The sequence below is a fragment of the Pan paniscus genome, chromosome 3 (assembly GCF_029289425.2).
Source record: "Pan paniscus chromosome 3, NHGRI_mPanPan1-v2.0_pri, whole genome shotgun sequence".
Lineage (NCBI taxonomy): Eukaryota > Metazoa > Chordata > Mammalia > Primates > Hominidae > Pan > Pan paniscus.
This window is the reverse complement of record NC_073252.2, coordinates 182,344,179-182,478,432: the sequence shown is the minus strand read 5'-3', so window position 1 is coordinate 182,478,432 and position 134,254 is coordinate 182,344,179. Positions and strand designations below refer to the sequence as shown.

At 42.1% G+C, this 134,254-nt stretch overlaps 3 protein-coding genes across 36 annotated transcripts; 2 read left to right on the top strand and 1 right to left on the bottom strand.

The window, feature by feature from the left end:
- The first annotated feature begins 20,061 nt into the window (after positions 1-20,061).
- CENPU (centromere protein U) lies at positions 20,062-59,241 on the top strand. 8 transcript variants are annotated; one of them, XM_003823463.6, is made up of 13 exons: positions 20,062-20,230; positions 23,293-23,341; positions 25,222-25,339; positions 29,183-29,288; positions 37,030-37,090; positions 37,592-37,828; positions 41,203-41,272; positions 44,049-44,157; positions 51,786-51,864; positions 52,092-52,139; positions 53,347-53,408; positions 56,437-56,593; positions 58,847-59,241. In XM_003823463.6, exons 1-13 carry the CDS (start codon positions 20,175-20,177, stop codon positions 58,958-58,960), a joined length of 1,266 nt encoding a protein of 421 aa, XP_003823511.3. In that variant the 5' UTR covers positions 20,062-20,174; the 3' UTR covers positions 58,961-59,241. The 8 variants fall into 8 exon arrangements, 7 of the variants coding, with proteins under 7 accessions (XP_003823511.3, XP_008975362.3, XP_014200281.3 ...); XM_008977112.4 differs by lacking the exon at positions 20,062-20,230 and adding an exon at positions 20,916-20,950; XM_063604018.1 differs by lacking the exon at positions 20,062-20,230 and adding an exon at positions 22,944-23,120.
- Positions 59,242-59,290: 49 nt separating this feature from the next.
- On the bottom strand, positions 59,291-104,945 carry PRIMPOL (primase and DNA directed polymerase). Of its 20 annotated transcripts, none has more exons than XM_034959485.3 (14): positions 104,547-104,864; positions 102,356-102,433; positions 97,248-97,486; positions 95,145-95,242; positions 92,677-92,806; positions 88,523-88,670; positions 82,116-82,403; positions 75,959-76,121; positions 72,003-72,091; positions 68,842-68,931; positions 68,656-68,764; positions 62,664-62,746; positions 62,533-62,579; positions 59,291-60,036 (listed from the first exon to the last, which is right to left on the bottom strand). In XM_034959485.3, exons 3-14 carry the CDS (start codon positions 97,425-97,427, stop codon positions 59,953-59,955), a joined length of 1,509 nt encoding a protein of 502 aa, XP_034815376.2. In that variant the 5' UTR covers positions 97,428-97,486; positions 102,356-102,433; positions 104,547-104,864; the 3' UTR covers positions 59,291-59,952. The 20 variants fall into 20 exon arrangements, 19 of the variants coding, with proteins under 19 accessions (XP_034815376.2, XP_024784335.2, XP_063460085.1 ...); XM_024928567.4 differs by having other exon boundaries at positions 59,291-59,721; positions 68,842-68,928; positions 97,248-97,483; positions 104,547-104,851; XM_063604015.1 differs by having other exon boundaries at positions 59,291-59,721; positions 68,842-68,928; positions 104,013-104,850.
- CASP3 (caspase 3) lies at positions 104,905-126,764 on the top strand. Of its 8 annotated transcripts, none has more exons than XM_014344796.3 (9): positions 104,930-105,060; positions 105,845-106,012; positions 106,159-106,262; positions 116,035-116,102; positions 119,091-119,215; positions 122,106-122,234; positions 122,562-122,737; positions 123,333-123,453; positions 124,967-126,764. In XM_014344796.3, exons 4-9 carry the CDS (start codon positions 116,050-116,052, stop codon positions 125,194-125,196), a joined length of 834 nt encoding a protein of 277 aa, XP_014200282.1. In that variant the 5' UTR covers positions 104,930-105,060; positions 105,845-106,012; positions 106,159-106,262; positions 116,035-116,049; the 3' UTR covers positions 125,197-126,764. The 8 variants fall into 8 exon arrangements, with proteins under 8 accessions (XP_003823509.1, XP_014200282.1, XP_063460089.1 ...); XM_063604019.1 differs by having other exon boundaries at positions 106,127-106,262; XM_055112046.2 differs by lacking the exon at positions 104,930-105,060 and adding an exon at positions 105,221-105,347 and having other exon boundaries at positions 105,845-105,973.
- The last annotated feature ends 7,490 nt before the right edge of the window (positions 126,765-134,254 follow it).

Genomic DNA, 134,254 nt, shown 5'->3' with positions numbered 1-134,254 from the left:
CAGCCTCCCAAGTAATTGCGATTACAGGCGCATGCCACCATGCCCGGCTAATTTTGGTATTTTTAGTAGAGACAGGGTTTCATCATATTGGTCAGGCTGGTCTCGAACTCCTGACCTCAGGTGATCCGCCCACCTCAGCCTCCCAAAGTGCTGGGATTACAGGCGTCAGCCACTGCACCTGGCAGGAATTTTTTTTAATGAAGATCCTTCTCATGTCTTCTCAGCTTACCTTCCTCCCCTTCTCTCCTGATGAAGTGTGAGGTTCTTAAGGCCTTTCTTTTCTCCCCTCTCCCTTAGCACTGAACACAGGGCTTAGAAACTAATAGATGTTCATTAAATAAACCTTTTGAACAAATACTTGAAATTTTGAACAAAGCTCCTCTTGCAATGAAGTTGATAATAAACACTGGGCTCTTTTAAAATCATGGTGAAATTCACATAAAGTTAGCACCGTCACCATTTTTCAGTGTACAGTTCTGTGGCATTCAGGACATCCACACTGCTGTGCTGTCATCACTACCATCCAGCTGCATAAGCTCTTCATCTTGCCAGGCAAACTCCGTACCCATTAAACAGCAGCCCCCCATTCTCCCCTCCCATTAAACTCCTGGCAGCCACCACTTATTTTCTGTTTCTATTAAATTGACTAGGTACCTCATATAAGTGGAATCATACAGTGTTTGTCCTTTTGTGACTGGCTTATTTCACTCAGCATAATGTCCCCAAGGTTCATCCATGTTGTAGCATGTGTCAGAAATTTCCTTCCTTTGCAAGGCTGAATAATATTCCATTGTATGTATCGGCCACGTTTTGTTTATCCACTCATCCATCGATAGGCACTCACTCATACTCTTCTTACCCTCTGGCTGTTGTGAATAATGCTGCGGTGAACACTAGTGTACAATTCTGTTGGAGTCCCTGCTTTCAATTCTTTTGTGTATATGCCCTGAAGTAGAATTGCTGCATCATATGGTAATTCTATGTTTCATTTTTGTTTGAGGAAATACCATATTGTTCTCCATATCAACTATATCATTTTACATTTCCACCAACAACGCACAAGGGTTCCAATTTCTCCACATCGTCACTAACACTTGTTTTCTGTTATGTTCAGAAGTAGCCATCCTAATGAGTGTGAAGTGTTGTTTCACTGTGGTTTTGATTTGCCTTTCCCTGATGATCAGTCATGTCGAGCGTCTTTTCACATGCTTGATTACCATTGGTATCTCTTCTTTGGAGAAACGTCTATTCAAATCCTCTGCCCATTTTTAAAAAGTGAGTTGCTTGGGGTTTTTATGTTATTGAGCTGTGGGAGTTCTCTATATATTCTAGATATTAATCCCTAAACACTGTTTTTAATTCTTAATTTTCACTCCCCTGCTTGGGTTCAGTGCCTCCTCGACAGCACTACAGATGTGATGGTGCTTCTTCCCTCAAATCAAAACCACCTCAAAAGCCCAGTGGTCTCTCTCCAGCCAGAACAGAAAAGAAAAAATATGATTGATTCCAAGATGGTTGTTTGCCTGGCTGTGTGGCAGTCCTTTCTTCAGTCCAGGCCCCTGGCATGCTAATACCACTTATTTCCGCAACTTCCCTGAGAGCTGAAGTCTCCAGCAGGGCCTGAGTCAGGAGGCCCAAGTGGGGAAGTGAGGGTCTGGCAAGAGCCACCCTGCTGCCCTCAGAGCTCCCCAGGGACCCCTCCCAGGCCCCAGCTCTGCCATACCCTCATTTTACATCTAAACTCAGAAAGCAATCTATTTTTAAGTCTCTTTGGCATGTGGTCATTAAATAGTTTTGTCCCACTCCCTATTTGTAGATTATTGGAATAATTGAAATGTGTTGCTGCACGCCAGGAATATTTTACATAGATTATCCATTTTATACTTACAAACTTTTGAGCCACATGCCGCCATTATTCCAGTTTACAGATGATGAAATGGAAGCACGGCAATAATTTCGTCAGTGTCATGCCCCCAGACAGAATTAGAGCTAGCCATCTGCCTCCAGAGACTGCACTCGAAACCTCGTGCTGTGGATTGCTGTTCCTTCATGTGTGTTTTTGGCACTGAACTTCCTGACAAGACCTGGACTGCCTGGTGCCAACAATTCTGCCTCCAAGCTTCAGTACAAATGGTTTCGATTCCAGTCTAATGACTTTGCCTTGCCCCAGTAGAGGCTAATGCCACTTCCCAGAGTTTTATTCTGGTTTTATGACTTAGCAAAAATGAAACCCCAAATCCATCAAGAACAAAAGCTTGACAGAAACACCGTTCACCAGGCGTGGTGGCACACGCCTGTAATCCCAGCACTTTGGGAGGCCGAGGCAGGAGGATTGCTTGAGCTCAGGAATTTGAGACCAGGCTGGGCAATACAGTGAGACCTCATCTCTACAGAAAATAAAACAATTAGCCAGGCATGGTGGCATTCACCTGTAGTCCCAGCTACTTGGGAGGCTGAGGTGGGTGGATTCCTTGAGTCCAGGTGGTCAAGGGTACGGTGAGCTATGATCTGCCACTGCACTCCAGCCTGGGTGACGGAACAACAACATGTCTCAAAAAAACAAAACAGATACTCTGTATTAGGAGGAACATATGCATGAGTCACAGATACGCAGGTTCATGTGATTCCCCAGAACGTCCACGAATCACCAAGCATGGCGATAGTAATAGCTATAGGTATTGTGGATTTGCTAACGGGCATTATGCTATGCTGTGCTCTTTATGCTGTCATTTAATTCTCACAAAACCCCTGTTAGATGAGTGGCCGGTCCATAATGATGTATTTACCGTCAACTAAGTGCCAGGTGCTACTGTATGCTGTGGAGGTGCGGCAGTGAGTGTGGCAGACGAGATCCTTGCCCTTGGGAGGCTTACTTCCCAATAGAAGGAGGCAATTGACAAGAAAACAAACGAATACTGCAGATTGTGATGGATGCTTTGAAGAAAGCAGTTGTATTGACAGTGCCCATTTTTAAGTGTTGTGGTCAGAAAAAGGTCTCTTTGAGGAAGTGACATTTGGGGTGATAAGCCAAAGAGTGAACAGAAAGCCTTGCAAAGCTCTGGAGGAAACATTTTCCAACAAAAGAAGTAGTGGGTGCAAGGCCCTGGGGTGGGAAAGAGCTCAATCTATTCAAGGAACTGAAAGGAAGCCGATGTGTCTAAAGCATCATGAACAAGGGAAAGAGTGGACTGGAAAGAAGTTGGTGATGTGGGGGCAGGTTACCAGGCCCTGCCGCCCTAGACGGAATCTCAGTTTTCCACTGGTTCAGGAGGAAAGGGTTTGGGGCAAGGAGTGACATTCCTTGAATTCCCCTTTTGGGAACAGCTGCTGAGGGATAAGAGGAGAGGCACAGAGACAGGTGGAGATAGTATAGTGTGCGAGGGCAGCTTGAGCCAAGTAAGTGGCAGTGGCTGGAGAAGGAATTTATTTGAAAGCAGTTTGGAGGTAGAACCACTGCATGGGAGGAACCAGGAGCAGAGAAGGCTTGGGGTATGAGCATACTGGGGTAGATGGTGGGGCTGTGCTTACTGAGGCGGGGAAGATGCCGAGGCATGTGTTTAGGAGGAGGGGATCAAGAGCTTGGACTGGAAGTTTTCCCTTGAGGTTCCTGTCAGACCACCACTTGAAGATAACACACCAGTCTGCGGCTCTGACTCAGGAGACAGCTCCAGCTGGAGAGAACAGTTCAGAAAGCCATCAGCTAGAGAAGGGATTTAGAGCTGTGGGACCTTATCAGGTAACCTGGGGAAGCTGTGTAGAAAGGAAATGCAGTAGAGGAGGACCCAAGACAGAGTCCTGGGGCCCTCTGACAAGTGGGTTAAAGAAGGAGCCTGCAAGGGTGATTGAGAATTACCTGCCTTGCAGGAACGACCAAAAACCAAGAGTGCAGTGTCCCTGCAGCCAAGGCAGAAAGGCATTGCAGGAAAGGCTTAAGGGGCACTGGTTAAGGCATATGCTGTTAAAAGCGGAATATGTTGCCAGGCACGGTGGCTCGTGCCTATAATCCCAACACTTTGAGAGGCCGAGGCGGGAGGATTGCTTGAGGCCGGGAGTTTGAGGCCAGCCTGGGCAACCATAGCAAGACCTCTGTCTGTAGAATTTTTTTTTTAAGGTAGAATAATGTGGGGATAGTCCACTGCATTCAGCAGTGGTGGTGACCCTGCCAGTAACTGCTCCAGCAGAATAGGGAGGACAGAGCCTGCTGGAGCACATTGAGGAATGAACTCCCAGGAGGTCAGGACAAAGGGTAAATAGCTCTATTTTGCTGTGAAGAAAGTGGAGATGAATGGATAACTGCAGAGAGATGTGGGGTTGAGAGGTTCGCTTTTGCTTGCAGGTAGTGGTGGTTTCTAAGATGGGAGATACTGGAGTAGAATGACATGCTGGTGGGAGTGATCCAGCAAAGAAAGAGAATGATTTAGGAAAGGGCTAGCTCGAGAGGTGGGGAGGGTTAGAACTGAACGATAGTGGCGAGACTGGCCATTGATAGGGACTCTTCCATTACAACAAGAGAAGACTTGGCAATGTGGGTTAGATGTCAGGTAGACCCATGGTGATTGGGGTGGAAAGATTAGGGAGCTATCTGAATATTTCTGTGTCTTTTTTTGTTTGTTTGTTTGTTTTCTTTGAGACAGAGTCTCGCTCTGCCGCCCAGGCTGGGGTGCAGTGGCCCGATCTCGGCTCACTGCACCTTCCACCTCCCGGGTTCAAGCAATTCTCCTTCCTCAGCCTCCTGAATAGCTGGGACTACAGGCTTCCACCACCACGCCCGGCTAATTTTTGTATTTTTAGTAGAGATGGGGTTTCACCATATTGGCCAGGCTGGTCTCGTACTCCCAACCTTGTGATCTGCCCGCCTCGGCCTCCCAAAGTGCTGGGATTACAGGCATGAGCCACCGCGCCTGGCCGGTACTTCTGTTTTTTGTTTTTGTTTGTTTGTTTAAGTATTACCTCCTTGTTACGGATGAGAAACGACTTGGAGGGATCAGCTATTTTGTCCAAGTTCAGATGGCTAGTAAGTGGCTGAGCTGGATTTTCTGACTCCAAGGCCTCTGAGCGCCTGGATCACCTTTTTGCTGTTGCTTCCCCTCTGATGCAAAGCCCAATGCCTTGAGCACCCTGAGTGCCCAATCATTGTTGAGTAAGTTCTCTTAAGCAGCCAATCAGGTGCAGGTAACTTTCCAGTGTAATTATACCTGTTTGCAGTTCTATGTTAGTCATGCCATAAGGTGAAGGAACTCTGGAAGTTCCTTTTTATGTTTTCATATTTCCAGTTGCTGTTTCATTTCACAGCAGCTTAGGCAGAAGAGAAACCTGCCACTGACCCCCATCGGTGCACAACAGGTGGATAAAGAGCAGAAGGTCCCAGTAGGGCCAGAACAGGCAAGGGCCATGGGTCAGTTCGACTGGTCAGGCCCACAGCATCCCTCCCCTTCCTCAGCCTCCAGCCCCCTCTTCTTTTATTATGAAAATGGTTTTGCAGCCCAGAATCTGACTGGAGGGAACTCTCCTTAGGCTCCCAGCATAGAGACAATCCTTCCAACTCTTGTCAGCAGAGCGGTGTTGGTGCCCAGTGCTGAGAAACCTCCACTCCAGCTTAGTCTGGAGCCTGCCAAAGGGACCCCTGACCCAGTGCCCTGCCCTGGCTGACTCTTCACCACTGTACCCTGCAGTAGATGCCTCGCTATGTGTTGGTTCAGATTAAACTCACTTCTTTACTCAGCAAGAGTAATTAGGGAAATTTTCCCATCTTATTATTCATGTATTTGGCATAAACAGCGATCTAGAGTTTTCCTTTGGACTCAGTGAACTCCTTTGCTTGGTTGACTTGCTTCAAAGGTAGAAGTCTTGCTAAAGGAATTTTGCTTCTAAGCAGTGTTCTTCAGGTGCAGAGGGATTCTGTTCTTGGCCTACAACAGGATTTCTTTTTCATAAACATATTTTGCATATAAGTTCTTAGTCACTTTTTTATTGAGACTTTTATCGGCTAAGGGGAGTGGGTTTGACTGTCAAATTTCTCTGGCCGAAATTGTCCTTGCTCGATACTAACTAACGCTGCAGTGTTTCTCCCCAAGAACTCCAGGCAGGCCTCCTGCTTTGCATGTGGCTTGTTCCAATTGGAGAGTGAGCAACAGAAGTACCAACCCCAGAGCCCAGCTGCAGGGACAGCAAAGCACCGTGCAGTGAATGGGACACACACTGAGCATATGTGAAAACCAGTTTGCTCACATTCTGCACCGGGCGACGTGTGCAGACACAGAAGGACTCTGGTTTTGGAGTCCCACACCCACTGATACTGCATTCCCCACCCTGCTGTGCTGCTGCCAGCGCCTGGGCCTCACCGGGGCCCAGCTGTCAGTGGGCCACACATTTGGGAGAAGTTCCAGGGCTGCTCCAGGCAGCCTCAGCCACCAGTTCCTGTTGCTGTTGTCTCCTATTGGCTACCAAATCTGGCCACCTCTCACCATGCCCCATTCCCACTCCTTAGGGCGGAGGCCACGTCTTGCCATTGCACCAGCCTCTTAGTTGGCCCCCTTGCTGCCTATATTGGTCCCTGCTACTTTACCCATCCTGCAGCAAGCAAGATTTTTCTAAATCACAAGTCTTACCATGTGATTCTCCTGCTTCATTGTCCAGAGGCTTCCTATTGTTCCCTAGTCTGAACTGCTTAATGGAGTGAGACGGGGGGCTTCTCGAAATTGATTGTGCATCCAGTCACCTCAGAATTTTTTTGTTTTTTTTTTTTCAGACAGGGTCTTGCTCTGTTGCCTAGGCTGGAGTATGTGGTATGATCACAGCTCACTGCAGCCTTGACCTCCCAGGCTTAAGGATTCTCCTGCCTCAGCCTCCCAAGTAGCTGGGTCCACAGGCGTGCATCACCAAACCTGGCTAATTTATTGTTTTTTTTGTTTCTCACCACGTTGCCCAGGCTGGTCTCAAACTCCTGAGCTCAAGTGAGTCTCCAGCCTCAGCCCCCTAAAGTGCTAGGGTTACAGGCATGAGCCACCTTGCCCAGCCACCTGGGGATCTTAACATGAAGATTCTGATTCACTAAATCTGCAATTCTGCATTTCTAACAAGCTTCCTGGGAACACCAGTGCTGCCGGTCTTTGTGCTACACTTTGAGGAGTAGGGAACTGAAGGGCCCCTGCTTGCCTCCCTGGCCTCATTTCTTGACACTTCCCCAACTCTGTTCCAGCCATGCCTCAGTTATTCCAGCTCCCAAAGTGCATCCTGCTTTTGCTCACTGCAAAGCCTTTGGACAGGCTGGCCTCCCTCCCCAGAGCACTCTCACCCTGGCCTGGCTGCTCCTACAGGATTGGAGATGGCATTTTGCTCAGAAGCCTTCCCTGACTCTCTAAGCCCAGGAAACAAAGAGCATGTTTGTGGCCTGGGTGAGAATGATCTTTATGCTCAGTGATAAGGGGTGAGAGAGCTGGCCTATGAGGTGCAGGGCAGCAGCCAGAGGTTTCGTTCTACAGCAGGTTCTATGAAGAAAGTTGCTGCGTCACCTGGGAGGCGCCTCTGCCAGGTGCCATCTGCTGAGTCCATTCCTGCCTGAGCAGTAAGGGCTCCTGAGGTCAGGACACTGGCCAAACAAGGTCAGCCTCACAGCTGTGTGTATTCTCAGGTCAACCAAAAGTGCTGTCAGAGTGAGCAAGTTCATTACAGAGTTGTGAAAACCTTTTTAAGAAAGTTCTTTTCCAACCACAGCTTGAGGGAGAGTTATAGACACAAGACTCTGCTGTAGACATTTTACTTCTTATTTTTCTGTCCTTATTTCCTTAAAAAAAAAAAACACCTTTTCTCTGGGATGTCCTTCCATTTTCTCTTTCTCAGGTTATGCACTCGGTTTTTTACATCTGTTTCAGTTATAAAATTACTGCTTATGCAGGTTGGAAGTCTGCCATTCCTTGGCTAAAGAAATCCTGAATTTTGCTAGCATGCTCCTGCCAGGATCCCAGCACCAGACTCTCCTGGCCCTTTGGGGAGCTGAGAATGGAATCTGAAGCATGAGACATTGCATGGTCATGATGTACTGACCAGACCTGTTTAGCCATGTGATTGCAGCTTGGGTAGGAGCAGTGCCAGTTAGGTCTGGAAAAAGTAAAACAACATTAGTTACACAGCAAATAAGTTTAGCAGCCGGGTAACAGCACCCAGGAAATGTTGAAAAGCATGTGACATAAGAAGAGATCTAATGTCGTTGTTTGCTACAAAAAATCTTTCTGCCCTCTAACTGTAACAGGCGAGGAGTGCTTCCTTTCTGGATTTTATTTCCTCTTTTTCTTAAAGGGAACATCCAAGAGAAAGTATCCTCTGCTCCCCCATGCCTGCCCTCCTGGGATGTGTTAAGTCTGTTTTGCAGTGTCATAGTTACAGAGGTTGAACAATGGGTCTGCTTAAAACAGATAACTTCATTAAACTGCCAAGTTGAGTGAGATATTCCTGTGCACTCAATAATTAGTAACTGCTGTAGGAAGTTATATAAGAAAGTGGGAAAATTTGAGACATCAGTTCTTTTCCTCTCCGTCATCGAGAATCATACTCTGCCTTATGGGAAATTGACAGGAATGGATTGGATAAATTGTGGAAGAATATCATTTATGTGAAAGAGGAAAAGGGTTAAGCAAGGGCAACTAAAATGTCTAGCCTTATTCATCTTCTTGAACTGACTTTGAAGCAGTATTTACGACGTCTGAAAGTGAGGAGCTCTGTGCTCCAATGACATCGTCGAATCTCCAGGCCCTTTCTTCATCTGCCCCCTGGTGGACCCAGTGCTGAAAAGAAAATTCAACAGAAAAGCTCCCTGGAGAAAAGCTGAGTCCAATAAGAAATGGCACCCCTTCTGTGTATCGAGGGGCCTCTACATTCTTCTCTTATCTTCATGAGAATCCTGTAAGATACCAAATAATATTCTCACTTAAAATCAAGCTAATGAGGCCAGGCGCGGTGGCGGACACCTGTCATCCCAGCACTTTGGGAGGCCAAGGTGGGTGGATCTCGAGCCCAGGAGTTTGAGACCAGCCTGGACAACATGGCGAAACCCTGTCTCTGTGAAAAATACAAAAATTAGCCAGGCCTGGTGGCATGTGCCTGTAATCCCAACTACTCGGGAGACTGAGGCAGGAGGATCGCTTGAGCCCAGGAATTTGAGACTGTAGTGAGCTATGAAGTCACCACAGCACTCCAGCCTGGACAACAGAGTGAGATCTTGTCTCAGTCCAATCAATCAATCAAAATCAAACTAACAATTCCAAAACATGGAACTCATATATACATCAACCTCCGTCACAGGGAAGATATATTTCCACATGGAAGTGTCCAGGCCCAAGCACTCAGTTTATCCCAAGCCTCCCTAAAGTTTTGTCATTATTTTCTATAGTTGGTATAATCAAAGCAATAGTTTTTTTTTTTTTTTCCATTTCCCAAATATGAAAGCATATAACTTAAGGACCCACCACCTAGGTGTCCTCCAGTGTCCTGAAGCCTCTGGTCCTCTGGTGTCCCTGAAGTTCCTTGCAGTTGCTCACATTGCTCCAGGTCACCTTTAGGACTCCTGACCCCGCTGCCTCCACTCCTGCGTTTTCAGCCCATCCCTTCCAACGAGCATGCTTCACCCCACCCTGAACACTATCTCCTTAACGGCAGCGAATCCACACAGGTCTGCAGCAACCTCAGTTCTTGCTTCCTCAGAGGAAAGAATTTGACCAAGGGGCATAAGGCAGAGTGAGAGACAGAGGCAACTTTTAGAGCCGAGTGAAAGTTTATTTAAAAGTTTTAGAGCAGGAACAAAAGGAAGTAAAGTACACTTGGAAGAGGGCCAAGCGGGGACATGAGAGATTCAAGTGCTGTGTGGCCTTTGACTTGGGGTCTTATACGTTAGCATGCTTTGAGGGAGGGAGCGGTGTTGCCTCTCCCTGGATTGTTCCCTTGGGGTGGGCTGTCCTGATGCGCAGTGGCCTGCCAGCACGTGGGAGGAGCCACAAACGCAACGTGTTTACTGAAGTTGTGCACATGCGCAGTTGAGGCGTTCTCCCATCTACCAATTAAACACCATCATTTTGCCTCTTACTGTGTATGCTTGAGCTCACTCACCCAAATCCTGAGATCTTATCCGGAAGCTGCTAATCACCAGCTTCAGATATTTTCTATTGGGAAATTGCCTTTCCCTCGTGCTGGCTGTGACCGATTATTATTGGTCTAAAATAAACAGTTTAACAGCCGCCTGACCATCCCCTGATGGCTGCCTGACTTTCCTGGTTGTAGGGGCCCTCTCCTGCCCTGCTCACGTCTGCCTGACTACCTACTGTAAGGATCCTTCCTTCCTCACCGCCCCTTAGACACACAAGGCTGTGGAGTTTAGCAAACTTTACTAACGGTTAACTGGTGGAAAGAGACCAGCACAACACAGGCACCATCTTAAAATGGAAAATATTGGCCATGGCTTCCCTAAAAAGTAACCTATCGTTCTCCTTGCGGGGAGTTTCTTTTCTGATTGGTTGGAATCTGCTGGGCATGGGGAGTTTCTTTTCTGATTGGTTGGAATCTGCTGGGCACCTCCTCTCCCCTCTACAGACCCTTCTCCCCTATGGCCAGCCTCCAGCCCCCACATTTTTATCAAGGGCTTATAATGAGCCTTTGTGTTCTCTTCCTGCCACCCAAACCAGGCTCCCCACCTGGCTTTCCATATCTACAAGCGCGCAGAGATGCTGTGGTTTCCATCCTCAACAACACAAATCACTACAGAAACTCTGAGATGGCCCTTCTGGGTCAGAATCGTAGGTAGGGCTCTCACACAACCTCTGCCCAGAGCACCCCAGGAGTCTCCTTCCTGTGATAGCATCCACTGGCTTTATCAGGTTACCCCGCCCCAGGCATCCTGGTAGACCCCTTTCCCTCTTCCCTCTGCCCTCCCCTCACCCAAGCTGAGAATCATTGCCCTAAGCTGACAGTCTAACTGCGGAAGCAGCATGGAACAAAGGCAGGAGTGGGTTGGAATCTAGCTTCCCTATGAATAGCTCTACAACCCTGGGTGAGTTTCTGTCACGGATTTATCTGTTTCCGCAGCATGCATTTCCCCCTTTCCCAATTTATAGCCCCCTACTCGCCACTCCAGTTCCAGCGGGAATCAAGTGGTCCTAGGAAGCTAATGAGCGTATTCCATTTCCCTGGCCACAGGGATTGGTTCAGGGACAGTGTGATGGTAAGTGTTAGGTGTCAACTTGGCTATGCTATGATGCCCAGTTGTTTGGTCAAACACCAGTCTAGGTATTGCCAGGAAGGCATTTTTTAGGTGTGATTACTATTTAAATCAGTAGGCTTTCACTGAAGCACATTACCCTCCACAATGTAGGTGGGCCTCACGCAATCTGTTGAAGGCCTTAAGACTGAGGTTTCCTGAAGAAGGAATTCTCCTCAATCCTGCAACACAGACACTCTGCCTGAGTTTCCAGGCTGTTGGGCCTGCTTTGTGGATTTTGGGCTCCTGATGGCAACATCAACTCTTACCTGAATTTCCAGCCTGTGGGCCTGTTCCTAGAGATTGCAGACTTGCCAGCCTCCACATTCGCATGAGCCAGTTCTTAAAATCTCTGCCTGCTGTCCCCATATGTACATTGGTTCTGCTTTTCTGGAGAGCCCAAATACAGGTAGGTGTGGCAGCCCTTTTTCTGGGAAGGCTGGGAGATACGGAGTCTCTTTCCCTGAATGGTAGAATTCAGACAGACATGGAATGGCTGCCGGGTTTCAAGCTCTGGACCAGGCTCCCAGTGTGTCTGGAATTGGTGGGTTCTTGGTCTCACTGACTTCAAGGATGAAGCCACTGTAACTGTAGCTGAGTGTTACAGTTCTTAAAGGAGGCGTGTCCGGAGTTTGTTCCTTCTGATGTTCGGATGTGTTTGGAGTTTCTTCCTTCTGGTGGGCTCGTGGTCTCGCTGGCTCAGAAGTGAAGCTGCAGACATTCGTGGTGAGTGTTACAGCTCATAAAGGCAGTGCGGACCCAAAGAGTGAGCAGCAGCAAGATCTATTGAAAAGAGCGAAAGAACAAAGCTTCCACAGTGTTGAAGGGGACCCAAGCAGGTTGCCACTGCGGCTCTGGCAGCCTGCTTTTAATCCTTTATCTGGCCCCACCCACATCCTACTGATTGGTGCATTTTACAGAGAGCTGATTGGTCCGTTTTGACAGCGTGCTGATTAGTGCGTTTACAATCCCTGAGCTAGACACAAAAGTTCTCCAAGTCCCCACTAGATTAGTTAGACACAGAGCACTGATAGGTGCATTTATAAACCTTGAGCTAGACACAGGGTGCTGATTGGTGTATTTACAAACCTTGAGCTAGACACAGAGTGCTGACTGGTGTATTTACAATCTCTTAGCTAGACATAAAGATTCTCCAAGTCCCCACTAGATTAGCTAGACACAGAGCACTGATTGGTGCATTTACAAACCTTGAGCTGGACACAGGGTGCTGATTGGTGTATTTACAAACCTTGAGCTAGACATAGAGTGTTGATTGGTGTATCTACAATCCCTTAGCTAGACATAAAGGTTCTCCAAGTCCCCACTAGACTCAGGAGCCCAGCTGGCTTCACCTAGTGGATCCCACACCAGGGCTGCAGGCGGAGCTGCCCGCCAGTCCCGCGCCATGTGCCCGCACTCCTCAGCCCTTGGGTGGTCGATGGGACTGGGCGCCACAGAGCAGGGGGTGGCGCTTGTCAGGGAGGCTTAGCCGCACAGGAGCCCACGGTCGGGGAGAGGCTTGCGCATGGTGGGCTGCAGGTCCCAAGCCCTGCCCTGCGGGGAGGCAGCTGAGGCCCAATGAGAATTCAAGGGCAGTGCTGGCAGGCTGGCACTGCTGGGGGGGCCCGGTGCACCCTCCACAGCTGCTGGCCCGGGTGCTAAGCCCCTCACTGCCCGGGGCCGGTGTCACCAGCTGGCCACTCCGAGTGTGGAGCCCACCGAGCCTAGGCCCACCCGGAACACACATTGGCCCGCGAGCGCCGCGCAGCCCCAGTTCCTGCCCGCGCCTCTCCCTCCACATCTCCCTGCCAGCAGAGGGAGCCGGCTTCGACCTTGGCCAGCCCAGAGAGGGGCTCCCATAGTGCAGCGGCGGGCTGAAGGGCTCCTCAAGCATGGCCAGAGTGGGCGCTGAGGCTGAGGAGGCACTGAGAGTGAGCAAGGGCTGCCGGCACGCTGTCACCTCTCAATCCCCACTCTAAACAGGACACCCCAACTGATGTTGGGAATTTGGCCGATGACCACTCTAGCTACTTCCTGCTGGATAGGGGCGATGAAGGGGCCCTGCAGTTGTAGTGTCCTCCAGAGGGGAGCTCTCTAGGCCAGTGAAAGTGCCAGTGGATTGGTCCAGGGGTCCTCGGTAGAAGTTGTTAGTTGAACTCATTTGGGGTTCCATTTGTAAGACCATCTGTAGCTTGACGGCCTCAATTCTAGAGGAAACAAATTTGACAAGGTTAAAAATACAGGGTCCAAAGGCGAGTAACAGCAAGATGGCTGCCACGGAACCTAGAAAGGGGAGAAGCCACATTGCCCAACTCCAGAGGTTGGTATAAGAATTTGAAAAGCATTGCCTGATTTCAGAAGCCTTTTCCTGTAAACGCCGGACAGCATCTCATACTATCCCTGACTGGTTAGTGTAAAAACAACACTCTTCCCCTAAGAAGATGCAGAGTCCTCCTTTCTCAGCAGTAAGGAGGTCTAGGCCTCAGTGGTTTTGGAGAGTCTGTGCTGCCAAAGAGTCTATTTGGGATTGTAGAGTAAGAACAGATCCGTTATTTCTTGCAAACTGTCTGAGAAATCCTTTGAGAGTGTGTGGTAGTAGGACACTGAAGTAGATAAACCAGCTATTCCAGTTCCTGTAGCAGTAGCCATTCCTAACCCTATAAGTAGGGGTATTAGTTGTATGGCTCTGCACTGATGGACTTGAACTTTGAGGGGTATTGATAGAGTCTGATTTCCTGGGGCAATGTTAATGTTGGGACTTAGAAAGACTAAGATGCAGGTGCTGGTCCAGTTAGTGGGGAAGCAGATGTAGGTCGATGTTCCACATAGGAAGAATATGCCTTGGCTGGGTAGACAGAACTTTACCCTGGCTTTTAAAGGAATAGGGTACTATGTTTTTTCTTTACTATTTCTATCTCTCTCTTTCTCTGACTTCTTCTTTGTCTCTCTCTTTCTCTCTGACTCCCCCTTTGTCTCTTCCTCTCTTTCCTTTTTTGTCTCTGTTTCTTCCTCTCTCTCTCTGACTTCCTGTCTCTTTCTCTCTTTCCTTTGACTCCTTCTCTTTGTCTCTCTTTTTCTTCCTCTCTCTCTGACTTTCTGTCTCTTTCCTTTCTACTGGTCTTTCCCTGCCTCTGCCAGCTGCTTATGCTGCTGTTCTCCCCTCTTCTTCCCCTTTTTGATGGCTTTGGCAGTGTAAGACTGCCACCTCCTTGGGTTCCTGCACTGCATGCAATAACTCTATAATTTCCTTGTGGTATTTAGTGGGGGTTCCCCCAGAGGTTAGGAACTCCCTTTCTTTCCATATTGCAGCATGGGCATGTAGGATTAGATAAGCATACTTGCTATCTGTATACACATTTATTCTTTTTTCTTTTCCCAGTTCTAAGGCTCGGGTAAGTGCCACTAGTTCTACTAACTGGGAACTGGTCCCTGGGGGAAGAGGCTTACTTTCAAGTATGGTTACATCACTATGGTGTAACCTGCCTTTCGTATCCCATTCTCCACAAATGAACTTCCATCGGTATGTACGTTAAGGTCAGGATTAGCTAAGGGGACTTCTAAGAGAGCATCTCAGGTGGCATAAGTCTGGACTATAATTTGTTGGCAGTCATGCTCGATTGGTTCCCCATCCTCTGGGAGAAAAGTGGCAGGGTTGAGGGCCACGCACGTGCGTATTTGAAGCACCAGTCCCTCAAGGAGTAGCGCCTGGTATCTAAGTAGGCAGTTGTCTGATAGCCATAAACTTCCTTTGGCACCTAGTATGCCATTTACATCATGAGTAGTCCAGACAGCGAGATCCTTTCCTGGTATTATTTTGATAGCCTCTGACACTAAGATGGCCACTGCTGTAACTACCCTTAAACAGTGAGGCCAGCCTTTTGCTACTACATCAATTCCTTACTTAGGTATGCCACTGGTTGTGGGGTTGTCCCACGAGTCTGAGTATGGACTCCAAGAGCTATCCCAGCTATCTCTGTGACATATAAAGAGAAGTTTTGTCCTGTGGGAAGGCTTAAAGCTGGAGCTTGTACTAGGGCCTGCTTTAGGGTTTTGAAGGCTGTTTCTGCCTCTGGTTCCCATTCTACTAGATGAGTATTTGCCCTCTGGGTCTCCTTAATTAGAGTATAGAGGGGCCTGGCTATCTCACTGTATCCGGGGATCCATAGTCAGCAAAAGCCGGTGATTCCAAGGAACCCCTGCAACTGTTTTAATGTCTTAAGGTGAGGATAAGCCAGTATAGGCTGTATTCGTTCCTTGCTGAGGGCCCTGGTCCCTCTGGCTAAGATTAGGCCTAGATACTTGACCTGTTGTAGGCAAGGCTGGGCCTTCGACCTAGACACCTTGTACCCTTGATTAGCTAGAAAGTTCAAGAGCTCTAGAGTAGCCTGCCGACATGAGGCTTCCGAACTGGTAGCCAAAAGTAAATCATCCACATACTGAAGGACCAGAGTGCCTGGACTTGAGAAGTGGCATAGATCTTGGGCCAGTGTCTGACCAAACAGATGAGGTCTATCCCCAAACCCTTGGGGCAAGACTGTCCATGTAAGTCGGGACGTGTGGTCTGTGGGATCCTCAAAGGCAAAGAGAAACTGGGAGTCAGAGTGCAGGGGAATATAGAAGCAGGCATCCTTGAGCTCCAGAACCGTGAACCATTCTGCTTCCTCTGGTATTTGAGAGGGCACAGTATAGGGGTTGGGTACAACTGGATATAGAGGAATTACTGCCTCATTGATGAGTCTAAGATCTTGCACTAGTCTCCACTGACCATTCAGTTTTTATACTCCTAGAATTGGGGTGTTGCAGGGACTGCTGCATTTCCTTACTAAACCTTGAGCTTTTAAATATTTAACAATATTCTGTAATCTTTTATTAGCTTCAGGCCTTAAGGGATATTGCCTTTGTTAAGGAAAAGTGGTGGGATCTCTTAACCTGATTTGGGCTGGGCGGGCATTTTTTTGCCCTTCCAAATTGTCCTTCCAATGCCCAGACTTCAGGGTTGATTCTCTCCTCAAGTAGGGGACAACAAATGGGTAACTTGTTCCCCATATTCATGTAGATAATAGCTCCAGCCTTGGCTAATATATCCCTCCCTAATAAGGGTGTGGGACTTTCAGGCATAACAAGAAAGGCATGTGAAAAGAGCAAAGTCTCCCAGTTACAACTGAAGAGGTGGGAGAAATACCTGGTTACAGGCTGTCCCAGGATTCCTCGGATGGTAACAGACCTTGAGGACAGTCGTCCAGGACAGGAGATTAACACTGAGAAGGCGGCGCCAGTGTCCAGGAGGAAGTCAATTTCCTGGCCCTCAATAGTTAAACGTACCCAGGGCTCAGTGAGGGTGATGACATGTGCTGGTGCTTGCCCTGGGCACCCTTAGTCCTGTTGTTGGATCATCTGGTTAGGGGCTTTGACCCAGGGAACCTTCGTCCTCTGGGGCAGTGCACCTTCCAGTGATTGCCTCGGCATAGCAGACATGGACGAGGGGGCAGCTTATTTCTCATTGGACAATCTTTTTTAAAGTGTCCTAGTAAACCACACTGATAACAAGCCCTACCAGGTGATTGGCCTGCTCCATTTTCTGTCCTCTCTGAACCACCAAGGTTTGTTTGTCTGAGGGCCATGACTAAGGCTGCAGCCTTTCTCTGATCTCACTTTTCCTTTTGGGCCTGTTCCTCTTGGTGCCTATTATAGAACACTGAGGTTGCCAGGTTTAATAATGCCTCTAGATTTTGTTCAGGGCCCAGGGCTTGCTTTTGGAGCTTTCTCCTGATATCTGCAACTGATTGGGTAATAAACTTATCTTTTAGAATCAATTGACCCTCGAGTGATTCGGGTGACATGGGAGTGTATTTTCATAAGGCCTCCCATAGCCACTCAGGGAAGGCGGAAGGATTTTCTTCCTTTCCCTGAGTTATGGTGAACATCATTGAATAATTCATGGGCATTTTTCTAATTCTCCTTAGTCCTTCTAAAACACAGGTCAACAGATGTTTACGACTCCAGTCCCCATGATCTGAGTCAAGGTCCCAGTGGGGATCCATACTGGGGATGGCTTGCTGACTGGTAGGGAATTTGTCCCTTTCTTCGGCTGTCATTCTATCATTTACTTGACTAAGATACCAGGTATCTCCAAACTCTCAGGCTGCAGCTAAAGCCGCATTCTTTTCATTAAAGGCCAGGGTTTGATCTAACAGTAGCATGACATCTCTCCAAGCGAGGTCGAAGGTTTGCCCTAGACCCTGTAGGACATCTATGTACCTATCAGGATCATCTGAAAACTTCCCCGGGTCTGCCTTGATCTGCTTTAAATCAGAGAAGGAGAAGGGGACATGTACCCGGGTTGGGCCAAATTCCCCTCCCCCTACAGCTTGAAGGGGACATAACCGATAACCTGGGGGTTTTTGTGGTCCTTTGGAGATTTCTTTGCTATTTCCTTCTGGGTAGGGGAGATTAGAGAGGATTATCATTCATAGGAAGGGGAGCTATAGGGAGGCTGGGATATGGGGGTAAGCTGAGAGGTCCTCTTGTGGGATATAAATTGCAAGCTTTGCATAGTTGTGTATTTTCCCTCAATGAAAAGAAAGCTTGGACATAAGGTATTTCACTCCATTTGCCTTCCCTCTTACAGAAAAGGTCAAGCTGCAGGATACTATTATAATTTGTACTTCCCTCAGGTGGCCATTTTTCCCCATCAGAGAGAGAATATTGGTGCCAACCTGCAGGGCAGACACCACCTCTTTTACAGGGTTTGTGGGTCAAATTGGTGCCAATGGCTTAGGATGCATTTCAAGGGTGAGCCTGTTGATGCCTGAGTGTTTCCCATCTGAAAGACAAAACCACCCGCAGTTTTGGTTTGTTTTGCTTGTCCCCCTGCCCAAGAACCCGCAATGGTCCCTGGACCCTGCTGATCGGAATAGTTGCACTCACCGACGCAGCAGCAGAAACACTAGTTTTCCTCCCAGACCACATGGAGGACCGAGGAAGGTCGGATTTAGTGGCCCTTACCAACACATTCTCGAAAAACTGTTAAGAGTCCTAAGCATTCTCCTGTTAGTATTGGGACTTTATCCCTCTCCTATAAAGATGTTATGCCCCAAAAATGAAGTGGAGGGCCATACCCTGAGGGAGGGAAGGGATGTCCAAGGCTGGAAGAGTGACACCTTTTATCTTCACTTACATGAATAGGAAGGATACAATTTCTGAGGCTCCTCATAGCATACCTTCAGGAATAGCTTTTGTTAGGCCTGCTTGTCTGAGGAGGGATCCCAAAATTCCAGAAAAGATAGTCCCCCCCACCAAGATTGTGCCATTGCACTCCAGCCTGGGTGACAGAGCAAGACTCCATCTTGAAAAAAAAAAAAATTAAAATACAAAATATAAATAGGCCGGGTGCGGTGGCTCACGCCTGTAATCCCAGCACTTTGGGAGGCTGAGGTGGGCAGATCACGAGGTCAGGAGATCGAGACCTTCCTGACTAACACGGTGAAACCCCGTCTCTACTAAAAATACAAAAAAATTAGCCGGGCGTGGTGGCGGGCCCCTGTAGTCCCAGCTACTTCGGAGGTTGAGGCAGGAGAATGGCATGAACCCGGGAGGCAGAGCTTGCAGTGAGCCAAAATTGGGCCACTGCACTCCAGCCTGGTCAACAGAGCAAGACTCCATCTCAAAAAAAAAAAAAAAAAAAAAAGAACTTACTCATGTAACCAAATAGCACCTGCACCCCAATAATTTATGGAAAAACAAAATAAATAAATAAAAGCAATAGCTTTAGTAAGAAAGGGCACTTGCAGCATACCTACCAAATATCATATAAAGTTTAGAAACATACAATAATCAATACATTATTTGGAGCTATATCAAGGTAGAAAACCACAGGAATGATACACATAAAATCAGAAGAGTGGTTATTCTTTGGAGGAGGAGGATGCCATTCAGAGGGGTACCCAAGAGTTATATATAAAAATGATCCATATCCCCATGTAGTGCTGGTTACACGGATGTTTGTTTTTATCTTTACATTACACGTTATATTCTTTCATATGCATGAAACGTTATATTTTTGTCATAGTAAAATATACATAACAAAATTTAGCATTTTAACCGTTTTTAACTTAACAGTATTGTGGCATTAAGTACCTTCACCTTGTGCATCCATCCACCACTATTTCCAGAACGTTTTCATCATCCCAAACTGCTTTTGGTATCATATCCAAGAAATCATACCAAGTCCAATGTTATGAAGTTTTTGCTCTGTTTTCTTCTAAGAGTTTTAATTTTAATTTTAGCCTTTATAGTTAGGTCTTTGATCCATTTTGCGTTAATTTTTATACGCGGTGTAAGGTAAGGGTTCAATTACATTCTTCTGCATTACACATTTTTAAACACAAACAAAATAAAAGAACAAAAGGAACCCTGTCCATTTACAAATGAAGGTATTGGGATAGCAGTAAGGTAACATGCTAAGCTCAGACAGCTGATAAAGGCAGCAGGGGCTGGAAGCCAAATCCTGTAGGCCTGGAAAGACGACTGCGGCCTCAGCGACAACAGCTGCGAACACGGGTCTGCACCCACCCTCTTACCTGCCCACGACTCAGGGACACTAGCTCCTCCCCTTTCCCCACCCCACAAGGGGCCGTCCCACGTGGCTCCCGGGCTTTCCGGCGCTGGAAAACTGGCGATGCGGGTGGGCGCGAAAGCCCGGAAAACTTTGGCATGTTTTGGACCGCAGGTAACTGGTTGTGCGGCATGGACTCCAGCTCCGTTGCGCTGTAATAACCAGGCCCAGTTTTCCCTCACGCTCCAGGCCAGGGAGGAGCCCGGGGGCCGCTCAGAAAGTCCTGCGCACGCGCGCGTGCTCGGCCCGGATTGGCTGCTCGGAGCGGCGAGGGGCTTGGCGGGAGCTTCCAGTCGCTCGAGAGCGGAGAGCGGCACCATGGCCCCGCGGGGGCGGCGGCGGCGGCGGCGGGCGCGGCCTCACAGGTCTGAGGGGTAAGTACTGCCGACCCTCGGGAGCGCGGGGCCGGAGACCAGCTTGAACTGCTTCCTCGCCTGCCGTGGTTTGCGCCTCCCGGAGCTGTTGGTGCTCCACTGTGGAGGTCGCCCGAGTGGCCAATCGCCCGGGTCCCCGGCTTCCTGCTCAGTGTAGTGGGGATAACAGTGATCCCACCCGCACGGGCCTGTCGGGGCCTAACACTGCCTGGCGGGTGGGAGAGACGTTAGCCAGTGTCGTGTCGTTTTGTGGGGGGGGGGGGGAGTGCCGTCCAAAGTAGTGAGTCTCAAAGTGCTAGCTTGAAAGCAAAATATTCAGCAAATACGTATTGCCTACGGTTTGCCAGACTTTGTTAGTGGAGTTTTACTCTCTGACTGGGAATCAGTTTTCTTATTTTGAAGACCCTGGTGTTTTCTTACTGCAAACCACAGACCGTACACTGGAGCATAAATCCGGCTGGGGGACCAAGCTGCCGCTTGCGGTTCTCCAGGATGGGTCGAGCGGTTTTTGTTTACCCAAGAAAGCGAGCGTTTGGTCGGTTGCAAAACGCGCTCTAGAATGCTGGTCGCTGATTGGTTGGCGAATGGCCATCCGAGGCCCGGCCTGGATCTGGCGGGAAGGGTCTCGGCTTGCTGCAGACGGTGCACAAAGCCATACGCCAAGACGATCTGAAGAGAACAGGAGTTCCCCGGGCCTGGGAAGGCTGCCTGGAGGAGGAGGTGCTGGTAGATGCGGGGTTAGGGTGGAAAAGCTGGAGCAGGACACCGCAGGTGGGTGGGGAAACCGAGACCAGACTCCTGTGGCCAGTGGAGGAGAATGAAGACTCCCCCAGTGCAAAAAAGGATTAGAAAAGAACGTCAGCCTTCAATGTCAGCTGAAAAGAGTTTATCTGAAAGGCTAGTGGTTTTTGTTGTCTTTTTTTATTTTTATTTTTTTTAGCATTTTTGGGTTTGAGACTCATGAAATCTGTTCATGCCTCCTCCCAAAACACACTTACGCACATACAACAGATTTTTTTTTTTTTTTTTTTTGAGACGGAGTCTCACTCTGTGGCCCAGGCTGGAGTGCAGTGGCGCGATCTCCGCCCCCCAGGTTCAAGCGATTTTCCTGCCTCAGACTCCAGAGGAGCTGGGATTACAGGCGCTCGCCCCCACGTCCAGCTAATTTTTGTATTTTTAGTAAAGACGGGGTTTCACCATGTTGGCCAGGATGGTCTTGATTTCCTCACCTCGTGATCCGCCCTCCTCGGGTTCCCAAAGCGCTGAGATTACAGGCATGAGCCACCGCGCCTGGCCCAGAAATTTTACCTGTGGGTTGTCACAGAGGTTTCTGTCTCTCAGAAGCCCCACCTTGACTCCAGCCTAAGGCAAGGAGGAACCTTGACTTTTCCCCCCCCCCAAGAAAGGACAAGACAGCTCAAAGAGTTTAGGTTAAGAAGTTTATGTGGTCTAGTGTGTAGCTGGGTTTCTGTTACTTGGCTATGTGACCCTTGATAAGTCACTTAAATTTTCTGAATCCCGGAATCATCATCTATAAAATTGCCATAAAACCAATACTTGTCTTCCCTGCTTCCTTAGGTTTCATGAATTAAATAAATAAATCATGAACTTGTTAGAAATGCAGAATCCCAGACCTCACCCCAGATGGACTGAATCAGACACTCCTGGGGTGGTGCCAAGCAACCTGTTTAACAAGCCCTCTTGAGAATTTTGATGACACTCAAGTCTGGGAACCACCGCTCTGAACAGTTTTCTAACTTTTTTTTTTTTAACTGTGATTCACAGTAATGATGTTTTACATCACACTTAGTACACGTGTGCACACATCCACACATAAAACAAAAGGCTTGTGAACATAGTATATCCAGTGCAATGTTTCATTTTATATTTTCCTTTTTTATTGTTTGTTTTTTTAAAAATGCTGGCCTGGCAATCTTAAAAGACATTATAGGACAATTGATGTGATTTGGGTATGGACTGTAGATTAGATTATGGTATCAGTGTTAAATTTCTTGATTTTAGAAATTGTACCATGAATATGCAGTATAATGCCCTCTTAGGAAAGACATATTGTAGTATTTAGGGGTGGAAGTGCACAGTATCTCCAGACACACACACACACACACACACACACACACACACACACACAGAGCACATGAGTAAAGGGCATACAGAAGGTCCTTGTACTATGTTTGCAACTTTTCTGTGAGCTTGAAATTATGTCAGATAAAAGGATACTAAAACATTGGTTTAGACTAAGCTGATTTTGCTATCTACAAATGAGAAAAATATGGCTGCAATCTGCTTGGCATATTTTAAAGTCTAATTATGTACTGTATTATCCTGGAGTATCCCCCCCGTACCCTTGTACGATGCCTGGTTGGTGGAGGATAGTCTGTACATATTCACTGACTCCTGGCACTATTATTAGTAATAATAATATATAATCCTGCCACTGTTATTTCCCGTTTTTATTCTAGTCACCATTGTTACATTTGTTTTCTTGAAGCTTGTTGAAGATATATATACAACGTTATCATTTGAAGCTGTGGTCCAACAGAGAGTGTCAAGGGAGGTCGAGGGCAGGCCCTGGATTTGAACTGATGTAAATTTTAATGCAGGCTTGTCTCCCTCCTGGCTCCGTGTTGCTGTGGGCAAGCATACATCTGTAACATGGGATTCACTTCTACCTTATAGGACTGTTAGAATTAAATGAGAAGAGGACGTAGGAGAGCCAGGCACAGGATGGAGCAGGTGTCGGGGCTTAGCGTTAGCCTACCTCCCCTTTGTTCAGCTCTGCAGAGAAAGTCAATCACTGCTGATTGATTAAGGCCTCAGGGAAAAAGTTAACAGCAGGATTCCAACTTTTCCATGTCCCTGAGTGGGAGAGGTATGTTATTTTATACATTGGTGATAGGATTTGACCTATAAAAAATAAATTTGTGGAATATGGGTTCTTTTTTTTTTTTTTGGTAAAAATGCGTGGAAAGAGTCATAACTATGGTGTTTCCTCAGTTATTTTAACTATTTCCTAACTCTTGTGTTTTTTTGCTGTTTAATAGTGCAAGACGTTCAAAGAACACTTTAGAAAGAACACATTCCATGAAAGATGTAAGTTACCTTTTTGTGTTGTGGTTTTCTCAAAATTGACAGTACAAAATAACATTTTTTGGGTACCTCAGTTTTGTAGACTTCACTTGGCAAGTTCAGTGTTTATTGTAGTGAAAAAGTGTGTTCATTTTCCTCACACTTTTTCCGGTATAGTGGATAAAATGACTTTTGTTAATGTTTTAGAATTTCCTTTATTTCTGAGCCGAGTTTGGTTTTATTTTCGTTTAGATAATTGACTTCATGTAAAAATTGTACAGTGCTGTAAGCTTTTTTCACTTAAAGCCATTTCTCCTCATTGTACTTTTTAAGAATTGTTTATGATTTCATGATACTCCACTTAGTTCACATTACAGGTTTACTTTTTAGAGTCTTAGAATAAATGTATGTTAAAGGCACGTGCATTTCTTTAACGTTCTTGATAGCTAATTCCAATTTTTTTTTCCAGTGGCTTGTGTGATTGACATTGTAATCTCACATTAACAGTGTATGACAGTGCCAGGCACCCCGGAAGGAGTTCCTTCTGCTTGTTCTGCCCTGGGCTTTCTCTGTCCTGCATAGTCCTTAACCCCAGCCTGCAGACGATAGCTGTCTTCCCCTCTGGGAAACCCTGGGATCCCCCTGCAGGGTTTTGCTCAGCGCTCTGCTCCCACCCCAGCATTACTTCACGGGTTCTTTGGGTGGATTTCTCTCAGCTGTCCTGCCTTGCCCCTGCCATTGGTAGCCAAAGTACAGTGTGCCTCGGAGGGATTTCTCTAAGCTCCAGCCTTAGCTGGAAGCCCAGAGTGCCTGGAATGGATTCAGCTTTCCTGTCCTTCCCTCTGCAAGGCAGTCCCTGGTGGAGGCCCCCTATGCCTTGGGAGGGGCTGGAAGACCTGCCAGCTCTCTCCACATTCCACCCCCAAGCACTCCAGGAATGATTCTTTCACTGGGGGCATCTGAATGGTCAAGTTTTTATATGGTTTGCCAATTTTATTTGACCTCCTTTATACCTTCCAGAATTTTCTTATTTTTGTATCTGTTAATAGTACCCTTCCACATTTTCTGGAACTACCATGAAAGTTTTTCTCATTTTATATATGTTTTCATGTTTCATTAGATTTGGGGTAGCAGACTTCATGGGTGTATCAGTATATTGAACTCTAAACCCTGGTGTCCTTTAGTCAGGAGTTTTTACCCATGTGTACCCTTAAAACTGTTTATGAACTTTTGGGTATATGGGCATATTTCCGGAGACAGGACCCATCACTTTCCCTAGGTCAGAGGTTTAGGCAAACTGGCCCATGGGCCAAATCTAGCCTGCCACCTGTTTTTGTATATCCCTGCAAGCTAAGAATGGTTTTTACCTTTTTTAATGGTTGAAATAAAATAAAAAGACTATGTCATAATATGTGAACATGATATGAAATTCAAATTGCAGTGTTCAAAAGTCAAATTGTATTGGAACACAGCCATGCTCATTCTTTTCTGTGTGGTTACTGTCTGCTTTCATGTGACAGTGGCTGAGTTAGTAGTCAAAACAGAAACCTTACGGCCTGCAAAGCCTAAAAGAATTTACTTTCTTGTCCTTTATAGAAAAAGTTTGCCAATCCATGCCTTAGGTTATCAAAAAATTCTATGTCCCCAAAAAGTGTTAGCTTGCTTCTTTCTTTTTATTTTAACTGAAACATTGTAATTGTACACATTTGTGGGGTCTGATTTGGTCTTGCCATACATGTCTATGTTGTATAATGACCCAATCAGGGTAGGTAGTGAATCCATCACCCCATGCATAAGGATTGCTTCCTTAGGCAGCAGTGATTACAAGAATATTCTTGCTGTGTAAATCAACCTATTGTTCTTTGTGAGAGCCAACTCAATGACTCAACTTTATTCACTTTTAGAAAGCTGGTCAAAAGTGCAAGCCTATTGACGTGTTCGACTTTCCTGATAATTCTGATGTCTCAAGCATTGGCAGGCTGGGTGAAAATGAGAAAGATGAAGAAACTTATGAGACCTTTGGTTAGTACTTTAAATCTTTATCCTAACATAACTCTAAAGCAACAACATTTAGGCCAGATACAATAAAAAATAGAGGTATCTTCAAATATAAAAATTAGTTGCCTGCATGTAAATATAATGTTCTCTGGGGAGTACTTGATAATTTGAATTAATTTTTCTCACTTATGGGTACATTGAAACTAAGAACATTATCAAAGCGGCACTCTTCTAGTAGTATTCGTTAACAATCTGGTCACATGAGGACACTTACTATAGTACTCTGTAATAAGGGGAACATAGCATACATTTCTCACTTCACTCTACCATTTGATAGAGCCATTAATTTAGGGAGGAGAAGAGTATGGGTAATTTTCCTTTGTCCTAAACTCATGGAGGCAGGGGATGCTCAGGAGAGCCAGTGGGAGAGCTTCACCTGTGTTCCTTGGAGTGTGAGGTAAAAGGCCAGTACCAGGCTGGCCAGGAGTGTGTGAGTTGTCAGGGTGGGCTGCTTGTGTCACTGGGCACTCCAGAAGCCAGAAATGACAGAGAAAATGCCATGTGCCCCCACATCTAGAACTGCAGTAGTCAGGCATTTTTGCTGGAATAAGTTTTAAGAGAATTTTGAAGGCTTTTGGTTTAATTTTTTGTTTAAAGAAAATATTATACATTTTATAAGGTGAAATGTATTCACCAGAATAATGTCTTTTATTATGACTTGATAAAAATGTCCTATTTGTCTAAAATCTAAATCTAAAAGATCTGAACCTAAAACCCCATAATTTTAAAAATGGAAATGAATTCACATACCATAAAATTCACCCTTTTAAGGTGTACATGTCATTGGTTTTTAATTTATTCACAAGGTTATACAACCGTCTGCATTATCTAATTCCAGAAAATTGTTATCCTGTAGAGAACCCTGTACCCATGAGTGGTCACTCCCTCTTCCCCCTTCCTTCAAGCCCCTGGCAGCCATGAATCTCCTTCCTGTCTCTACAGATTTGCCATTTCTGGACATATCAGTGGAATCCTAGACTCTGGTCCTTTGTGACTGGCTTCTTTTACTTAGTTTTCAGGGTTTGTCCATGTTGTAGCGTGTATCTACCTCATTCCTATAAGTTTTTATAGCTCAGTGATACTCCATTGTTTGGATATACCGCAGCTTGTTACCCATTTATCAGTTACATTTGGGTGGTTTCTATTTTTTGGCCACTATGAATAATGCTGCTGTGAACATTTGTGTAAGAGTTTTTGTGTGGACTTTTTTCACTTCTCTTGGGCATATAGTGGGAGCAGAATTGCTGAGTCCTATGGTAATTCTATTTTTAACTTTTTGAGGAACTGTTTTACAAAGCGGCTGCACCACTTTACAATTCCATGGCAGTATATGAGAGTTCCCGTTTCTGCACACCTTCACCAAAACTTACTGAGTTTTTTATTCTAGCCATCCCAGCACCTCATTGTGGGTGTGAGTGTGTGTGGGGGGCATGGGTGGTAAAATATAGTTTACCATATTAACCTTTTTTAAGTGTATTAACTCTGTAGCAGATAAATACATTCACGTTGTTGTGCAACCATCATCACCATCCATCTCCAGAACTTTTTCATCTTTCCTAACTGAAATGCTCCACCTATTAAACAACTTCCCATTCTTCCCTCCCCTCAACTCCTGGCAACCATCATTCTGTTTTCTAGGAATCTGATGTAAAAGGAAACATAGAATAGTTGGTTCTTTGGTAACTGGCTTATTTCATTTAGCATAATGTCTTCAAGGTTTATCTGTGTTGTAGCCTGAGTCAGAAATTTTTTTTTTTTTTTTTGGAGACGAAGTCTTCCTCTGTCACCTAGGCTGAAGTGCAGTGGCGCGATCTCGGCTCACTGCAACCTCCACCTCCCGGGTTCAAGCAATTCTCCCTGCCTCAGCTTCCCGAGTGGCTGGGATTCCAGGCGCCCCCCCACCCCCCAGGACCACCACCACCACGCCTGGCTAATTGTATTTTTCAGTAGCGATGGGGCTTTGCCATATTGGCCAGGCTGGTGTTGAACCCTTGACCTCAGGTGGTCCACCTGCCTTGGCCTCCCAAAGTGCTGGGATTACAGACGTGAGCCACTGTGCCCAGCCAGAATTTCCTTTTTAAGCTGAAGAACAGTCTGTATGTACCACATTTTATTTATCTATTCATCTGTTAATGGACCCTTGGGTTACTTCTGCTTTTTGACTGTGAATAATGCTGCTATTAATACTAACATGAGTGTATCAATATCTGTTTGAGTCCCTGCTTTCTCCTCTTTTGGACATTTACCCAGAAATGGAATTGCTGGATCATATATATTTTATATTTTCAGGAATCACCATTTCCACAGTGCCTGTGATCCCACCAGCAGGGCCCAAGGGTTTCAGTTTCTCCACATCCTTGCCTACACTTGCTATTTTCTGGGTGTTTGTTTGGGTGTGAAGTACTATCTCACTGTGGTTTTGATTTGTATTTCCCTAATTACTAATGGTGTTCAGCACGTTTTCAGTGTACTTATGGCTGACCATTTGCTTTTTTTTCCCCTTTGACCTTCTTATATATGATTATTGGCCATTTGTATATTCTTTGAAGAAGTTTCTGTTCACCCTTTGCCCGTTTTTAAATTGGATTATTTGTCTTTTTATTATGAAGTTGTAAGAATCCAGTTTATATGAGTGGTTATCTGTGGACATTTGGGATTGTTCTATTTCTTTTTTCCCCCCTTGTTATTCACAGCAATAGAGTAAATAAATCCCTTTGCCTCGTTGAGGGCAATACAAAGTATACTACTAACTTAAAAATTGTGCAGTTGATATGTTCATTATTTAAGCAGCTGTTTAGTTGAAAAAATGTTGAAGTTTGCACTGTCATGCTAAACTTTGAGCATGAAGAAATGGTTGCTTGGCTCTTACCAGGCCCCCTTACAGCAGTTCAGCTCTGTCACCACTGGCCACCTCTTCTTCTCCAAGCTCTCTACCCCTGCGTTAAGTCCTGGGTCTCTCCTGTTACTCCTCTTTCCTGAGCACCCGCTAGGAGCATCTTTCTCCTCTTAGCATCTCCTTTCTGTGCCTTTCCACCAAGTTCATTTGCTCTCCTTCTCTTTTATCTTCTTCCTCATTCAAGGTATCTTTTTATGTTATCTAAAGGCTCTGGCATCCCAGAGTAAAGCAGAGAGGAAGTAAGGGAGGCCTGGAATCTCCCCAAAGGGCTTTTCATTCAAAAATACTGAGGGCCCACTATATGCAGGGTACTTTGTGAGGTGACCTCTCTAGGCCTGTTGAGTTTATAGTTTAATGCAGTGGTCTCTCATGCAGAGTGTATGATGCCTGACAGGGATGAGGAAGGAAAATGTTGGACTTCCGATTTATATTTTTATTTCATTAAAATTTCCCCAACCTGGGCAACATAGTGAGACCCTGTCTCTACAGATAATTAAAAAATTAGCTGCGCATGGTGGCATGTGCCTGTAGTCCCAGCTATTTGGGAGGCTGAGGCAGGAGGATTGCTTGAGCCCAGGTGCTTCAGGCTGCAGTGAGCTGAGATCGCACTACTGCACTCCAGCCTGGGCGGCAGAATGAGGCCCTGTTTCAAAAACCAAAAATAATTCCATGTAAGTGCAGTAATAAAGGTTTATTATTCATAAATATTCATGTATTTATTGGTGATAGGGTTTACAATTTTTATTGTTGAGGTGTGAGATCAAAAACATTTGGGAAGTGGCCTGTGTAATTCATTTTGATTTTGTTAGTTGAACAAAGATTGTTTTGTACTCCATTGTAAGGGAATAAACTACAGTACTGCCCAAATAGCCAGACTTTTAAAGTTGTGCTTCTTTTTTGTCTTTTGAAAGATCCTCCTTTACATAGCACAGCTATATATGCTGATGAAGAAGAATTCTCCAAACATTGTGGACTGTCTATCTCTTCAACTCCTCCAGGAAAAGAAGCAAAAAGAAGGTACTGGTGTATTTCAAGCAATTGTTTATTCATGGTTAATGGGATTTCTGAGAAACTCTTTAAGATAGAAGCTAATAAAACAAAAGCATTTCAAGATCCTTTGAGCCAACTTGTTATGCTTTTCTCAAGAGAACTGAGGCATAAAAACTTTATTAATAATTGACACGATAATTATAATAGCTGTGATAACTGACAGAATTCACACCTGATTATCCTAGAAATCATGCTTGGGAAGATAGTTTAGCTTTGAGTCAAATAAGAAAGGAGGGAAAGATTTTACAAGCATAGAATGTTAGGTGATTTTTGGGAGGTCTCTTTCATTTACAAATTCTCTGTAATTATCACAAATGAGATGTTTCCTTGTATATGGTAGGTGATAATTACAAAGCAATAAAAAGCCTGTTTCAGATGCACTGTCCCTGAAGTGCATTGGTTTGAGTCTTTGAGATTTATGTGAAGCTATAGGTCCAGAGAATCTCTATAAAAATGATTTCGTAGAGAAAACTTGGGAGCAAGTTATATAATGCAGAACTCTTCAATAACTGTAGTACTCATTTAAAATTATTATCTAGAGCAGCTCTTTGACTTAGGGACCTCTGTTGGGTAACAGGTCAGTTCTAGTTACTAAATGTATTTAGCAAGTATCAAAAGTGCAGGGTTTTTTTGTTTGGTTGTTTGTTTGTTTGTTTTTTTGAGATGGAGTCTTGCTCTGTTGCCCACGCTGGAGTGCAGTGGCTCAATCTGGGCTCACTGCAAGCTCCACCTCCCGGGTTCACGCCATTCTCCTGCCTCAGCCTCCCGAGTGGCTGGGACTACAGGCGCCCGCCACCATGCCCAGCTAATTTTTTTTGTATTTTTAGTAGAGACGGGGTTTCACCATGTTACCCAGGCTGGTCTCGATCTCCTGGCCTCGTGATCCGCCCACCTCGGCCTCCCAAAGTGCTGGGATTACAGGCGTCAGCCACTGCACCCGGCCAAAACTGCAGTTTTAAAACAAATATCCCAGCTGGGCAGAAATCTGAGAAGTCATTTTGAGATTGTCTACACTAGGGAAGTTTTATAGTACTTGGTTATTTTGGAGACTCCAGCTTATTTTTATTTTTATTTTTTTGAGGTGGAGTCTCGCTCTGTCACCAGGCTGGAGTGCAGTGGCGCAATCTTGGCTCACTGCAACCTCCGCCTCCCATGTTCAAGCAATTCTCCTGCCTCACCCTCCCAAGTAGCTTGGACTACAGGCACGTGCCACCATGTCCAGCTAATTTTTGTATTTTTTAGTAGAGATGGAGTTTCACCATGTTGGCCAGGATGGTCTTGATCTCTTGACCTCGTGATCCGCCCGCCTTGGCCTCCCAAAGTGCTAGGATTACAGGCGTTAGCCACCGTGCCTGGCTGACTCCAGTTTTATATGTTACTGAAAATCAGTAAAAGTCATACATTTGGAAAACATGTGCTCTACTTTAAACAGTGGTGAATGTAATTTTTAAACAGGAATATTTTGAGTAGGTAACACCTTCACATGGTTTAAAAATATAAAAAGGTGTATAGTAAGTCTTCATATCATGTCTACTATCCATCTAGCTCCTAGAACCCGCTTCTTCCCTCTCCCTTATTATTAATTTCTCATATGTCCTTCCAGAATTTCTTGGTGCATATAAAAGTAAATATGAATACACATTTTAACCCTTTTTTGTGTACAAAAGGCAGCATAGGTTGCTACCTAGGTTTTTTCACTTACTACATCTTAGAGATCTTTACATATCAATATACATGGAGCTTTCTCATTCTTCTACCCTTTCCACAGCATGGGTGTTCCTTAGTGTGATTATCCAGTTCTGTATAGATGGGCAGTCAGGCTGTTTCCAGTCTGTGCTGTCACTCCCAGTGCCACTGGGAGTGCCATTTCACACTTGTGCCTGTGTATCTATAGGATATAGTCATAAAAGTTAAATTCTGAGTCAAATGAAATGTGTTTGTCCTTTTTATAGTTATTGCCACATTGCCACCTAAGTGAGATCAAACTTGGATTTTTGCCAATGTGATAGGTCAAAAATGCTATCCCAGCCTAGTTCTAATTTGTATTCTTAGGAATGATTGAGCAGCAATCATTTAAAAGCTCTTGAATTTCTCTTTCTGCAAACTGTTTATATCCTTTTTCTTATTTTCTAGTTGATGTTGGTCATTTTCTTCATGACTTCATTTAAACATTAGTGAGATTAGCCCTATGTTACAGTTTTTGTTTTGTTTTGTTTTGTTTTTACTGGTTCATCTCTCTTTTGACAAAACACCTAATGGTGGTGGGTTTTTTTTCAACATAGAAAATGTTTAGTTTTATTTAGATGCAGCGATATATTTATCACTCTTAGCATTTAGGGATTTTGAGTCATAGTTAGGAAGACATCTCCCTTCGTGTTTTCTTTTAGAACTTCTATGATTTATATTAAAATCCTTGATCTTTTCTATATATAAATGCAGCTTTTCTCATTATTTTTAATAATGACTTTTAAGAGCTACTTGTTAAAAGCAAAGTTGCTATCTTTATTGGGTTGAGGTAAATTTATACATTTATTTATAAAAGCTGATCTTTATTAGTTTTGGATTTGGTTTGTTCTTGCTTTTCTAGTTCTTCAAGATGCATCACTAGGTTATTTATTTAAAGTTTTTCTTTTTTTGATGTAGGCGCTTATAGCTGTAAACTTCCCTCTTAGTACTGCTTTTGTGGTATCCCATAGGTTTTGGTATGTTGTGTTTCCATTATCATTTGTCTCAAGAAAATTTTCAGCTTCCTTCTTAATCTCTTAATTGACCCACTGGTCCTTCATTAACGTGTTGTTTTATCTCTCTGTGTTTGTATAACTTCCAAAATTCCTCCTGTTATTGATTTCTAGTTTTATTCCACAGAGAAGATACTTGATATTTCGGTTTTTAAAAAATGTTTCAAGACTTGTTTTGTGACCTATCACGTGGTCTGTACTTGAGAGTGATCCATGTGCTGAGGAGAAGAATGCGTATTCTGCAGCTGTTGGATGAAATGTTCTGTAAATATCTGTTAGGTCCATTTGGTCTACAGTGCAGATTAAGTCTGCTGTTTCTTTATTGATTGTCTGTCTGGAAGATCTCTCCAGTGCTGAAAGTGGGGTGTTGAAGTCTCCAGCTAATGTATTGGGGTCTGTCTCTCCCTTTAGCTCTAATATTAGCTTCATCTATCTGGGTGTTCCAGTGTTGGGTGCATGTATATTTAAAATTGTTATATCCTCTTGCTGAATTGACCCCTTTGTCATTATGTAGTGACCTTCTTTGTCTCTTCTTACAGTTTCTGTCTTAAAATCTAGTTTGTCTGAAATAAGTGTAGCTACTCTGCTCTTTTTGGTTTCCATTGACAATGGAATATCTTTTTCCATACTTTTATTTTCAGTCTGTGTGTATCTTTATAGGTGAAATGTGTTTCTTGTAGGCAACAAATCATTGGGTCTTTTTTTTTTTTTTTTTTTTTACAATCAGCCACTCTGTCTTTTGATTGGAGAATTTAGTCCATTTACATTCAGTGTTATTGCTAAGCAGGGACTTACTCATGCCATTTTACTATTTGTTTTCTGATTGTTTTGTGGCCCTCTCTTCCTTTTCTTCCTTCCTGTCTTCCTTTTAGTAAAGGTGATTTTCTCTGGCAGTGTGATTTCTTGCTCTTTTTATGTATTTGTTGTATTTATTATTTGAGGTTACCATGAGGCTAGCAGGTACTGCCATATAACCCATTATTTTATGCCATTAACAACTTAACCCTGCTCGCATAAACAAGCAAAAAGAAAACTAATAAAAACTACACTTTTACTTTGCTCCCCCACTTTTTAACTTTTTGTTTTTATTTTTATTGTACTGTTTATGTTTTGAAAAGTTATTTTTGATTGGTTCATCTTTTAGTCTTTCTACTTACAATGAGAGTAGTTTACATGCATCAGCTACAGTGTTATCTTTTTCCATGTACTTCATATTACCAGTGAGTTTTATACCTTCAGATGATTTATACTGTTCATTAATGTCCTTTTCTTTCTGCTTGAATTACTCCCTTTAGCATTTCTTTTGGGACAGGTCTGGAGTTGATAAAATTTCTCAGCTTTTGTTTGGGAAAGTCTTTATTTCTTTTTCATGTTTGAAGGGTATTTTCACCAGATATATTATTCTAGGGTAAAAGTTTTTTTCCTTCAACACTTTAAATATGTCATGCCACTCTCTCCTGGCCTGTAAGGTGTCCACTGAAAAGTCTGCTGCCAGACATATTGGAGCTCCATTGTAACTTATTTATTTCTTTTCTCTTGCTGCTTTTAGATTCTTTGTCTTTGACCTTTGGGTGTTTGATTATTAAATGCCTTGAGGGAGTCTTCCTTTGGGTTAAAGCTGCTTGGTGTTGGTTGTATAACCTTCTTGTACTTGGATATTGATACCTTTCTCTGGTTTAGGAAGTTCTCTGTTACTACGTTTTTGAATAAACTTTCTACCCCCTTTTCTCTACCTTTCTTTAAGGCCAATAACTCTTCGATTTGCCCTTTTGAAGCTTTTTTCTAGACCCTGTAGGCATGCTTCACGATTGTTTTTTCTTTTTTCTTTTCTTTCCTCTGACTGTATTTTCAAATAGCCTGTCTTCAAGCTCACTAATTCTTTCTTCTGCTTGATAGATTCTGCTATTAAGAGACTCTGATGTATTCTTTAGTATGTCCGTTACATTTTTCAACTACTGAATTGCTGCTTGATTTATAAAATTATTTCAATTCTTTGTTAAAGTTATTTGATAGAATTCTGAATTCCTTCTCTGTGTTATCTTGAATTTCTTTGAGTTTCCTCAAAACAGCTATTTTGAATTCTCTGTCTAGAAGGTCATGTATCTCCTGTTTCTCCAGGATTGGTCCCTAGTGCCTTATTTAGTTCATTTGATGAGGTCATGTTTTACTGGATGGTCTTGATGCTTATGGATGTTTATCAGTGTCTAGACATTGAAGAGTCAGGTATTTATTGTAGTCATTGGAGTCTGGGCTTGTTTGGATCCATCATTTGTGGGAAGGCTTTCCAGATATTTGAAAGGACTTAGGTGTTGTGATCTGCATTAGGGGGTCTCATGACCCTGACTGGTGCCCTATGCTACTGTGGCTGAGCTCGTATCCAGGATGGAAAACAAAGTCCTCTCCACTCTTCCCTCTCCTCTCCTCTCACAGAAGAAAGGGGTCTCTTTTGGAGCCATGGGCTGTGCTGCCTGGGCCTGGGGGAGGGGTGATGCCAGTACACCCTTAGCCACACCAGTTGGTGTCTCAGTAGGTCGCATGCCCCTGCAGTCCACTGGCTCCAAGCCCAGCTCAGCACTAGGAGTTGCCATCCTTGTGGCCTAGACTGCCCCTCAGGCTCACCTAGGGCCCCAGAGCACTTTAGCCCATAGTGGCAAGGCTTGTCAGAGCTCAAGCTCCTACTGCTAAGATGGGCGATTCCCCTCACACCAGGACTAGTCCAAATGCTCCCTCTGTGTGTGGGCATCAGTTTAGTTCAGCTTGGTTCTGCTTTCCACTGTTACAGGACAGCACTGAATTCAAAGCAAAGCTTCAAAATCACTGCGCTCTCCTAAGAGCACAGATTCTCTGTGCCACGCAGCCACTGCTGGGAGATGGGGAAGGGGTGGTATCAGCGATTGTAGACTCTTTCCTACCCTCTTCAGTGCCTCTTTCAGCAGTGGGAAGTCAAAACCAGGCACTGTGAGTACTCAGCTGACTTTTGTTTCCTGTGAAGGTGTTCCCTTTGTGTAGATAGTTGTTAAACTTGGTGTTCCTGCAGGGGACAATCAATGGAGCCCTCTGTTCAGCCATCTTGCTCCTGGCTGTTTCCTCTCCTGTTTTTTTCTTTATGTGTAGGTGATTCTGCTGTCAGCCCTCTCTTCTCCGGCCCTCTCTTCTCCATCCAACCCCAGTTCACGCTCATGGTTTTAACTACCTGTGTGCCACCGTTTCTCAAGTTTCTTGTCCAGCCCTTCTCCTGAGTTCCCGGATGTTTTGCACATTGGCCGTATTTCTCTAAATGCCCACAGGCACCTCACTCAACAAAGGCAAAACTGAGCTCCATCCTTTTCCTTCTCATCTAGTGTCAGTGAACTTCTTTGGTATTCTCTAGGTTAATAGTCTTGCCATTCACCCACTCCCCTCCAATCCAGCAATCTGGGGAATCAGTCCTGGTATGTTCTGTCTGGCCAGTCCTATTTTTCTGGCCTGTGACTGCCTTGAAAATCCGTTTTTCCTCTCCACACCCCTGCCACCTCCCTGTGGCTGCCATGGTTTGGGGACTTCACTCTTACCAGCATTCCTGCGGTAGTTTCCTGTCTGGTCTCCTTGTCTCTTGTGCCAGCTCTCTCTGGCCTACCCTCCCATACACCTTCCGGAGTGATCTTTTGAAACCCCAGTCTCATCTCACTCCTACGTCCACCTCCTGGTAGGGCTCCCCTTTGCCTGTATGCATGGCATAGAGGGCCCCTGTGCCAGTTTGGATCCTTGGGTGAGTAGACACTGAGGCAGTTAGGAATGGAAGGGGTTTATTAGTGTTATCTGTGAAGGGTAAAGTTGGAAGAAGCAGGATTGGGCAGAGGTGGCCTCAAACTGCACTGCAGTGCCTACGGTTCTGAACAGCCCACTGCAGAGCTCTGGAGGAATGAGGGCTGTTAAAAGGAGGCCTGGCCTGTATTGGGCAGAAACGTCGAGGCCCCAGACCCTTGCTGTGCTTACTTGTTGGCTAGAGACTGCCCACAGCTGTGGCCTCTGCCCAGCTGCTGCAGTGGATCCAGAAGGCGCTGCAGTGGGTGCAGAAGGTGCTGCAGCTGGAGGCTGGCACTGACCATAGGAGATCCGTGCAGCATGCCTATGTGGGTGCCCTGCAGCCCATCAGTCATAGCCTTTGACTCTTCCCTAGCGTTCGTTATTTTCTCTTAGAAAATACATTCTATCTGTGCTCCGTTGCATGTTTCTTGAACATGCTGGGCTGTTTTACACCACCATGCTTTTACATTAACTTTTCCATCTGCTTTAAATGTCCTTCTTCACACTTGTTTTCCTGAAAAAGGTTTTTTTACCAGTCAGTGCCAAGTGTCATAACTGTGATGCTTTTCCTAATACCCCAGCCGTGTCTCCACATCATCTTCTCTGTCAGATGCTTGCCAGGTCATCACTGCACTATCTTTGGCCTTCCCACTAGACAATGAACCCTTTGAAGGAAAGCCTCTCAATTTTCAAGTAATTTTATTCGCTGCGCTTTGCATTTTGAGGTTGGTGTTAAATAAATTTGTTGTATTGAACAGAATGAAAAGATGAGTTTTCATCTCCCATCAGAAGTTAGGGCTATTTTTTTCCTTTTTAAAGGATAAAAGAAGGTGTTCCCTTTTCTGTCACCTAAGGATGGGCCTAGTGGATTAGCTTTTAGTACAAATGATGGCCCGTATTCCTGGGACTGGTAACTTGGAGAAAAGTGCAGTTCTCAGACATCACCACAGGTGCTGCAGTAATGGAACAGGTTACTTGCTTGCCTGGGATAAACTCATGTGGCCTGGGTATGGGAAGATGTGGGAGGCAGCAGTAAACCCGGGAAGGTGGCAGACTTGTATGTGACAAATAGGATATTTCCTCATTAAATTGAGTCTGTTTTCATGTTGAATGAGCAAGTTAGAGAAGACATGTGAATATAAATGGAATGTGTACAAGATATTGATGGCTTGTACTTTTTACAGTTCAGACACTTCTGGAAATGAAGCAAGTGAAATCGAATCTGTAAAAATTAGTGCAAAAAAGGTATGTAGGAGTATTCACTCTTCTACTTTAATTTGTAATATAGTTTGATTGGATGCAAATACAGAAAATGTTCTGTAAAATATTTCATTTCCTCTTTAGATTGGATGCAAATAGAGAAAACATTCCGTAGCACCATTTTTCATAAAGTTCTATTTTTAGAATATACTTTTATAGTAAAAACCAAAATATTTTTGTAACTGAAGTGTTTTTCATTAAAGAGGTCTCACATCTCTATGTACTTTGTCAATTTTCATAGCATTCTTGTACTGTGGTTAGGTTGTGATTTTAAAAGGCAGAGTGAATTGTTGGGAGTGATTATTGTAACCTTTGATTTAGGTTTCCTGTCCTATCCACTAATTAAGTTGCCATCTTCCTATTATGTTCAATTTTGAAGTTTAGAAGTGAGAAATGTGGACTATATATATGGTTTTCTACTATTCAGTAAGAATTATAAGCATTTCTATTTTCTACATAAGTACTGCTGTTTTTTCTTTCACACAGCCAGGAAGAAAGCTCAGGCCCATTAGTGATGACTCTGAAAGCATTGAAGAAAGTGATACAAGGAGAAAAGTTAAATCAGCAGAGAAAATAAATACACAACGTCATGAGGTTATTCGAACCACAGCATCTTCAGAACTTTCAGAGAAACCAGCTGAGTCTGTCACTTCTAAAAAGACAGGACCCCTTAGTGCCCAGCCCTCTGTTGAAAAAGAGAACTTGGCAATAGAAAGTCAATCGGTAAGAACGTCTGCCATCCCCTAGGAGAGCAAAAAAAGTTTATTGAAAAATTTTGGGGAAGAAAATGAAGCATTTTCTCTTTCCTTCAGATCTTTTCAAAGATAAATTTTATATTTTCCTTAATGTAATAAAAATGTTTGTTTTAGAAAATCTAGATGGTATGGCCGGGCGAGGTGGCTCATGCCTGTAATCCCAGCACTTTGGGAGACCGAGGCAGGGGGATCACCTGAGGTCAGAAGTTCAAGACCAGCCTGGGCAATATGGCGAAAACTCGTTTCTACTAATAAAGTACAAAAATTAGCTGGATGGAGTGGTGCATGCCTTTAATCCCAGCTACTCAGGAGGCTGAGGCAGGAGAATTGCTTGAGCCCAGGAGGTAGAGGTTGCAGTGAGCTGAGATTGCGCCATTGCACTCCAGCCTGGGTGACAGAGCAAGACTCCGTCTTAAAAAAAAAAAAAACAAAAAAAAAACTAGAAGGTATGGAAAAGAAGATAAAATCATCTGTAATTCCATAACCCAAAATAACCACCATGTTTTTTGGTCTATGCTGTTCAGTCCTTTCAGTGAGCTTTAATTACCCTAAGTGAGATCATATTATTAAGTATTCAACAATGCATAACATTCCATTCATGGATATGCCATAGTTAATCTCTTACTAATCAAGAATTGCTATTTAAAAAATTATAAGTGCTTTGATGAATTTTGTTGTAGCTAAATATTTGTGCATTCCTTAGATCATTTCCTTAGAAAAAAACTGCTGATAAGAATTCTGGGTCTTAGGCGGGCACGGTGGCTCATGCCTGTAATCCTACCACTTTGGGAGGCCAAGGCAGGCAGATCACCTGAGGTCAGGAGTTCGAGACCAGCCTGGCCAACATGGCAAAACCCCATCTCTACTGAAAATACAAAAATTAGCTGGATGTGGTGGCGCGTGCCTGTAATCCCAGCTACTCAGAAGGTTGTAGCAGGAGAATCAACTTGAACCCGGGAGGCGGAGGTTGGAGTCAGCTGAGACCGTGCCACTGTACTGGGCAACAGAGTGAGACTCTGTCTCAAAAAACAAAGAATTCTGGGTCTTATTGGTTCTAAAATTCTTGACATATAATATCTTTTGGTCAAGTTCTTAATATGTGATTAATTCATTTGGGCTTAATTGAATAAATAATTTATGCTAATGTTTGAAAACTTTTTGAAGTATAATAAGTTGTCCCTGCCACCCTGTCTTCTTCACCTTTCCACCTGCTAAACATACACACAGGTAACCTTATAGTTTCTTATATATCCTTCAAATTTCCTTTCGTACATGTAAACAAATATGAATTTTTTTTATTTTTATTTCCTGTCTTTACACAAATTGAAGCAAACTATGATCTCTGTTGTTGATCTGTCTTGGTGAACATCCCATGTGCACTTGTGTTCTGTAAATGTCAGTTGAGGTCAAGTTGATTGAGAGTGTAGTTCAGAGATTTGGTCTCCTTACTGTTATGTTTTTGGTGATGGGGCATGGTCTGCTTGATCTATCAGTTACATAGAGGAGGTATTTTTTTAACTTCTGCTAAAAGTCCATTGACTTCTGATGTAATTTTAAATATGGTGACGTTTACATCTACCATACTGTGTTTTCCATTTGCTCCTATTTTCTCTTTCTCTTAGAACTCATTTTGCATTAGTTGAATGTTGTTTTTGTATTCCATTTTATTTTCTCTATTGGCTTCTTAGCTATACCTTTTTAAATTTTTTTCAGTGGTTGCTCCTGGGTTAAAAATATACATCCTTAAATTAGCAAAGTCTCTTTAGAATCAGTGTGTTATCACTTCATACATTCTACTTAACAATTAACTACCTTCCACTACATACATGTAATTACATAACAATATTATGTATAATTCTATTTATCCATCCCCATCCTCTGTGCTGTTTTGTCATATGTTTTACTTCTGTGTTACAAGTCTAACCTTACGGTATTGTCATTTCTGCTTGAAAGAGTTGTTTTTTTAAGAAAAGTATGAGAAGCAGCAGCTCTATAGTCTTTTACCTGTCCCTCTCTCCAGTTCACTGATTGCCTGCCTGTAGATACTAGTTTCCATTTGTTATCTTTTTCCATCAGCCTACAGAATATCTTCTAGCATTTCTTTCATGGCAGGTCTGCTGGTGACAAATTCTCTCAGATTTTGTTTCTCTGAAAGTGTTTTTATTTCAACTCTGTTTTTGAAGGATATTTCACTGGCCGTGGAATTCTGAGTTGACAGATTTATTTCCCAGCTCTTTATACCATTCTGTTGTCTTCTGGTCGCCATGGTTTCTGATGAGCCGTGAGTTGTTTCTTTCCCATGTACCTTTACCTTGTCCTGTGCCCCCATTGCTGCTTGTCCTTTGTTATCGATTATGTTGTTATCCCCATGATAGTGCTTCTGGTAGGCTTTATGTGGTCTCAACCTGGCACATGGGCAGTACTCAGACAAGGACTCTTAGGACACCCCCCACAGGCACCTGTGCTCTCCTGAGCAGCTTATTCCAGGTGCCTCTCAGCTGGGTAGGATTGTCATGCCCTGCTTAGACTTCAGCTCACTATACCCCATCTAGAAATTGTATGTGTGTGGAGTGGGGGTGGTAGTCATGGGGTTCACCTTCCAAGTTTCCCCTTTCTCCAGGAACTCAGTCTTGTGTTGCCTACTGTCCAGTGCCTGAATAAAATTGCCACCCGTATTCCCCCATTTTATGGTTGTTTATGGCAAGAGAGCTAGTTTGGAAGCTGTTACTTCACCATAGCTGGAACAGAAATTTGAGCTGATTCCACATGTTGTTATCTTAAGTAATAAAAGTTCAGCTTTTCCATCAAGGCAACAATTGTTAAAAGTCAACTGAAAGTTTTATTTTCTCTTATTTTGTGATAGTTTTGTTTGCAATGCTTCCTTGTATTACTGTAGATAATTTATGTAACTAATCTGTTTTAGAACTAAATGAGAATTGTAGCTAAAGTTTTTTTTCTTCTTGAGACGGAGTCTTGCTCTGTTGCCCAGGCTGGAGTGCAGTGGCGCAATCTCAGCTCACTGCAACCTCCGACTCCCGCCAGGTTCAAGCAATTCTCCTGCCTCAGCCTCCCCAGTAGCTGGGACTATAGGCACGCACCACCACACCCTGCCAATTTTTGTATTTTTAGTAAAGATGGGGTTTCACCATATTGGCCAGGCTGGTCTGGAACTCCTGACCTCAAGTGATCTGCCCGCCTCAGCCTCCCAAAGTGCTGGGATTACAGGCATGTGCCACTGTGCGCAGCTAAAATATTGAATGACAGTTTGGTGACAGTCTTAATCCTAATGTTTTAAGAGAAAGAAAACTCTTCTTAAAAACTTAATGCTTTTTTTTTTTGTAGAAAACTCAGAAAAAAGGGAAGATGTCTCATGACAAAAGGAAGAAATCAAGAAGTAAAGCCGTAGGCTCAGGTAGAGAATGATGTTTTATACTTTGTCACTCATTCAGGAATTTCATAAGAGAAATAAGACCCTATTCTTAATTTGTTATAGTAGTAAATTGTAAGTACATAAAATTGCCACTTTTAAAAATTAGGAATATGTGACTTTGGAGTAACATTTTTTTCTAACGTTTTGTCATGAAAATTTTCAACATGCAACTAAGGTGAAAAAAAATTTATAGTATATATTCATATACCCACTACTTAGATTTTACAATTAACATTTTATTATTTACTTTATTAGATAGGTAGTAAAGCAAGTATTAATCCATTAATCCAGTTTTTAAGGCATTTTAAAATAATGTAGACATCAGTACTTCCTCTGGAATACATAAGTACGCACATGATTAACTGGAGTTCAGTGTGTGTTTACAGTTTTTTCTTTGAATGTAAAATGTACATACAGTACAATGTGTAACTCAAGTCACTGTCAACATGTAAAGTCTTTACTCCAGAAAGTTCCCCCATGCCTCTTTCATGTCAGTCCCCACCCCATTATCTCCAGAGGCAGTGGCTTCAGGGACGCTTTTTCTGCCCATGGATTAGTTTTGCCTGTTCTGGGATTTTGTATAAATGGAATCACATAGTGTGTACTCTTTTGTGTAAGGCTTCTTTCACTCAGCATAGTTTTTTTGCAATCCATCTATGTTGTTTGGTGTCATTTTTATTACTGAGCTTATTCCATTGTGTGATTACACCACAGTTGATCCAGTCTCTTATTGATGGACAACTGAGTTGTTTTCAGGTTTTGGCTATTCGAATAAAGCTGCTGTGAACTTTTTTTTTTTTTTTTTTTTTTTTTGAGACTAAGTCTTGCTCTGTTGCCAGGCTGGAGTGCAGTGGCTTGATCTCGGCTCACTGCAACTTCTGCCTCCCAGGTTCAAGCGAATCGCCTGCCTCAGCCTCCTGAGTAGCTGAGACTATAGGCCTACGCCACCATGCCCGGCTAATTTTTTGTATTTTAGTAGAGACGGGGTTTTACCATATTGGCCAGGATGATCTCAATCTCCTGACCTCATGATCCACCTGCCTTGGCCTCCCAAAGTGCTGGGATTACAGGTGTGAGCCACCGCACCCAGCCAGTGAACATTTTTATACACATTTTTTTGCGAACATATGTTTTCATTTCTCTTGGGTAAATGAAAAGGAGTGAAATTGCTGAGTCATAGGGTAGGCATATGTTAAATTTTACAAGAAACTGCCAAACTTTGCAAACTGCATTCCCAAAGTGGTTGTATAATATAGTTTTATACTCCTACCAGAAGTTTAAATGTTTAAGTGCACAGTTTAAATGTTACTAAGAATATAATGAATAACTTCATGTGAATAAATTTAAAATAGTTAGGGGAGGCTAGTGGGGAGCAGGGGAGAGGGTGAGGCTGGTCAGCAGGTACAAAGTTAGAATTAGATAGGAGGTATAAGTTCAGGTGTTCTGTTGCACAGTAGGGTGATTATGGTTAATATTACACATTTCAAAACAGCTAAAAGAGGATTTTTAGTCTTCTTACCACAAACAAATGATAAATGTATGAGGTGATGGATATGCTGAATACCCTAATTTGATTTTTTTACACAATACAGACATGTATTGAAACATCACGCCGTACCCATAAATATGTACAATTACTATGTGTCAATTAAAAATAAAATTTTAAAAGTGAATCCACCCACCCCCTAAAATAGAGGAAAAGGAGATATTAAAGAAGGAATTAATTACGGAAGAAGAGTAGACTATCCTGCCAATGGCTTATGTTAACATACAGAAAATTGGGGGCCGGGCATGGTGGGTGCACCCGTAATCCCAGCACTTTGGGAGGCTGAGGTGAGAGATTGCTTGAGCCCAGGAGTTCAAGACCAGCCTGGGCAACATAGTGGGACCCCACCTTTACAAAAAATTTTCAAATCTAGCCAGGCATAGTGGCGTACACTCGTAGTCCCAGCTGCTTGGGAGGCTGAGGTGGGAGGATCACTTGAGCCTAGGACTTCGAGGCTGTAATGAGTAGTGAGCGTGCTACTGCATTGCAGCTTGGGCAACAGAGTGAGACCCTGTCTCAAAAAAAATTTTTTTTAAGAAAAAAAATTGGGGTATGCTTTGCAAATTGATAACACCTTACAGATGTATAGTAATTTATAGTTTTTGTAAATGCATTCACAGATATTTTCTTGCTTGAGTCTCAATAAAAGGGAGAGCATTGTTTTATTCCATTTATCATTGAGGAAACAGCCTCTGGAAGGTTAAATGGCTTGCCTGAGATCTTATGACTAGTAAGAAAGAAGCTCAAACTAGAACCAAGGTCTTCAGATTCCTGTCTGGTATATTACTGTATATTACTACAATTATTTAAATTAATACACTGAGTAATCTTGCTGTATCCTACAAGTGGCCTATCAGATAGATTAAAATTCAGAAAATACAGCTAACAATGAAGAGCTTATCCCCAGTAATGTTAAATAACAGCACAATACTAAATAAAGATGCAGTAAGGTGATTAAAAGGCAGCAATGCTTTTGGTTGCTTTAGCAGAAATAGGAGAACCAGCGAGACAGCAGTTAGAGTGAAAGTGTATGTAGGGGTGTGCGAGACTGTGCACAGGGATAAGAAGTGAGTACGGCGCCTCCTCTCTGATTGTTCAGCTGTAGCTATCTTTTACAATTTGGTGAGACTATTTTTGTGTCAGGCTTTTAGAACCCTGGACCTACAGCCAAAATATGAATAACCAGCATGTTAACTTATCTTAATATTCTAGATACTTCTGACATTGTGCACATTTGGTGTCCAGAAGGAATGAAAACCAGTGACATCAAGGAGTTGAATATTGTTTTGCCTGAATTTGAGAAAACCCACCTAGAGCATCAGTAAGTCTTTTGATGATGTGGTATATTTACCTAATAAATTTCCCCTGAAGCACCATTTTTGCTCATCCTACAGTTTTTGTTATGTACTATTTTCATTGTCATTGTTTTAGATATTTTTACATTTTATTATAATTTTTTCTTTAATTCTTTGAAGAATTCATATGTTTTTATTTGTCCCAAATATGTAGACTTTTAAATTTATATTTTTGTATTAACCTTCTATCTTAAATATGTTGTGGTCAAAGATCATGGTCCAGTGATACCTTTTTTTTTTTTTAATTTTGAGGCTTTCTTCATGACCTGGTACATGATCTGTGTGGAATTTCCAATCATTGGATCTAGATAGAATGTCTAATTATTGGATCTATGTTCAGTTTTTCTTGGTACTTCTATTCATTTGTGCTGTATATATTTAGAGACTATTAGGAAAATCATGTTTAAAATTGCTCTGTCTTGCAAATTGAACATTTTAGTTGGTCACCCACTCTATTCCTAAACATACTTTGTCTTAAAATTTATTTTACCTGATACTAATATGCATCATAGTTTTCTTTTGCTAGCATTTGCCAGATTTTTTTATTTTTTTGAGATGGAGTCTCTCTCTGTCTCCAGGCTGGAGTAGAGTGGAGAGATCTCGGCTCACTGAAACCTCCACCTCCCGGGTTCAAGCAATTCTCCTGCCTCAGCCTCCCAAGTAGCTGGGACTACAGGCATGTGCCACCCCGCCCAGCTAATTTTTGCATTTTTAGTAGAGACAGGGTTTCACCATGTTGGCCAGGATGGTCTCAATCTCCTGATCTCGTGATCTGCCCACCTCAACCTCCCAAAGTGCTGGGATTATAGATGTGAGCCACTGCACCCGGCCAGATTTTACATTCTTTTTAATTTCTTTTACTTCCAACCTTTTTGCGACCTTAAATTTTAATTTCCTTATTAGTCTTTTTAAATACAGTGTATCAGTCTTTGAATTTCAACTGTTTAGTCCATTAACATTTATTGTAATATCGATATATCTTGAACAATATGTTGATATATTGTTACTTCTTTAACTTTTTTATTCTACTTTTTGATGTTCTGAATTTTTTTTAACTTAAAAAAGTTGTATTTATAACTCCCCACCTTTAATTCTAAATTAAGGTAGATAGAATTTCCCCTTCTGTTGTGTGTGTCTGTCTCTGTTTTTAAGACAACAACAAAATTTACTTAGGTATTTGATCACTTTTATCTCATATATTTTCTTGCAATATCCTGTAGATAAGTATTTTCTCTTATTTAAGCATTTCATCCAACACCTCAGTGTGACTCTTTATGTTGCAAAACTTCTAAACCTTCTGATTATTTTGATTATACCCTCGAATTTGAATGACAGCTTAGCTGGATATAATACTTTAGGTTCTAAATTATTTTCTTAAATACTTTGGAAACTTTGTATTCTTTTACATCAAGTGTTGCTTTTGGAAAATTTGATGTCTATCTAATTCTTATTTCTTTGAATGTGATCTGTTCTTTAGCTCTCTAAACTGTTATTTTTTTCTTTGATATTCTTAAATTTCACTATATTGAGTCTGACCTTTTCATTCCAAGGTTTTTTAATTTTTTATTTTTTTATTCTATTGCTGCTGAACAAATTTTTTTAATTCTAAGAATTTAAAATATTTTTATCCTGATTTTCTTTTTTGTTCTCTTATCCTTTGCTTCATTCACTGGGAGATTTCCTCAATCTAAGAAATTAGATTTGCTAATTTATTCTTAGAAATATCCATTCTGCCATTTGTCCCATCTGTTGAGTTCTTTATTTAACTTAGCTTTTATATTAATATTTCTGCTTTTTTTTTTTTTTTTTTTTGAGATGGAGTCTCACTCTGTCACCCAGGCTGGAGTGCCGTAGCGCGATCTCAGTCCCTGCGACTTCCACCTCCCAGGTTCAAGCGATTCACCTGCCTCAGCCTCCCAAATAGCTGGGATTACAAGCATGTGCCACCACGCCCAGCTAATTTTTTGTATTTTTAGTAGAGATGGGGTTTCACTATGTCGGCCAGTCTGCTCTCAAACTCCTGATCTCAAGTGATCCACCCACTTTGGCCTCCCAAAGTGCTGGGATTTCAGGTGTGAGCCACCGCGCCCAGCTATTTCTGCTGCTTGCTTTGTGTCTTGTATTCATGTTTTATGCTGCTAATATCTTCCTTAGAATATCTGTTGGGCTAATTTCAAATTACTGGATCAGCTATTCTAAAATACCTGCTTCTGGTAAGGTTTCGGATATAATATGTGTTTTCCGTTTGAAATAGTTGGGTTCCTCCAGCATCTTGTTATTCCAGCCTCTGAGCTTATTTTCCCCTGGGCCTGTCAGCTTCTGTCAGACAGTATGTATAGAAGAAGGCCAAACCCCAGTCCCTGTTAGTGCCCGTCAGTGCAGGGGGTGGGGTAAGCCCTAGGATGGGCAGCCTCAGCGACTCATCTCACAAAACAGCCTGTCAGGTCAGCACTTCACTCCTCGCCCTCCAGAGAGGAGCAGCAGGAAGAAAAGATGGACTCTGGGTCATCATTCTCCAGCATGGGGGTTTGGCTGGGGAAGGGTGAGGAAACAGCTGCCCAAAGTCAGTCAGCCTCCCATGTTTTTCTCTAGGCCCCACAAGTCCAACCCCAGTTTCAGTCTTGAGGACACAGGGACAGAGGTCTCAGTTGCTGCAGGGGGCAGGGGAGCGGGGGTGAGCAGGCACACTATTGATGAGATCGGTGATGGGAAGAGGCAGGAGTCAGTTTCCTGCAGCTCTCTATTCCTGCCCTGGCCACAGCGCCACTCCTTACAGCAGTCATCCTCTCTACATGACCTTCCCCTCAGGGTTTTCACAGCTTTCTCCATTTTCTTGGTATTCCCTCTGTAGTTCTGGGTGAGCTTGGGGAAAGGAGCCAGCCTGTCATGCCAACTCATCATTATCATTGTGAGAAGTGCCTGTTTTACTCTTCTTTATATTCCAGAGCCAGTTTCCTGTTAAAACTAGGACAGTTCTGTTAACACACCCAAGACCATCTTGCTTGTGTTATCCTTTACCTATTCACAAATCTCTTATAGGAAGCTTATTATAGACTTCTGATGTTTTAGGGAAAATGGCATTGTCCCCTTCTAAATCATTTCTTATATCAAGAACTTACCACCCAGTGGGTAGTAAGGACACAGGGACAGAGGTCTGAGTTGCTGCAGTGGGTAGTAAGTTCTTGATATAAGAAATGATTTAGAAGAGGCATAGTATTTTTTCTTAGACTTATTGCAGTACAACCTTGTGTTTTTGTCATACCAAATAAGAATTCTGGTGAATCACTGATCTCATTTTGTTTCCTTGACAATATGGTGTTCTCAGCCACGTGAAACACTTCACTCTTTCAAAATTAAGTCAACAACTGTTTAAGGGTCTGTTTGTAATATCCTGTACCTAGCACTCACACCTGAATAGCTTCACTGTTATATCAGTATGAACTGATGATAAGCAGTTTATGTATAAGTAGGGAAGTATGCCATGAAATGCAACATTACAAACTCTTAGAATATTCTATAGCTGATTCAATTAATTGAATTTTGCCAGATGTTTAAGTTGCTAGAATTTGGAAGAGCTGTCTTGTGTAGACCATCACCTTTGTGGTTGAAAGAATCCATTGATTTATCATTACAAGCCATATGCAGAGAGGCCTGACCAGTTTTTCTTATTTAAAAAACAAAACAAAACTTTCTTTAGATGGGGGGTCTCACTGTGTTGCCCAGGCTGGTCTCCAACTCCTGGGTTTAGGGGACCCTCCCATCTCAGCCTCCAGAGTAGTTGAGATTACAGGCATGTGCCACCATGACTGGCTATATTTTAAAAATATTTTAACATCTGAAAATAATGATTTGATATTATATTACATTAGAAATTCTTTTTTTTAAAGTGGGGCTTATGTAAATTTTTAATTGTGCTAAAATACACATAACATAAAATTTGCCATTATGCGTTTTTAAGAACACAGGTCAATAGTGTTAAGTATATTCACGTTGTTGTGCTACCAGTCTCCAGAACTTCTTTATCTTGCCCAACTGACATTCTGTACCCGTTAAATCACAATTTTCTATTCTCCACCCCATCTCCAGTGCTTGGCAACCACCCTTCTACTTTCTGTTTCTATGAAGTTGACTACTTCGAATACTTCACGGAAATGAAACCATCCAGTATTTGTCTTTTTGTGACTGGCTTATTTCACTTAGCATGTCCTCAAGGCTCATCTGTGTGATAGCTTGCATCAGAATTTCCTTCTTTGTTAAGGCTGTGTATTGTGTATATACAGATAACCATTCCTCCATTCATTGTTTATCCATTCATTCATCAGTTGACACTTGGGTTGCTTCCACCTGTTGGCTGTTGTGAATAATGTTGCTATGAACATGGATGTATAGAAATACCTCATTATTCATGAATTTTTTTGTTCAATGCGTAATAACAAGTTACAACTTTTTTTTTTAATTAAATGTCTTCTTTTGAGATAATTGTAGAATCACGTGCAGTTGTAAGGAATAATATAGGGATTTTATCATATGCATAGGTTTGTGTATTGCATCACCTCCAGGATCCTTGTGTTCTCGTGCCCCCCCTGTCTTCATGTTGCCCTTTTATAACTACACCCACAGCCCCAAGCCCTGGAAACCACTAACCTGTTCTCCATTTCTATCATTTCATCATTTCAAGAATGTTATATAAATGAAACTGTATCGTGTGCAACCTTTTGGGATTAGCTTTTTTCCACTCAGCATAATGCCTTGGAGATTCATCCAAGCTATTGTATGATTCCATTCCACTTCATTGCTAGGTAACATTCCATGGTATGGGTATACCATGGTTTGTTTGACATTCACCCATTGAAGGAATTTGGGTTGTTTCCAGTTTGGGGCTGTTAACACACACAGTGCTGTAAACATTTGGATACATTTTTTTTTTGTTTGAACCTGAGCTTCCATTTCTCTGGGATAAATGCCCAAGAGTGCAGTTGTTGGGTTATATGGTAATTGCATGTTTAGTTTTGTAAGGGACTGAGACTGTTTTCCACGGTGTATGATCTTATTTATGATCCAGATTCTCTACATCCTTGCCAGCATTTGGTGTTCTCACTAATTTTTATTTTAGCCATTGTGATAGGTGTGAAGTGTAGAAATATTTTCTTTTTATTGTGTGTTAACTGTGTGCAACTTGTTAAGCAGCCCATCTCTAGAACTAAAGCCTTATGAAACGGTAGCTTTGTACCCATTCGAGCAATGACTCCTCATTCCTCCCTCCCCCAGCAATCACCATTCTACTTTGTCTCTATAAATGTAACTGTTCTGGGTACCTCATATGAGTGGAATCATACAATATTTGTCCTTTTGTGACTGTCTTATTTCACTCAGCATAATGTCCTCAAGGCTCACCCATGTCATAGCATGTGTCAGAATTTACTTTTTAAGGTGGAATCATATTCAGTCATATGTATACACATTCATGTCACTTAACAACGGGGATGTGTTCTGAGAACTGCATCCTTAGGCAGTTTTGTCATTGTGTTAACAGTGTACTTAAACCAACTTAGATGGCATGTACTAGGCTTAGGTGTAAGCCTAGTACATGCCGCGGCTATATGATGTGTTGCCTATTCCTCCCAGGATACACACTTGGACAGCATGTTACTGTATTGAGTACTGTAGGTAATTGTAGCATGATGGTAAGTTGTGTATCTAAACATAGAAAAGGTACAGTAAAAATACAGTATAAAAGATAAAAAATGAGCCTGGGCAACATAATGAGACCTGTTTTCTACAAAAAAGTTAAAAATTAGGCGTGGTGGCATATGCCTGTAGTCCCAGCTACACGGGAGGCTGAGGCAGGAGGATCACTGGAGTCAAGGAGTTTGAGGCTGCAGTGAGCCATGATCACACTACTCAGTCCAGCGTGGGTGACAGAGTGAGACCTTATCTCAAAAAAAAAAAGATGAAGTATGTTACACCTGTTTGGGGCACTTAGTAATTTATTACCTAGTATTATGTAGTATACCTAAGTATGTGTGCTATACTTTTACACAGCTAGGCAACACTATAGGTTTGTTTACACCAGCATCACCACAAGTATGTGCATAATGCATTGTGCTATGACATTATGATGGCAACAGTGTCACTAGGTGATTAGAAATTTTTAGCTCCATTATTGTCTTATGGGTCTACCACTGTATGTGCCATCCATCGTTGACTGAGACATTGTTATGTGGTCATGATTTTAACACATTTCCTTTATCCATTCATCTATCAATGGACACTTGAGTTGTTCCCACCTTTTGGCTATTGTGAATAATGCTGCTACAAACATTGGTGTACAATTGATTTTCAAGTCCGTGCTTTCAATTCTTTTGTGTATGTACCTAGAAGAGGAATTGCTGGATCATGTGGTAATTCTGTGTTTAATTAATTTAATTAATTTATTTTTTTGGAACTGCCAATACTGTTTTCCACAGTGACTATATCATTTTACATTTCCACCAGCAACACAAGGGTTCCTATTTCTGTACTTTCTCACCAACACTTGTTGTTTTGTTTTTTTTTAATAATAGCCATCTTAATGGGTGAGTGAGCCAAGCCAGGAGAATCAGAGCCTGGCCACCAGATCTCTTCTCCCCAGTGACAGAGACCTGAGGGAGTTTCTTTGAGTCAGCTTTATAGTTTCTGAAGAACTAACACCTGATTTATGGCTACTTTTTGGCTAGTCCAGATGTGTTACACAGTTGCTCCTCCTTTTGCTAACAGGCAAAGAGGGAGGGAATAAAGTCTGCTGGGTCTATCAGTTAGTAGGAAAAGATTGGGATTATCCATAAGCATTTCTACCTTACTTGGTATCACCTGTGAGGTTGGTCAGTATCAGGGAATTAAGATGACCCCTTACCAGAGGGCTTAGGGAAAAATATCTTTGTTCTTTTTCTTTTGCTGATACATGTTTCCAGTATTTTTTTCAGGCTGAACATTGCCATCTTAGTTATTTAAAATGGTGCTCTCATATGTTCATTGCAGCATTATTCATGATAGTAAAGACGGAATCAACCTAAGTGCCCATCAACTGTGGGTTGGATAAAGAAAATATGGTACATACAGACCATGGAATACTACACAGCTATAAAAAAGAACAAAATCATGTCCTTTGCAGCAATATGGATGCAGCTGGAGGTCATTATCCCAAGTGAATTATTGCAGGAACAGAAAGCCAAATACCGCGTGTTCTTGCTTATAAGTGGGAGCTAAACATTGGGTGCACATGGACATAAAGATGGCAACAATAGACACTGGGGACTCCTAGAGGGAAGAGAGACAGAGGGATTCAAGGACTGAAAACAACCTGTTGGCTACTATGCTCGCTACCTGAGTGGTGGGGTCAATTGTACCCCAAACGTCAGTGTCGTGCAGTATGCCCATATAACAAACCCCTTAATCTAAAACATGGAGATTATTAAAAATAAGAGATTAAAGATATTTTTAAAATAAAAAAAGGTATATGCCAAATTGTATGTGTATGTTTGTTTGTATGCTAAGCAAATGAAACACCTTTCAAAATCCATCATGGTACTTAGACTTTTTTTTAATTCCTCTACAGACAAAGAATAGAATCTAAAGTTTGTAAGGCAGCCATCGCCACATTTTATGTTAATGTGAAAGAACAATTCATCAAAATGGTAAGCTCACTGACATGCATTTGTTGGTCTAAGGTTTTTTTTCACTAATCCTGTAGCAGCATATTGTTGTCTTAGAAAAGCTTGCATTTGCTGGCAGTATGGTAATAAACTCATTAGAACTATTCATATTCCACATAACTGTTTTTAAACTAAATGTGACACATGTGAAACTAATTAACATTTACTTTTGGAAACTAATGTACATATGTATTTTTTGTTTTGTGTAGCTTAAAGAAAGCCAGATGTTGACAAATCTGAAAAGGAAGAATGCTAAGGTAAATTATTTATGTGATTAGAGTCATAGAGTCAAACACAATACTAATGTAGAGTTATGCAAAGACTTGACTCTGGGTTTACAGCCTTTAGAGTGTGAGTAGATTTCATAATCTTGTCAGGCTTTTATTTGGTTGATCTTGTGGTCGATACGGTTGGTATTATTAATGCAAGGTAAGGAATGGGGATCCTAGTCACTTTTGTTTCCTAAGGCTGCACGAGTGTCAAAATAATTGTTTTTATAATTAAAGACAGAAATTTAAGCCTTTTATTAATGTCACAAAGTTAGCTTTAAAAAAACTACCCAGTCCAAAATGACCACTTACATGGATAAATATTAATATATATTTATTGCTTTTGTGGATGTCGAAAAGCACAACCTTTTAGAATAAAGAACTGTCCCAGGTAGGACAGCCTGGGAAGAATACTGGGTTAAGGGTCAGGAGACCTCATGTCTAGTCCTGGCTCTGCTGCTTCATTGCTATACCACCTATACGCTGTATACCACTGGGTCTGCAGTGGGTGACAAGCCAGCCAGCATGAGAGTCTCCTTTGCTTACCTGGAAAGGGTTGGACCAAATGACCTCTGAGCGTCAGAGGTGAATCCAGGAGTGGAAGTCCACCTCTACATTTAAAGTAGAAGTGGACTTGAAATACATACGTTTTCCTTCCAGTGATTGCAAGCTCTGGGATGTTTTTGTTTTTCAGTTTTAATCTCTTATTGGTCATTTCTGCATTGCTTATTACGGAGTGGGAACATTATGAATGTCTAACAATGGAGAATTAGGTAGTCACTAAAAGTGACTGAATGGCCGAGATAATAAAATATGAAATATTTCTTTTAAAATACAGAGTGGATCACAACACTCCCCTGCTTTGATAGTTTCCTAGTATGCCTAGATAAAATCTCCTCACTTTACAGGTCACAGGGTCCAGTAAAGACCTGGCCCCTGCTTTCCTTCCTCTGGTCATTCTGAAGTAGATACCCCTGCTTTTCTTTTCCAGAGTTCTCTCTTCTTTTCCTACATATCACAAGCTGTAAATACATACTGTTTCTATGTAATGTCTGTCTTCCCCATTAGACCAAAGTCTGTGATGGTAAGAATTGGGTCTGTCTTGTTTTCCACTGCACTTCATTACCTGGCAGCTTATGTGGCAGTGCTCAAACAGTTACAAATTAATTTTAACACAAATGATTGTGTTACTTAGATGATTTCAGATATCGAAAAGAAAAGGCAGCGTATGATTGAAGTCCAGGATGAACTGCTTCGGTAAGATACTGTCAAATCCTGTTTGAGCACTTACCTAAAAGGATGTAATGATGGTGTGTCATTTAGGGGAGTGACACTTGCTGCTGTGATGTATTAAAGCCCCAGGTTATCTTCAAGCTCCGATACTCAGTGAAGGCAGGGTATGCTGCTTAGTTGCCCCACCTTTTGGCAAAGGAGAATTCCACACTCATCTATCTCCACAGATTTCTCAGCTCTGGCCTTAAGAGATATAATGCCTAGATTCTAGAATTCAGCTGCCTGGGTTGAATTCTAGAATCTACGCATTAAACTGCTTGAACTGCTTGGGTTGAACCCAAGCTCTGCCACTTACTGGCTGCGCAACCTTGACCAAGTTATTTAATGTCCCAGTGTCTCAGTTCCCTCTTTTGTATATAGGCATCATAATAATCATACCTATACTTCACAGAGTGTTGTGGAAATTAAATGAGTACATATATAGAAAGTGCTTCACAGGGACAGGCGCACACAGTAAGTGCTGTGTAAGTGTTGACAATTGTTTATGTTGTTATTGTCGAAGGGTATGCCTTGGAGTGACATGCATGTGAATCCACTCCCAAGTGTGGGCCAGGTGAACTTACCAGGCCCTGCAGGCCAGGGCTGCCCCCAGTTTCTGGTTAGGAAGACTGGAGTGCACATCAGCTGTCAGCCCCCAAGTGTGTTTTGAGGCCAGGGCTGTTGTGAGAGCTAGAGGCTTGGTAGTAAAACAGTGCTAGATGTGGTGTCTGCTCCTGAGCTTAAAAATAGCTTGAGAAAGACAGTGATATTATCAGAAAAGAATGTGTATAATGAAAAGTTGAAACTTTTAAAAACTCAGTCAAAACTAAGTTTTAAAAAAGAGGCTGCTAGGCCGGGCACGGTGGCTCACGCCTGTAATCCCAGCACTTTGGGAGGCCGAGGTGGGCAGATCACTTGAGGTCAGGAGTTCAAGACCAGCTTGGCCAACATAGTGAAACCCCATCTCAAAAATACAAAAATTAGCCGGGTGTGGTGGTGCATACCTGTAATCCAAGCTACTCGGGAGGTTGAGGCACGAGAATCGCTTGAACCTGGGAGGCGGAGGTTGCAGGGAGCCGAGATTGTGCCAGTGCACTCCAGCCTGGGTGACAGAGTGAAACTGTGTCTCAAAAAAAAAGAGAGACTGCCACAGGAGTTTAAGTGAGAGAAAGCAGTTGTCTAATCTGTTGGTTTCTAAATTGAGTCTCTGGACAGGTGCTGGCCTATGGTAAGGTTTTCACTGACCCAGGCCAAAATAAGAAAACTAAAGGTAAATATAATAGGGAAAGCTAACATTTACAAGCTTCCTATGTGGCAGGGCACTTTCCTAAACACTTCCTATGCTAACTCATCATCATCACAGTCCTATGAGATAAGTGGTTATAGCTATAGTCAGGCCGTGCCTGGTTACACTTGTCTTCAGTATGAGACTACTGAGACAAAGTTTATTTTATGTATTTATTTATTTATTTATTTATTTATTTATTTTTGAGACGGAGTCTGGCTCTGTCGCCCAGGCTGGAGTGCGGTGGCGCTATCTTGGCTCACTGCAAGCTCCGCCTCCCGGGTTCGCGCTATTCTCCTGCCTCAGCCTCCCGAATAGTTGGGACTACAGGCGCCTGCCACTGTGCCCGGCTAATTTTTTTTTTGTATTTTTAGTAGAGACAGGGTTTCACCATGTTAGTCAGGATGCTGTGGATCTCCTGACCTCGTGATTCGCCTGCCTCGGCCTCCCAAAGTGCTGGGATTACAGGTGTGAGCCACCGCGCCCAGCCTGAGACGTGTTTTACTGACTGACTTTTGTTTCTTTTCTAGATATAAATTTAGAAATTGAGAAGTGTATTTTGAAAAGGCATAATAAGAAAAACTATGGTATATCATTATTTTAACTTGCCATATGAAAACCTAAGGCACAGGGAGGTAACTTGCCTACAGGTGCAGCCCTAGGAAGCCCAGGATTCACTGTCAGCTGACTGACTCCAAATCCAGCACTCCTGACCACGGCTGCCAGTTCAGTAGTGAGTTTTCCCCAGCGCTGCATTTGTTCAGTGTAAAGAATTGTTAAAGAAGACTTTTCCTGGCTCACGCCTGTAATCCCAGCACTTTGGGAGGCTGGGGCGGGTGGATCACTGAGGTCAGGAGTTCGAGACCAGCCTGGCCAACATGGTGAAACCCCGTCTCTACTAAAAATACAAAACTTAGCCGGGCGTGGTGGTGGGCGCCTGTAATCCCAGCTACTCGAGAGGCTGAGGCAGGAGAATCACTTGAACCTGGGAGGCGGAGGTTGCAGTGAGCTGAGATCACGCCACTGCACTCCCAGCCTGGGTGACAGAGCAAGACTCTGTCTCAAAAAAACAAACAAAAAAGACGTTTTTATGAAATTATATTAGAGAATTGTGTTTTATATCTTTATTTGGCAAAATACAAAATTTGCCGCCTTTGCCCCTCATTTTTTTGTTGGTCCATAAAACCCAAGTTATCCCTTTTTATTTTATAGATGAAGAAACTCAGCCACTGAGAGATGAAACAGTTTGCCCCAAGTCACACATTTTCATCCAGGCACTGACGGTCTTCCACTGGTTTTATTAGACTTTGGAAAGTGGACAAGATTTGATAAGAGGAAGGAGCACTGGGAAGGCTTTTTCTCCATGGTTTCTGTGTTAGACTGTAGTGCCTGGCTCCGCTGGCGCGAGCCTCTGAATGTCAACCAGGCATACATTTGATCCAGTACTTCCCAAGACATGAATGGCTTGATGAATTTCAGCATTTATAAGGAATATTCTTCTGTGGGTGTCACTGCTAATTATTCATTGTGCATTGTATTTCAGAGATTTTTTTTTCCTACATTTTAAACTGAAACCCAGAATCTTTTACACATTCGTAGTTTCAGAGCCAAAGCAAGTCATCTAGTTGGCCAGCCCCGGTTCTTCACACTCGCTCAGCGTTCTTACAACCTCAGTTTCACCACGATAGGCTGGTACATTTTATTATTTGTCACTTATTTTTGTTTTAGCTTAGAGCCACAGCTGAAACAACTACAAACAAAATATGATGAACTTAAAGAGAGAAAGTCTTCCCTTAGGAATGCAGCATATTTCTTATCTAATTTAAAACAGCTTTATCAAGATTATTCAGATGTTCAAGCTCAAGAACCAAACGTAAAGGAAACGGTAACTCCAATTTTACTTTTTACCATGCTTCAGAAGATGATTGTGGGAGGGCATTTTCATGCTAGAGTATCAGAAGCTTTGGGGAAAGACAAATGCAGATACAGAATTACAGAGTCCACCTAAAATAGTATCACTATAAGCCAGTGAAACTTCATTATATCAGCACTTTTCTTAGCTACTTAATGAAGGCTGGAGGAGTAATGTCTAGAATTGCTGATTGTGTAAGGTATTTTCACTCAGACAGCTGAATTTCATCAAGGGAAGTTTTTATTCTGTGTATAAATCTCAATTGAAAAATCACACTCTGCTGTATTACAGTTTTCATTCATGTAAGACCACTCAGCCATGTTCGAAAGACCAGCCTCTTCTGTTTCGTCTAGCCCATGTTCACAGCATCTTTTGCATATGAAAAACAAGCTATTTTCCCATATAAGTGGTAGGTAGGATTTTAGAAGTTAAGAAACAGGCCGGGTGTGATAGCTCTCACCTGTAATCATAGCACTTCGGGAGGCTGAGGCAAGTAGATCCCTTGAGCCCAGGAGTTCAAGACCAGCCTTGGGCGATATGGTGAAACCCCATCTCTACTAAAAATACAAAAACTAGCCAGGTGTGGTGGTGTATGCCTGTAGTCCCAGCTACTCAGGAGGCTGAGGTGGCAAGATCGCTTGAGCCCTGGAGGTCCAGGCTGCACTGAGCTGTGATCGCACTACTGCACTCCAGCCTGGGTGACAGAGCAAGACTTTGCCTCAAAAAAAAAAAAAAAAAGTTAAGGAACATTAAAAAGGAATATAATGGGAAAACAAATTTATTGTTTTAATACATTTTGTAGTTGCTTCTGGATTTTTACTGCAGACTTTGCTACTGTTACGCCATCTGCCTCAGATTAATAGAAATGTTTAAGTTCTAGGAAAGAAATTTGTATTTGTATGCCCTAATATAATTTTATATAATATATATATAATTATATGTAATGTATACATATTTTATGATCAGATTTGTATTCACTTCTAAATTCAATGTTAAGGTTTTGACACTGATCTAAGTTAATTTTCCTGAGCCTAAGGTTTGTGTATATATTAGAGATCCAGAAATAGAATGCTTTTAAAGGTATTTTTTTAATTACCTAAGTAGTCCAAAGCTTATGATTTGGAGTTTGTTACTAAATTTGGGGAAGTTATCTGTAGCATTGATTCAGCTTGAACATAATACTTTGGTTAAAAGCGAGGTTTAGTGTCTCTGCCTTGTTTGGAACACACCACTGGATGAGCGTCCTGTTCTTGGAGTGAGCTCAATGCCTTCTTGCCCTCCTCTTGTAGTAACTGTCCCTTTTGCCTTATTAAGTGTAGATATTTGGGCATATGTCTTACTCTAAACATTTAGTGACAAATGTGACTTCTTCCCCTTTATTCCTCCCTAGAGCAGGTGCCCGTGGGAGCTTGAACACATTAGTTTGTCAAATATTTGTATAAAATTCCATTATCATGTGTGTGGTAGTCACAGCATGACACCTTTTCTGCTGTCATCTTGAAAACATGCTATTAAACAGCAAACTATCAAAGTATGACAAAATTCTGTAAGAGGAATTTAATCATGCACCCTTAGATACAATTTGCAACTGGAAGTTTGACTTTGTTAATTATTTCAAAATCATGAGTTGGATATTGTATTTTATGTTGGGTTTGTATTCTAATTTTAACATGAATCATTAAGAACATTTGGATTGGCAGCCTTTGAGACATTTAATTGATTCTCCCAATAAATAATTTCTTGAGATGATAGATTTGGGTTTTCTTTTTTCCTTAAGAACTTTTATGGATCTGGTGTTCTCATTCCATTAGTTCTTTCAGTTAAAGTAAAACCTGTCTTACAGTTTTCTGTGTTTTAAAATAGACATGATATCAAGCAGATTCTACACAGCACGAGCAGACCTGCCCAAACCAAGCCTTGACGTGTCCCAGATGTGATTTCCTGTCTCCAGTAATAGAGATGATACAGTTCTTTGAATCAGCTGGTCTTCTGGGATAAGAAGATCAGTTCAAGCTTTGCAGAGCAGCTCCCTAGCAACTTTGTGATCAATTATGTTCTAAGGGAAATGGATTAAAACCAATTGTCTTAATGGTCCTAGTTAAAAATGAGAGGAGGAGGAGTTAATGGAAAGCTCAATCAAAATTTGCATTGGTCATAAGATTGGGCTATCTAAGGACAAGGTTACGAGTTTTTGATATTGCTAATTATATAATTTTCTTTCAACAGTATGATTCATCCAGCCTTCCAGCTCTGTTATTTAAAGCAAGAACACTTCTGGGAGCCGAAAGCCATCTGCGAAATATCAACCATCAGTTAGAGAAGCTCCTTGACCAGGGATGAGAAGAGCAGTCTACTAAAATGTGCCTATAGGAAGACTAGTGCTGTTACCTTCTGAAACTGTACCTTTATAAATCAATTGTTTTGCAAAGAAGTTATGGCCTACTTAGAATCTAAAATTTGTTATTCAAATTAAATGGCTGTGAACAATGTTAAATAGCATCAGTTTGTCCAATAGTTTTAAAGGCCATAATCATCTTTTCTGGTTAATATCTTGAGTAGTTTTAAAATGTTGACACCTTAATTGGTCCCAGGTATGAGCTATAATAAACTTGTAAAATTAAGTTGATGTGAACATAATTTTGATTAATTAATAAGGCGATTTCTCCTGAATTTACACCAAAGCTAATTTTTAATGAAATTGGTTTACAGAAGTAAAAAACAAAAATTGGAAAGCAAAGTAATAAAACTTAGTTTATATAAACAGGTTGAATGATATATTTATCAAATCTCACAGACATCAGGCAAATTATAGCCTGGTGACAAAAGTGTTCATAGTGAATTAGTTACTCTTGTAATACTTCTATAATTAGTTCATCAGGAATTTCATCCACTTCACTGTTATAACTGAGAAGACTGTTCTCTGCAGCTTCAGCTAATTCAGCATCTTCAGTAGCTTCTAAAAAATAAGCATCATCAATGCCATTATCCCAGACAGCATCAGCAGATGCACCTGTTGACAGCCTGCTAGGTGATGGTTTATGAGGATTCTGGGTTTCATTGCTCCTAGTTTCATCTGCTTCATCTGTTGTAAACTCTTCTTCCTTTATTTCAGTGGTGAAGGGATAGAGAGGAGTGGGATAGGAAAATATTTACTCAGGATATGTGATTTAACCTTATACTCTATGTTGAAGTAAGGTATTAAGTGACAGATACTAAAGTGAATATGCAGGAGGAATGCTGTCTCCGATATCTCACCGTGGGAATGAGTGCACTGATTCAAACGTTGCTGCACTGAAGCTCAGACACACTTGAAACTCCAAATTTGAAATTACCTACAGTTCTGTGCACATACTTTTCAATATTCCCCGACGGAAGAGCAAGGGTGGATTTAATTTTTTAACAAGTGGACAGTCCAGCTGAAGACAAATCAGAAGATAAATTTGCTATCTTGACAATGGACTTAGTACCCATGCTTTAAATTTTAAAGTATTTAGCAAATCGTAAACATGGATTGAGAAAAGATTAAAAACAGTTGCCAAAATATGACTGGATTGTATATTACATAATAGTATTGTATCAATTATTTTACCATAGAATGTCTTCAGTATAGACATTTAGTTGATCCGCCCAATACATTATTTATGTAAAGAATGTCCTTATTCAGTGCAGTGGCACGTGCCTGTAATCCCAGCTACTGGGGAGGCTGAGACGGGAGGACTGCTTGAGGCCAGGAGTTTGAGACCAGCCCGGGCAACATGATACCCCCCCGTCATTAAAAAAGCTACAGAATGTCTTATTCTTTCTGCTACGTGCTTAAATATTAGATGAAGGGTTTTGATGTCTGCAGTTTAAGAGAGTCATCAAAAATAATGCGTATGTATACAGTAAGAGGGAGAAAACCAATGTGGCCAAGTGTTAACAAATGGCAGATCTCAATAGAGGACAGACAGCAGAGTTCCTTATTCTTGTACATTTCTGTAGGTTAGGCCTTTATAGTAAATTTAAAATCAGGTGACCAATGAAATATCAGTGCAATAGAAAAGCAGGTATAAATAACACCAACTGGTAATTTAAAATATTTGTTTTAAAAAACAAGATGAAGCAGGAGAGGCAAAATGTTAACTGAAAACTAAGTGACAGCTACATGGGTGTTCATTATATATCTTACTTTAACAAGTTATGTCCAAGTAGTGGTAATACTGACCAATGGTACTTTCAACTTGGCATTTTTGAGGTGTTACTAGATAAGCGGAAAAAGTAGCTTAAAAATCCACTGCAACCACGAATATCTAAATCACAATCCAGACCAACAAGGGCGATGCAATCCTCCTCCTCTTGGAGACAGTTTATTTTTTAAAATTTACTTTGTTCTTGGTTATTTCAAAACACATTTTAACCTGGTATTTTGCCAGAGAATCTGGCTATCAGTTATTTTATGTCCAGCTCTTGCAGACCAAGAATGGAATTTCCACCATTTCAAACGTATGGAGTTTTTTCGAGAGACGTGTTAAGACTGAGTTTTCTAGAATATAAACCCAATCACCTGTTCTGCTTGTAGCAGGTAACTTCTTTTATTCTATTAACACTATAGAGGAGAAAGCTGACAGATGTGACAAAAAACAAAACACAAACTACAATTTAAAAGTGAAATACGTCAAAAACAGTACTTAATTACTGCAAAAAAGTTACAGAAAAATGGACAGAGGACAGGTACAGGCATTTCATTATAGAAATGCTAATAGTGAATCCGAAAAAAGTTCATTACAGAAATGCAAATTAAAACAACTGAGGTACTGCATTTTGCCTACCAGATTGGTAGTGATTCGAGGTAAACAAGCACTGCTGGCAAAGTGTGAGGTAATAGGTGCTCTCATAAATTATCTGTGGAGGTCTAATATCCTATACTTTTTATGGAGAGCAATTTGATAATAGGTACTAAAAATATTTGTGATACTTTAGAAAAAAAACTGAAATAGTATGTGTGCTATCACTTCAAAAAAAAAATGAGCATACATAAATTCTCGAAGGTACGTGCCAAAACGTGTATCATTTATTTCTGGTCAAATGAGTAAGGAAGATTCTTTCCTCTTTGCTTCTTGTGTATTTCCTAATTTTATGTATTTTCTTTCTTTTTTTTTTTTTTTTTTTTTTTTTGAGGCAGAGTCGCTCTGTCTCCCAGGCTGGAGTGTAATGGCGTGATACCAGCTCACTGCAACCTCCACCTCCCAGGTTCAAGGGATTCTCCTGCCTCAGCCTCCTGAGTAGCTGGGATTATAGGCATAGGCCACCACACCTGGCTAATTTTTGTGTTTTTAGTAGAGATGGGGTTTCTCCATGTTGGCCAGGCTGGTCTCAAACTCATGACCTCAAGTGATCTGCCTGCCTCGGCCTCTCAAAGTGCTGGGATTACAGGCCTGAGCCACTGTGCCTGACCTAATTTTATGTATTTTCAATTCATTCTACAATGCACGTTAATTATTTGGGTAAATAAAAAATCTTTAAGAGAAAAATGTTGGTTTGACAACCTGGTAATACCTACCAAAATTAAAACTGAATATGCCCTTTGACACAATTCTGCTTCTAGAAATTCATCCTACAGATACAGATGTTCAAAGAAATACAAAGATGGGTATTTTGTTACTTTGAAAAGCAAAATATGGGAAACTTCTTAAATGTCTGGGACTGATTAAACTGTACACCTCAAGCAGCAGTAAAAAAAAAAAAAAAGATTTGTATTATCAGATATGTGCTGAAATGGGAAAATCACTACAATATATTCCTATAATACAGTCATAAGTGAAAACAAGGTACCAAATGGGTTTCAAAGCTATCTGGACACTACTCATGGCTCAGGTATACTATTGTACCAAGAACTCCCTGGTAAGGAGAAAGACACTAAAATCTGTACTTACCTCTTTGAAAAGAAACAGGAGACATACTTCAGCAGGTAATGGGAAACCTGAATCAGAAAGATAGCAGAACTATTACATATTACAGCTATCTAATTTTTACTTTGTGGTAAATGTAAAAATTAGTAACTTACAGTCAGATTTGAAGTTTTCTGCTTTACATACAGGGTCATGACATTTTTGATACCAAACTTCATTTTTCAGATCAACCAGAATCCTTTATGTTTAAAAAAAAAAAAAGTATTAATACCAAGACTGGGTAGAAAACAAAATCCAGCTGCATGCTGTTCCAAGAAATATGCCTAAGACTTAAAGATGGAGAAAAATTAAAAAGTAAAAGGATAAGGATAGATATATACCAACCAAAACGGTGGTTGCCAAAAATCACACAAAATGAACTGCAGGGCAAAAAGTAGATACTGATGAAAGTTCCCCCAGGAAGATGTAACAATTCTCAGCCTGTACTCACCAAATAATACAGCTGCAAAATATGTGAGCAAAAATGGACAGGACCACAATGATAAATCTACCATAAATCAAGGTTTTTAAAAAACATACTCTCAGTAATTTATAGATCAAATAACCACAAAAAAGGTCCAATAAGGATACAGAAAAAATGAATGACAAAAAGCAATTAAGAAGTTTGATCTAATAGGTAAATATGAAGCAGTTCTTTATAAAACCAATTCCATGCTAGCTATAAAGTGAATTTTATCAAATTTAAAATCATCACTTCATACAGAACACATTATCTGAGCATAAAGCAAATTTTAGAAATAAAACTTAATAGAAATCCATAATTTGGAAATTAAGAAGAACTTGAAACAACCAATGGTTCAAGGAAAAATAGTGGAAATTAGAAAATGCTTAGACCTGAGTGGACTGGAAGTGTACATATTAAAATATGTGAAATGCAGCTAAAGTCACCTTTAGAGGGTAATTTATAGTCTTAAAATCTTGTGTTATGAAAGAAGAATAGCTAAAGATACATGGATTAAGTAACTAACGTGGAAAACAACGAACTGAATAAAGAGACCAGCCTGGCCAACATAGTGAAACCCCGTCTATACTGAAAATACAAAAATCAGCTGGGCGTGGTGGGGGGGCACCTGTAATCCCAGCTACTCGGGAGGCTGAGGCAGGAGAATCACTTGAACCCGGGAGGCGGAGGTTGCAGTGAGCCAAGCTGGTGCCACTGCTCTCCAGCCCGGGTGACAGTGTGAGACTCTGTCTCTAAATAAATAAATAAGTAAATAAATAAATAAAAGGCAGAAAGTCATAAAAGACAAAAGTAAAAAGAATCAACGAGGCCTACATTTGAAGAAAATGAAATTAGGGTAAAATTGATTTAAAAATAAGGCAAAGACACAAATGTTATTAGAAATTAAATGCATCATATGTTTTTAAGAAAACAATATTGTGAACAACTTTTGCCAGTAACTTTGAAAATTTTTGTAAAATAAAGTACTACATAAAAATAAACTAAGCAAACTTAAAAAGCAACAGAAAACCTACACAATCCTATAATCACTAAAATTCTTAAAGATTTGATTAAATAGTTGAAAATGTTCCCACATTTTACAGAAAAGGAAATAAGATGGTTAACACTCCCCATGGCAGTAGGTGAGGTGTGGGATGGGGAGGTTGCAAGGGACCTGCACCCAGGAGCAAAAAACGGCAGGTGACTTAGTCTAATCTTCCCTTAAACATTCTAGTAACAGGCCTCCCAATTAATGAGCTAATAATGCTGTGGCTCCCAAACTCTACAGGAAAGTGCCCCGGGCACTGCAGGATATTGAAATACTTCTAGAAAACACAGTGATACTTGACATTTCTTGAGCAATCTGAAAACTCCTTGCTTGCAGTTCACATGTGACTTCATTCCTTTCATTCATGCTCCATCTTTGTAGAGCTGGGCTTTGGGGTGTGGTTGTAATAAAAAGCACCATTAACATCAGGCCAGGCGTGGTGGCTCACGCCTGTAATCCCAGCACTTTGGGAGGCCGAGGTGGGTGGATCACAAGGTCAGGAGTTCGAGACCAGCCTGGCCAACATGGTGAAACCGCATCTCTAATAAAAATACAACAAAAATTAGCCAGGCGTGGTGGTGGGCACCTGTAATCCCAGCTACTCGGGGGGCTGAGGCAGGAGAATTGCTTGAAGCCAGGAGGCAGAGGTTGCAGTGAGCCGAGATTGCACCACTGCACTTCAGCCTGGGTGACAGAGCAAGACTCCATCTCAAAAAAAAAAAAAAAAAAAAAAAAGCACCATTAACATCAATGGAGAACAAGGTATGAGTTGGGGAGGGTGGGGTCTAATCTGATTCCAGGGTTTAAGAGTGCATACATAGGCCTGGTGAGGTGGTTCACACCTGTAATTCCAGCATTTTGGGAGGCTGAGGTGGGAGGATAGCTTGAAGGCTGGAGTTCAAGGCCAACCTGGGCAAGAGAGGGAGATCCCATCTACAAAAAATTTAAAAATTAACCAGCCATGGTGGCACACCTGTAGTCTAAACTATGTGAGAGGCTGAAGCAGGAAGATCGCTCAAGCCCAGGAGATCAAGGCTGCAGTGAGCTGCTGCACTCTGTCCTCAAGCCTGGGCCATCACACTGCACTCAAGCCTGGGCCATCACACTGCACTCAAGCCTGGGCCATCACACTGCACTCAAGCCTGGGCCATCACACTGCACTCAGGCCTGGGCGACAGGGCGCGACCCTGTCTCAAAAAAATGAAAAAATGGAGAGTATACATCCCATTAAGAAGTAATCATATTTAAGAATGAAATAAAAGTGGTTTTTTTTTTAGTTTATGGATACTATTATTTAGTAGTACAAATAATAGCAGTACAAACTGCTACTAAACTGTTCGGACATAAACACTTACCAAGTTGTTTGAAATTCATTACCAGAGCTCGGGTATTTCTGTCGGCCTCAGAGAAAATGTGAAGAAACAAAGACACCAGGGGAACCACGAACCAAGAAAATCGGGGAACGTCTGGACCAAACGCTAGGAGTTCAGTCCTTACCTACAGAATGCTCTTCGTAGGACGTTTCTGACTTTAGAACTGCATTTGGTAAAAAGTCTAGAATCAATGCATTATGAGGCATGCTTTCCGGAAATGTCACCCAGCTATGCAACTTGAGTGTAAAATGCAGGTGATTCACAACCTCGGTGCTTCCTGCTGTGTGCATGGATTGCTCACGCCTGCCTCGGGTTTCCTCCTGAGTCAGAAAGAGCAGGAAGGGCCAGGGGAGCCGGGCCAGATGCCCCGGGCCTCACTCTGCCCCATTTGTGCCTTTTCATTCCTTGTATTCCTACATTATTAGTAAAGCTTGACACTGGGCAAGATTTCTGATCTGTGTGGATGTAATTTGATTATCCATCCTGAACTTCATTAGTAATCAGGGAAATTCCCAAGAAAACTACAATATTGTTTTACATCTGCCAGATTAGCAAAACCAATTTTTAAATCCTAACAATACTGAAGTGTTGGTGAGAATATGGAACAGTAGAAAAATCTCAAAACACTGCTGGCAGGACTATAAACTGGCACACCCATTTGGGAAAACAATTTATGATCTAGTAAAATTAATTATGTGCATATTCCATGACACAGCAAGTCCACTTTGAGAAACTCTAGCACATGTATACTAGGTGATATGTACAAGACGGTTCCCACCTTCATGGTTTATAATAGCAACCCAAATGTCCACTGTGGGAAACAGATAAACTGTGGCATATTTATATTTATATACATGGCATGCTGCACAATAGTGACACAAATAAGCAACAGCTACATGCTGCAACATGGGTGAAAATCACAGATATGCTACCGCAAGGCAAGGGAAAGGATGCGATTCGAAAACAAGCAAAAGAAAACACTATATTGTTTATGGTCGGGCACGGTGGCTCATGCCTGTAATCCCAGCACTTTGGGAAGCCAAGGCAGGCAGATCACCTGAGGTCGGGAGTTCGAGACCAGCCAGACCAACATGCAGAAACCCCGTCTCTACTAAAAATACAAAAAATTAGCTGGGCATGGTGGTGCATGCCTGTAATCCCAGCTACTCGGGAGGCTGAGGCCAGAGAATTGCTTGAACCCGGGAGACAGAGGTTGCAGTGAGCCGAGATCGTGCGATTGCACCCCAGCCTGGGTGACAAGAGCGAAACTCTGTCTCAAAAAACAAAAGAAAAGAAAAAGAAAACAGTATATTGTTTAGAGATATGAACGTATATGGGAGAAATCATAAAAGCGAGGAAAAGATGAACACAAAATCGGGATACTGGCTACCATCTCTGAGGGCCAGGGAGAGAAGGAAATTGGGGTTGGGCCCACAGGTGCTTCTGAGGTTTGATCAGCTTCTGGTTGTTAAGGTGGGCGGCAGATACGACAGGTGGTCACTTTATCTTTAAAATGTGCGTATTCAAGTGTGTTATTGGCTGGGTGCGGTGGCTCACACCTGTAATCCCAGCACTTTGGGAGGCCAAGGCGGGCAGATCACTTGAGGTCAGGAGTTTGAGACCAGCCCAGCCAACATGGTGAAACTCCGTCTCTACTAAAATTACAAAAATTAACCGGGCATGGTAGTACACACTTGTAATCCCAGCTACTTGAGAGGCTAAGGCAGGAGAATCACTTGAATCAAGGAAGCGGAGGTTGCAGTGAGCTGAGATCATGCCACTGCACTCCAGCCTGGGCAACGGAGTGAGATTCCGTCTCAGAAAATAAAAAAAAGTGTGTTATCTATACTTTTGTATGTATGATATATTCCACAGTTAAAAAACAGAATAGATTATGGAGACATAATACAAGGTGTTATGATCACCATGTGATAATGATTTTTTGGTAAGTTAATACGCATAGAAAAAAGAACAGAAGAAACGTCAACTGATAGCTGCAGTTACGCCCCGGCTGTGGCACTGTATCTCCTTCGTGTTTTCTACGTTATAGCTTTGTGTATTGAGCATATAGTTTTTGCAAGCTTTTTTTAAACTGAATTAATCTAATATCAAGTATGGCACTGAACCATGCTACCCAATGTGTTTCCAGCTTCCCAGCAAGAGCTTCCCGATCATTCCCCATGGCCAGCACACAGGCCGCATATGCTTGAGGATACGGGAGTTGCTTTGACATGAAATAAAAAACAGCAAAATTTCTCACCTCATAACTGATAACTACTGGGTATCTATTTCTCTCTATTCTAATCACATCCTTTTATATTTTAAAGTTCTATTTCTGGCTTTACTTCATCCTTTACTTTCCCTCCTCTTCCCATGGGCGTTTTAAAGAAAATCTCTAAAACAGGGCCTGGCATATACAGCAAGCATTCAATAAATACTAGTTGCCTCAGTACCACGCTGTGTCTTGAACGAGTTAACACAATCCTAGCTCCAGCTCTTAACACTAACTGAGGAGATCCCTTCTTGCCCAAACCTGTGCACTTTCGACGTAGAGTCCATAAGGTGGCAAGGGCCAATGGCAAGAGGAAGGACAGGCATGCTTCCCATCCTCACTGCTCCCTGCCCACAGCCTTCTCCCAGCCCTGCTCAACCCCACCTTTGTCCTCTCCACATATACTAAGGGGTTATCTTAGCAAAGAAAGTATACATAAAGCTGACATGCTAGAAGCAACGCAATAATCACAACATTTAAATTAAATATTATGTAATGCTAACCATATACAACAAATAGAAATTTAATACAACAGCTGAGTGCAGTGGATCACACCTGTAATCCCAGGACTTTGGGAGGCTGAGGTGGGTGGATCACAAGGTCAGGAGTTCGAGACCAGCCTGGCCAACATGGTGAAACCTTGTCTCTACTAAAAATACAAAAATTAGCTGGGTGTAGTGGCAGGCGCCTGTAATCCCAGCTACTTAGGAGGCTGAGGCAGGAGAATTGCTAGAACCCGGGAGGCGGAGGTTGCACTGAGCCGTGATCGCGCCACTGCACTCCAGCCTGGGCGACAGAGCAAGATTTCGTCTTGGAAAAAAAAAAGAAATTTAATACAACTAAATTTATTTTTAAAACAAAATAGTTTTCATATTCGCAACTTTATTTAAAAGTTATAAATATTTAAAATATAATATTGGTTAAATACACACAAATCATTAATATTACTTACATTATATTATTACTCTTATGGGCTCTTCCAATGTTTTCACACCACCGATATTTACAAATATCATAAACCAGTAATTCTTCTGGGAAAAAGTAGTTCCAACGCCGAATTCCTAAAATGCAAATAATGTTTCTAAAGCTACTATCACTCTATCATATAACAGTTAACAAAGGATGAGATTAACTTTACCTCCTTTAATGCCATCTTTATTCACCAAAGAAAGAACAAAATGATCAACTTCAGGATAGGGAGAACACTGAAAACCTTCAATGGTTTCTACTGCAACAGAGAGAATGGTTTATAAATTACAATAGCTGAAAGTTGAGAAGTTAAATTTTGATTAAATGTTGTTGAGCACAATTACGGGTTTTGCAATCTCTCAGCCTTCCCTCACTCTTTGCAATTTCAGTCAATTCATGTTTGTGACACTACAAGGAAGCAGGTAAAATTCAAACCTCTCAATTAGGTCAAATGTTAACTAATTTCATAAAAAGCATTTGAAATAATTTCAACTGCTGTCTTTATTTTGGCAAAGAGAAAGGCAGTCCTTCACATCCAGAACAGGCATAGCTCCATCAGCCAGGTCTTGGTGTTGCCATGCACTAGCCTGGCACGCCTACCTCAGCCGGGCATTCTCCTGTGAACACAGGCAATCTCACAGAACTTCAAAAGATAAGGCCCCTGTGGTCATGAGGACTCAAGGCACAAAGATAACCACTCTGTAATCATGTCCCAACACAGGCAAAACAGGAACATCTTCCAAACCACAAACATGACCAACACCCCCGATCCCAGCTAACAGAAGCAACTGCTGGTTTTTTTGTTTGTTTTTTTAACAAATTACAGTGTTAATTTCTATTCTGATTTCCTTTCAGTTAAGCTTTACTAAGAAAACCAGTCCTAGAATTGTCCCTAACAACACCCAACTCAGAACAAACCCCAAACTTCCTGGTATACTCCCCCAAGCCACCCATTCCAAGCCCAAATCCAATCCTCCCGGTCCTTTCCAACCCCCTCTTCCCAAGATGCCCCACTTTACTGAAGTTTCCCGTGGTGTGTGCTCACCATTGCTTTCCTGGCAATACACTCAGCTGACCTGCTATAGGTGTGTGCCCTGAGACCTTTAGCTGGAAGGTACTGACAATCCAATTATATTTTCTATCTAAAAAGCTACTGTAGTAATTTAGAATGACCTATTTTAAATATCATTTAATTTTTTTTTTTTCTTGAGACAGAGTCTTGCTCTGTCGCCCAGGCTGGAGTGCAGTGGCGCGATCTCGGCTCACTGCAAGCTCGGCCTTCTGGGTTCAAGCAATTCTCCTGCCTCAGCCTCCTGAGTAGCTGGGATTACAGGCATGCAACACCACGCCTTGCTAATTTTTGTATTTTTAGTAGAGACGGGGTTTCACTGCGTTGGTCAGGCTGGTCTTGAACTCTTGACCTCATGATCCGCCTGCCTTGGCCTCCCAAAGTGCTGGGATTACAGGCGTGAGCCACCGTACCCAGCCAGTATCATTTAACTTTTAAGGACAAGAATCTAGTTTGCTTTAAATGAAGTTTATGTTTCACTTACTAAAATAATATATATAATTGGAGAAATATTGAAAAATATATTAATGTGGAAATGTGAGAAGCAGACTCTAAATCAATGTCTATAAATACATATAAGACAGAAGAAAATAAACATAAGAAAACTTATCCATATTTTAAAGCTTGTAATCATACCATACACATAATTTTAGAGACTAGTTTTTCTTTTAACATCACAAATGGGTGTTTTCCACATTATACATACAGGCTTCACAAATTTAAATTTAACAGCTAGAGGATTTCATAGTATATAACCAATTCAATTTTGTTGTACATTTAGATTGCTGTCAGTTTTTTGCTATTATAAATAACAATATACGAAAATATGTGTATAAAAATGTTTACTGGAGGGTTTATGTAAGAAATCTTTGAAAAAAACACTCTATGTTCTTCAGTAGAGGAATGGGTAAGTTATGACAGAGCTATACGATGAAAAACTATACAACCATTAAAAGACTGAGGAAGATCTCTCTCTATATATAGGAAATATAGGAAACACTCTTCTAGGTTAAATAGCAAATGATTTCAGTGGTTACCTGCCTTTGATCATGGACAGAAGAGTGAAAAAGAACTTTACGTTTTCATTTTGTTAACCTACATTATTTTTGTAGTTTTTTGAAAAACACCATAAAATGAAAATTAGTGAATAATCCTTTTTTTTTTTTTTTTTTTTGAGATGGAGTCTCACTCTTGTTGCCCATGCTGGAGTGCAATGGCACAATCTCAGCTCACTGCAACCTCCGCCTCCCAGGTTCAAGTGATTCTCCTCCTCAGTCTCCTGAGTAGCTGGGATTACAGGCACCCGCCACCATGCCCTGCTAATTTTTATATTTTTAGTGGTTTCACCATGTTGGCCAGGCTGTTCTCAAACTCCTGAACTCAGGTTATCTGCCCGACTCGGCCTCCCAAAGTGCTGGGATTAGAGGCATGAGCCACCACGCCCAGTGAATAATACTTCTTAATAAACATCTTTCTCATACTTTTTCCATTTGAGATAGAAAACCTGAAGTAGATTACTGATTGATTAATTGATTAATTGATTGGTTGAGACAGGGTCTGATTCTGCTGTCCAGGCTGGAGTGCAATGGCACCAACAAGACTCACTGTAGCTTCAACCTCCTGGCCTCAAGAGATCCTCCTGCCTTAGCCTCCTGAGTGGCTGGGACTACAGGCATGCACCACAATTCCTGGCTAATTTTTGGATTTTTTGTAGAGATAGGGTTTTGCTAAGTTGCTCAGGATTGTCTCTAACTCCTGGGCTCAAGTGATCCTCCCGCCTCAGCCTCCCAAAGTGCTGGAATTACAGGTGTGAGCCCCTGTGCTTGGCTAGAGGTAGTTTTTGAAAGGTCAGTGATTATGAACACTTAACACTGAAGATTTTAAAGGCAACACAGATTCTGTACCCTTACATTTTGATAGGAAATTAATTTTTTAAAAATTACCTGAAGTAGCTGGGTGCAGTGGCTTGCACCTATAACCCCAGCATTTTGGGAGGCTGAGGCAGACAGATCGTTTGAGCCCAGGAGTTCGAGACCAGCCTGGGCAACATGGTGAAATCTCATCTCTACTAAAAATGCAAAAATTATCTGGGCGTGATGCTGCACACCTGTATACCCAACTACTCTGGAGGCTGAGGCAGGAGATGGCTTGAGCCTGGGAGGAGGAGGCTGCAGTGAGCCGAGATTGCACCACTGCACTCCAGCCTGGGTGACAATGAGAGATGCTGCCTCAAAAAGAAAAACAAACATCAAAAAATTTACCTGAAGTGCCGATACTGTTAAAATATCCAACTCCTTTTTGTTTATTCTGAGATGGCTCACATGTAAGAATTCGTAAAGTATCTGAGAACCTGAAGAAGAAATAGGTAAAAGAAACAAAGCACCATTACACTGGAACTAACAAGGCCTGGCTACAGAAAGGACACTGAATTCCTAATAGTTCCTCATTAAAATCCTTTGTTCAGCAGATAATTGTTCTAGGACATTTATGCCACATTTGCCCATAAAACCACAAACCCTACACATATAAAAAAATATGATTTGTCAATTAAAGAAAATAATTTTTTTAAAAGAGTAGGTTGGTGATTACTTATAATACTATCCTTAATTACAGAATGGATCAGGGGACTCTAGGACTGCTGAAGCCCTGTGTCCATGGTTTCATATCTGCGGATTCAACCAACCGCAGATCAAAAGTATGTTTTTTAAAAAACAATAAAAATAGGCCAGATGCAGTGGCTCATGCCTATAATCCCAGGACTTTGGGAGGCTGAGATGGGCCAATCACTTGAGGTCAGGAGTTTGAGACCAGCCTGGCCAACATAGTGAAACCCCCGTCTACTAAAAGTACAAAAATTAGCTGGGCATGGTGGCAAGCGCCTGTAATTCCAGCTACATGGGAGGCTGAGGCAGAAGAACTGCTTGAACCCAGGAGGCAGAGGTTGCAGTCAGCTGAGATTGCACCACTGCACTCCAGCCTGGGAGACAGAGTGAGACTCCATCTCAAAAAAATAAGTAAATAAGTGAAAATAAAAATAAAAAAACAATAAAAATAATAAAAATAATACAAATTAAAAACAATATAGTGTAACAACTCTATAGCACGTGCACTATGTTAGGTGTAGGTAGTCTAGAAGGATTTACAGTATTATGTAGGGGGACGCGTGTGGCTTATGTGAAAATAGCACATCCTTTTATACCTGCAGATTTCTGTATCCACAGGGATCTTGGAATAATAATCACCCACAGACACCAGGAGACGACTATATAACTCTATGCACCAAACACAAAGAGCCTGTGAATTTTTTGTTACAACAATTTTAGAGGTGTGACTTATAGGAAGAAATGAACAAAGAAGGAGGGGTGAGAGCGAAGGGGAAAAACAGATTAAAATTAACGGAAAGAAAAAGTACATTCAGAACCATAAAGGATTTAGCCTTTATTTCAAGAAGTAAACTACCTGGTATTTACTTGGAATACACAAAAGACAAGGTAACTGTATTCAGTAGAAGAACCCCCCACCTCTGTAAGATTCGTATTGAAACTGCGAAAGAAACGAGATTGGGTAATCGGGAGATTACCTGCACTTCGGGCTGTAGTTGCTTTTCCCATATGAGCTAGAACTAACAATGTTGCTTTTCGCACTTCTCCATACGTGGCAGAAAGAATGTGACCTTATTCTGGTGCCAACGGGGTGGCAGGAATAACACAGTTTTTACACTCCTGCTATGGCACTTTGCACTTCAGAATCTCGGATACTACTACTGCTACCAACAACATTCACTGAGCAGATGTCATGGGCTGGGCACAGCTGTAAATGTTTTATGTGCAGTTTTAACTTTTTAAATCCTCTCGACAACTCCGTAAGATAGGTGTTAGTATCACTTCCATTTAAAGGTAGGAAACTCAGACCTTACTTCTGAGACATGTTATTAAAGAACTCAAAGAGTACAAATATACATATATATATATGAAGAAAAACAATCCATCTTCCACCCTCCTGGGTAACAGCTGTTAACTGTATAACCTGATACCTACAGTAATGTATTTTAGACAATTACTAAAATTAATTTCTAGAGAATCTTTCCTTAAAATTATATTTAAGTGGCCGGGCACAGTGGCTCACGCCTGTAATCCCAGCACTTTGGGAGGCCAAGGTGGGCAGATCACATGAGGTCAGGAGTTCGAGACCAGCCTCCCCAACATGGGGAAACCCCGTCTCTACTAAAAATACAAAAATTATCTGGGCGTGGTGGCACACACCTGTAGTCCCAGCTACTTGGGAGGCTGAGGCAGGAGAATCGCTTGAACCTGTGAGGCAGAGGTTGCAATAAGCTGAGATCGCACCACTGCACTCCAGCCTAGGCCACAGAGCAAGACTGTCTCAAAAAAAAAAATTATATTTAGAAAGGCAAAAGGAAAAGAATTATGGCAAGTTGATGGTAATTTAGTCTGAACCTTAACCATGTTTTGGGCTGAAAAAGTTGCCAGCCTAGAAAAACGGGGAATGAGGGCAAATACAGTAAGTCCTCACTTAAGGCCATGGATAGATTCTTGGAAACTGCAACTCTAAGAGAAATGACATCTAGCAGGTCTTTGAATAATGTTGTTTTGTTCAACATCATTTCCTCATAACGGCAGTCCCCAACCTTTCTGGCACCAGGAACCGGTTTCCTGGAAGACAATCTTTCCATGGGTGGGGCAGGGGCAAGGTGGGCTGGTTTCAGGCTGAAACTGTTCCACCTCAGATCATCAGGCATTAGATTCTCATAAGGAGTGTGCAACCTAGATCCCTCCCATGTGCCGTTCACAGCAGGGTTTGCACTTCTATAAGAATCTAATGCCACTGCAGATCTGGCAGGAGGTGGAGCTGAGGTGGGAAGGTGGTATTGCTCGCTCACTCGCCTACTGCTCACCTCCTGCTGTGGGGTCCAGTTCCCACCACAGACCACTGGTCTGTGACTCAGGGACCACTGCCTTCTAACATGGATGAGAAAAACAACTGGATTCATCATACATTACTTTGTTTAAAGTTCAGTTTCCAGTAACTTATCAACATCAAATGAAGACTTACTATAGTATTTCTGTTGAAAGATGACTTTCACAGATTTTATTTTTATTTATTTATTTATTTTAGTTTTTAGCAATGGGGTCTCACCCTGTCACCCAGGCTGGAGTGCAGTGGTGCATTCGTAGCTCACTGCAGCTTTGAACTCCTGGGCTCAAGTGATCCTCCTACCTCAGCCTCCTGGGTAGCTGGGACTACAGGCACGTGCTACTGTGCCTAGCCAACATTAACACTTTTAAAAAATGATCAAAACATGGGAACCTAAAGGCTCAACAATAGAACTCACAATAAATTCCAGAGTGTCAATATAATGGAAATTTACATAGGCATTAGAAGTTTTATTTACAATTAATTGTTGGCAAATTCTTAACAAATATTCATAAAATCAAGTAGAAAAAACAAATGACAATCATTTAAATAACAATCTCAGAATATTTTTTGATTAAAGGAGCTATACAAATTATATGTATGTGCATACATGAAAAGAAAATGAGACATTTTAATAGTAAAATATTTCCAAATGCAATACCAGTAGTATTGTTTTCTTCTTTACAGAAGTGATAATCATTTTAGAAAAATTGGAAAATATACTAAATATAATCCTAAAAAGATATATAGAGAAAATTAAGTGTTCAAATAAACGTTTTACTATTATCTTTTAGCTAATGGAGAAAAGAGAAAAGTTAACTTAGAACTGTAAGAACTGGCTGGGCGCGGTGGCTCACGCCTGTAATCCCAGCACTTTGGGAGGTTGAGGTTGGCGGATCACCTGAGGTCAGGAGTTCGAGACAAGCCTGGCTAACGTGGTGAAACCCCATCTCTACTAAAAATACAAAAATTAGCCGGGTGTGGTGGCAGGCGCCTGTAGTCCCAGCTACTTGGGAGACTGAGGCAGGAGAATGGCGTGAATCCGGGAGGCAGAGCTTGCACTGAGCCGAGATAGCGCCACTGCACTCCAGTCTGGGTGACAGAGCGAGACTCTGTATCAAAAAAAAAAAAAAAAAAAAAAAAAAAAAAAAGAGCTGTAAGAACTGACATTTTCTTAAGGTAGAATGAATTTAGATGATTTACATTTTAGTAATATACAATGCCATTCACTGTTTAATAAATATTCATGAATACAAAATTGTTTGATGCTGCTACTACATACCTGACATTGCTGACCAAAGAAGAGAGAAAATATTGATATTCGTCAGAAACATCTTTTGACTGTGTAGGAAAAAATCTGTTATCTTCAGTAACCTCCAAAGCCACACGCTTTCCTATTTTTGATGATTTATATAGCCGAAAGTTTCTATTTCTTGTATAAACTCCTACATTAAAAATTGATAAAACAATATGAAAGCATGTTTTCTGTTATTAGTTTCATAGTCAGCAAATATTAAATTTTTATATAGCATTAATAAAAAATAATTATTTTCTAAATATAGCTGTAAACAAAATAAAATTACAGCACTACATAAATTAAAACAAATTGCAGTCAGCATGGAGGAATGCCACATTCTGAAACAGCAAACTCAATTATTCTGCAGCAATTCTGCAACTGAAACAAATGGAAAAGCTGGACGCAGGTACTAGAAAGTTTGAGACAACCAGAGAGCTTCCAAGACAGTGAAGCTGTGCAGTGCTAAATTCCAGAGAAAAGGGAAGGACCAAAACCAACAAATATCTAGAATAAATCTAACAAATATGGATAAGATTTCTATTCAGTACATTATACAACATTACAGAGAAACATTAGAGAATACTTAAGTAAACAGATGGGCCTACCATGTGCATAGATTGGAAGACTCAATATTATAAAAATGTCAATTCTCCCCAAGTTGATCTATAGATTCAAGGCAATCCAAATAAAAATTCTAGCAGGATTTGTTTGTGTAAACCGGCAAACTGACTCTAAAATTTAAGTGGAAGTGCAAAAGGTCAATAACCACCAAGAAATTTCAAAGAACAAATTTGGAGGAATTGTTTTTCCTAGATATAAAGACTTATAACAAAACTATATTAGACAGTGTGGTGCCTATCTAATATATAAAACTATATTAGACAGGAATAGATCAATAGAACAATGAAGCAGAACAGGGTCTAGAAACAGATCAAAATATATATAGCCACTGATTTATGGCAAAGGTAGCACTGCTGAGCAGTAGGTTAAGGACAGTCATTTCAACAAACAGTGCTGAGCCAACCGGATATCCACATACGAAACAGTGAATCTTGACTCCTTCTCACCCAATAAGCAAATCCTTTCCAAGTGGACTGTAGATCTAAACATAAAAGCCACGCCAGGTGCAGTGGCTTGTGCCTGTAATCCCAGCATTATGGGAGGCCATGACAGGAGGATCGCTTGAGGCCTAGGCAACATAGCAGATCCTGTCTCTACAAAAAATAAACGAATAAGAAAATTGTGTTGCTCTATGATACTTAGAAAGAAAGAGAGAGAAAGAGACAGAGAGAGAGGTGGAAACAGAAAGGAAAGGGAAAGGGGAAGGGGAGGGGAGAAGGGAAGGGAAGGGGGAAGGGAGAAGGGAAGGGGGAAAGAGGAAGGGAAGGGGGAAGGGAGAAGGGGGAAGGGGGAAGGGAGAAGGGAGAAGGGGGAAGGGGGAAGGGGGAAGAGAGGGGAAGGGGGAGGAGAAGGGAAGGGGGAAGGGAAGGGAAGGGAAGGGGGAAGGGAAGGGAAGGGGGAAGGGAAGGGAAAAGAATGGGGTAGGAAAGGGGGAAGGGAAGGGGGAAGGGAAGGGAAAAGGAAAGGGAAGGGGGAAGGGAAGGGTAAAGGAAGGGAAGGGAAGGGGGAAGGGAAGGGGGAAGGGAAGGGAAGGCGGAAGGGAAGGGAAGGGAAGGGGGAACGGAAGGGGGAAGGGAAGGGAAGGGAAGGGGGAAGGAAAGGGAAGGGAAGGAGGAAGGGAAGGGGGAAAGGAAGGGAAGGGGGAAGGAAAGGGAAGGGAAGGGGGAAGGGAAGGGAAGGGGGAAGGAAAGGGAAGGGAAGGGGGAAGGAAAGGGAAGGGAAGGAGAAAGGGAAGGGAAGGGGGAAGGGAAGGGAAAGAAAGGGGGAAGGGAAGGGGGAAGGGAAGGGAGAAGGGAAGGGGGAAGGGGAGGGGAAGGGAGGGGAGAAGGGAAGGGAGAAGGGAAGGGAAGGGAGAAGAGAAGGGAAGGGGGAAGGGAAGGGAGAAGGGAAGGGAGAGGAAAGGGAAGGGGGAAGGGAAGGGGAAGGGAAGGGATGGGGGAAAGGAGAAGGGAAGGGATAAGGAAAGGGAAGGGGGAAGGGAAGGGAGAAGGAAAGGGAGAAGGGAAGGGGGAAGGAGAGGGGAAGGGGAGGGGAAGGGAAGGGAGAAGGGAAGGGGGAAGGGAGAAGGGAAGGGAGAAGGGAAGGGGGAAGGGAAAGGAAGGGAAGGAAAAGGAGAAAGGAAGGGAAGGAAAGGGAAGGGAGGGGAAGGGAGGGGAATGGAGGGGAGGGGAGGGGAGGGGAGGGAAGAAAGATTGATTTAGAAGTGTGGTCGTATGCACTTGTAGTTCTAGCTACTGGGGAGGCTGAGGCAGGAGGATTGCTTGAGCCCAGGAGTTTAAGGCGGCAGGATCGCACCACTGCACTTCAGCCTGGGCAACAGAATGAGACCTTGTCTCTAAAAAATAATAAATTAAACATAAACATAAAAGGCGAAACAATAAGTTTTTAGAAGATAAGGAAGAAAAGCAAAAGAATGACTTTGGGATAGGCCAAGTTTCTTTAACAAGATGCAAGAAACACTGACCACAGAGGAAAATACTGATAAAATCAGACTACTACTATTATTTAATGACTTATGTTCCTCAAACACACAACTAAGGGTGCAAAGGCAACCACAAACACACACTACAGTTTACCCTTGAACAACAAGGGTTTGAGCTAAATGGCACCACTTATATGTGAGGTTTTTTGTTTGGTTGGTTGGTTTTTTTTTTTTTTTTGATACTGAGTCTTACTCTGTTGCCCAGGCTGGAGTGCAGTGGTACGATCTCGGCTCACTGCAACCTCTGCCTCCCGGATTCAAGTGACTCTCATGTCTCAGCCTCCCGGGTAGCTGGGATTACAGGCATGCACCACCATGCCTGGCTAATTTTTGTCTTTTTAGTAGAGATGGGGTTTCATCACGTTGGTCAGGCTGGTCTTGAACTCCTGACCTCAAGCTATCCACCTGCCTTGGCCTCCTAAAGTGTTGGGATTACAGGCGTGAGCCAAATTTTTTTCAATAAGGATATTGGAAAATTTTGGGGGGACTTACAACAATTTGAGAAAACTCACAGATGAACCGTATAGCCTAAAATATTGGAAAATGTTAGAAAATAATTAAAAATAATTAGAAAAAGTTAAGTGTGTCATGAATGCATAAAATATATGTAGATGGATAGTCTAAGTTATCATTTACTGTCATAAAATGTACATAAGTCTATTATAAAAAGTTAAAATTTATCCAAACATACGCACACCCTTGCTGACTGTACATAATGCCATTTGCAGTTGGGAAAAATCTAAACAAATGTTTTAAAGATAGAGTATTAAATCATAACTGCATAAGATTAAACATAGTACATACTACACTGCCAAAATAATTTCTTAGCCGCCTCCTCTTGCTATTGCGGTGAGCTCAGGTATCTGCTTACAACACAGTGTGATGCCAATCATCTCCATGTGAGCAGGTCATCGCACCAATCAATTGCGTTTCACAGTCAAAAGTGATCCTTGCAGTTCTCACATATTTTTCATCGTGTTTAGTGCGATACTGTAAACCTCGAGTGACACCATGGGACCATATGAAGTGCCACTTGTGATGCTGGAGGTGCTCCCACACAGAGAAATGTCATGACCTTACAGGAAAAGGCTGAATTGCTTGACATGTACATAGACTGAGGTTTCAGCTGCTGTTGTCACCGTTTCAGATGAATGATTCATCGTGTAAACAGATGACCTAAACTTACAGTATCGATAAATACAGTACAGTACTGTAAATATGTTCCCTCTTCCTTATGATTTTCTTAACAACATTTTCTTTTCTTTAGCTTACTTCACTGTAAGAATCCAGTATATAATACGTATACAAAACATGGTTAATCAACTGTTTATATTATCAGTGAGGCTTCCGGTCAAGAGTAGGCTATCAGTAATTACGTTTTTGGGAAGTCAAAAGTTATACACCAATTTTTATCTGCATAGAGAAGTTGGTTCCCCTAAGCCCTGCATTGTTGAAGAGTCAACTGTATATGATTCCAATTACACAGTAAAAATACAGGCAAAACTAGCCCACAGTGTTAGAGGACAGAACAGTTGTTACCCCTGGGACAGAGGGAGGGGTCCTGACTGGAAGGAGGATGGAGGAAGTTGGGGGTAATGGTAATCTATTTCTTGTCTTGGGTGGTGTGGTGACAAGGGGTGTTCATTCTGTAATTAATTATATATTTTTCTGTACAAATGTTACATACTTCAACAAAAAAAGTTTCTTATTTCAGCATATATTATGAAATCTCTGAACTTTTCCAAGGATGGTTTAGGAAATGATTTCCCCATCCTCTCTGGATATGTAAATAAATCCAGGCACATGTATCAAGAGTACCAGGGAGGTTTCCTTGCTAGTCCGGTAGCCTGACTTTCAAGGTTAGGTGTGCTGTGACCAGGGGTACTGTGTTCTACCGGGGTAGAAGTAGAGACAGGTACTGGCCACTGCCACTCTCCCTGGATCAACTTCCTGTTACACACTCTCCCTCACTGACTGCAGGCTAGTCCCACCCGGAGATGATATTCTGCTAATAAAGCAAAACCTGTCAGGCTTGGAAGAAGGTGCCTCTGCCCGTGTGGCTGCTCGACCTCGCACTCCTCTGTCTTTCCAAGTTCTGGTGCTTGATTGCCAGAGGTGCTAGAAAAACATGCAATCCAGCAGAAACACGTCCCTCATCTCAGTACCACTGTTGGCCTGGGAATCTGACCTATAATTTAAACCTACTTTCCCTCAACCTTTACACACTGAAGCTCTCCAAGGTGTTCACAGCCAACAGCAAAAATGCTGCTGTCTGGCGGGCGCAGTGGCTCACACCTGTAATCCCAGCACTTTGGGAGGCTGAGGCGGGCGGATCACGAGGTCAGGAGTTTGAGACTAGCCTGGCCAACATGGTGAAACCCCGTCTATACTAAAAATACAAAAATTAGCCGGGCGTGGTGGTGCGTGCCTGTAATCCCAGCTACTCAGGAGGCTGAGGGAGGAGAATCGTTTGAACCCAGGAGGTGGAGGTTGCAGTGAGCCAAGATCATGCCACTACACTCCAGCCTGGTGACAGAGCGAGACTCCATCTTAAAAAAAAAAAAAAAAGAGGCTGGGCGCAGTGGCTCATGCCTGTAATCCCAGCACTTTGGGAGGCCGAGGCGGGCGGATGACAAGGTCAGGAGATCGAGACCATCTTGGCTAACACGGTGAAACCCCGTCTACTAAAAATACAAAAAATTAGCCGGGAGCGGTGGCGGGCGCCTGTAGTCCCAGCTACTCGGGAGGCTGAGGCAGGAGAATGGCATGAATCCGGGAGGTGGAGCTTGCAGTGAGCCGAGATTGTGCCACTGCAATCCGGCCTGGGCTAAAGAGTGGGACTCCGTCTCAAAAAAAAAAAGAAAAGAAAAAGAAAAAACCTGCTGCTGTCATGGCTTTTGAAATCACAAGCTAGAGCCTCAGTATAAAAATGAGGTGCAGTTCACCAATGGGAGCTGTTGTGTTAGGGTCTCGATTGGCCTGTTGTTGAATCATGCTCAAGTCCTGTCAGCCCAGGGCTTCTGACATCCTCAGGCTCTGAGACCAGGGCCTAGCAAACCACACTGGGTTAAGAAATCACTGGTTTGAACACAGCAAGAAAGCTGACGAAATGGGCCCTGCCACTACCACTGAGATCTTCGGTGAGGAGAACACCCAGGCTCACCGCGCCACACGAGTACCGCTTTTATACCGAGTCTGTTTTTTAAATTTCTGTACTCTGACTTAACCTCTCAGCAGTCCTGGAGGAAGCTGGTCCAACTGTCCCCTGTAAAACTCCCTCAGCAGGAATCCTCTGGACATGCAGAGCAGAAGCCAGCCACAGCCATCCTCTGCTGGAGCTCAGGCCGGCCTGGACCCCTCTAAGATCTCTGGAGAAAAACCTCACAGATTCCCAGCACCTGAACTCGCTGGTTGCATCCTGCTGGCGACTTGGGCAGTGGAGGAAGCGAGAATCCCGAGCACGGTGACGAGCGGGCACCAACCCGTCTCTCACGAAAGCACCAGGGCGGTCTGATGGAGAAAGCTGTCAATCTTACTTACCGAGATCTACAAAAAGATGCTTCTCTCCCACCTTATTCTTCACAACTAGAAATGAAAGGTCAGGACTGCTTTGCTCAGCTGACCCCAGCCTCTCCAGTTTCTTTGAATTCGATGTCCAGCTTTCCTCTGTAGCCTTTTCTGTGAACATTTTATTGAAAGAAAATCCTTGTCTTGCAGGTGCTTCTGAAAAATGGGGAAATCCGTGGCCTGTTGTCTCTGGAGCGCTATCATCATCTTCACTGCCAAGCAAGTCAAGAGCAGGCTGCAAAATTTTTCTCAAAAAATTACCTAAGGAAAAAAGCTATTATCATTCACCTGGATCTTCTTCTTCACACACCGTATCTTAAGGTCTAGCCAGGAATCCACATATGACAATTTTACACAGAAAACCATTTTTTGATTTCTGGTTTCAAAACTGAGTTGCTGCCGGGCACGGTGGCTCACGCCTGTAATCCCAGCACTTTGGGAGGCCGAGGCGGGCGGATCACAAGGTCAGGAGATCGAGACCATCCTGGCTAACACGGTGAAACCCCGTCTCTACTAAAAATACAAAAAATTAGCCGGGCGTGGTGGTGGGTGCCTGTAATCCCAGCTACTCGGGAGGCTGAGGCAGGCGAATGGCATGAACCCAGGAAGCGGAGCTTGCAGTGAGCCAAGATCGCGCCACTGCACTCCAGCCTGGGTGACAGAGCGAGACTCCATCTTACCAAAAAAAAAAAAAAAAACCGAGTTGCTATAAATTGTTACATGCCACTCCTGTGACTTCCTTTTGTGAAATCTTTTACCTTTTCAATTCCATTGACTTGGGAGCCTGGTGTGAGATGTAAACAAATTATCTTAGAAGGGAAAGTTCATTTGAGAAGATGCGTCAATGCTGCCGGTAGGGCCTGAGCCTAAGAGGCTGTCATCAAGAAAACACTACTTATTAATACATACTGGGAGGACTCATCTTCACATTCAATGATTACAGAATGAAGGGCTCCCGTGCCCTTAAGAGATCATAAAAATAATAATAATAACGAAGAATGAAGGTTTATATGAAGAAACTGCTGCTCAGCTAACAGACAGAAGCACTGAGGAAATCTCGGGGAGTTAGGGCGCTGGCAAATTTCTCAAGAGCTTATTTGCTCTCCTTTACCTGCCACGACACGCCCTGCAAACCCTGGCTCTCACAGCCGTCAGCCCCTAGGCTGCTGCTCCTACCTCTGCCTCAAACTGGGCACACAATGGACTAGGGCCTCGGAGCTAACATCCACAACAAAAGCAATTCCATACATTTACTTCACTTCAACATTTATTCTAAGAACTCGGAGTAACAGCAGTACTATCTGTACCATGAAAAGTTGGTAAGAAAATCCAGAACTTCTTCAAACTCAGACATATTATTTACACCATGAAATCAAATAATGTGGCTATTAAGTTGCTTCATGTGTAACAATACTCAAGAAATGCAATACTGTAAGAAAAATTTAATTTTAATCTGTAGAACTGTTATTGTTTAGATTCATTCTTCACTTTATTTACCAGAAAGGCTTGGGCCCTTACATTATAACAAATGCATACTCTAAATTCAAATTTTTATTTCTTCACATTAGATTTAATTACTTGCCTACTCAGCCAAGAGTGGTGGCTCATGCCTGTAATCCCAAGCATTTTGGGAGGCTGAGGTGGGCAGATCACTTGAGGTCAGGAGTTTGAGACCAGCCTGGCCAACATGGTGAAACCGCGTCTCTACTAAAAATACAAAAATTAGCCAGGCGTGGTGCTGGGCACCTGTAATCCCAGCTACTTGGAGGCTGAGGCAAGAGAATTGCTTGAACCTGGGAGGTGGAGGTTGCAGTGAGCCAAGATCATGCCACTGCACTCCAGCCTAGGTGACAGAGTGAGACTCTTGTCTCACAAAAAAAAAAAAAAAAAAAAAAATTACTTCCCTACTCAAAGAAACAAATCCAATTTCTTCTAAAGCACTAAATGTCAAAATCAAAGCAAAAGCATTTGGTCCTTGCAGTGATATGCTGGTACAGGATGGATTACTTCTGCAATGAGGGAGAGAAAGTAAACACCAAGTGAAAAGAAATCACAACATATCAAAGGACAACAAAGCAATATAAACCTAAACTGATAAAGCTAATTTTCCTGAAAACTTAACATTGCAGCTACTTGACCCCAGACAATAAGAGAAGAGAGTGCATGGTTGCAGGAATGGTGGCAATGGCAGTGCTGGGGAGGCCACAGGTCTTGGAACCCTGGCATGGAGCGACCATGGCCAGGACCATGACATGATGACTGTCACCAGCATCAACGCTAACACACTGGTCCAGCAAACCACACTGCTTTCTACTTCCCTTCCAGGATCTTATTGCCCCCAACCCTCATGAGGACAGGAACTATCTAATTTGCTGGAAATAACTCAAAAGACTAGTCAGTCATAGAAATTTCAGGTATGACAGCAAACTGGCAGAAGAGTATTTTTAGGCAGATCAAGATCTATGATCTCTTACATTTAACTGAATTCTCTTTTCTGAAAGGCTGACAACAGCAACTAGAAATGTCATCAAAAGACACACTAAGGGAAGAAACAAGGAAAAATTCTGAATTACTTCATATTCTCTGTACCTCTGGCTCTGGCAGCTCCTAATTGTAGGGGAAAGGGGCTGAGCTGACAGCCCAGGACAAGGCCTGATCGCATCTCTCTAGCCACACTAGACCATTCACTGTCCCCAAATTAGCCACGCACTCTTATCTCTATAGTTTTGCTTATGTTGTTCTGACTGTAAAGGCTTTCTCTTACCTTTGACTATACAATGAAATCTTACTGAAAGCCCAGATGAATGCCATCTGCTTTCAGAAGATACCTGTAGCAGAAACTGCTGGTACCTCACAAATTTCTATTCCCTCCTTCTTCCTGAGCAAGAGGTTCTCAGCTTTCGGCCTGTGGCTAGTAGCCATGGAGCAGACGATGACCAGTAAACGGCAAGCAAAGAAACAGCCTGTTTGGCACTCTGCCTCCACACCCTGACGGCAGTCCCTCCTCACTATTCACGCTTCATTTGGAAGGGATTTATTCAGATACCACTGGGCATGAAGGCCACACACTGCAGAAAGGCAGCGAGCACGGGGGCTGGAGTCAGAGACAGCTCAGTGTCTGTTTTGGCTTTGCCATCTGCCAGCTCTGTGACTTTGGTCAAATCTGAACCTTAACATTCCCCAGCTGCTTAACAGGAGTAACAACAGCACCTACCTTTTGGAGTTGCTGTAAGGAGTAAACAAGAAAATGAAACTAAGGACTTAGCACAGTGCCTGGCACATGTAACTGCTTAAAAAGCCTTTGTTGTGCAGCCTTAGGACAAGTCCCTAAAGGTATTTATTAATGCCTTCTGAATGAATGCACGAATGGGAAGGAGGACCAGGTGAACAGACCACATCGTGTCAGACAGCAGCATCAGCAAGTGCAAAGGCCCAAGCGCTACAGAAAATGTGGCCCATGATAGGAGCTGAATGAAAAGGGCAGGGTGGCGGGAGATGAGGATGCCGACTTGTATTTATAATCGCTTTTAATAATTAATAATATTAGTAATTAATATTATTAGTAATATTATTGATAATGATATTTTTCTTATGGGCTAAGCTCTGGAAATACAAAAGTAAGAAATAGTCCCTGCCCTAGAGAAACATTAAGTAGAATAGAGGAGATGACAAAGAAAACAGGAAATGACCTCAGGAAGTGGTAAATGCTTTGACACCATAAGCCCTGGACGCTCTCTGCAGCCCAGAGGAACACTAATCCAAGTAAGGCTTAGGGTTTGAGATATGACAGAAACAGCTTCTCACATGGCTTGATGTCTACAGAATCCTAACAGGCCAGGTGAATCTGGAGGCACAACGGTTTAGACAGCAGCATCAAAAAGTTCAAAGGCCCATGGACTAGAGGAAATGTGGCCCTGGACAGGGGCTGAATGCAAAGGGCAGGGTGACAGAAGATGAGGCTGGAGCACAGCGGGCCTCGCTTTGCAAGCTAAGGCATCCATGCTTTTGCCTGAAGGCAGCGAATAATCACTGGAGGGTTTGAGGCACACAGGTGGCAGAATCAGCGCACTCTAGCCAGCTGACTGGCTAAGTAGGGCGAGAGGCACAGAGAGGGCAAGGATGATACCAACGTGTCTACTTGGGTAACTGGTGACACCACTCACTGATACACACATCACGGAGAAGATGTGACTCTGGGGAAGGATGAGGAGCTCAGCACAGGACATGCCAAATTGGAACCATCTGTGTGGGGAGTGTTTAGAGGCAGTTGGCTGGATGGGTCTGACGTCTAGAACAATCTGGGCTGAAGACAAAGATTTCAGAGTCATCAACATAGATGCATATCAAAGCCATGATGGTGGCTGATCATCAAGGGTGAGGACAGAGTGGGAAGAGGGTCAAAGATGGACTCTACCATTACTAATATCTGAAGGATTGTGAGAAAACATTTTAAATGGTTCATTTTCAAGCCATGATAAATCTAAGTACCGGCAGCCAGCCTGCAAATGTAACAAACCACACGGCTCATGCACCTAGAAAGTCATAATAAGTGAACAGAATGTAGAGGAGGGGTCAGCCCATAAAAAGGAAGAAAGTTTGTTATTGGAAAATCAAAACTCAAGTGGGGAAGGGGATGGGGTATAACCTTAGAAGGGGGATAGTGAAACTTAGGCGATGTCTGGAAAGATTGTTAACCCCATAGTACTCAGCCAATGAGGAACTGGGGGAGGGACTTGCGTGCTAGGAGATAAATTACCTGCTGTAACTGCCCTGAATGTGCCTGTCTACCAGACACCCAATCTTGTAAGGCCGTTATTAAAAGTCTCACTTTCGGCCAGGCACGGTGGCTCACGCCTGTAATCCCAGCACTTTGGGAGGCCAAGGCAGGCAGATCACAAGGTCAGGGGATCAAGACCATCCTGGCTAACCTGGTGAAACTCCGCCTCTACTAAAAATACAAAAACTTAGCCGGGCATGGTGGCACACGCCTGTAGTCTCAGCTACTCGGGAGGCTGAGGCAGGAGAATCGCTTGAACCCGGGAGGCAGAGGTTGCAGTGAGCCAAGAACGTGCCACTGCACTCCAGCCTGGGCGACAGAGCGAGACTCTGTCTCAAAAAAAAAAAGTCTCACTTTCACTGTTCTCCATGCCTCTAAGTCCATTCTTTGGGTTTCGATGGGTGACTGTGTTTCTCACAGGATGAGGGAGAGAGACTGAGAAGGAACGTCCAGCTGAGCTACCAGGAAACAGGCAGGTGACGAGAGCCTTGTGAAAACAGCATGCTGGGTCTCTGTGGCCACCTTCCCCTAATCCAGAAATCAGGTTCCTGGCTTTCATGCCAGTGCTTTAGTGACCATGTCCACACCTTTTACTCTAGGTGGCCGTGAAACTCTAAGACACTAGTAGCTCTGAACTGAATTACCTGCTACCTGAGCTTCAGTCAATCATCTGCTGTTTGGACCCTTGCCCCACCCCTGCTTTGATAAGCACTCAGGATTTGGCTTTTATTCAGACCTTCATATGGTGTTCCCATTCTAACTATGTGTTTCTCCTTTGGACTGACTTTGTTTTACACCTGGGCCCAGGCCTGAGATAAATAATCTGGTTTCACTTTCAGACTCGTACATCTAGAATTATCCCAACCCTGAAGCTCTGCCTGGAACAATAAACAAGCCATCTTTGATACGACCTGGGACCGCAGCCCCAAAGCAAGGCCGAAGCAAAGGTCAGAAATCCAGAAATGAGACTGCAGATAAGGCTTGAAATGGAAAGGCCTCTCATGCACTTTCCAGGAAACTGAAATAAATCATGTTGGAGCAGAAACCACTATCTGGACATGGACGGCCATCCCAGTATCTAGGATTAGAGATGCAAATGCCAAAGATGTCCTGAATAGGTTGATGTGTCTAGGACAGAAAGACAGGTCCAAAGCTAAGGGAACATCTTGAAAACATGAAGAAACACATTGCCATGATTTTTTTTTGAGACAGGGTCTCACTCTGTTGCCTAGGCTGGAGTGCAGTGGTGTGATCTTGGCTTACTGCAACCTCTGCCTCCTGGGTTCAAGCAATCCTTGTGCCTCAGCATCCCGAGTAGCTGGGACTACAGGCATGCACCACCATGCCCGGCTAATTAGTAGAGACAGGGTTTCGCCAGCTTGGCCAGGCTGGTCTCAAACTCCTAGCCTCAAGTGAGCCGCCCATCATGGCCTCCCCAAGTGCTGGAATTGCAGGTGTGAGCCACTGCACTCAGCCTACATCGCATTTTTTAGGATAAGTTAATGACCATAAAACTTGATAAGTACACACAAAATTTTAAGAGGAATAAGAACATATGAGTTTTGAATACAACTCCATGATTTTTAAAAAGCCGTGTACTTACCAACATGAATATTATCTTTAAATGCCACATCATGGAGCTGAAATATTAAATGCCGGCTGAATTTTTCATCAGTGCTAGAATCCAAGTTCAAAACATCTTCAGCTGAGCAATTAACACCGTATAACTCTTGAAGTGCTTTACGCACATACTAAAAACACAAGTAAAATGCAAATAATTTATATTTTTTGTTTTAAAATTTTTCTATAAGCAATAAGCATCTCTTTACATATCATCTATGAGTTAAAAAGTCATTAATTTCTGATCAGGCGCGGTGGCTCATGCCTGTAATCCCAGCACTTTGGGAGGCCAAGGCGGGCAGATTACTTGAAGTCAGAAGTTTGAGACCAGCCTAGCCAACATGGTAAAACCCAGTCTCTACTAAAACCATAAAAATTAGCCAGGCGTGGTGTCTATAAGTCCCAGCTACTCAGGAGGCCGAGGCAGGAAGATCACCTGTACCCAGGAGGCGGAGGTTGCAGTCAGCCAAGATGGTGCCACTGCATTCCAGTCTGGGTGACAGTGTGAGACTTCATCTCAAAAAAAAAAAAAAGTCATTAATTCATTTTTTTTAATGGTTTTAATTACCAGAAAGTGTCTAGTTCATATTGAGCCTGACTCCAGCTCTAAGAATACAGCCTCTGAGACTACAAGGCACTGGGCATGAAGGCCATGCACAATAGAAAGGCAGCAAGCACGGGGGCTGGAGTCAGAGACAGGTCAGTGTCAGTTTTGGCTTTGCCATCTGCCAGCTCTATGGCTCTGGTCAAATCGAAACCTTAACATTTCCCAGCTGCTAAACAGGAATAATAATAGCAGCTACCTTTTGGAGTTGCTTTAAGGAATAAACAAGAAAATGAAATTTTTAGCACATGTAACTGCTTAAAAAAGCCTTGGTTGTGCAGCCTTAGGACAAGTCCCTAAAGCTTCAATTTTCTCATTTGCAAAATGAAGCTACTAAGAACTACCATGCAATATTATCTTGACATGAGCAAAAATGTTTATGAACTGCCATCAGTTTAGATACCTAAAAGTTATGCAATAAATTGTATTTTTAATGATATTTTGGCATTCTTCCAACACCACACTGCCCTCATGCCCTCTGGCTTTACTCTTCTGTAAATTCTTTCACAGAGAGGGCTTCCTTGATTTCCCTCTCTACATCAAATTCCCCCTACATACTCTTTTTCTCTTTATAGACTTACAATTTTAGGTTGATTTATGTGATTAGTTTGACATGTTTCCTCTGTATTACAGGGGCTCTTCCTCCATATTTGTTCTCTCCCTCTGTAGAAGCAGAATCCCAATTTTTTAGCTAGATTGGAAGCCATCCAGAACAAAGACTACATTTCCCAGGCTCCTCTACAGCAGGGTGTGGCTGCTAAGTCTGGCCAATGGGACGTGAGAAGGAAAGTAGGCCACTTCTAAGTGATCCTCTAACAGGCAAAGGGCATGCCCTCCCCTTCTCCATTTGTACTGACTAGCATGCAGACACAGTGGTATGAGCCATCTTGGACAATGGAAGAAGGCAACATCTTAGGGACAGCAAAGCAACAAGCCTAGTCCCTAACATTTCGGAGCCACATTAGATATTACTTGGGGGAGAAATAGGTTTCCGTCTTGTTTAAGCCAGTTTAATTTTGGGTCTTTATTATGGCAGCTAAATCTATCCTAATGTATTATCCTCCATTAGACTACAAAGTATATGCCATCAGACATTATGTCTCTTTGACTTACCACTTGGTAATCCTAGTGCCTGGGCACAGTGCCTGACACTTAGTAGGGACTAAAAACTGTTTGATGAATGAAGTCGACTTCTGTACTTTTGGAGCTACAGAGAATAAATTTAGTGATGCTTTAGGTAGGACAAGTAATCATATTCTCCTAAATTCTATTTCCCAAGATTAACTTTAATTAAAACTTTAAGTTACTTAAATAATTAAATTATAAAATCCAGAAGTTAAACTTATATGAGTGGATAATGTTGCCCTGAAACGTGGTCCTAATAAAATACATTAGCACCAGAATTCATTCTAACTGGGGAGAAGGGGCTTATTGAAATGTGTCAGTTTAGCCACTGAACCAAAGGGTATTTTACATTATCACCAATTATTATTAACCATCTGCTAAATTAACATAAGAGCTAACCTAATTATGCCTCCTCACAGTAAGACTCAAAGGAAAACGTACTTACTGGATTATAAACTTATTGCATACAAAGTAACCAATAAATGAAATTAATTTCAATGTAATCATTATAAAAAGCATTGTATTAACTAAAGTAATCCAATGAGAACTGTTCTATCAACATGGTAAACATGTTAAATAAAAATGCTGTATAATTTTGAACTTCGATTTCTACAGTTTCTTCCAACAGTTTTGCTGATGCAGAAGATTAGCTGCTCAAGACTCATTTGGATAAAGTAGTATAAAGAATAAGGAGAAAAAAATTCTAAACGCCTACATGGTCTTTGCCATACCAGTGTTTATTAATATGTGTTACAAATGAAATTTGCTCCAGTGTTCATTTCATTAGAAATATTTCTAGTTTCTAATGCAATGTGGTACTTCTTTGCTAATATGCAATGTTAAGTGGCAGTGAAAATCTCTGAATCGAGGTTCCTTGTAGCCCATGGAGAAACTACACAAGAAATCTTACTTTAGACTGTAGAAGAAAGTCAATACTTATGAATTACTAAAAACATAATTAGGCCAGGCACAATGGCTCACGCCTATAATCCCAGCACTTTGGGAGGCAGAGATGGGTATATCACTTGAGGCCAGGAGTTCAAGACCAGCCCGGCCAACATGGCAAAACCCTATCTCTACTAAAAATACAAAAATTAGCCAGGTATGGTGGCACACACCTGTAATCCCAGCTACTCGGGAGGCTGAGGCAGGAGAATTGCTTGAACCTGGGAGGCGGAGATTGCAGTGAGCTGAGATCACACCACTGCACTCCAGTCTGGGCGACAGAGCTAGACTCTGTCTCAGAAATAATAATAATAATAATAATAATAATAATAATAATAATAAAGGTTTAAAATTAAACAGAATTTACCAGCTGTAATGAAATAAGCATCTAAATTTATTTTTAAGGGTTCAATGGCTATTTGAAGAAAAATATAATTTGGGGTTTTTTTTGGGGGGTGGTGGGGGACTTTATATATATTTCTTCTGCTTCAAAGCCAGGATAAAGCTAACATTCTATATATTTTTTAAATAGCATTCACATACATTTTCACAAAGATTTAAAATCAAGCATATAGAGGTCCAACAGAGAATACTAGCAGATATTCTTTATCAAAAACATTTTAATCTGGATACATTTTAAAAGTTATAAAATGGGTAATCTATAACATTATTATTCAGTTAACATTTAAAAGAAAAATAGCTAGTCAATAAGTGTCAGTACCTACACTTAGGCTGAATAATAGTCAATACAATTTTAACACAACTTCCTGTGATACAATCTGAAAATTTTTTTTGAAATAATCCTAATAGAACTTAGCTGCACAAGTCCATGCTATTCCTTTTATTAGTAACTTCCTGGTTGACACAGCGAAATCAAAAATAAAGAACTACAATATTTTTTCTCTTAGTTAAAAATAGTAACTATATTTTTAGACAAGATTTTACCATTACTAGCTGTAGGACCTTGAATAGGAATTAGTTTCGTCTGGGCCTTAATTTCCGCATTTTGAAAGGGACAAGATAAGATGATTTCCAAAATTCCTGCAAGCTCGAAAATTCTAATACTATTTGTAGTCACTGTTCTTGAGGTTCATCTCAGTACCCAATTTTTACAGTAAAAATTATTTTGCCTGGCTTTTACCAAAGTCAGCTATTCGTAATGGAAGTCAGAGAATTAATATATAATTTTAAAATATAGAAAATTTTCAAACTGACATCTTTTTCAAAGCATTTTTTTTACCAGACAGTAAAATTGCAAACTATATGAACACAAATTGAACTTTCCTTCCTTTTCACAGTTTACTCATACAACTAATATTAAAAAATCCTGAAGTCAAAAGGAAGAGTAGCAAGAAAAAGAAGAGATACAGAACCTACTATTATGTAGGCTGAATTCACTGAATGAATAAGCCAATGAAGAGATGAATAGATAGAAATAAGAAAAACTTGAGTTGGCCATTTACCTCAATGAGTAATGCAACCATCTTTTTCCCATCAGCTCCTGGGTTGGCAGGTTTGTTAAATTCCAAATCAAAATAAAGCTTGCACACAGCATTTTCAGGAATAACTTCATAGCAGTGTAAGAGATTTTTTCTAAATTGAATAATTCAAGATTGTTAAATTGATATATTATACCTTTATTGATTGATTGATTGACTGACTGAGACTGAGTCAGCTCTGTTGCCCAGGCTGGACTGCTGCAGTGGTGTGATCTCGGTTCACTGCAACCTCCTCCTCCTGGGTTCAAGCGATTCTCCTGCCTCAGCCTCCCGAGTAGCTGGGACTACAGGCACGCGCCACCACGCCTGGTTAATTTTTGCATTTTTAGTAGACGGGGTTTACGCCATGTTGGCCAGGCTGATCTTGAACTCCTGGCTTCAAGTGATCCACCTGCCTCAGCCTCCCAAAGTGCTGGGATTACACACATGAGCCACCACGCCCAGCCTCTATCTTATACCTTTTAAATCATGGCAGTCTATCTTACATTGCAAGTACTGTGTTAACTGTGCTTTCACTACATACAAGTATGAAATAAGAACATGATAAAATGAACTGTTCACCATAGGTTTACGGCTCATCTTATCAAGGGTTTCCATCAAGCAAAATGCAACAATTATATCCTGTAACATTATTTAACTAGAAAATACAGTCAATCTTACAGTGTTATTTATTCACAGATGAGTTTGATATTGTGTAATACCTCTATATTTGTTTTTAGTGTCACCATGAAACAAATTTTCTTTGAAAAAAAAATGTTCTTTTCAGGATTCCATATTCTTGGGATTCCATGAATTTTCCATGAGAATTTTTAAATTCTGTATTTTCATTGGAAGATAATATTTTAAAAATTGCTTAAAAAATTCTGAATCACCTGACTTTGATAAGCTCCCAACGATCATGTTTGCAGTTACATTCTTTCTGGCATTAAGAGGAATGACTTTGACATGGGTTAAATAGGGAGAGATGCTGACTTAATTTGCAAATGATAATTTGGGCTAAGTGATATTCAGATGGCATCCTATACAAATTAAGGACTTCTAGTAATTTGAAAAGGGAAAAGTTATGTGAAAATTGTATCATCAGGTGGTACAGGTAGTGGAGGAACTCAACACACACATACACATACATACATACACACCCTGTAGCAGTCAGCTCCATATTTACATGGGAAGATGAGACTGAGTTTCAGCAAAACATCTGTCACGTTGTCTTAATGATTTTCATTCAACTCTAACTGGTGTTGCATGTATATAAACATAAATAATTCCAGTTTCATATTTGAAGCTACTTAGCAACATTTGAATAAAAGTATTCTAAATCAATATAGGGCATGCTAACAATTTACTCTCCTTTTCCACACATTACTCAAGTCTGAGAAATACTTGAATACGGCGGGGTGCGGTGGCTCATGCCGGTAATCCCAGCACTTTGGGAGGCCGAGGCAGGCAGATCATCTGAGGTCAGGAGCTCGAGAGCAGCCTGACCAATATAATGAAATCCCGTCTCTACTAAAAATACAAAAATTAGCCAGGCGTGGTGGCAGGCACCTGTAATCCCAGCTACTTGGGAGACTGAGACAGGAGAATTGCTTGAACTCAGGGAGGTTGCAGTGAGCTGAGATTGTGCCACTGCACTCCAGCCTGGGCAACAAGAGTGAAACTGTCTCAAAAAAAATTTTAAAAATTAAAAAAAAGAAAGAAAAAAAAAGAAATACTTGAATAGATCACTCAGTCAAAATAAAGCTAATAAGCCAGGTACGGTGGCTCACACCTGTAATCCCAACACTTTGGGAGGCCGAGGTGGGTGGATTACCTGAGCTCAGGAGTTCGAGATCAGCCTGGTGAACATGGTGAAACCCCGTCTCTACTAAAAACATAACAATGAGCCAGGCATGGTGGTGGGCACCTGTAATCCCAGCAACTCAGGAGCCTGAGGCAGAACAACGACTTGCACTCGGGAGGCAGAGGCTGCAGTGAGCCGAGACCATGGCACTGCAGACCAGTCTGGGCAACAAGAGTAAAACTCCATCTCAAAAAAATTAAAAAATTAAAACTAAAGCTAATAACAAATAATTTAAAATAGTAATAATAAAGTCAAGATAAAGCAGATATTTCATTACTAGGTAAGTAACATAAATATTCCTTTGTGATTAATAGTATAATTTAATACCTGTTTGCAAAAGAGAAATTTCAAAACTCCCTTTCAGTACACGCATATATTCGTGTATGTGCATGATTATTTTCTCCCAGCACCTGGGGAGATACTCAAGCATTGCTATGACAAGAAAACTCCAGAATTCAATTCTAAGAGCAACTAATAGTGTGGTCACGAACTATGGAAGCCAATTCAGCCTGAACTAATTTCACCAAAATTCCTAGGCAAAGGAAATGGAACTCTAGCTTAATGTGTGGTTCTGCTGCATGCTACCTACCTGGATTTATAGTAAAACCAAAATTCAGCATAGGTTGTCACAAGGTAAATACGTTGTCCATCTCCTACTTTGCATTCCAAAGCAAATACATGAACGTCCTGCATAAAATCAAAAAAGAATTCAGAAAAATTCACAAAATGCAAACCTAAACTCAACTGTAGCTATTGAATGTTCATAAAGAATTTTTCATTCAAGTTTTCAGAAACTGTAATTTGAACATTTGTATTATTAAAAACAAGACAAATAGTCACTAGGTTTATGCCATTCAAAATCTAATTATACCTATTTTTTAATCATTCATACAAAAGGTGAAAACAATTAGAATATGCAGACCAAAGAGAAAAAAGGAGAGAAACCACTCTTAAAAATATTACTTGTATGACTTCCTATGATAGTTTTATTTCTTAGTTTATGAAATTAAACTTATTTTTCAAAACTACTTATTATTATAAATGATTTGGGCTAAAATTGATTAGTAAATTCCCTAGTACATAAAAAAATGTATGTAGGAGCCATTTTTTTTTTTTTTGAAACAGAGTCTTGCTCTGTTGCCCAGGCTGGAGTGCAGTGGCATGATCTCGACTCACTGCAACCCCTGTCTCCCGGGTTTAAGCGATTCTCCTGCCTCAGCCTCCCGAGTAGCTGGGACTACAGGCGCCCGCCACCACACCCGGCTAATTTTTTGTATTTTTAGTAGAGACGAGGTTTCATCATGCTGGCCAGGCTGGTCTCGAACTCCTGACCTCAAAGTGATCTGCCTGCCTCAGCCTCCTAAAGTGCTGGGATTCTGGGGTGAGCCACCGCACCCAGCCGGAACCATTTTTTTAAAGGTTAATTACTGCGGTAGTTGTTTAAATATAATTGCTCATGCCTCCTGCCATAAGGGTTCTTCTAATAGAGCAATACATCCACAAGTTCTTTTGTTTCCTCTTAGCTAAAGGTAGCTGGTGAGCATATTTTTCTTTTCATGAGTGAAAAATCACAGGACTCAGTTGCTTCACCCTAACAAAAACCTTTTTGAAATAAATTTTATAGACTGGTGATTAGCAAGTCCAACAAGCATACCCCTATCTATATCTTTTTAAAATTCAAGTTCAAATGAACTGTCAGTATTTTAATTTCTGCTGCTTGAATTAGGTTTACCCAAAATGCCTAAGAAAGGTATTTCTTAAACCATTCTCATGAGATTTGAGTAAGCCTACCCTTACTAGAGAAAAAGAGGTCCTTCTAAAACTTCCAGCACTTGGAGATTTTATACAGCAACAGTGATCAGACTCACAGCACACTTACGCTATCATATAAGCATCTTATCGTTTCTTTCATATTTCTTTATATTCCCCACAGTGCCCAAAAAAAAAAAGAATGTGCAATACACATCTGTTGCTTGATTTAGTGATTTTTATTTATTTATTTATTTATTTATTTATTTTGAGACGGAGTTTCGCTCTTGTTGCCCAGGCTGGAGTGCAATGGCGCGATCTCGGCTCACAGCAAACTCCGCCTCCCGGGTTCAAGCCATTCTCCTGCCTCAGCCTCGGGAGTAGCTGGGATTACAGGCATGCGCCACCACGCCCGGCTAATTTTGTATTTATAGTAGAGACAGGGTTTCTCCATGTTGGTCAGGCTGGTCTCAAACTCCGGACCTCAGGTGATCCACCCGCCTCGGCCTCCCAAAGTGCTGGGATTACAGGCATGAGCCACCTCGCCCGGCCAGTGGTTTTTATTTTTCAGCACCATGTTCTTTGAAAGGCTGACACTTCTTTCTCCTACTTGCTTACTGTGTTGAAATAAATATGGTTCCCCTCCCTCTAAGCATAAAGCTTCATTTAAATATCATCACAATTTTTAAAAACTAATTGGTACTAGATGTGTCATTCTTTTTCATTACTAATATAAATTAAATGGTTAATGATTCACAGGAATATTTTTCCTAAATCACATGCCATTAAGATTGCCATTAAATTTTCTTGGTAGAATACATGGCCTGAAATGAAGACAAATAATAGATTTTTTTTTTTAAAGAACTGAAATTATAATGAAGAAGTAGAAGAAAGAAGAGGAAGTGGAAGAGGAGGAAGAAGAAGAGGAAGAGGAGGAAATTACTTCTTTACAGCTTTTAACAAAATTAAAAGCTTGAGCTTGTCGATGAAATAGTCTCCAGATGGAAGGTGGTTCTTCTGGCTTGGACAATCTTGGTCTATACACTGAGGACAACGGTTTCCTCTCATAATGAGATGCTCGTTCTTCAATTTGCTTCAGTTTTGCTTCCCATTTTCTATTCATTGGTTCAGAAGTGTGGAGAGAATAAATCCTATCCCACGTAATATTTCTATCAATTACTACTAAAACAAACAACAAACAAAAAGGCCATTAATTTCTTTGTTTAGAATATATTTTGTTTGATAAAGTTTCAAAACTCACTTCCTGACACTTATTTTCTTGTTTATTCTTTGCATGAAGTTTTACCACAGAATGAGAGCAAGGCTGGTTATCAGAAATTCTTAGATCCTGGTTCTTCATCTAATGGTGTTATGACTTTGGACAGGTTAATGAAGCGCCCTGAATCTTAGTTTAATCAACTGAAAAATGGGAATCAATATCATCTTGAGTACTTTATATACTTAGCTTGAAAATAAATGTGGTAAGACATAAGCAATCTCTAAATTACAAAGCCTCATGTAAATATATGTGCTTTTTGTATCATTATGGTTTTTACTATAACCATTTTATTGTATCACGTGCTATGACCTTGTCCACCCATTCTTGTGCTATTATTTCTCAGTGTAGAATTCATTTCTAGATACCAATGTACAGCTCTTAGTTCCCTTTTCCTCTGTTTCTGTCCATGTCTCCTCTTCTCTCTCAACACAACTTTTAGTTGGGCTAGTTTTGGATGTCTGTAGTAATGGATGATTTTTCTTTCTATATAATACTTTCATGTCAACCACGCCAGAGTAAGGGGGCCAGGCAATAATTTTCCAATTTGGGATTATAATTCATTTACAAAAGAAAAAGAATAGGTTTTTAGAAGAGTGGGAAAACTTTCACTCTAGATTAAAAACAGCCAAATCAGCCACAAACCCTTTGCCATTTTTCCCATCAAGAGATGGCACCTAAACTCACTCTTGTACTGACTCTCAGCTTGGCCATATGACTTGTTTTGGGCCAACATCACATTGACAAAAGTGAAGCAAGCAGAGGTTTAACGAGTGCCTTTGCAGCAGACTTGGTTATCCTAGAGTCCCGCCCTGAGATTGCCATGCCATAACTCTAGCCTCATAGAGGATGAAAGCCCACATGGAAAAGAACCAAGGAATTGCAGCCAACAGCCAGCATAAGCAGTCTGATATGTGAGATGGGCCATTCCAGACATCCAGCTGTCATCTGAATTCAACTCATTAGTAAGCCTGAGTCCCAGAGATACCTACCAAACTGCCCAGCCAACCCACAGAGCTATAAGAAAAAAATAAATTTGGTTGTTTTGTCTTTTTTAAGCCAGTAAGTTTGGGGCTGGCTTTGACATAGAAATAGGTAATTAATAGAGTTCCTCTCTTCATTAATATCATCTCTGCCATAATTTACCTATGTGGAAAATAGATATATTGGGGCTTTTTTGAAGTGAAATAATATGTACTAAATCATTTAACAGTGAAGTCCTATTTCTTTGGTAACACATTTGTGCTTATTGAGTTGATAAACATTGTCTTGAATTTTAGCAGAAAACTTTGCAGCAACACAAACTCATTGGCAAATGAGTATTTCCTGGAAGGAAAACCAGAATCTCCCTAAAAGATTAAGAAAGGGGGCCAGACGCGGTGGCTCCCGCCTGTATTCCCAGCACTTTGGGAGGCTGAGGCGGGTGGATCATGAGGTCATGAGTTCGAGACCAGCCTGACCAAGATGATGAAACCCCGTCTCTACTAAAAATACAAAAATTAGCTGGGCATGGTGGTGGGCACCTATAATCCCAGCTACTCGGGAGGCTGAGGCAAGAGAATAGTTTGAACCAGGAGTGGAGGTGCCAGTGAGCCGAGATCGCACCACTGCACTCCAGCCTGGGTGACAGGGCAAGACTCCATCTCAAAAACAAACAAACAAAAGATTACGAGAGGGTAGACCAGGCGCCGTGGCTCATGCCTGTAATCCCAGCACTTTGGGAGGCAGAGGAGGGCAGATTACCTGAGGTCAGGAGTTCGAGACCAGCCTGACCAATATGGTGAAACCCCGTCTCTACTAAAAATACAAAAATTAGCCAGGCGTGGTGGCGGGCACCTGTAATCCCAAATACTTGGGAGGCTGAGACAGGAAAATTGCTTGAACCCAGGAGGCAGAGATTGCAGTGAGCTGAAATTATGACATTGCACTCTAGCCTCCTGAGTAGCTGGGACTACTCCATCTCAAAAGAAAAGAAAAAAAAAGGGGATAGTACATCATGACCTTGTTAGAAAAAAAACAAAGGCATATTATCCGCAGATTTCAAATTTGACATCAATCGTAACAGACCTAAGAAAGATTATTCTCTCAGAGTTATACCTAATCCACATATAAAGTATATACTAGGAAACAGAAATATAATTCTAAAGGTACTAACATAAATTTCATAACAGGTATGCTTAGGGAAAATATCAATTCACTGGATGGAGGAGATGAAGCAATTTTTTTAAAAACTGCTTCAGCCGGGCGCGGTGGCTCACGCCTGTAATCCCAGCACTTTGGGAGGCCAAGGCAGGCGGATCACAAGGTCAGGAGATCGAGACCATCCTGGCTAACACAGTGAAACCCTGTCTCTACTAAAAATACAAAACAAATTAGCTGGGCATGGTGGCGGGTGCATGTAGTCCCAGCTACTCAGGAGGCTGAGGCAGGAGAATGGCGTGAACCTGGGAGGCAGAGCTTGCAGTGAGCCAAGATCGTGCCACTGCCCTCCAGCCTGGGCAATGGAGCGAGACTCTGTCTCAAAAAAAAAAAAAAAACAAAAAAAAACTGCTTTAACTTGTCAATACAAAGTGATATGGCTCCTTATTGCTAGATTCTGAGTATTCAGTTACTTTGATCTGCTTCACATGCAGCTAAAAATCTGCTATACTTAGATAAACCTAATTGAGAAACTGACTTTCTATCATGAAGTTTATTAACTTTTAACAAAGTCCATTGATTATTAGTGAAGAAAATAAATACAGAATGCAATCACATCTGAATCTAGCTAGTATCTACCAATAACTGACTACAAATGACTATGTGGATATTCGTACTTCGTGACACTGAAATTTTATCATGAAAAATTGTTTGATTTCGTAAAAATCTTGGTAGGACCACGGGAGTATGTCATACAGGAACATCATGGAGTCACAATGAAAAAACAGCTTAAGACTCACTGAACTGGGGAAACCATGAGCATCAACAGAAGAAGAAAGAGAGGTTCAGTATATGTCATGCCCCCTTCATATCTGCACAGCTTGAAAATTTTAACAGCTGGGGTGAGCATCAGAAGACAACTGGGGCTTGGTGTAGTCCAGCAGGAGGGTTGAATTATAAAAAGCAAAGGAAATGGAGAACAGTAAGGCATCTGGCATTCTGGTTTGGGACTATCACATTCCTCATCCCTCCCCTCTGGGGGAATATGTCACCATATTAGAAATGCTTTTCATTCCCGGTGGTGAAAGAGTGTTGTCTTTCTTTTACATAATTGTGTATCAAAGCTCCTTTCCACTCAGGGACTGTAACTATTTTTGGTAAGTTTCCAAGTTCCGAAGGAAAACTTTTATTGTATTTTAAAAGATTGGGCTCCGCCCGGTACGGTGACTTGCACCTGTAATCCCAGCACTTTGGGAGGCCCAGGCGGGCGGATCACAAGGTCAGGAGTTCAAGACCAGCCTGGCCAACATGGTGAAACCCCATCTCTACTAAAAAATAAAATAAAAGATTGGGCTCAAAGAGTTTCTATTATTTAATTCTTAACATTGCACAGAATGTTTGTTTAACCATGTTTGATTATTTAAGCATGGTTGATACTGATCTTTCAAACAAAGGGGGTCAAGCTAGAAAAAAGGCTATGTTAGTTCTTTTCGAGTAACTATAGTGGGAGAAGAGGCAGCAGGGATGGAAGGGGAGAGATGACGCAGACCTAAGTAGCCCCAGCTTCCCTGCGTTTATGCCCAGCCTTGCCCAGCTGTGACACTTGATGGCCTGGATTCCAGGAGCAGCTGAAGGAGGGGGCACATGCTTCCTATTTACCAGTTTCTGGGGGGACCTGAAGCCAGCCTGGCCATGGTTCTTCCTAGCCTAGTTCTCTCAGTTTCTTTCTTTCTCACCTACCTTCCTTCCTTCCTTCCTTCTTCTTTCCCTCCTTCCTTCCCTTCTTTCCCTCCTTCCTTCCCTTCTTTCCCTCCTTCCTTCCCTTCTTTCCCTTCTTTCCTTCCTTCCTTCCCTTCTTTCCTTCCTTCCTCCCTTTTCTTTTTTCTTTTTTTCTCATCACTGGTCAATTCCTATTCCCCAACTCCAAATTCTCCCTCTACCCTGAGATTAGATTCATCAGTATTTTGCATTTTCTGCCAATACTCTAGTTCTATGATTTGGTAATATCCTGGTATTTGACAATATTTTCTTAATATAATCCCTTTTCTAGCCTCTTGGAATGCATTCGTACTATTTCTCCCAGTGCTAAAGTATTTATTATAAAGTATGTGATCAAAAAGCATTTACAAAAATATTATTATATAAGTTCACTTTCTGGATGAATAACACCTTAAGAAATTAAGTATAAGTGACTGGATTTTCTTTTTTTCTCCCACTTCAGTCACTTTGCCTTTCTATGCTTGAGCAGAGGTAACTCATATTTAAATTTCCCCAAATCCTCTTTAAGGAGTAAGAAAACACACAGCGATATATTGTGCTTTTTTTTTTTTCCAGTTCCTCCTTTCTATCCTCCCCACAGGATCTCCCGTCCAAACAGCATAACTCTGCCAGCCCAATCACCCTTAAAACCATTTTCATCACTTTTCACAGGGATAATGATTCATAGCAACATTCAACTCACACAGATAAACTAACGTCACGAAGTCTAAACTCCCCTCCAGAATCTGGCCCTAAATCATTTACCTATTTCATTTCTTACTCTTCCACCATCTCACCAAATGAATTGATAATGACCTCTCCTTTCTCCTGAGCCACTCCAGAAACCTCCCCCCACACCCAGCACACATTTCTCTTACCTGGAATGCCCCACGTTGCTTTTCCCGAATTCTTCCCCTTCCAGGCCCAGATCAAGTTCTGTCACCTCTGGGATACCTCTGTAAAGAGAAATTACTGGCTTCAGCCAGAAGACACTGCCTCCAGCCTACTGTTTGGCTATAATTAAAATGTTTGGCTGGGCACGGTGGCTCACGCCTGTAATCCCAGCACTTGGGAGGCCGAGGTGGGTGGATCACCTGAAGTCAGGAGTTCGAGACCAGCCTGGCCAACATGGTGAAACCCCATCTCTACTAAAAATACAAAAATTAGCTGGGCCTAGTGGTAGGCACCTGTAATCCCAGCCACTTGGGAGGCTGAGGCAGGAGAATCATGTGAACCCGGGAGGCAGAGGTTGCAGTGAGCCGAGATTGCACCACTGCACTCCAGCCTGGGCAACAAGGGTGAAACTCTGTCTCAAAAAAAAAAGTTCACAGAGTAAGTAAATTAGTGTGATTTACAGGAAACCAGAAAACTGCTGCTAATGCTTGCTAATTTGGCAAGAAAGTTTAGTACAGGAAGGGGTTTGGGCATCACAATAGGATAAGGACTAGTTCAACCACACTAGTCCCCTCTTTGCAAATTACTGCTCTGCAGAGCCACTGTTAAGGTTGGGAGTGGGTCCTATTTCTCAGTTTTATTGAGGCAGAAAAAGGACTGTCAAACATTGGTGTTCACTCAATTCAGGAGGGATAAAGAAAGGCCTAAGTCTTATTTGTGGGATCTGAGTTTAACTCCTGTGACTGTCTTTTTAGCAACAGCAAACTACTTAACCCCTTTTTTTTCTTTTTTTTGAGACAGAGTCTTGCTCTGTTGCCCAGGCTAGAGTGCAGTGGCGCAATCTCGGCTCACTGCAACCTCTGCCTCCCGGGTTCAAGCGATTCTCCTGCCTCAGCCTCTCAAGTAGCTGGGATTACAGGCGCCCACCACTGCATCCGGCTAATTTTTTTTGTATTTTTAGTAAAGACAGGGTTTCACCATCTTGGCCAGGCTGGTCTCGAACTCCTGACCTCGTGATCCACCTGCCTCGGCCTTCCAAAGTCCTGGGATTACAGGCATGAGCCACCGCGCCGGGACTTAACCTCTTTAAACTCGGCCTTAACCTCTTTAAACCTTATCCTCTTTAAATTGGAATTCCTATCCCGAGGGATTGTTGAAAGGATGAAACAAACAAATGTATTATGAAAATGTAAAAGCATGCAATAAACTCAGCAAGGGGTAACCATATATAAAACTAAGTATATTTCTGTGCAGAATATAGTCCCTATAGTCGAATAGGCGCAAGTGTTAGAAACAGGCTCCGCCATGGGGTCCCTGATCTGACTTCTGAATGTCAAGAACTTTTTGAAATCTGATGCAGAATGTCGTGCTCACATGTGTTGGTGAATTCTTCTGCGAAAACGATTCACAGTTTGCTTCAGGGTCTGAAATGAGTTCATGACCCAAAATAGGAAGGGGATCAGTAGGGCAGTGTATAGCACACCCTTGACGTAACCATTAATAACTCCATCTCAGGAGAAGACCCCATTTTTATATTTCATAAGGCATTTGCCAACAAGCATACTATACTTTAAGAAACAAATAAAAAAATAGTCCGCATCCAACCAGGTAAGGACACAAACAAGCACTCTCTTCCATTACCAGTTCTCACCACAGGACTCTGTGACTATAAAAGATGAGGCCTTGGGCAGCTCCCAACAGCCGGCTTAACTGACGCCGTCTTTGCAGAAGGACCTCTCGGCCCCAACCAGGCTTCTTTTCCTCTTCTTCACTCCCTCTGGATTGGTTCGTTAATCTCTTTGTCCCATCTCTTTTTCCTCATGATGTTAAATGCTACTTTGTTGTGGGATGCTTAACTTGTAACATTTATATGTGGATTAAGTACACTACTATGATGCGTGGAGCGGCCTGAGCCTGGGTGTCCAGGCTCTGACTACCCAGTGACCAGCAAGTGCCGAGAATTGCCTCCTTGGGAACTCCACGCAGCTCGTGGCTTCTGTGATCGAAAGAGCGTCCATAGCAGCCTGACATGGTGGAAAACACAGCATGCGTGGACCTGGTTATTTCTAGCCTGGCACCCTGGTGACAGGAGGTTAAGGCTTTTGATTTAGGGAGAGAGACCTGAGGGTAACCCAAAGCAAGGCCTCAGGTCATCGCAGAGGAGACAGAAATTACCGGTGGGCGTCCCGGCCTGCTCCTCTTCTTCCCAGAGCTCAAACTGGGCAGCAGGCCTGGCTTTGTCTCCCTTCTAGGTACCCGTTGGGCCTGGCGCGGTTTCCAAGTCTCCCTCAATTTCCCTCCAGAATCCCGCGCTGGGAACGGAAGCCCGCGGCCTCTCAGGAACACCTAGATTTCAAATCCGGGGCGGGGGAGCCGGGCCGAGCCTCAGGGCGGGACCAAAGCGTGAGGACTGGCGCGGGACGCGGGGGCGGGACCAGGGCGTGAGGACGCGGAGCGCGGGGGCGGGGCCTGCTGCAGTGGGCGGGCGCCTCCCGGGGCCCAGCCTGGGGCTGGGTTCTCGGGCGGGCGGGAGCTAGGGGACGGGCCCCAGCGGAGGAGGCGCGAGGGGCCGACAGGGGCGGGCGGGAGGCGGGGCTGGCGCTGGAGCACATCTCCCGGCGGCGAGCCGCGGAAGCAGTGCAGACGCGGGTCCTAGCGGATGGCTGCTATTGTGAGGCGGTTGTGGAAGGTATGAGGAGGCTGTGCGGTGACTGCCGCCCTCGCTCCGGGCCGTCAGCCCTGCCCCCGCTCCCGGCGTCCTCCCAGGCCCGGCGCCCGCCCGGGGACCTGCCCGGTCTGGGCGGCGGAGTGTTTGTTTTGCCACCTCACCCGGGCGGGGGCGAGCAGTGAAGCCCGCGGAGCGAGAGACTTGGCCCGGAGGCGGGAGCCTGGGCCGGGGCCGGGGAAGCCAGGCAGCGGGTTAAGGCTTTTGATTTAGGGAGAGGGACCTGGGAGTAACCTAAGGAAAGGCCTCAGGTCATCGGAGGGGAGACCTGGCCCGGGGGCGGGAGGCTGGGCTGGGACCGGGGAGGCCGGGCAGCGCGAGGCCGGGCCGGGGGAACCGAGCCCCGGGCCGGGGAGGCCAGGCAGCGGGAGGCCTGGCCAGGGGAACCGAGCCCGGGGCCGGGAGGTCGGGCACGGGGCACCGAGCTCCGAGGGCGGGAGACCTGGCGGCCGGCCGAGTGCCGGAAGGCCGGGTCAGGCGGCGGAAGGCAGCGGCAAGCTGGGAAACGGACGGCGCTACCGCCGGCGGAGGACTGTCCCCGGGAAGCGGTGCTGCGAGGGCTGGGGCGGCCGGGTGCTGACTGTGAGATACTCGCCCTGGGGGCTGATCCTTCCAATTTTGGACGAGGCTTCCGTCTCTGCTGCCTTCCATGCCTGGGGCCTGCATTATCCCGGGTTGACAATGTGGTTTAGCTCTTCCAGAGAGCTAGTTGCAGGGTTTAAACTCCAATTCCTTTTCGGCCCTGCAGAGTTTCGTGAGTGCTCGCAGCTCGTACCTGTGGCTGTGTATCCGTGGCCACAGCTGGTTGGCGTCGCCTTGAAATCCCAGGCCGTGAGGAGTTAGCGAGCCCTGCTCACACTCGGCGCTCTGGTTTTCGGTGGGTGTGCCCTGCACCTGCGTCTTTCCCCCATTCTCAGTAAGTGGCACCCAAGCAGGAAACCGGAAAACATCGTTCGCAGCCCCCTCTCGCCCACCCACTTCTTTTCCTGCTTAGTCACCAAGCCTTGTCGACCTTGTGAATGTCTGCCAGATCTGTCCGCGTCTCTCCATCTCTGATTTCAGCCGTCTGACCACAGCAGCCTCTTCCCTGGTCTCTCCACTTCCAGACCCGCCTGCTCCTTTGCAGTCCACTTTTTACAGCACAGGCAGAGGGATCTTTATGAAATGTAAGTCTAGAAAGCTCGTCCTTTGCCCTTAGGTTAAACCCAGCACTTAATATGGCTAACAAACCCCTGCGTGTGTTGGGTCCTGAGTGCCCCCACCCCTCCTTATCTTTAGCACCAATTCGATTTCTGCACGGCAATGCTGACCTTCATACCTAGTGTCTGCCTGCAACACCTCTGCATTCCCTTTCTCCCGCCACCACATTTGATTAGAAGAGCTGCTACTTAAATTTCTGTTTTCATTAAACAGTTTAAGGTTAAATCTTCCTATGCTGTGTTCTTTCTGCAGCCAGCATTCCCTAAGAGAGATGTGTCATATCCTTTGCAGTTGCTTGTTTACTATCTTCCCTGCTAGATTTGCAAGCAAACTCCAGGAGGGATGGACTTGGTTTATCTTGGTATCCTTAGTGTCTTGCCCCAAATGCGGGGCCTGGCATAACACAGTGAATGCCCATCCATTGTATTTTTACTTTTATGCCCTATCTAGAAAAAGTAGACCTGGTTTAGGATTATTCAGCAAATAATAATTAGAAAAGAAATGGTAGAGGTGACATACGGAGTCACTGAAACGATGTAAACCTGCAAGATAGCTGAAAGAGGGCCAGGCAAGGTGTTAGACCAGACTGTATCAAAATGGGCTCAGCCACTGTGAATGTGCGTGCTGTGGTTACATAATCTCTAAAAATGAAATATAAAGCTTAAATCATCTCTATCACAGCCCGATGCTTGGACTTTGGTTTTGCTTTGCCTTTTTGCAAAAGAAGGTTTTTGAAAGTGAAAAATATTTTAGTGAATGGACGAACAGTTTATTGGAGTATGGCAATAAAACCTGTTCAAAGTAAGAGACATTAGACATTGTACCTAGTTAAATCAGATTTGCTTTTGCTATCCTGAATAAAGGCCTTGCCTCTTGCCATTTGAAGAGACTGGCATCTGATATAGGCAATTATAATGCTTCTTTACTGTTTTGTTTTCAAACCTCGTATAACACAATCTCCTACTGCTTCATCCCCCTACAAAGCAGTCTTTATTTTGATGAATGATATATTACATTGCTTCTGGTGCCTACTATTAGATCTTTAAGCTCTGCCCCAAAGATAGGAAGCACTGGTGTTTGGGCCTAAAAAAAGATGGGAGAATTCTTAGATTTATATAATATTCTTTCTCTGCATGTTTTGTTCTTACCTTCACATGTTGCCTGTAGAGCTTCTTTGCATTACAATAGTGAAATCAAGCTACCTGATATGTATTGGACACCGTCTGGCGTCTGCCTTGTTGAGCCACTTTTGAATACCAGTGAGCATCGGTATAAGCCCTGCATAGAGATAGGATTTGTCTCTTCCACTGCTTGATACACTCAGGGTCTAGTATAGTACTCTGCACACAGTTGGTGTTCAGTAAATTGTTATGGTGCAGATATCAAATGAATAAATGCTACTGAATCTGAGTTTTGGCAGTTTCAGTCTTCCTGACAGCAGGATTTCTTCAAGCGGTTTTAAACCTGAATCTGATTCTGCAAAGTAGTCATCCTTGGTGGGAGTGCTGAGGCTTTAAAGTCATCTGTAATTTTTATAAAAAGGCATCCGAGATCCTCCATTTTACACTTATATCATACAAATCATTTAGATCTGTGAAGGCTTTCCCATTTTCTCCTTTTGTCCTTCCAAAAACACCATCCTAGGACTTCACCTGGCACAGGGAAGACAGATCGTTTGCACATAGTAAGTGCCCTTCTTTCTAACTTGTGTCATAAACTCAGAGGCTTTGAATAGTGGGGAGTGCTCTGTACTGTCTTCCTGGTCACGTGGCCCTTGCCAGAGGAAAGGAAAGGATGGTTTGTTTGTATAGTACAATGGAACTTATTTCAATGTATTCTGTATTTGATTTTACATTCCTGTTCTCATATTTTTACCTTAATTACATAACAAATATTAAAAGATTGACTTCACCAGGCCCAGTTACAATAGCCAGTTTGATAATTCTTATATGTACTCAAATGAATTCAGAGACCAGATGGGAAAAGATTTTGATAAAACCTCTGGTACATCACAACTGAAGTCTTTTCTTGTCCAAACTATTGTGAAACAGATGTTCTTTCTGTTTCATTTGCTAAATCTGGAAACGTGACTGCTTTTGAGACTTTGTCCTCTCTGACAGGTAATAAATATAATCCTGATATTTTTCAAGTTGTTTGACAGAAGCGTAATCTCCCCAGAAGTCCTGCTGGACAGGCTTCACTTTTCCTTTGGAGGAACACAGAGATACAGGAAATATGTTTTAATGACATATACCTAACGCTGAACATGAAACCAGTTATTTTACTTTTATTATTATTATTTTTAGAAACAGCCTTGCTGTGTCACCCAAGCTCAAGTGCAGTGGTGCGATCATAGCTCACTGCAGCCTCCAATTCCTATGCTCAAGTAATCCTCTTGCCTCAGCCTCCTGAGTAGCTGGGACTACAGGTGTGTGCCACCATGCCAGGCTACTTGTTTTTACTTTGTTATAGAGATGGGGTCTCTCTGTGTTGCCCAGACTGGTCTTGAACACGTGATCTCAACCAGTCCTCCCACCTTGGCCTCCCAAAGTGCTGGGATTATAGGCGCGAGCCACTGTGTCTGGCCTATTTCACTTTAGAAGTAAATTGAATGCCACATGCGGAGTTTGTTAAATTTTTTAAGAAAAGGAAAGAAAACACAAAAGTAAACTACCTAGTCGCATCAGAAATGCCATAGTCATTTTTGCCATTTTTTCATTCATTAGAATTCAGTGCATTATGTTATTTTGTTATCTCTGCAGTAACTTTCTATCATGTTATTTATTTTCTTTGTCTTATTTAAAGCTTCTGAGATTATGGATTTTTGTTTCCTTCCCTGAAGTTAAGTGTTATCACTCCTATATAGTACTAAGCTGTCTACAGAATAGTGGGAGTCTGCCCTCTTGAGTTGGGAAGATCCTAGTTTGAATCTTGGCTGTGCCACTTTAAAGTTCATTAACTTCTCTTAGCCTCAGTCACCTGAACTCTGCAGTGGGGATCCTTATGCCTCAGAGTGTCATTGGGAGGACTCACGAAAAATACGCTTGTACTTTGAGTTCAGTACCTAGCCTGTATGAGCCAGCAGTAAGAGGGACAGTCATCACGCAGCGCTTTGCACACAGCTCTCACGCCACATGCAGCACGGTTCTTCCTTTGGCTACTGTTTTGGTAAATCTTTACTAGTAAATGTTTCTTAAAAGCGTTTACATTCATGGACATGATTCAGAAACTAACAGTTGTTTTTTAGGTCTCACTTTGAGATTTAAAAACCCTTAGGGCAGGGACCAGATTTTATTTCTTACCTCAGAGTTTCCCTGTAGGACAGGAACCAGCAACAGCCTAATGAGCTGATTAAGAATTTTAGAGATTTCAAATTTAAATTAGGATTGCCAGTTTTAGAGACTGGCACATAAATGTTTTCATTTAAGGCAGTGACTATTTCCTTTAGGATATGATTTTTTATCCTTCTAAGATGAGATCACCATCCTCAGAATAATTTGTACCCCGCTGGGCACTAGCTAATGGAGGTGATGTCATGCTAAGCAGCACTTCAGTGAGTTTTGCGGGAGCCAAAGCTCTGCTCCCAGGAGTGTGGATTTGGTGCTTTCATGTGGCAAAAGCGGATGATGACAAGTAGAGAGCAAATGTGCGCATGTCTGATGCTGTAAGGATTTCCTTTACCATCATATAAATTTTTAAAGTATATCAAAATAAACTGATAACTGAGAAAATATATGTTGTTCAGATACTAATAATGAAATTAATGAAGTCCACTATAGTATTTGTCCCTGAGAAATCTTTATCAAATAGACAATATTTTAAATCCTATTGTAAAATAATTTATTTTTTCTTTCAGTTTTAGAGACTGGCAATCCTAATTTAACATCTCCTTTTGAATTCCCCACCACAGGCACACTTTCACACATTCACTCTTTAATAACAGGTTGTTTCAAATTGTTAATACTTTATAGCTTAATATAGAAATTTCACTTTAGAAATTAATTTTTATTTCTCTGCCTTAATGCTATAGATGTTGTAGTCTGCTTTACTTCAGTATTGTAATGAGTAGTTGGCTAACCACCATGTAAATAGGGAGAACATTCTAGTTTTTTACTTGTGTAGGAAAACACAGCTTGAAATGTCTAAGTATCTATTTTAGAGTGAAGTAAATTTATACTGACAATATTTTTGTGTGTTTGAAGGCCTGACTGTTACAGCGTTGGTGGCAAGTGTTAAGGGATCCAGGAACTAGACAAGTGATTCTGAGACCTGAGTTCCAGGTTTCTAAGTAATAGCAGTTGGTCTACTGAGAACTTTGCCATAAACATATGTGTTCAGAAATTTCCTTTCTTAGCAGCAGCATCCTGAATTGATGAACAGAATTACACACACATCAGCCCAGTAAGAAACAATTCATGTTAAGTCTGTTGCTATGCCAGGATAAATTTTTTAAATCCCAATTATTTTTCCTATTTATATTTTGTCAAATAAGAATGTTCTAAAAACCAAAATTTCTGTTTTCTTTTTCTTTTTTTTTTTTTTTTGAGACGGACTCTCACTCTGTCGCCCAGGCTGGAGTGCAGTGGCGCGATCTCGGCTCACTGCAAGCTCCGCCTCCCGGGTTCACGCCATTCTCCTGCCTCAGCCTCCCGAGTAGCTGGGACTACAGGCACCCGCCACCACGCCTGGCTAATTTTTTATATTTTTAGTAGAGACGGGGTTTCACTGTGTTAGCCAGGATGGTCTTGATCTCCCGAACTTGTGATCAGCCCGCCTCGGCCTCCCAAAGTGCTGGGATTACAGGCAAAATTTCTGTTTTCATTTAAGGCAGTGACTATTTCCCTTAGGATGTGATTTTTTTATCCTTCTAAGATGAGATCACCATCCTCAGAATAATTTGTACCCTGCTGGGCACTAGCTAATGGAGGTGATGTCATGCTAAGCAGCACTTCAGTGAGTTTTGCGGGAACCAAAGCTCTGCTCCCAGGAGTGTGGGTTTGGTGCTTTCATATGGAAAAAGCGGATGATGACAAGTAGAGAACAAATGTGCGCATGTCTGATGCTGTAAGGATTTCATCTACCATCATATAAATTTTTAGAAGTATATCAAAATAAACTGATAACTGAGGCAATGTATGTTGTTCAGATACTAATAATGAAGTTAATGAAGTCCACTATAGTATTTGTATAGTATTTGTATATTATAGTACTCTGAAAAGCTGGTCACTATTTAAAGTTTCCATTACCAGTCACAAGGAGAGAATAATTTTATCCCACAATTTTATTGCTGGCAAAAGACACAAGTTTACTAAAAGTCAGTATTTCAGTGTAAGAGTTACTAGACTGTTTGCAGAAGTGTTCAAAAGAGATCTTTAGGTCCTTGGTTGTCTGTGGAAGCTCATCAGCATTTAGGGGTTCCTGAGCACAGACTGTGAACCCTGCATTTGGCACATGCATTCAGAGAGCCAATTTGAGGCAGACTGGGGGCTAGAAAGGATACTGCCAGGAGCTCCAGGTTCAGCTTCCAAAGTTATTAAGTCTTATTTCCCAGTTTTTAAATTAGACTTCATTTTTTAGAGCAGTTTTAAGTTCAAACCAAAATTGAGAAGAACGTACAGAGACATCCTGTATCCCACCTGCCCCCCAACACGTGCATAGTCTCCCCCATTATCAACATCCTGCACCAGAGTGGTACATTCTTATAAAGCAACCTACACTGACACGTCATCATCACCCAAACGCCATCGTTCACAATCAAGTTCACTCTTGGTGCTGTTTATCCTATGGGTTTGGACAAATTTACAAGGACTTGTATCCACCATTATATTGTCACACTGAGTAGTTTCACTGCCTTAAAAATTCTCCGTGCTGGCCGGGCACGGTAGCTCACGCCTGTAATCCCAGCACTTTGGGAGGCCAAGGCGGGCAGATCACGAGGTTAGGAGTTCGAGACCAGCCTGGCCAACATGGTGAAACCCCGTCTCTACTAAAAATACAAAAATTAGCCTGGCATGGTGGCGTGCGCCTGTAATCCCAACTACTCAGGAGGCTGAGGCAGGAGAATCGCTTGAAACCTAAAGGCGGAGGTTGCAGTGAGCCGAGACCGCGCCACTGCACTCCAGCCTGAGCAACGAGCGAAATTCCATCTCAAAACAAAAACAAAAAACAAAAAAAAAATTCTCTGTGCTGTCTCCCTCCCTCCTAGCCACTGGCAACCACTGATCTTTTTACTGTCTCCATAGTTTTGCCTTTTCCAGATTGTCAGGTAGTTGGAATCATGCGGTATATATGGCCTTTTCAAACTGGCTTCTTTCACTTAGTAGTAATGCATTTAAAGTGTTCATGGCTTGCTAGCTCATTTCTTTTTAGTGCTCAGTAATATTCTGTTCTCTGGATATACCACGGTTTATTTATTCATTCACCGATTGAAGGACATCTTAGTTGCTTCTAGTTGTGACAGTTATGAATAAAACTGCTATAAACATCTGTGTGCAGGCTTTTGTGCGAACATAAGTTTTCAACTCCTTTGGGTAAATACCAAAGAGTGCGTATTTACCATATGGCTGGATCATATGGTAAGAGTATGTTTAGTTTTGTAGGACACTGCCAAACTGTCTTTCGAGTTGGCTGTACCATTTTGCATTTCCACGAGCAGTGATTGAGAATCCCTGTTGCTCCACATCCTCACCAGCATTTGGTGTTGATGGTGTTCTGGATTTTGGCCATTCTGCTAGGTGTGTAGTGATACCTTATTGTTGCTTTAATTAGCATTTCCCATTATTTGCAGTCTGTGTATCTTTGATGAGGCCCACTGGATTTTCACTTTAGATTTTCTATAGATTGGCCATAAAGTCTTGAAACAAAGATATTTTCTCATGGATTATAATGCAATATCAGTAAACTATTATGTGTTCACCTACGTTTCCAGACTTGTTAGCTACCCTGTACTGTTCTCTCAGTTAATCAAGTTAACCACAATTTGTTTCTCAACCACAGGTGGCTAATGATTTTGTCTGTGGTCTGTCCGCTTTGAATTGATGTGCATGGGGCAAGTTGGTCTCTATGATATTCATGGTTCAAGGAAGTTTGAGATTTCCTGGTACCTAATACATGTTTATTGTACATATGAAAGAAAAAAAGGCAGATAGACGGGAACATGGTACTGAGCATGATAGAGGCAAGGAAGGGTGGCTACTTTGATAGGAGAATACCCCTATTTTTGTCACTCTTGAAACAGGGCCAAGAGTTGAAATTGGCTAGAACAATCCTGACCTTTGTTGATATTATTTTATAGAATAATATTTGTTACTGTTTTCTCACTTTAAAAAAATGCAGATGTTATAGAAAAATTAGAAGATATAGAGGAATGTTAAGGAGTAAATAAGTTGTCAGTAATGCCATCACCCAGACAGCCACTGTTAATAAATATGTTAATATGTGAAGACATACTAATATGTAATATGTACTGAGTGACTAATGGCAGGTCACTTAGTAGCTGTCTCGATTATCAGATCAACTGTCATGGTATGGCAGTGCTTATGTTCAGGTACCCTTATTAGTTATTGTTGTTAATCCCTTTCTGCGCCCAATTTATAAACTAAACTTTTTCATAGGTATGTACGTATAGGAAAAAATATGCTGCATATAGGCTCAGTACTGTATTTGGTTTCAAGCATCTACTGGGGGACTTGGGAGGTACCCCCTGCCCCTGCCCCACAGGTATACTACTGTATAATTATTCTTCTATCTAAAGTAAGATCTAATGGAAGATAGGAACTTTGTCTTGTCTTCCACTCTGTCCTATTTCCCAGGATGATACCTGGCACAAAGTATTTGTTTACTGACAAACTAAAAGATGATTTATCCCAATTATACTCACATCTTCCCTTGGTTTTCCAGAAAGCCTACAGGAAGTAAGATGGTAGAAAAGCAAAGTCTTCGTAGAAATGCAGAGCATAGACTGGCTCTTGGAGAAGGTCAAACATCACCCTCTCCTGTGGTTAAATTGAGATGGTGGCACTGGCTGTCTTCTATATTATTGCTGCACCTTTCCTCACCAGGGGTGCACACAAAACTGGGAGAGAGGGGAGGAAGGAGCTTAGCTTTGTCTTAATAGAAGGGAAGAAATGATGTTTTCCAAGATACCTTGAAATTGGGGACCTTGGTAAAGGTTTCAGTTTGGGAAGATAAAAAAGTCCTGGGATGGATTCCAACAGTGTAACTGTACTCAATGCCACTGAGCTGTACGCTTAAGAGTGGTAAATTTTATGTCTATTTTACCACAGTTTTAAATATTAAAATTTTTAAAAGTGGGGGAAGTTACCTAGGACTTTCTAGAAGGACTTTTGAGGGTGAGCAAGTTCTGTTATAGGCTTGTGTATTATTTTGGTATTTCTGATTGTATCATAGGAGTGAGGTTAAAGTTGTATTTTGACTGGAATTTTTGACATTGTCAGGGTTTCTAGAGTGTGGAGAAGGTCATTCAGTATTTTTTGTTTTTGTTTTTTGTTTTGCCTTTGTTCTTGTTTTCCTCTATTTAGGGAGGTGGATTGCCATGGGAAGTACCTTTGCTTTGAAAAGCCAGAAAATGCCTGGTAGAACTCCAGAAAAGTAGTAAGGAGCTGGCTTCTTCAGAGGCAGCATAGCAGAGTGGGAAGAGGGCCCTGTCACTTAGCTTGTGACTGTCGACAAAGTCACTTCACCACCAGAAGTTGGGTTTTCTGACTTTTAGAATTTTGAAAAGATTAAAAATGAGTGCCTTGCAAAGTACCTGGTATATATTAAGTGCTCAATAAGTGATAGTTGCTTTGATTCTAAGAACTGGTTCACCTTGTGAGATATAATTGTGTGATGGAAGAATGAAAGCAGAAACTTTAGTTTCTACTTTTACATTTCCTGGGCCATTTTACTACCCTAAATGAGAAGCTGGGCTTCCAAAACCCAGTTTAAAAGTAAAGACTAGGCCGGGTGCGGTGGCTCTTGCCTGTAATCCCAGCACTTTAGGAGGCCTAGGTGGGCAGATCACTTGAACTCAGGAGTGTGAGACCAGCCTGGGCAATACAGCGAGACCGTATGTCTACAAAAAATACAAAAATTAGCCAGACATGGTGGTGCATGCCTGTAATCCCAGCTACTCGGGAGGCTGAGGTGGGAGAATTTGAGTCCAGGAGATCGAAGCTGCAGTGAGCCGTGATTGCGCCGCTGCCCTCCAGCCTGGGTGACAGAGTGAGACCCTGCCTCAAAAGAAAAAAAAAAAAGAATAAAGATTAATGGAGATTTGGAACATCTTGATACTGTATCTTGGGAATCTAAGCATTGTAGAATTGTGTTGTGTGAGTTATACCATTGTGATGGGAAGTTTTTGATTTTTGTTTTAACTGTGTTGAGTTGCAGTTCTTAGAAATGACCCGACGTGTTGTCTTACAAAAGAAATAAACTGTAATCTGTATCTTGATCTGATGAGGGTATGTAAATATAAAAAATCGAGCTGTATACTTTCTATATGCTTTATGTAGTTCACTATATATAATTCATAGCTCAATTAAAAAGAGAGAGAGAGGCTAAATTGTATGTACCATTGCAAAGAAATCATTATCCCCAGAACTGACTCACATACACCTTTAACAGTAGAGGGGGAACTGAGGTATTAATTTGGAAAAATAATCACTGGGATAATTAATATAATGCAGTGGTTTTATGGCTGATTTTTTATTAACTTCTATTTTCTTTGTATTCTAGTTAATAAAGGTATCCATGGAGAACACCGAAAACTCAGTGGATTCAAAATCCATTAAAAATTTGGAACCGTGAGTATTTAAATTGAATTCTTTATAATCAGAGAAAGATGGGGATGTGTAATAAGCAAACCTCGAGGAGTGGGGAAAGAGGAAAGAGAGTGGCCTCTTTTTCAGGCCAGAGAGACCAAGTGACTTCCTACCTCAGACAGCTGTGTGGCTTTGCATAAACTGACTTTTCTTCTCTGAACCTCGTCTTTAACATGGGGCTAAAACTTTCACAGAACTGAAGGGAAGATGAAAGGAAAGGCCTAGTAGGGTGTGTGACCCATAGTTGGAAACCTAGTCCTGGAACCAAAAGGACACCACAGGGGAGGCAGGACTCCCAAGCGCCGGTGCTTTCTACCCTCCCGAATCGCTCTATAGGATTAGAGGGTTTAGGTTTGGGAGGAGTTTCTTGACCTCTTGTTTATGAGTTTTTACGACTAAAATGCAATGCCAGTTTTCAGTCCGGGGACAAACTGCCTAGTTATGGATGAATTTTACCCTTTTTTTCCCCGTGTCTTTTTGGAATATTCTGCTTACTAATGCTTCCAATAACTAGCAGATGGAAAAAGGAAAAAGATAAAACTCAAATTCACTTTTTAATTCTTGTCTGTTATTATTTATTTGGGATCTCTCGTAATACTTTAAATTCTGAAAGTTTATTTCTGAAACCCAGTATTGTTATTCTCGGCTGCCCTGAAAATTACAAACTAATTTTATTACTAAACAGTATGATTACAGAAATACTATTAACAAGTTACCACTAAAGATTTCACAATTTTGTTTAGCAAAGGGATTTTTCTAGACAGTAAACTTTTAAAATGCAGTCCCATTTTAGAGAGTTGTTGTTGTCATTTAAATCATTTTAGCCAGTGCAGTGGCTTGCTCCTGTAATCCCAGCTACGTGGGAGCTGTGGCAGGAGGATCACTTGAGGTGGATAGTTTGAAACCAGCCTGGGCAACATAACGAGACCCTGTCTCTACAAAAAAACAAAAAACAATTAGTCCACCATGGTGTGTGTGCTTGTAGTCAGTCCTAGCCACACGCCAGAGGTTACAGTGAAGTAAGACCCATCTCTTCAAAAAAATCCTTTGAAAGTGATTTACACATGTTCCTACTACTTTTTTTTTTCTTTCTTTTTTGAGACAGGCTGGAGTGCAGTGATGTGATTATGGCTCACTGCACTCCTGGGCTCCAGTAATCCTCCTGAGTAGCTAGGACTACAGACATGTGCCACCATGCCTGGTTATTTTTGTTTTTTATTTTTGTAGAGATGGGGGTCTTGCTGTGTTGCCCAGGCTGGTCTCCAATTCCTGGCCTCAAGGGATCCTCCTGCCTTGGCCTCCCAAAGTGCTGGGAGTACAGGCATGAACCACCCTGCCTGGCCCTACCTTTTCATGTCATGCAGAACACCACTTCAATAACAAGTTGCACGGGAGCCCCAGACAGGTTTAGGGTTGTTTCGATCCTTTGGTAAGTTGCCCTCACAGTCCCGGTTTTCACAGCCTCTGCCTTTTATTAGGAGTATCCCCTCGTGGACTAGCTATCATATGCTTGCAAAGTACCTACCTCCTTAGGAGGCACCCAGAGCACGTGGGGAAGGGGTGTCGGGAGCTGGGAGTCGTAAGTCCCATGATCCATCATCTGTAGGACTCAAAGGTCAAGTCACGCTTTCAGGATTTAACTTCAATCTGTAAATGTGAGACTGTTCACCTCTGGTTAAAAATCATAACTGTTTTCTCACCTTGACTCCTTTAATTTACTACATTTAATCTTTTTCCAACAGTATTTTTGGAATTGTGTATAATGTGAGATACTCTTAAGGTTAAGTGCATGAGTATATGGACTGTAGGTGTTAGTGTTTGGTAGTTCCTAGACCTGTTTTTGCCTGACTCTTGGTCTAGATCAGGGATCAAGCTTAAGGCCTGTTTTTATCAACTTTCGTTGGAATATAGGCACATCCATTCGCTTACATATTGTCCTAAGCCCGTTTCACCAGGATAATTGAGCAGCTATGGCTGGGCACAGTGGCTCACAACTGTAATCCCAGCACTTTTGGAGGCCAAGGCAGGAGGATCACTTGAGGCCAGGAGTTCAAGACTAGCCTGGGCAACATAGCAAGATCCTGTCTCTAAAAAAGAAAATACAGAAATTAGCTGGGCATGGTGGGGCATGCCTGTCTGTAGTCCTAGCTACTCAGAAGGCTGAGGAAGGAGTATCACTGGAGCCCAAGAGTTCAAAGCTGCAGTGAGCTATGATGGCACCACTGCACTCCAGCTTGGGTGACAGAGCCAGACCATGTCTCAAAAAAAAAAAAAAAAAAAAAAGAATAGAATTGAGTAGCTGTAACAGAAACCAGATGGCCCACAAGCCTAAAACACTTAATATTTAGCCCATTAAAAAAAAAGTTTACTGACCCCAATCTAGATAGCAGAGGTTTTTTTAGATAAGTGACTTCCAGACAGATATTTTCAATTATTTACAATAATGCTTTTATATATTAATAAATTACTAATTTGTTTAGCTCATGGGGTTTAAGGAATAATTTATGAATTGTGATAAATATTGTGCTTTGAGTTATATTTGCATTTTGTTGATTTCCCATCATTTCAGGGTAATTTTTAAGATTTTTACTCTTACCTCAAAGGATAAAATATTTCACAAAGTTAATAAGTAATTTTTAAATTATAAAGGTATTTGATGAAATTTTGAAGAATTTAGAGGAAAATGTAAAACATGGAAGTTAAAAGCCTGAACTCTGAAGTCCAACAGATGCTTTCCTTCCTTCTTGGCTGTGACACAATATTTGCATAACCTTTAGCACATTACTTAGCCTCACGTCAGGTCATTTTCTCATCTGTATAACTGTTGATGTGAAATTGAAATGAAGACAGCCTGGTTTATAACATTCAACAAGTGTTAACTGTTACTGTGAGTTATAAAAATTGCACTAATATAAACAGAAGGCGTGGTCATTTCTACCTTTGTAAAGCTATTATTTGATTTCTAAACAGAAAGATCATACATGGAAGCGAATCGATGGACTCTGGAATATCCCTGGACAACAGTTATAAAATGGATTATCCTGAGATGGGTTTATGTATAATCATTAATAATAAGAATTTTCATAAAAGCACTGGTATGTGTCTTACATAATTTTTAATCCTTTTCAAATGTTTGTGCCATTTACATTTGATATAATATTAAAAGCAGTATTATTGAGGTATTAGACAGTAAACTGTGACACAGACTAGCTGTGAAGTAGAGATTGGGCAGGACCTACAGGTCCTCTGATACACTGTGAACGCTTCACTCTTCTGCCCAACTTCACAGCCTCCTCTTGCTGGCCTCCTATCTGTATGCTTGGTTGCTTCTGCCCTGGCTTCTCTGTAGCCCTTGCTTCTTTTTCTTCTTTCTACTCCCTCTTTGATCCCAATGGAAGGTTCTCAAAAAAACAGTTAAGTGGTAGTATTTATTTTTTCCCCAGAAACTGCAAGACATATCACAAGCATTGCCTTATTTAATTTATGACAACCTGGAAAGTAACGATGAGATTCTGAAAGGTTAAAGACCTCGCACAGTCACACAGTATGGCGGCAGAGCTAGGTCTGTGTGGCTCCAAAGCCCAAGCTCTGAATCCATCTGTTCTGCTTCACTTCCTTGTATCTTCATGTGCTCTGTTGCCTGTCTTCCCTTACCCTACAAAGCTCCCCATCTTAGAGAGACCTTTCTTTTACTCTGTTCCTTTTCATTCCTTTGATATTTTGTCTCCTTCCCTTCTTCCTTAAATTTTGAATACATGTAGTTCAAGCTTGTACTCTTCATTTGTTTCCATTCCTTCTTGAGTCTTTTTCCATTTTCTGTCTCTACTACTAAAACCGCTTGCTTTAAATTTACCATGGCCTTGTCGCCAGATCCCTTCTCGATTTCTGTACTATGTAGAACTTGAATGTAGTACTACATTTGAGAATGTTTTTTTAGAAATATAGATAATAAAATCCTTCACAGTGCCAAAAAAGCTAATTAATATTTGGTGTATTGTTATTTTTTCTTGGCAGTTCTTTTTAAAGCTTGATTTTATTCATAACGTATAAGCAATGTTGTCTTCTGCTTGTTTCACTTAAAGGAATAGCATTTTTCATATTGCTGCATAATTTTCATATCTGTTATAATGATTATATAATACTGCATCCCCAAAACTACCATTCACTTAATTTGAATAATTTACTGTATGAATGAACATTATGGCTGTTTCCCTTTTAAATTGATGCTATGATAATTCTTTGAATTGGCCTATTAATCGTATTAGAGTTAATTTTTAATTAGAGAAGCTGTAGTAGATCTAACGTGGGCCAGTACCTATCAGAGTGGTGGTGGAAATGGAAGGAAGCCAGATTACACTGGGAAGATAGCAGGGTTTGTGTCAGATTAATTATAAGGAGTGAGAAGAGAATAGTTGAAAATGGAGCTCTAAATGGCATCAGTTTTATTGCTTTTGGCTGTAAGTTGAGATGCCACCTTCAACCATTAACTTAAAAACACAACACCTTGTTTACTTTTGCTTTACGCATATATGAAAATTTACTTCTAGATATTCTGCCTCACATTTCTAGTTAGGATACCTCCTTCCTATAGAATTTTGCACTGTTGGCTCTATTGTTTAAAAAACCAAAAACAAGCATATCATTCCACTACCACCAGCACCTCCCCCCACATATTTAGACCAGCAGTCTGGGTTTTGCCCAGTGAGCTCCTTTCCTACTTTGCAATGTAAAGGTCAGGTTCTCATGAGATCTCTGGCAGGCTGGTGTTGGGCCAGGTGCCATGGCTCACACATGTAATCCCAACACTTTGGGAGGCCAAGGCAGAAGGATCCTTGAGCACCAAAGTTCAAGATCAGTCTGGGCAACATAGGGAAATCCCATCTCTACAAAATAGAAAAAAGGTAGCAGGGTGTGGTGGTGCGCACCTGTAGTCCCAGCTACTCGGGAGGCTGAGGTGGGAAGATAGCTTGAATCTGGGAGGTTGAGGCTGCAGTGAGCTGTGGTTGCTGTACTCTAGCCTGGGCCACAGAGCAAGATCCTGTCTAAAAAATAAAAATAAATAAAAATTAAAAGGCAGCCAACACATCAGCACCAGAAGCCAGTGACCTTGTCACACAGCTGAGATAATCAACAACATTTTGGAGATATGTGTAGACTTTCTGTATTTAATCTTCATACCCATCAAATTTACTCAATTCTGAGGGATGTTTCCCACCAAGATTTAGCATTTTGAAATCTGAGTGCATCATGCAGTCAATCTGTACGTTAATGTGGAAGGTTCTCTAAAGGAGTGGTAGAAAGTCCAGGAGCCCTGGATACAGGCCCAGCATAGCTTTGTCACTTTGGACTGGTTTGTTAACTCTACTACATGTCCCACATCTGCACAAGTGAAACTAGTAATAATATGACTCTCATGGTGATTGGAAGGATTAGAGATTAGCCATAGCAGAATATCTGATGAACAGTAATAATGTTTGGGGGTTTTCCTTGAAGGCACTATAAATGTTGTAATGCTATCTTAAAATTGTTGGGAAGTTAGAGTCAGAGAAACGCATTTCCTCTGAGTGTGACAGATGTGTGTATGTATTATAGGATCGTATTGTTTTCTAGTCTTATTTTTTTAAACTGATTTTCCCATGGCAACATTTTATCTGTGAAAATGACAACATAGTATATCCCATTATATAAGTTAGTATAGCTTGTCTAACCAAACCCCTATTGTTAGACATTTGTGTTTTTCACTACCTAAACAGCTGTGAAAGACATCATTTTGGCTATAACACTGATGAGCTTATATTATGAAGTATCTTATAAGCTACAAAATTGAAGAAATTTTGTTCACCATGTTCAAAATAGTTAGAATTCTCTTACCATTTAAAAGGAAGAATTTATTGTGGACTTCTGAATTGCTGAGTGGTTAATTTCATTTCAAAGTAGTTATTCTTTGTTTTCCATACAATTAAAAGTAATTCTTTCTGTTCCAAGGAATGACATCTCGGTCTGGTACAGATGTCGATGCAGCAAACCTCAGGGAAACATTCAGAAACTTGAAATATGAAGTCAGGAATAAAAATGATCTTACACGTGAAGAAATTGTGGAATTGATGCGTGATGGTAAGAAGAAACAATTAGAATGAACTTCATTGTACAATTAATTTTATACTATGGTCTAGCAATAATTATATGTATAATAAAATATGAGAATTGTGGAATTATACTGTACATAACCCTAATCTTACATACTTTAGTAAGAAGTTTAAAAAAAGTTATTTATGCCAACTTCCTAAAATGGTTTGAGATGTGTTGCCGTGCCCCAGGTTAGGTTAAGATGATCTCTTAGTTTTAGTCTCAGTTTCTTCATCATGTTCCCATACAGTATATCTGAAGTTGTTGAATAAAGTCATGGATTTTTTTTCCTTTTATTTGCAAATGTCTTTCCAGTTTCTAAAGAAGATCACAGCAAAAGGAGCAGTTTTGTTTGTGTGCTTCTGAGCCATGGTGAAGAAGGAATAATTTTTGGAACAAATGGACCTGTTGACCTGAAAAAAATAACAAACTTTTTCAGAGGGGATCGTTGTAGAAGTCTAACTGGAAAACCCAAACTTTTCATTATTCAGGTAATGTCTAACTGAGTGATTTGGTTATTGACGATTAAGCAGGGGTTACTATTCTCAACTGTAAGTTATCCAAAGGATAATTTTTTTCCTGAAGCTAATGAACTATTGTTACTTTTCATTTATTTACCACTTAAAAGATAGAGTAAATTTTAATTTTATACTTATATCAAAAAGGCTCAGCATAATTAACATCCTTTTTTTTTTTTTTTGAGACAGAGTCTTGCTCTGTCGCCCAGGCTGGAGTACAGTGGCGCGATCTCCGCTCACTGCAAGCTCCGCCTCCTGGGTTCACGCTATTCTCCTGCCTCAGCCTCCTGAGTAGCTGGGACTACAGGCGCCCGCCACCAGGCCCAGCTAATTTTTAAATTTTTTTTTAATAGAGACAGGGTTGCACCATGTTAGCCAGGATGGTCTCGATCTCCTGACCTCAAGTGATCCGCCCGCCTTGGCCTCCCAAATTGCTGGGATTAAAGGCGTGAGCCACCGCACCCGGCCAATTAACATCCATTTTTACATAGCATTTCAATTTTTTAGAAATAAGTTATATGTTCACACACAAATCTTTATAAATAAATATTTATTTTCTAACACCCAGGCCTGCCGTGGTACAGAACTGGACTGTGGCATTGAGACAGACAGTGGTGTTGATGATGACATGGCGTGTCATAAAATACCAGTGGAGGCCGACTTCTTGTATGCATACTCCACAGCACCTGGTGAGAACGTTACACATAATGAATGTTACATGTGGATTTTAAATGAATTAACTGTGACTGATTATAGAATTATACAATGAAAAGTGTGTTTCAGAGACTGTCAAGATTTTGATATCCCTAAAGATATCAAAACTTGTCTATATTTTAGGGAACCTTCATCAAAGAGAAGTCTCAAAAAGTTGTCTTTAGCCAAAAGTTTGGCTAGAAAATATGCATATATAGCCGGGCACGGTGACTCAGCCTGTAATCCTAGCGCTTTGGGAGGCCGAGGCAGGTGGATCACTTGAGGTCAGGAGTTCAAAACCAGCCTGGCCAACCTCGTCTCTACTAAAAATACAGAAAAATTAGCTGGGCGTGGTGGCACACGCCTGTAATCCCAGCTACTGGGGAGGCTGAGGCAGGAGAATCGCTTGAACCTGGGAAGCAAAGGTTGCAGTGAGCCAAGATCGCACCACTGCACTTCAGCCTGGGTGACAGAGTGAGACTCCGTCTCAAAGGAAAAAAAGAAAAGAAAATATGCATATGTAGAGTAGACTAGCACGATGTCATTCATTGAACTTAATATCAGGTAGAATATTATGTGGCAACAGAGGCCAAGTCAGAGCTTCTCCTGCATCCTAGAGAAGAAGAGAGGTACGTTTCTCAGGAGTTATTTGAAAGGTAGTAAATAAAAAAGATAAACATGTATACAAGAGGATAGATGTGGAGTGGGAGAAAATAAAGAAGGTAAAAAACAATACATGAATATGCCGTTCACCTCCACGTTTTTACTGTTCTGCTGCACATGTCATCATCTAAATAAACATTTGTTGATTATACCACCATTTACTCACACAACTAAGGGTGTCAGAGAGTTTGGAAACTTTAGGTAAATGTATTCTTAAGCAGTGTTGCATTTTAAAATATGCTCAATATGGTTTATCTTATCCTCTAGGCATCTTTCCAAGCAAAGTACCTGTAAGTTAAAAGCAATAGGTCTAATAGTTAACCTAGAAAAAAAAGTATGATAAATATACTATTTTCCCTTTTTGGACCAATACTTGGTAGTGTGTTTATTATACTTTATTCAGATGCTCTGTAGACAAGTAGGACACTCAAAGCAATTTGTTTCTTGGCTAAGTCAGTATTAAAATAAGGTGAAATCTGATTGGAACACTGTGCTACTTACAATGATCCTTTTTATACATCTTTACTTTTGCATCTTACCTTCTGCGTGTTTGCTGTTCTTGCCTATTGAAAGGGGAGTCCAGAAAGTAAAACTTTCAATAATTCAGTGTTCGTGAAGCTGGTCCCCGGCCAGCTTTGCTGAAAGCAGGGGGTGTACGCATAGCACACATTCTTCCTTCTTCAGCATCATTTCTTCTGAAACCAAAGGTGTCTTTTTTTTTTATTTGTATGACTAATAAGACTTATGTAAGTTTATGCTTACTTTTGCCTTTATGACTACATAATAATTTATAGAATCAACTAAAATCAGCTATCCGTGGTATTTTGGTTGTATTTTGCCTTTTAGGTTATTATTCTTGGCGAAATTCAAAGGATGGCTCCTGGTTCATCCAGTCGCTTTGTGCCATGCTGAAACAGTATGCCGACAAGCTTGAATTTATGCACATTCTTACCCGGGTTAACCGAAAGGTGGCAACAGAATTTGAGTCCTTTTCCTTTGACGCTACTTTTCATGCAAAGAAACAGATTCCATGTATTGTTTCCATGCTCACAAAAGAACTCTATTTTTATCACTAAAGAAATGGTTGGTTGGTGGTTTTTTTTAGTTTGTATGCCAAGTGAGAAGATGGTATATTTGGTACTGTATTTCCCTCTCATTTTGACCTACTCTCATGCTGCAGAGGGTACTTTAAGATATACTCCTTCCATCAAATAGAACCACTATGAAGCTACCTCAAACTTCCAGTCAGGTAGTTGCAATTGAATTAAATTAGGAATAAATAAAAATGGATACTGGTGCAGTCATTATGAGAGGCAATGATTGTTAATTTACAGCTTTCATGATTAGCAAGTTACAGTGATGCTGTGCTATGAATTTTCAAGTAATTGTGAAAAAGTTAAACATTGAAGTAATGAATTTTTATGATATTCCCCCCACTTAAGACTGTGTATTCTAGTTTTGTCAAACTATAGAAATGATGATGTGGAAGAACTTAGGCATCTGTGGGCATGGTCAAAGGCTCAAACCTTTATTTTAGAATTGATATACACAGATGACTTAACTGCATTTTTAGACCATTTATCTGGGATTATGGTTTTGTGATGTTTGTCCTGAACACTTTTGTTGTAAAAAATAATAATAATGTTTAATATTGAGAAAGAAACTAATATTTTATGTGAAAGTGTGAGCAAACTAACTTGACTTTTAAGGCTAAAACTTAACATTCATAGAGGGGTGGAGTTTTAACTGTAAGGTGCTACAATGCAGCTGATCTACCAGCATAAATATCTTCTGATTTGTCCCTATGCATATCAGTTGAGCTTCATATACCAGCAATATATCTGAAGAGCTATTATATAAAAACCCCAAACTGTTGATTATTAGCCAGGTAATGTGAATAAATTCTATAGGAACATATGAAAATACAACTTAAATAATAAACAGTGGAATATAAGGAAAGCAATAAATGAATGGGCTGAGCTGCCTGTAACTTGAGAGTAGATGGTTTGAGCCTGAGCAGAGACATGACTCAGCCTGTTCCGTGAAGGCAGAGCCATGGACCATGCAGGAAGGGCCTACAGCCCATTTCTCCATACGCACTGGTGTGTGTGGATGATGCTGCCAGGGCGCCATCGCCAAGTAAGAAAGTGAAGCAAATCAGAAACTTGTGAAGTGGAAATGTTCTAAAGGTGGTGAGTCACAATAAAAATCATAGTACTCTTTGTGGCAAAATTCTTAAGTATGTTATTTTCTGTTGAAGTTTACAATCAAAGGAAAATAGTAATGTTTTATACTGTTTACTGAAAGAAAAAGACCTATGAGCACATACGACTCTACACGGCATCCAGCCGGAGGCCAGAGCTGAGCACCCAGCCCAGGAGGCAAGCTCCAGGCCTCAGCAGGTGCGGAGCCGTCACTGCACCAAGTCTCACTGGCTGTCAGTATGACATTTCACGGGAGATTTCTTGTTGCTCAAAAAATGAGCTCGCATTTATCAATGACAGTTTCTTTTTTCTTACTAGATCTGTAACTTTTGTAAATACACATAGCATGTAATGGTATCTTAAAGCGTGTTTCTATGTGACAATTTTGTACAAATTTGTTATTTTCCATTTTTATTTCAAAATATACAAACTTAAAATTACCAATGTCGTTGAGTTTTTTGTTGCTGTTGTTTTTGATGTTGTGCCACTAATTGGAAGTTAAAATGTTTTTAATCAGAAGCTTGATTTGGAAGAGTCAAAGAGGAAGCACCAGAACCCTAGCCTAGTTTTTTGAGGTGGTGGCAGTTAGATCATGGCAGACAGATCGCTTATGCTTCCCAAGTCCTCGCAGAAGTTCCTGACCCTGAAATGACCACAATGCCAGGAAGATACTTTGTTTGCATAGATCTCAGGCCTTAAATATGACCATATGTGTGAATTTGAAACTTTTTCCACAAGATAAGTGTCTAATGGGAAGAACAACCTAAGAGGATATACAACAAGCCGTTGATGTTTACTGATGGCCTCCTCTGGGCACTGGGATTTTGACAGAGGAATTTGCTGTCTTTTTACCTCATATGCTTAGAAAAGGAATATAGGAAAGTGGGGTTGTGGGTGGTTTTAAATTTCTTCCAATATTTCTATAATGAAAATATATTACTTTTAAATCAGAAACAAAATAAATTGTCCTAACTAGGAAAAGGGGACTTCTGTTTCTGAGGAGTAGAGAGTAGCATAAATGAGTTCTTTAAGGCCATATGAAAGCAGTGGTTCTATAGTGTTGAGGAAAATCTGGCTTATTCTAGTCTCCCTGTTAAGTAAAGAGGTTTCAGATACAAAGGAAAAGACCAGCAACCCAATAGGAAAATGAGCCAAGGACATGAACAAACAGTTCACAGAAAAGAAAACCCAAATGTCCCTTAAATTCAGTAAACAGCTTGATCTGCATCATAATAAGAGAAATGCACATTAAAGTATCTGTTGTCTATCAGACCGGCAAAAACCCCAGTTTGGTAACATATTCTTTTGGCAAGATGTGGGAAATGTATACTCTCCCGTTGGTGGGAGTATGATATGGTAAAATACTCTGTGGAGGGGAATCTGACAATACCTATCAAATTATTCTTTGAAGTAGCAGTCCCATTTCTTGGAATCCAGCCTACCCATACACCTGTGTGTGTACAAAATTATATATGAGGTTTTCATCACAACGTTGTTTTGGTGTTAAAAAATGGCAGCAACTCAGCTGTGAAGTGTTCCGGGAAGTCAGGGACCCCGAACGGAGGGACCTGCTGAGGCTCTGACAGAGGAACATAAATTGTGAAGATTTCATGAACATTTATCACTTTCCCAGTCAATACTCTTGTGGTTTCCTATGCCTGTTTTTGCTTTGATCTCTTGGTCCCGTCATCTTCGTAAGCTGAGGATGTGTGTTGCCTCAGGACCCTGTGATGATTGTGTTACCTGCACAAATTGTTTGTAGGGCATGTGTGTTTGAACAGTGTGAAATCTGGGCACCTTAAGAATAGGATAACAGCGATTTTTCAGGGAACAAAGGAAATAACCTTAAAGTCTGGCTGCCTGTGGGCCGGGCAGAACAGAGCCATATTTCTCTTATTACCAAAAATGGGTAAGAGAAATATTGCTGAATTCTTTCCCCCGTAAGGAATATTAATAATTAACAGCCCTGGGAAAAGAATGCATTCCTGGGGAGGGGAGGGGGCCTCTGAAATGGCCGCTCTGGGGGTGTCTGCCTTATGCAGTTGCAGATAAGGGATGAAACACACCCTGGCCTCCTGCAACGCCCCCAGGCTTGCTAGGATTAGGAAATTCCAGCCTGGCAAATTCTAGTCAGACCAGTTCTTTGCTCTTGAACCCTGTTAAGATGTTTATCAATGACAATGTGAGCACAGTGGGACATAGAAGTTCATTAGTGATTCCAGTTTTGCCCTGACCTTGTGATCTCACCCTGACCTTCTGCCTTGTGATCTTTCGTCACCCTTGAAGCATGTGATCTCTGTGACCCACACCTTATTTTTACACTCCCTCCCCTTTGAAAATTGCTAATAAAAACTTGCTGGTTTTACGGCTCAGGGGGCATCACGGAACCTGCCGACATGTGATGTCTCCCCCGGACACCCAGCTTTAAAATTTCTCTCTTGTACTCTTTCCCTTTATTTCTAGACCGGCCAACACTTAGAGAAATAGAAAAGAACCTATGTGAAATATCGGGGGCTGGTTTCCCCTGATAGTGAAGGAGACAGGTTAGATACACTGGAGCTTCCACACAGGAGAGAGGGAAGGAGCTGGAGAAGAAGGTGAGTTGAAAGATTTGGGGGTTTTGTTTTTAAGTGAGAGAGCTTTGAATAGGTTTAATGCTGATGGTGGGGATCCAGTTAAGAGAAAGACTGAAAATTAACTAGAGGGAAAGGTAACTGACAGTATAGAGTTCCTAAGAACCCAAGCAGTAAATTCTAGCCTAGCTGGGGGTGGGGTGTGAAGAAGCGAAGAACCTTTTTTATTTTTTTTTTAATGGGCTGGGTGTGAAGCTACATTTGTAGTTTTGTGGCAGGAAGTTCCCTTACTGTAACTTCTATATTTTCTGTGAAGCAGAAGACAAGAACTCTGTTCAAAGTTAGGGAGATGATAGATTGAGGGCTAGAAGAGTAAGGCAGGCTTGAAACAATCATTGTCACGAATGGGAGTTGACCAGAGATTAGTAAGGTTGCTGGGCCATGTGTAGGGGCCCAGTTGAAACCAGCGATTACAAATGTGCAGTGGTTCCAGGCCGTGTGGCTGTGTGAATCTACCTGATGACCCTCGGCTGCTTGGGTACTGCCATGGATAGCGCATGTGTTGGCTTTGTCCAGCTTTGGGCTTTTTCCCACATTGATTTTAAAAAGACAGAGGAGCCACAGATTTTGGAGTACTGCAAAATGACTTTCCAAATTGATGAACCATGGACTCTAAGCTGGATAGACAGAGAAATGAAAAGAAGGGACTAATGGGGAATAAGACGTGTGATCCATGGCCCGATGGCCCTGATGGACGTGAAGATCCACTGTTGTGGAAGGAGTGGAACACTAACACTGAATGATGGAGGCTGTGGTCAGAAACAGGTAAGTGATGGAGGCTGTGGTCGGAAACAGGTCAATGATGGAGGCTGTGGTCAGAAACAGGTCAGTGATGGAGGCTGTGGACAGAAACAGGTCAGTGATGGAGGCTGTGGTCAGAAACAGGTCAGTGATGGAGGCTGTGGTCAGAAACAGGTCAGTGATGGAGGCCGTGGTCAGAAACAGGTTGAATTGGAGGGGCACACATTTGGTCATGAAAATGGTGGGACTAAGAAGAATGAAGTGGCATGCAAGAGACCATTATAGAAATGATGTGGAACTCAGGGTGAGGATGTTGGGTGTGTGCTCTTCTGTATGGACATTGACTTTATGCTAAAATGAGATTCACTATGTGGGAACATAGTAATAAAATAATGTGGCTGGGCGTGGTGGCTCACACCTGTAATCCTAACACTTTGGGAGGCTGAGGCGGGCGGATAGCAAGGTCAGAGTTTGAGACCAGCCTGGCCAACATGGTGAAACACATCTGTACTAAAAATACAAAAATTAGCCGGGCATGGTGGTGGGCACCTGTAATCACAGCTACTCGAGAGGCTGAGGCAGGAGAATTGCTTGAACCCGGGAAGTAGAGGTTGCAGTGAGCCAAGACCATGCCTTTGCACTCCAGCCTGGGCGACAGAGCGAGACTCCGTCTCAAAAAAAAAAAGATAATGTGACATAACTTAGTTGTGTTTACAAACTTTTGATTTTATGGATTTGAAAAAAATCCATCATTCATTTTTGCCAGATTTTTTAAAGCTATCACCCATTATTCATAACAAGAAAGACATTTTAACTCCCACCTCCTCATTTCCCTCTCAACCCCAAAATAAGTAGGGACATAATCCCAGATTAAAGGATAATACTTCCAAGGAAAGGCTTGTCACACATGCACACACACACATTCCTCAGGATCTAACATTTTGCAAGTTGAAACCGCATTCGGGAAGCAATACTCTAATCCACTAAAATAAAATTTCACTTAACACTTGAAATAAACTTGAACTCAAAAAATTTCTCTCCTTGTTGAGACTCAGGCAGTGAGAAGCAGCTGTGACTAGAAATGGCACTGAACTGTCCGTTAGAAACTTTTTAATAAAACATGCTTGTTGTGCCCTTTATTATGTCATCATTATCAGTAAGATGTCAGAACTTTCCATAGATTAAATAAATACTCCAATTTAAGTCATTTCTTTTCAGATTTGTCTGAATTTCAGTTGATCCAGAGCAAGAAAAAGTAAATGTTCACATGTGAAAGTCTGTGGGTCCATTGCATAGACAATTAAGAAATAATAGATAACAGATTCAAGTCAAATGCAGTACGCATGTGGGTGTGTGGCCTAGGATATTTGGATTCCAGCCTGTTAAGCCACTGATCAAGTGATCTTGGCCGAATTACAACTTCTGTTGTCTACATTTGAAGACTCAGGCCCTTTCAGCTCTAATATTGTATATAAAAGTAAAAGGCGGCCAGGCGCGGTGGCTCACGCCTGTAATCCCAGCACTTTGGGAGGCGGAGGCAGGCAGATCATGAGGTCAGGAGTTTGAGACCAGGCTGGCCAACATGGTGAAACCCCACCTCTACTAAAATACAAAAATTAGCCGGGCATGGTGGCGGGTGCCTGTTGTCCCAGCTACTCAGGAGGCTGAGGCAGGAGAATCACTTGAACCCGGGAGGCAGAGGTTGCAGTGAGCCAAGATTGTGCCATTGCATTCCAGCCTGGGCAATAGAGTGAGACTCCATCTCAAAAAAAAAAAAAAAAAAGTAAAAGGCACTTTGAGTGTGTAGAGACTGTTCACAACTCTACTTTTTTTTGAGACAAAGTCTTGCTGTTGCCCAGGCTAGAATGCAGGAGCACAATCACAGCTCACTGTAGCCTCAACCTCCCAAACTCAAGTTATCCTCCCACCTTAGCCTCCCAAGTAGCTGGCACCACAGGTCTGTGCTACCACACCCTGCCAATTTTTTAAAATTTTTTGTAGAGACAGGATCTGGCTATGTTGTCCAAGCTAGTTTCAAACTCCTAGGCTCACAGTATCCTCCTGCCTCCCAAAGTGCTGGGATTACAGGTGTGAGCCACCACAAATGGCAGCAACTCTTCATTTTGACAGGCCATAGTTCTCAAACTTTAACATATATCATAGTCATCATATTAAAAATGACAATGCCAGGTCTTCATACTCTAGGATTCTGGTTCTTCATTTTGTTAAAGAGATGCACAGACTCAAGAATCTTCATGTTGTTAAAGAAAAAGATTGTTCATGACACTCGATAAAGAAGGATGAGGCAGACATTGTTCAGGGGGACTATTGCAATAGCTGTAGAGAATGCCACGATGGGGTTTTGCAGTCAGTTGGGGCAAGAAATTAGGCTCTACTCCAAATACAAGGAAAAGTGGGAATTTATAGTTGAGTTGGCGGGGGTGGCGGGAGGATCAGAGGAGACATCAGGGATATAGGGGGATTCCAGCTAAATCGACTCTAACAGGATTCTTGCTGAAGGCAGGCCAGAGTGATCAGACGTCACCTGGGGGTTGGTGGAGGGTGAGGAACCCAATCAGATATCAAGGTTGGGGCGTTCTGGCTAAACTGACTTAGCAGGCTTCTGGCTAAAATCAGACAATGCAAAGATGAACAAAGAGGTCCAGAAGTCAGAGCCTGGTGGAGAAGAGAGTTCAGAGGTGCCTGCTTAGAGAATGGCGAGGGAGAGAATCTTCGTCAGGGTCTAACAAGCATTTCAGGTGATCCCCATGCCATTGTTCCTAGGATCACGCCTAAAGAAATGCTGCTGATGTCTATGTCACAGTCCTTTCTGTCTTACCCTTGAACCAAGTGAGAAGACAGCATTGGCCAGCAGTTTTTACTATTTCTCTTTAACTCACGTTTGGACTTTAAACTTTCATCTGCCTCTCTCTCCTACTTTCACGGTGTCTGGAATGTTTTCTCAATGCCAACAATCAATTCTCTGATTGTCCAGACACCAGCTGGATGTCCTACATTCAATTCTAACACTATCTACCTGGAGTTAGCACAGACCCCACAGGTTAAGGGTTCATTCCCACAAGACCCCCACAACTTCAGATGTTGGTTGCAAGGCCTGGCTGCCTGCACTTCTGACCCACTGGCTATAATTCAGGGGTTCCTGCTGAAACTGTAATAGGTCCATCACCATCACCCAATGCAGGCATCAAGTCAGTACACCGAGACACCCGGTTGCGCAGAGAAAGAGGTATTATCGTGGAGCCACCAAACAAGAAGACAGGAGGAAACCTTCAAATCCATCTCCCCAAGGAGTTTGGGGCTCGGGCTTTTTTTTTTTTTTTTTTTTTTTGAGACGGAGTCTCGCTCTGTCGCCAGGCTGGAGTCCAGTGGTGTGATCTCAGCTCACTGCAATCTCCGCCACCCAGGTTCAAGCGATTCTCCAGCCTCAGCCTCCCGAGTAGCTGGGATTACAGGCGCCCACCACCACACCTGGCTAATATTTGTATTTTTAGTAGAGACAGATTTCCACCCTGTTGGCCAGGATGGTCTTGATCTCCTCACCTTGTAATCCACCCCGCCCCGCCTTGGCCTCCCAAAGTGCTGGGATTATAGGCCTGAGTCACCACGCCCGGCCTGGGCTTGGGCTTTTAAGGGTTTTGGAGTGGGCGGAAGTGTGGAGATGGTGGACTGGCTGAATAGCGCGGTGTGAAGTCATGGGACAGGAAGATGAAGAAGCTGTCTTCTCACACTGATTTGGTTCCTCTGTGGAGGTCTTCAAAGTGGTTGGTTGCAGCTGCTTCACTGGAATTCAGGGTCTGAGAAAAACATCTTAAGCAATCCTCAAATAAAAGTCTTATGATTCTAATGTCAGAGATCCTGTCTATAGGAATAATGGGAATGCAAATGGTCAGTGTCAGGTGCTACGAGACTTTAAGCAATGAGGAAGGGGCCAGAGAGCAGCCTGATAGATGCTGAATTATAACCGTGTTTCATTCTTGTCAACGCTGTGGATGCCTTCCTCACAACTCCCTCCTGAGGTTTCATAACATGTTAGAATCAGTCACAGAACTCAGGAACACACTTTACTTACATGTACCAACTTAAATAATACAACTAAGGAACAGCCAAATGGAAGAGAGGCATAGGACCAGGTGTCGGGGAGGGGCACGAGCAGCCCTGCCACATTCCGGGCACCATCCTTCCAACACCGATGTATTCACCAGCCTGGAGTTTCTATACAGCTCAATCTCCAGCTTCCCCTTTCCCTTGCATAAGGCAAAGGTCAGGGACAGAGTGAAAGTTCCAACCTTTTAAACATTAAGTCTTTCTGATGACCAGCCGCATCCTGAGTATCTAGGGGCCACACGCTAGATCACCTAATTAGCATAAACACAGGTGTGATCAAAAGGAATTCATTATGAATAACAAGACTCCCATCAGGCCTGGCGTGGTGGCTCACACCTGTAATTCCAGCACTTTGGGAGGCTGAGGCGGGTGAATCACTTGAGGTCAGGAGTTCCAAGACCAGCCTGGCCAACACAGTGAAACCTCATCTC

What these genes read in the sequence shown, in the direction of transcription:
- CENPU (XM_003823463.6), top strand. Translation starts at nt 20,175, where the DNA reads ATGGCCCCGCGGGGGCGGCGGCGGCGGCGGCGGGCGCGGCCTCACAGG. An exon ending in GAACACATTCCATGAAAGAT is followed by an intron (nt 23,342 to 25,221) that starts GTAAGTTACCTT and finishes ATTCACTTTTAG; the next exon opens with AAAGCTGGTCAAAAGTGCAA. An exon ending in TGAAAAGGAAGAATGCTAAG is followed by an intron (nt 52,140 to 53,346) that starts GTAAATTATTTA and finishes TGTGTTACTTAG; the next exon opens with ATGATTTCAGATATCGAAAA.
- PRIMPOL (XM_055112040.2), bottom strand. Translation starts at nt 97,427, where the DNA reads ATGAATAGAAAATGGGAAGCAAAACTGAAGCAAATTGAAGAACGAGCA. An exon ending in TGGTTGCATTACTCATTGAG is followed by an intron (nt 88,671 to 92,676) that starts GTAAATGGCCAA and finishes TTGTGTTTTTAG; the next exon opens with TATGTGCGTAAAGCACTTCA. An exon ending in AGAAAACTTCAAATCTGACT is followed by an intron (nt 62,580 to 62,663) that starts GTAAGTTACTAA and finishes TTTCTGATTCAG; the next exon opens with GTTTCCCATTACCTGCTGAA.
- CASP3 (XM_003823461.5), top strand. Translation starts at nt 105,031, where the DNA reads ATGGCTGCTATTGTGAGGCGGTTGTGGAAG. An exon ending in TTGTGAGGCGGTTGTGGAAG is followed by an intron (nt 105,061 to 116,034) that starts GTATGAGGAGGC and finishes TTTGTATTCTAG; the next exon opens with TTAATAAAGGTATCCATGGA. An exon ending in TGTGGAATTGATGCGTGATG is followed by an intron (nt 122,235 to 122,561) that starts GTAAGAAGAAAC and finishes ATGTCTTTCCAG; the next exon opens with TTTCTAAAGAAGATCACAGC.